The sequence below is a fragment of the Papio anubis genome, chromosome 14 (genome assembly GCF_008728515.1).
Source record: "Papio anubis isolate 15944 chromosome 14, Panubis1.0, whole genome shotgun sequence".
NCBI lineage: Eukaryota > Metazoa > Chordata > Mammalia > Primates > Cercopithecidae > Papio > Papio anubis.
The window spans coordinates 101,183,057-101,327,235 of NC_044989.1; the positions used below are offsets into that span (position 1 = coordinate 101,183,057).

General features: G+C 43.6%; 1 protein-coding gene, 1 long non-coding RNA gene and 2 pseudogenes across 3 annotated transcripts; 3 read left to right on the forward strand and 1 right to left on the reverse strand.

Moving 5' to 3' along the window:
• Positions 1-373: 373 nt before the first annotated feature.
• Positions 374-91,026, reverse strand: LOC116270327. 2 transcript variants are annotated; one of them, XR_004178362.1, is made up of 5 exons: positions 90,264-91,026; positions 73,739-73,872; positions 55,570-55,637; positions 10,161-10,263; positions 374-1,998 (listed from the first exon to the last, which is right to left on the reverse strand). It is a non-coding gene; the product is annotated as an uncharacterized LOC116270327 (long non-coding RNA). The 2 variants fall into 2 exon arrangements; XR_004178363.1 differs by lacking the exon at positions 374-1,998 and adding an exon at positions 4,477-7,793.
• LOC108581713 (60S ribosomal protein L29-like) lies at positions 46,800-47,423 on the forward strand. Its single transcript, XM_031655429.1, has one exon. The coding sequence runs from the start codon at positions 46,820-46,822 to the stop codon at positions 47,291-47,293; it is 474 nt and encodes a 157-aa protein (XP_031511289.1). The 5' UTR covers positions 46,800-46,819; the 3' UTR covers positions 47,294-47,423.
• Positions 91,027-103,668: 12,642 nt separating the features above from the next.
• LOC101002642 lies at positions 103,669-106,264 on the forward strand (annotated as a pseudogene).
• An 8,836-nt stretch (positions 106,265-115,100) lies between these two features.
• LOC110741102 lies at positions 115,101-117,195 on the forward strand (annotated as a pseudogene).
• The last annotated feature ends 26,984 nt before the right edge of the window (positions 117,196-144,179 follow it).

The window sequence follows — 144,179 nt, forward strand, 5'->3', positions numbered from 1 at the left end:
CCGATCCTCCGTACACCCCCAGCCTCAGCACCGTTCTTCTCCTTAGCCAGTAGTTTTCAAACTTATAGAAATGACCAGGCTGGGCGTGGTGGCTCACACCTGTAATCCCAGTACTTTGGGAGGCCGAGGCAGGCGATCACCTGAGGTCAGGAGTTCAAGACCCTCCTGGCCAACATGGCGAGACCCCATCTCTACTAAAAATACAAAAATTAGTTAGGCATGGTGGCATGTGCCTGTAGTCCCAGCTACTTGGGAGGCTGAGGTAGGACAATAGCTTGAACCCGGGAGGCAGAGGTTGCAGTAAGCTGAGATTGTGCTATTGTACTCCAGCCTGGCCAACAAGAGTGAAACTCTGTCTCACAAAAAAAAAAAAGAAAGAAAAGAAAAGAAATGGCTAAACCCATCTTTCTTATAAATAATGCTTTACAGATCCCTAAGATAGCGAATGGCTAAAGGTGCATTTTATTAGTGCACATTTCCACATTTCCATTATAACGTCAAATGTATAGTAGTTACACATCATAAAGCCAAGCAAGGCAAATTACAGGTGTTTATAAATGGAAAACATAGAAACTGGTGTTATGGGAAACCATTGTAGTATAATGGTCAACTACAGAGCAGAATTTGCACCCAGGTCTTTCTGCTTGCACATTACCTCCGAGTAACACCACGAGAGGAAAGGATGTCAAATCAGTCTTGCAGTTGACAATCACCATGATGAACACAGATCCAAAGACAGGGCCTGAAGCCTGGCCGAGCCTGCGAGGGACTCAGTCATCCTTCCTGGCCATTTTGCTTACCATTTGTTGCTGAGAATGAATGGGTGGAATAATCATTGTGGGACCCATTTGTTGATAAGATCAGTCAGCCTCACCAAAGGTCAAATTTCTATGGAGAATGCAGTTGCAAAATGGAGTTGCTTTGCTTTTTAAACTACAAAATCCACATTGATAATCACATCAATGAAAAGGCAAACGTATTTCCCTCTGGATTCTCATCATGGGGCAAGAATATGTTTTCCAGATTTATCCTGTTTGCAGTGACCCCAACTGGGGAAAATACCGAATGTCCATCTGACCTTCAAATCAAGGAAAAACAGCAAAAGGGTAGCTCACTTAGTGTGACTGCATTCCTAGGAGTTTCTCAGAGCTTGGTGAGGTTTCATGTAAAGCGTCAATCACAGTAGGAAAATAAAAATGCGACGTAATCAGATTGTTGAAGTGTTGTAAGGGGAATGGGTGGGGGAATTTATGTGGTTTTAAAAACAGGAAGTTCTACCCCAGAGTGTATCATTTCTGAAGTGAAGGAAGTTCCGATAGGCTATTAGAAGAGCCTGCACCATAGCAATTCGATGCTGTGTTTTCATCACATTTCTGCTTCATGATAGTAAACACATGGCTTTTCACTAAATCCTACAGTTTGGATGTAAAGTCACTAAAATACACTCCAAAGTTGGCTGCTCTAAGATTTTGTTAAGCCAAAGAGACACTCTTTAGTTTTGTGAAAGACAAGATTGGTCCATATCAGGATTTTTTTCCTTTAGAATGCAGGTTGCCAAATGTTTTAAACTCAGGGGAGGGGAATGGCAACACAGCAACACTGGTTATCAAATAGGAAAGTGGGCGTGGCTAGAATGATGCCAGGAAACAGCTTGTTAGGAAGAGAAACTCTCAAGGTCATAAAAAGCACCGAGGTGCTCTCTGGCTTCAGGTGTCTTCTTGCCCAGGTCATAGTGAAACAGGCTCAAATTAGCCTGAGTCAACAAGCTCAGCTGATGTGTGGAGAGACGCCCTGCACAAATTGCTGCACTGCAGGCTGGTCACACTGCCGATCTCACCCGGAATGGCTCCAGCGTCCTCAGGCCCTAGGATCCTGCCAGGGAGTGGGAGAAGGCCTGAGTGGCCCAGTATCCTTCACGCAGGGCGGATCCTCACCTCAGAAGCCGTAAAGAAGCCTCTCAGAGCTCAGAGACTCCCCTAGACCATGATACAGCAATTCCTTAGGAAGATAAGGGGTGGGGATGGGGGGGGGGGTTGGGGGAGCAGGGACGAATAAAGATTGCATCATTATCTCAACCAAATGCTTAAGAAGAAGAGACGGGGTCATACCTGGTGTTTCCATTCAAAGCTAGCGTGCTGATGACTAAGTTTGGCAATTACACGTTGTCTGCTATCACATCAGCGCTATCAAAAGTGGAGCTTGCCAAAGGGTGGGGGGCAGTGATAAAGGCCATGGAGTCTGGAGCCACACTGCCTGGTTTGAATCCTCATACCTCTCCTCACTGGTTGTTGAGCTGGGCAAGTCATTTCTCCTGTCTGTGCCTTGGTTTCCTCCTCTGAAGAAGACGGGGAAGTCATGGAGAGGGTCCTTGTGAGTTATCACTTGTAAAGGCTGTGAAAGAGGCCACTTGGAGAGCTCAAGGGTCTCTGTGTGGTTCAGCCCAACACACATCCACGTATCTGGCACTGGCTGGCAGGGTTGGCAGGACCCTCCCAAGGAGTCCAACTTGGGACCAGGCACGCACATCCACGCCTCTGGACATACTCTTCCATCTTCATTTAAAATTTAAAATGCAGGTTTTCAAACTTACGAACACTCACTTGATATTGACAGGGGAATGACAACATAGCCACACTGGTTATCACAGCACAGGAAAGCAGAAAAGGGTGGAATGATGCCGTCAGTCACTGGAGCCAGCTGTCTCCTGGCTTGCTTTCTCCACCCTGTGATTCTGTTTTGAGCTGCCCACACCCCTCTCCCTGCCCAGCTCTTCTCTTGAAGTGCTCCTCAAGAGCTACTCTGAGGCCCCCTCCTGTCTCTCTTTTCTACTCTCATTAAGCTACTTCATGCAACCCACGGGGCCCACAGTCAGCCACACCTGGGCTCACACATTACACCTGCAGCTCTGACTTTTGCTGAGCTCCAGGTCCCGGTGTCAACCCCACATGGCAAGGGTCCTCTAGGGTGCCTCAGAGGCACTGCAAACCCAGGGAGTGGAAAGCCCAGCTCATGCCTTTTGTACCCACACATGGCCCTCCTCTGAGGCACTCAGGGTCAAGGATCAGCACAGCCATCCATGCAGACCTGGTGAGCGCCTACACTATCCTTTCCTTATTCGGTGCCTCCACAAACTCTGTCAGCTCCACCTCCAAAATACCTTTCAAACAAACCTCTCAGCCAGGCGCCGTGGCTCCCACCTGTAATTCCAGCACTTTGGGAGGCCAAGGCAGGAGGATCATCTGAGGTCAGAAGTTGGAGACCAGCCTGGCCAACATAGTGAAACCCCATCTCTACTAAAAATTCAAAAATTGGCCCGGCGTGGTGGTGCGTGCAAGTAAGCCCAGCTACTCAGGAGGCTGAGGCAGGATAATTGCTTAAACCTGGAAGGTGGAGGTTGCAGTGAGCCGAGATAGCGCCACTGTACTCCAGCCTGGGTGACAGAGCAAGACTCCGTCTAAGAAAAACAAACCAAAAACCCAAATAAATCTCTCAAATATCTGCGTATTGCTCTCACCAGGGTGGCCCAGGCCCATTCTCTGGCTCAGCCATTGTCTCTGACTTTTCTGTCTGTATGTTCAACATAAAATATAGTTGAGGAAAGGGCTAACCAACACACTGATAAATAAGTCAGATCGTTTTAGATAATAAGTACCATGAACAAAAATACACCCGGGTAATTGATTGGAGAGTGACTGAGAGGACGGCTGGGGAGGGCTCTGTGTGGAGGTCATGCTGAGGATGGTGAGGATGGGGACTCCGGGTCTGCCTCAAATCCACAGGTCCTGAGATGGGAGCACAAGTTTCAGTGGTCAGATAATTACAGGCTGGAGATAAAGGGGTGAATGGTAGGGGAGGTGGAGCTCACAAGGGCTGGCTCCTATGTGGTTTTGGAGTCCTTGGGGAGGACTTCAAGTTTTATTCCAAATGCAATGGAAAGCCACTGATGACTTTTTTTTTTTGGGGGGGGGGTTGGGGGTATAGAGTTTTGCTCTTATTGCCCAGGCTGGGGTGCAATGGTGAGATCTTGACTCACTGCAACCTCCGCCTCCTGGGTTCAAGTGATTCTCCTGCCTCAGTCTCCTAAGAAGCTGGGATTACAGGCATGCACCACCACGCCTGGCTAATTTTGTATTTTTAGTAGAGATAGGGTTTCTCCATGTTGGTCAGGCTGGTCTCGAACTCCCGATCCCAGGTGTTCCACCGGCCTCAGCCTTCCAAAGTGCTGGGATTACAGGCGTGAGCCACCATGCCCGACCACGCCACCAATGACTTCTAAGCAGATAAGTGATACGGTTTGAGTATGTTTTTAAAGAAATTATCTCTTCTGGCCAGGCGCAGTGGCTCACACCTGTGATCCCAACACTTTGTGAGGCCGAGGTGGGTGGATTGCTTGAGCTCAGAAGTTCAAGACCAGCCTGGGCAACCTGGTGAAACCCCGTCTCTACCAAAAATACAAAAAAAAAATTAGCCGGGTGTGGTGGTGTGCGCCTATAGTCCCAGCTACTCGGGACTACAGTAGGTAGCTAGTCAGACATGAGCAGGGCAGGAGAGGGCTCCCCTGACCCCATCAGGAATGTTAGGCGACCATCAGGTGATGGTGAAGGTTGTGAACTGTCTCTCTAAAGTAATAATTGGTTGTAGCCAGCGCCAGGGAAAGGCAGTCTCCCACTAGATAGGAAACATCTGAAACTGGTGATTAGCCGCTTCCTGATAAGGTCTCAGGAGTTGATCGAGTGGGCTCAAGCATGCACATTAACTGGCATGTGAGCATCTAGGGACATTGGACTCGCATGGGAAGAATGCCTCAAGTGAGCATGTGCGCAACTCCAGTAAACACACTGTGCATGCGGCCCCTCCAAGTGCTGGCAGGACACTACGCATGCGGACAGCCCACCCCAAAGGAAGAATCAGGGGAGAAGGAACGCAGGCCCCTGGGAGTATGCTAGCATATAAAACCCCAAGTCAAAGGTCAAATAGCACACTTGGTTTCTCAAGTCGCCCGCTTGGCCCTCCTCCAAATTTTACTTCCTTTCATTCCTGCTCGAAAGCTTGTTAATAAACTCTCACTCCTGCTCTGAAACTTGCCTCAGTCTTTCCTTCTGCTTTATGCCTCCTTGGTTGAATTCTTTCTTCGGAGGAGGAAAGAACTGAGGCTGCCACAGACCTGTTTGGACTCACTGCCGGTAACAGGGGGGCTGAGATGGGAGGACCGCTGGAGCCAGAGAAGTTGAGGCTGCAGTGAGCCATGATCGCACCGCTGCACTCCAGCCTGGGTGACAGAGCAAGACCCTGCCCCCCACCCCCAACAACAAAAACAAACAAACATCTCATCCTTTCTTCGTTCAGAATGTGACTATACTGAGAACTCGCAAAGATACCACGTGGCAGGCGAATTGCTGGGGACACAAAGCCGTGTCAAACATAGACTAAACCCAGAGGAAAGATGCTTCCACCCCGCATGATTCTGCGTTCAATAGAGTGTTAGGCACATATAGACACTCAATTAATGTTTGTTCACAAAATAAATGAGTGACGACCCCTGAAATCCAGCCTCTATCAATAAGGCTGACCTCAAAGGCCAGCTGGCCAGTCATTGCGACTGTCCAACACAGACCCACAGGCCAGAAACCTAGGGGTATCCTGACTTTCCTTTTCCCCAAGCGGCTTGTCACCAAATCCAGTGCACTCTATCACCTAAGCATCTCTCAAAGCTGCTCACTGGTATTCTTAGGAGGTAACCAGCTGAGCCTCTCCACGCCGTGGCTGAGTGGCCACTATCTGTGACCCTTAAATCCAGGCTCTGTTGGTTTAAAACCTGAAGACCATCTACACCTGCCTATGTCAGGGGCTCAGGTCTGTCTTTCTGGAAGATGTGGTCTGGTGAACACGTCCAGGAGACTTGGACCTATGGCTTGTGGCTTTTCATACACCAGTCAGTTACATCATGTCTCTGGGTTTGCTTGAGCTTATTGGTAAAGCGGGTGTGATGGTAACCGCTGATCTCCTTCATGTTGGGATAAAGTGGGTTGCATCTCTTTGAGGGTCAGAAAACATCACACACATGGGTAACCGTGAAGGATGATTGTGACTGGGGCTGGGAGTCCAAAAGGAAAAAGGAGCCTCAGTTGCGGTGGTGAAACCAGTGGAGCTGGAGTGATTTTTTTCTGCCTGACTGGAGAGCACTCACCCCTCCCCGTTTCCTGCAGCCCTGTTGGTGTGCCTGGTAAGAGTCTCCCGGCCCTGCGGAGACCCACAGCACAGCTGGAGTTCCAGCGGTGGACTTCAGGCACCGGGACTTCAAAGCGTGATTGTGTTGCCTGCCTTTTATTCCCAGAGATACTATCTTTTGCCCTTAAATCCAAACTTGTCATCTCCACTCACAGGAGAGGTTAAGATCTGTCTTGGAGCCACTGACTCTGGGTTCATACAGAAGAGAAGTTCTGGGAAGAGGCATCCTGAAAGCACCCGAGATCCTCAGACCTCAGGCCGCACTTCGTTCACCCAACCAGGTGATTGAGTGTCTGGGCCGGTGAAAACTTTCCAAGACGCAGATCGCGCTAGAGCCTTTCTCTTAGTACCCAGAATCTGATACGTGTAGGGTGAAGCTGCATTCGAAGAAAAGGCCGTCAGCTTGGTGTGTGTGGCCCGTGCTGCCTTCCAGCCTGCCCCTGGCTGGCGTCTGTCCGCTCCAGAGCGTGCCGTTCTCCTCCCTACTCACTGTCTGCCCTGCGCTGGCACCCATGCAGTTTTTTCACTTATTTTTCTTTTAGATTTTCAAAGGGCACGAGCTGTGCATCTTCTGACCTTCCTCTGAGTCACCACATTCTAGCCCATTTGTGCACTTGAGCTCTCAGCTACGTATTACATAGCTCTTGTCTAAACCACAGCACGTGGGGGCTGAGAGGGAATACAGCATTTGGTCAGCATCTACTCAGTGTTTTCTAGCACTTTCACCTTCCGTGTCTCCGACCCTCAGGCCCTGAGAACATAGTCCCCTCTTTTTATAGACGAGAAGCAAAACTTTGCCACAGAAAGCCTGGGAGACTTCCCCAGGACAGCCCTGGGCTGAGATGCAAACTCACTTTCTCAGGGAAAAGATAGGCGAGTTATTTTGTTCATGAAGATTTTTAGCTTTTTCTTTTTTTTTTTCTTCTGGTAGAGACAAGGTCTCACTATGTTGTCCAGGCTGGTCTCCAACTCCTGGCCTCAACTCCTGAGGCTTCCACCTCAGCCTCCCAAAGTGCTGGGATTACAGGCATGAGCCGAGCCACCACGCCCATCTTCTTGCCCTTATTTAAAACACACAAGCTATTGAGATAAGATGGTTCAGTTAAGTTCTCTTGGCAACATTTTACCTCTCAGCTTCTACTATTTTCTACTTCCCTGGGCATGCCCTATTCCTTGTTCAAGAATTGTTAGGCTGTATCCTGCTTCAATAAGTTCCCTTGTTAGCTCTGATCCAGATTCTCTACGGCCAGCTGCTGCAATCTCTAAGATAATGCAAACAATACTTACTTCTGTTCTCAGTTGCTGATCTTTTTTACAAACTTTTTTCATGGAAACAAGAGTCGGTGTTCACAGGTAGGGAGCTGTGGCCTTTCTCGCCCGAGGCTTGCATCTGCCGGCAGAAGGGCAACAATGTCGTGCAGCCGGCGCTGTTCCAAGCAGCTGCGTTAAGCGTCCACGTACCTTAGGAGCAGTCCTGGGCACCGGCACACTGTGTCCCACGTGACACACTCCCGCAGCTGGCTCGCCAGCAGCCCCATAGTGGAAGCTACTCAAATGTCCATCAGCTGTAGGATGGATAAATAAATGGTGGTATACTCACATAATGGAATACCAGCCAACAGAGAGAAGGAACTGTCTGTCACTGTAGGCAGCAATACGGATGGATGACACAGACATAACGTGTGAAAGAAGCCAGACGCAAAAGGGAACAGACTGCATGATTCCATCTCCACAAAGTATAAAACCGGGCAAAACTGATCTATGGTGTTAGAGTTAGAATATTGGTTACCTTGGGTGGTCAGCAGTGACTGAAAGGGAGAATGAGGGGGCTTCTAGGGTGCTGGCTGTGTTCTGGTTAAACAGATGTGTTTTGTTTGTGAAAATCCATTGAGCTGGGCACCTATGATATATGCATTTTTCTGGCCGGGCGCGGTGGCTCAAGCCTGTAATCCCAGCACTTTGGGAGGCCGAGGCGGGTGGATCACGAGGTCAGGAGATCGAGACCATCCTGGCTAACATGGTGAAACCCCGTCTCTACTAAAAATACAAAAAAACTAGCCGGGCGTGGTGGTGGGCGCCTGTAGTCCCAGCTTCTAGGGAGGCTGAGGCAGGAGAATGGCGTGAACCTGGGAGGCGCAGCTTGCAGTGAGCCGAGATCGTGCCACTGCACTCCAGCCTGGGTGACACAGCGCGAGACTCCGTCTCAAAAAAAAAAAAAAATATGCATTTTTCTGTATCTCTATTATTATTATTTTGAGACGGAGTCTCGCTCTGTCACCCAGGCTGGAGTGCAATGGTGCGATCTTGGCTCACTGCAACCTCCACCTCCCAGGTTCAAGCGATTCTCCTACCTCAGCCTCTCGAGTAGCTGGGACTAAAGGCGCATGCCACCAAGCTCAGCTAATTTTTGTATTTTTAGTAGAAATGGGGTTTCACCATGTTGGCCAGGCTGGTCTTGAATGCCTGACCTCAGGTGATCCACTGGCCTCAGCCTCCCAAAGTGCTGGGATTACAGGCGTGAGCCACTGTGCACCCAGCTATATGTCTGTTATTTTCAATGAAAATTACAAATGAAACAAAACTCGTGGAGGCAGCTTTGTCCAGGAGCATTCTGATGTCTCCATTTCTTAGTGGTGGCCAACCTGGGACAATTCATAGGCATTTCTTTCAAGGCAAAGGGATCCCTAGGAAAATAACAGGTGGCCATCTATGACTTACTTTATCTTGCATAAAAAATCTTTGAAATATTAGACTCAGGAATCACACCTTATCCTGTGAATGTTCTATGACCTTTTTTTTGAGACAGAGTCTCGCTCTGTCGCCCAGGTTGGAGTGCAGTGGCCGGATCTCAGCTCACTGCAAGCTCCGCCTCCCGGGTTTACGCCATTCTCCTGCCTCAGCCTCCCGAGTAGCTGGGACTACAGGCGCCGCCACCAAGCCCAGCTAGTTTTTTGTATTTTTTAGTAGAGACGGAGTTTCACCGGGTTAGCCAGGATGGTCTCGATCTCCTGACCTCGTGATCCACCCGTCTCGGCCTCCCAAAGTGCTGGGATTACAGGCTTGAGCCACCGCGCCCGGCCGACCGTTTTTTTAATTGAACTTAACTTAGGAAGGCAAAAGTGCATTTGATCCATGCCTGATTGCTGGCACAAGATCTTGCTTAAGCCCTTGTGACTAGATCTTGAATTACAGAAATGCAATTTTCGCTGGAGAAAAAGAGATGGAGATCCTGTAGTACCGTTTCCTTCCAAAATTGGTAATAATTCTTGATGAAGCATGTCATTTCTTTTAAAAACAGGAAAGGATCTTTCAGTGTCCTCTAGGAGTAGCTTATTGGCAGCAGCTTTGAGTGAAGAACAAATCAGAAGGGGTCGTTAAAACCCATACACTCTCCTAACACCCACTAACCATCTCATGTCAGGTCTCTGAAATGCAATTTCGTTGCTCTTGGATACTGTTGTAGTACTTTTCAGGTAACTGAATGAAAAATCAAAGCTTCCATTTTGCGGTTTTGAAATATACAGTGTTACTGAAATATAGCTTTAATTTCAAGACCTATAGGATGAGTCATTGCTATGGTTGTTTCCAGCAAGGAATTTGACTTTCACCTTAACTCTCATATTGATGTCATATTTAATTGATATATTCTAAGAATGTGCTTGCAAAATTTTCCCCACCACAACTGCAAGTCACAGCCATCTTCTGCAATTCTTTAAGACATTTTCTTTTTAGAGTCTACCTTCAAAGGCTGCTAGGACACAGCTCACGTTCACAGGAGGCTCTTGCAGGAGCCAAGCTCAATTTGCCTTTTGTTGCATTCAAGTCTCCAAGCTCGTGATCCTGAGTTACAGCCTGCCTTTAAAATAAACCATCTCTTTGGTGCTATGTTAACCTCTCAAAATGTATTCCTATCAAAGCCATCACATGCTTACCTTAAAAATCACACGTCCTCGGCCTCTGTCAAGCTCTCCTGTGAATTTCAGGTTGGTGTTTGGAAGTATTTGAGAAGGTGGCTGTTCCGGTGTTCATCATTAACTGCACAGTGGAAGGAAGAAACAAAGACCACAAACTCGGATCACCACACGTCTCAGTGAAACTTCTGAAGCCACGACCAACCTGGAAATCTCATGATTAGCATCGGGCACAGAGGGGAAGAGAAACAGGAAGCTTGGGGAAAACAAATAACTGAACCAGGTGAGAGGTGGCCCAGCTCTGTTTAATCCTTTGTAAGAAACAACACACACATGGGTCCAGAGTCCAGGAGGCCTCCACGTTATCTGTCTATTTCTATTATTTATTTATTTTAAGACAGGGTCTCGCTCTGCCGCTCAGGCTGGGAGTGCAGTGGTATGATCATAGCTCACTGCAGCCTTGATCTCCCACCTCACCCTGACTCAGCCTCCCGGACAGCTGGGGCTACAGGTGTGTGTCACCACATCCAGCTAATTTTAAAATTTTTTATTAGAGACAAGGTCTCACTGTTGTGTGCCCAGGCTGGTCTCTAACCCCTGAGCTCAAGCAATCCTCCCGCCTCAGCCTCCCAAAGTGCTAGGATTACAGGTGTGAGCCACTGCGCCTGGCCTATCGGTCTATTTATTTCAAGATTTACTTTTTCTAAAAAAGAGAAATACAAATTCCTAGGTGTGTGTCTCAGTGCCTGAGCAGGTGCTTTCCCTCATTTTGAGAGGAAACAGCAAGTCGCATCGGTGAAAGATGGGTCTGTCGGCAGTGTTGTCCGTGTGGATGCTGGGGATGGTGGAGGCCGGGTCTGACTGACTGTGCATGTGGGGGCCTAGAGCAGGTAGCGCCCATGCCACACCTGGGGGCCTGAGGTCCTTCCAACCTAAGCAATTGGACGGATGGGAGTTGGAAAGGGTTCAGTGAGAGTGCTGACTTTGCTGCTGCTGCTGCTGTTTTTAATGCATGGCTACAGCATTTGCTCCTGACATCTCAAGTTGGGGGATGTGAATCTGGGATTCTCTCCCAGCCACTCTTGGCTCCCCATGGGGAATCCCTTCACATCTCATTAGACCTGCCTGCCGCCATCTGGAGCAAGTCGACCTTGATCCCAGTCGGGCGGGAGGGGGTAGGTGAGCAGAGGGAGGTGCGTGATGCTGCTCTTTGCGAAGAAGCAGGCCTGCCTGTGTCCCAAGAGCAAAGAGGCGAAGAACTGGGACTGAAAGTGCAGCTGGCCTGATTTCAAAGCCCAGCGCTGCTGTTTACCGCATCATTTTGGGCAAGCTACTCAACCTCTCTGCATCCAAGTTTCCTCGCTCATGAAGTGAAGTCGCCAAAACTTATTTCAAGAGTTGCTGTGAGGTTTAAATGGGGGAGAGAGATGCAAACACTTAGCCAGAACCTGGCACGTGGTCAGGCCTCAGGAAATGTTGGCTTAAAAACCTCCTTGAAGCTGCCCAAGGTGCTCCCCTCAGGTTTGCACCTTCTTTACTGCGTCAGTGTTTTCTTTTTCTTTTCTTTCTTTCTTTTTTTTTTTTTTTTTTGAGACAGAGTTTCACTCTGTCGCCCAGGCTGGAGTGCAGTGACAAGATCTTGGTTCACTGCAACCTCTGCCTCCCAGATTCAAGAGATTCTTCTGCCACAGCCTCACGAGTAGCTGGGATTACAGGCCACCACCTGTTACCCACTACCACGCCTGGCTAACTTTTGTATTTTTATTAGAGATGAGATCTCGCCATGTTGGCCAGACTGGCTCGAACTCTTGGCCTCAAGTGATCCCTCTGCCTCGGCCTCCCAAAGTGCTGGGATTACAGGCGTGAGCCACCGCGCCTGGCCTGCTTCAGTATTTCCCAATCATCAGATGTTGAGGTTGAAATGGGGTCTTGGCATCCATCTAGCCCACAACTCACCTGCTTTTGAACCTCCCTTTTTTGCATTGCTGGTGGGTGGCCGTTCATCCCTCCTAGGACTCAGCTAGGAAAGGAGACCACATCAATTCATGAAGCAACTCGTTTTTGTTGTTCCTGGGTTCTGGAAGGGTTTTCCTTCCAGAAAAAAAAGTGAAATCTGCCTCTCTTACAACTTCTACACATAATTTCGAGTTTCATCCTCTTTCCTTTCCTCTCTCTCTTCCACAAGACAGCCTTTCAAATTTTGGGAACAGCACTTTTCCCTTTTTTATCAAATTGTCACTTAAGTACTTTTTTTTTTTTTTTTTTTTTTTTGCCTCAGGTTAACTCTCCTGAAACTTAAGCACTTCTTATGCCAGTCATTGCTGAGCACTTTCTCTAAGCCTGCACCAACCTATAGATTCATGTTTCATGTGTTCACTTTCTTCCTTCCTGGCACCTCTTGGAGGAACCGACCCTCCTTACTCTCAGCGGCTTGGATGGGGCCAACCACCCTCACCCCACTTTCCGGTCCCGGAGGTAGATAGGTGTGTGGCCCAGATCCTCTACCATCCTGACTGCATTGATTGTTTTAGAAATTGGTAGGTGACCCCACCGGACCACTCAAGGTTCTCCCATAGAGGTTTGCTGTAATAAGAGACATGATTTTTTCTTTGGGATCAGTATTTCTTTTCTTTTCTCTCTTTTTTTTTTTTTTTTTAGACAGAGTCTTGTTCAGTCACCCAGGCTGGTATGCAGTGGTGCAATCTTGGCTCACTGCAACCTTCGTGTCCTGGGTTCAAGCGATTCTCCTGCCTCAGCCTTCCGAGTAGCTGGGATTACAGGCACATAGGCACATGCCACCACACCCAGCTAATTTTTGTATTTTTAGTAGAGACGGGGTTTCACCATGTTGGCCAGGCTCTCAAACTCCTGACCTCATGATTCACTCTACTTGGCCTCCCAAAGTGCTGGGATTACAGGCGTGAGCCACCACACCTGGCCTGGGGTCAGTATCTCTATGGAAGACAAATCTGTGGCCATCTTTACCAACATATCAGGGAAGCAGAGTATTCCGAACCCAGGATCCAACTATACTTGACTGAAACCACCAGGACTTGGACACCCTACTTACAGAGGCCTCTCCACACTCTCCTTTTTCATCGTTTTAAGCTAGTTTGAGTTGGTTTTCTGTCACTTGCAACCGAAGGAATTCTGGTTTATTCAGACTGAAGGTTGCCCCAACAGGACTCAAGGGACTTGATGTGTGTTCCCTCCTCACCCTGGAGTCTCTCTTGTGGATATCCAGTGCTGTGTCATTGTTGGCATAGAGAAGGGCTTTTCATTCTTAGCACCCCTTGAACCTCAGGGACAGGGGAAGAATCTGGATTTTTTTCTTCCTATCTACTTAAGTGGACTATTCTGGGTCAGGATGTATTTCAACCAAATGTGAAATATGAAACACAAGCAACAATCCACAAATTCTGTTTGCTGACCAGACCAGAGTGAGAAAAACGGAAGTGAAGAGATGGAGCTGTCATATGGGCAGAGAGAGACACCCATTAAAAGGTGCAGCAGAAGGCAGGAGTTCAGTCTCCTCTCACTGACTCTGGCCAATAGATTTCCTGCAGAACTGAAACCTGCAAGATTTTCTCAGGGGAGAAACCTGGTTTCCTTTTATGTTATAAAAGGAAATTTATTTTAGAAGTGTAGAGTGAAATGTATAGCAAAATTTCTATAAGAATCTAAGACACGTACACTCACTGTGTTAGTCTGCAAAAGCTGCCATGCAGACTAGGGGTTTAAACAACAGACACAGTCCTGGTAGAGGCTGGAAGTCCAAGATCAATGTGTGAGCAGGGTTGGTTGCTTCTGAGGCTTTTCTCCTTGGCTCGTAGATGGTCCCCTTCTCCTGTCTTCAGCTGGCCTTCCTGTGTGTGTATGTGGCCTAATCTCCTCTTCTTGTAAGGATGTCAGTCATTTTGATAGGGTCCTCTCTAATGGCCTCATTTAACCTTGATTACCTCCTCAAAGAACTACCTCCAATGCAGTCACATCTGAGGTACTGTGGGCTAGAGCTTCAACACACAAATTTTGGAGGGACCCAATTCAGCCCATAAAACTCACCAATAATAAACTTTTGGATGCTCCAGCCAACTATCAATTGTACAATGTTTAGGAAATTTAGAATGCTTGATAGTCTTCATTTCTCTTAGAAATTGGATCAACAGGCTCTTTCTATCAATCTTGGAGAACATCATTGCTTCATCAGAGCAGATAAAAACAAAGGCAGGTAATGAACACCATGCCGCAGAAGAAGCCCCAGGCAAGTCGGTTAAGAGAAAGAGGAAAGCCAAATCCCCTAACAGACCCGGCTCACCTTGACGGAGAACTCAGTGGAATCCTAGACCTCGCCCTTTCCCACACTGATTACCCTGCTCCTTGGGGCGGGGATTGGATAAGGGGCTTAGAGGTTCACCTGGGCCTCTCTTCCCTCATAAACGTTCCTCTCCGGGGAGGCTCAGTGAGTTAAGTTCTAGGCACATTTACATTTGAAAAGCACTGGGGTGAAAGAGTGAGGAAAGGAAAGGCACAGATCCTGTCTTTGATCTTTTGAAACAACTGGAAGATTTGGCAAATTGCCCTGATAAAAAATAGATAATTAAATTATATACAACATCAACATACGTTGCATAAACACAAGAGGCTATTTTTATTTGAAAAACTGCAATTGGAAATTGGAGTGAAGGACAACTGAAATATTTCAAACCTGCCAAAGGAGGAGCCCATTTAAAGTAATCCTATATTGGATCTTTCTTTTTTAAGTCAATCTACTGCCACTATTTTGTTGTGAAAGACATTCGGATTTTCATGTTAAACAACACAGCCCGGAGGAGCAGCAGGAGAAGAAAGAACCAAACTGGGTTGGGGCTAAACTGACTCTTGCCTCATTCAACACCCAGCAGATCTTTGTTCTGTCCTTCCGACACCAGGAGCTCACTTTCCTACCTTGGGAACTTTACATTTGCCGTATCCTGTGCTTGAAACCTTTTTCCCTCGTAATTCCAGTGACTTACTCATTTTCGTCATTCACATCTCAACTCAAATGCCACACATGGGTAAGGGAGGCTTCCCCCATTCCCCATTCCAATCCACTCTGTTTTAGGGATTCTCCACGTGTGGTCCCCAGACCACCAGCAGCAACCTCACCTGGAAACCTGTTAGACATGCAAATTCAGGCCGGGCGCGGTGGCTCACGCCTGTAATCCCAGCACTTTGGGAGGCCACGGCGGGTGGATTGCTGGAGACCAGCCTAGGCAACATGGCGAAGAAAAAAATCAGCCTGGCATGGTGGCGCACGCCTGTAGTCCCAGCTACTCAGGAGGCCAAGGCGGGAGGATTGCTTGAGCCCAGGAAGTGGAGGTTGCAGCGAGCCGGGATTGTGCCATTGCACTTCAGCCTGTCTCAAAGAAAAAGAAAAGAAAGAAAGAAATGCAAATTCCCTGGCCCTACTCCAAATTTACTGGACCAGGAGCCCCGAGGGTGGGGCCCAGCTGATCTCGTGCACGCCCAAGTTTGAGGACCACCATTTTGTCCCATTCCTTGAAATTTTTTTTTCCATAGCTCCCATCACTCTTAGAAATTATCTGATTTTGCAGGGCGCCGTGGCTCACGCCTGCAATCCCAGCACTTTGGGAGGCCGAGGCGGGCGGAACATGAGGTCAGAAGATCGAGACCATCCTGGCTAACACGGTGAAACCCCCTCTCTACTAAAAATACAAAAACTAGCCGGGCGTGGTGGCGGGCGCCTGTAGTCCCAGCTACTTGGGAGGCTGAGGCAGGAGAATGGCGTGAACCCGGGAGGCAGAGCTTGCAGTGAGCCGGGATTGCGCCACCGCACTCCAGCCTGGGCGACAAAGTGAAACTCTGTCTCAAAAAAAAAAAAAGAAAAAGAAATTATCTGATTTTAAAAAAAAAATTGTCATCCAGGTGCGGTGGCTCATGCCTGTAATCCCAGCGCTTTGGGAGGCTGAGGCGGGTGGATCACCTGAGGTCAGGAGTTCGAAAACAGCCTGGCCAACGTGGTGAAACCCCATCTCTACTAAAAATACAAAAATTAGTTGGGCGTAGTGGCAGGCACCTGTAATCCCAGCTACTTGGGAGGCTGAGGTAGGACAATCGCTTGAACCTGGGAGGTGGAGGTTGTGGTGAGCCGAGATCCTGCCATTGCACTCCAGCCTGGGCAACAAGAGCAAAACTCTGTCTCAAAAAACCCCCAAAACTGTAACATTATATCAGTTGGGCATGGTAGTGGGCACCTGTACTCACAGCTACTCAGGAGGCTAAAGCACCAGAATAGCTTGAACGTGATAGGTGGAGGTTGCAGTGAGCCAAGATTGCGCCACTGCATTCCAGCCTGGGTGACAGAGCGAGACTCCATCTCATAAAAAAAAAAAAAAAAAAAAAAAAAAAAAAAAAAAAAAAATTGTCACATAATTGTACATGTTTACGGGATACAAGTTAATATTTCAGTACCCATACATGTTGTATAATGATCAACTCAGGGTAGTTAGCATATTCATCACTTCATGCATTTTTAATTTCTTTGTCATGAGAATATTCAAAAACTTCTCTTCTAGCTATAGGGTGATATACAATACTACAATACCTTACAGTTAACCATAGTCACCCTTCCCAGCCTTTGATAACCACTGTTCTATACTCTGCTTCGATGAGATCAACTTTTTTTTTTTGTAATTCCACATATGAGTGAGATCTTGTGGTATTTGTCTTTCTGTATCTGGCTTATTTCACTTAACATGGTGTCCTCCAGGGTCAGCCATATTGTCACAAATGCAGGATTTCATTCTTTTTTTATGACTGAATAGAATTTTGTCATGCTTATATACCACATTTTCTTTACCATTCATCTATTGATGGACACTTAGGTTAATTCCGTATCTTGCCTATTAAAAATGGTACTGATATAAAGATGGGAGTGCAGATATCTCTTCAACATCCTGATTTCAGTCTTTTTTTTTTTTTTTTTTTTTTTTGAGATAGAGTCTGGCTCTGTCACCCAGGCTGGAGTGCAGTGGTATGATTTCAGCTCACTGCAACCTCTGCCACCCGGGTTCAAGCGATTCTCCTGCCTCAGCCTCCTGAGTAGCTGGGATTACAGGTGCATACCACCACGCCCGGGTAATTTTTTTGTATTTTTAGTAGAGATGGGGTTTCACCATGTTGGTCAGGCCGGTCTCGAACTCCTGACCTCAAGTGATCCACCTGCTTTGGCTTCCCAAAGTACTGGCATTACAGGCCTGAGTCACCGCACCCAGCCCTGATTTCACTTCCTCTGGATATATATCCAGCAGTGAGAGTGTTGGATCATATTGTAATTCTATTTTTATTTTGGGGGGGACCCCTATACTGATTTCCGTAATTGCTGTACTAATTTACATTCTTATCAACAGTATGCAAGTGTCCCTTTTTCTCCACATCCTTCGTCTTTTTGATAAGAGCCATTCTAATTGGAATGAGGTGGTATCTCATTGTGGTTTTGATTTTCATTTCTCTGACATTTAGTGATATTGAGCGTTTCTTCACGTACCTGTTGTCCATTTGTATGTCTTCTTTTAACAAATGTCTATTAAGGTTTTTTGCCCATTTTTTAATCTGGTTATTTGTTTTATTGCTGTTGAGTTGTTTAAGTTCCTTACATATTTCTGGATAACCCCTTGTTAGATACATAGTTTGCAAATATTTTCTTCCAAACCTATAAGAGAGTGTAGGTTTTCTCGTCACTTTGTTAATTGTTTCCTTTGTTATGCAAAAGCTTTTTAATTTCATGTGGTCCCATTTGTCTGTTTTTGCTTTTGATACCTGTGCCTCTGACTTCTTATTTTTAAAAAACCCTGCCTAGCTTAGTGTTGTGAAGTGTTTCCCTTGTTTTCTTCTAGTAGTTTTATAATTTCAGGTGTTACTTTTAAGTCTTCTATCCATTTTGAGTTGATTTTCATATACGGTGAGAGATAGGGGTCTAATTTTATTCTTCGCATGTGGATATTCAATTTATTTTATTTTATGTTATTTTTGAGACAGGGTCTCACTCTGTTGCCCAGGCTGCAGTGCAGTGGGCAATCTCAGCTCACTGCAAACTTCTCCTCCTGGGTTCAAGTTATTCTGCCTCAGCCTCCCTAGGATATTCAATTTATTAAAGGGACAATCTTTTCCCCAATGTGTGTTCTTGGTATCTTTGTCAAAAACAGGTGGCTGTAGGTGCCTGAATATATTTCTAGGCTCTCTATTCCATTGTTTTATGTGTCTGTTTTTATGCCAGTACCATGTTGTTCTGGTTACTACAGCTTTATAGTATATTTTGAAATCAGGTAGTGTGGTGCCTCCAATTTTGTTGATTTTGCTCTGAATTGCTTTGACCTTTTGGAGTCTTTTGTGGTTCCACATGAATTTTAGGATTTTTTTTTCTATTTCTGTGAAGAATGTCTTTAGTATTTTGATAGGGAGTGCATTAAATCTGTGGATATCTTTGAGTAGTATGGTCATTTTCACAATATTCAGCCTTCTAATCCATGAACATATCTTTTCATTTATTTGTGTCTTTTAAAATTTTTTTCATCAATGCTTTATGGTTTTTAGTGTAGAGATACTTCATCTTCTTGGTTAAGTTTATTCCTAGGTATCTCATTTTTTTTGTAGCTATTGTAAATGGAATTGTTTTCTTGATTTCTGTTTTAGATAGTTCACTACTAGTATATATAAACACTGCCAATTTTTATATGTTGATTTTGTATTCTTCAGCTTTACTGAATTCATTAGTTCTAAGAGGTTTTTTTTTTTTTTTTTTTTTTTTTTTTTTGTGGCGACTTCAGAGTTTTCCATATATAAGATTATGTCATCTGCAAACAGTGAAATTATCTGACTTATTCGTTCATTCCTTGCCCACCTCTCCTTGCTAGAATTAGTCTCATAATGAGGGAGGAAACCCCTTTTGCCTTGATGCTATAACCCCTGAACAGTGCCTGGCATGTAGTGAGGACTTAATAAATACTGGCTGAATAAATGAATGTATGATTCGATGGAAAGGCAAGATGAGGGGAGCCTCTGGGGTTGGACTGTCTGGGTTGAACTCTGACTCTGGCTCTTGCCAACTGGGCGACCAGGTTATCTGAGCTTCTTAAGACTGTTTCTTCCTTTGTAAAATAGAGTAAAGATATGACCTATCTTAAGGTTGCTGGGAGATAAAATGAGGTAATCCACACCAAGTGCTTCAGAGGTGCTTAATAAATGTCTATTATCATTATTAGCTAGTTTCCTCCTTCCTTAAGGTAAACAGAGCAAAGGGGGCTCCCTGAGGGATGAGGGATGAAAAGGAATTTGAATGGGCAGATGAAGCCAATTTTAGTTCATGGGAAGGGATAGTCGGAGGGTGAAACCCTGTTCACAGGAGCTCCAGGACCGATGGGTACAAAGAAGTAGAATGTTTGGTAAAGGAAACCCGATGGACTTGGACAAAGAACCAACTATCAGAAACCTGGAGCTCTGAGGATCAGAAATGAGATCCTGAGGGTGAGAGGGAGGCCCTGGAGAGTTCCGAAGGGTGCACTACACCAGAACTGTCATCATCTCCCGTGTGCATTTCTCCCCTTCTGAACAGGCATGAGGTTCTGTTGTGTCCTCTTCGGATTATCTGCCATTTACAGCAGCAAAGACAGCGGCCGTCCCTCCGCTCTGAGTGCGCTTTCTCACTTAAAAGGAGAGGTTTCAGCTCAGAGCTGACTTCATTTAAAGATGCCTTTAAAACTGTTATTCTCCATGGCAACCAGAGGAATAGATGAGTGGAGAGCTTTGCCCAAATCCCCAGGTTTCTCCGTATCTTCAAATTTGTCTCAATTACTGAAGAAAAGTGGCATGACACGAACAACTCACTCTTCTTTCTGAATTCCAAGGCCCAATGCAGTACGCTGTAGCAAATACTGTGGTGATGTGTCCTATTCTTTTTTTCCAGGATGGAGTCTCTTTCTGTGGCCCAGGCTGGAGGGCAGTGGTGTGATCTCAGCTCACTGCAACCTCCGCCTCCTGGGTTCAAGTGATTCTCCTACCTCAGCCTCCTAAGTAGCTAGGATTACCGGCACGCACCACCACGCCCAGCTAATTTATGTATTTTTAGTAGAGATGGGGTTTCACTATGTTGGCCAGGCTGGTCTTGAACTCCTGACCTCATGATCCACCTGCCTCAGCCTCCAAAAGTGCTGGGATTACAGGCATGAGCCACTGCGCCCAGACAATGTGTCCTAATTTAATAACATTTTGCAGAACATAAAAACATGGACATCCAAAGAGAGAATTTAAGCAGTGATAGATTACTAAAGATTTCTTTCTTTCTTTTTATCCAAAAGGATTTGAAGCTGTATGCCTTTAAGTAGTTAGGTTTCCCTGACCTGTGCATTTAAAATGCATTTTATTTTTTTATTTTATTTTATTTTTTTTTGAGATGGAGTTTCGCTCTTGTCACCCAGGCTGGAGTGCAGTGGCACGATCTCGGCTCACTGCAAGCTCCGCCTCCCGGGTTCATGCCATTCTCCCGCCTCAACCTCCTGAGTAGCTGGAACTACAGGCACCCACCACCACACTCGGCTAATTTTTTGTATTTTTAGTAGAAACGGGGTTTCACCGTGTTAGCCAGGGTGGTCTCGATTTCCTGACCTCGTGATCTGCCCGCCTGAGTCTCCCAAAGTGCTGGGATTACAGGCGTGAGCCACCACGCCCAGCCTAAAATGCATTGTATTAAAGCTCAACTTAGGCAGAATTACTGGGGAGATGTTGCATGTAGCCAATGTTGCATTTAGTGGGAGGTTCTACAGATACAGCCTTAACCCATTTATGCCGGAGGATGCAAAATTTTTTTGTGGGAAAAGTCAGACCTTCTTGATGACCTTGATCAGTAGGATATAAATAACTTCCACAAACTTAGCATTCCAATAATGGAACACTAGGAGTAAATGGGTATTAAGCGAGGTTTGGTGGGAGGATTCTGAGTGTTCCCATGGCAACAGAAGGAGGGGCTTCCTTCCGCTCCCTGAGTTCCTTTCCAATCCCAGTTTTCTCTAGTGTTGGAGTTTTTGGTGATGAAGTCAGTCAGGACCAGCTTGTCTCTGGGTACAAACCCTAGCATCCCTGAATCCCAAATGCCAGCCTGTGAGGTTGGTATAAGAAAGAGGTTTACTGGGCTGTGTGTGGTGGCTAACACCTGTCATCCCAGCACTTTGGGAGGCCAAGGTGGGTGCATCACCTGAGGTCAGGAGTTTGAGACCAGCCTGGGCAACATGGTGAAATGCTGTCTCTACTAAAAATACAAAAAATTAGCCGGGCGTGGTGGCACGTGCCTGTAGTCCCAGCTACTTGGGAGGCTGAGGCAGGAGAATGGCGTGAACCCGGGAGGCAGAGCTTGCAGTGAGCCGAGATCGTGCCACTGCACTCCAGCCTGGGCAACAGAGCGAGACTCCATCTCAAAAAAAACAAAAACAAAAAACAGAAAAAAAAAAAAAACTGTATATAGTAAACTCTTCCTCTGGTCATCTGTGACATTTTCCTGGATGCTGGCTTAACAGTGTGGGTAATATCATGGTTTAGCATAAGGACCCACCCTGTTTCAGAATGCAGACAGCAAACTGTTGCAGAGAAGACCCACGAAGGTGAACCTAGCTGTCAAAAGGCCAGAGACTGAGAGGATCTTGTTCTTTCTGCTCTGGCCAGTGGGGTCAGTGACAGCCACCTCTACCCGCCTGTTGTAATTCCAGCCTCGAAGCCATTGCTCACATCACAGCCCTGAGCTATGGTGGTGGCCCAGCCAGAACAGGGCTGTTTCTGCCGCTATGTATTCTTGGCTCGGTACTTAGGGCTTGTGACCTTTCAAGGACCGAAGACAATATTTCGGACCAGGAAAAAATGTACTGGTTCCTAAACATGAAAATAAAACATTAAAATGGAAATAAATATTTAATTCAGTGTCTGTAAAAGGTAATGCGATGTCAATGAGTCAGCTGCCACTCAACTCAAGCCTTATATGGTTACATAAAAATATAATATGGTTTGAATCATGAGAAAAAAATGTATACTATAACAAAACTCCAAATTGGAATTATAAAAATTATACAGCAAAAATGTATATGTTCTGTGGAATGTAAATATGTTGTAATGTGTTTGCTGTGAAGTGGGTTGGGGTCTGTGGCCTGCAATCGTCTTAAAATAACCAGGACGGAGTTGGGCACAGCAGTCCTAGACTTGGGCTTGACTCCACTACCTTGTAACGTTGCCATCTTAGGCAAATCAATAAAATTCACAGAACGGTGTCTTCTCATTTGCAAAATGAGTTTCAGTGAGGTCAAGGTCAGCAAGGTAATTTGTAGATGGAAGAGTGCCAGTGAGAGGTATTGTCCTTATTTGTGAAGAATCTAAGGCAAATAGGTAGCAGTAAAAAAAATATATATATATAAAAAAAAGATGTTCTCATCTTCTGAAAACCATACTCCCTGTATTGCATTCTCTCTTCGTAACGGTTATGAGAGAGCAGAGGTGGGCAAGGAGTCTCTCTAATACACCCTGAGAAGTTATGACAGGTCTGGGGGCTTCTGATGAAAAGTCGAGAGTTTTTCTCATTTAGACACCAGTTGAAAATAATATATATATATTTTTACTGGGCACGGTGGCTCACTTCTGTAATCCTAGCACTTTGGGAGGCCGAGGTGGGGGGATCACAAGGTCAGGAGTTTGAGACCAGCCTAGCCAACACAGTGAAACTCCGTCTCCACTAAAAATATGAAAATTAGCTGGGTGTGGTGGCGGGCACCTATAGTCTCAGCTACTCAGGAGGCTGAGGCAGGAAAATCGCTTGAACCCGGGAGGCGGAGGTTGCAGTGAGCCGAGATCATGCCACTGCACTCCAGCCTGGGTGACAGAGTAAAACGCTGTCTCAAAAGAAAAGAAAAGAAAAGAATATCTGTATTTTTATATACATATATTATATATATATTACATGTATAAAATATATATTAAAAATATATATATATTTTTTGAGATGAAGTCTTGCTCTCTTGCCCAGACTGGAGTGCAGTGGTGTGATCTCGGCTCACTGCAACCTCTGCCTCCCGGGTTCAAGCGATTCTCCTGCCTCAGCCTCCTGAGTAGCTGGGACTACAGGCACGTGCTAGTGTAGGTCTGGCTAATTTTTGGTAGTTTTAGTAGAGATGGGGTTTCACCGTGTTGGCCATGATGATCTCTAACTCCTGGCCTCGTGATCCACCCGCCTTGGCCTTCCAAAGCGCTGGGATTACAAGCATGAGGCACGGTGCCTGGCCTAAATATATGTGTGTGTGTGTGTGTGTGTGTGTGTATACACATATATATATAATTTTTTTTTTAGGTGGGGATTCACTCTTTTTTTTTTTTTTTTTTTTTTTGAGATAGAGTCTCGCTCTGTTGCCCAGGCTGGAGTGCAGTGGCTGGATCTCGGCTCACTGCAAGCTCCGCCTCCCGGGTTCACGCCATTCTCCTGCCTCAGCCTCCCGAGTAGCTGGGACTACAGGCGCCCGCCACCTCGCCTGGCTAGTTTTTTGTATTTTTTAGTAGAGATGGGGTTTCACCGTGTTAGCCAGGATAGTCTTATCTCCTGACCTCGTGATCCACCCGTCTCGGCCTCCCAAAGTGCTGGGATTACAGGCTTGAGCCACCACGCCCGGCCGGGGGATTCACTCTTGTAGCCCAGGCTGGAGTACAATGGCGCAATCTTGGCTCACTGCAACCTCTGCCTCCTGGGTTCAAGCGATTCTCCTACCTCAGCCTCCCCAGTAGCTGGGATTACAGGTGTGCACCACCATGCCCAGCTAATTTTTGTATTTTTAGTAGAGACAGGGTTTCTCCATGTTGGTCAGGCTGGTCTCGAACTCCTGACCTCAGGTGATCTGCCCCCCTCGCCCTCCCAAAGTGTTGGGATCACAGGCACAAGCCACCACGACCGGCCGAAAATAATATTTATGTACAGGTTGAGCATCCTTAATCTAAAAATTTGAAATACGAAATGCCCAACTGATGCAGGTGGACCCTCGATTTGGGGCTCAGGCCAGGAGGGTTCTTGGCTTTGCTGAGGAAAGAATTCAAGCGCAAGTCCGAGCTGACAGTGAAATAAAGCAAGTTTATTGGAGCAACTGTACAGCAAAACGGCTGCTCCATAGACGAGCCGAGCTACCCCACTTGTGGATTGCTGGCAAACTATGTTTATAACTACTCCTAATTATGTGCTAAATAAGGGGTATACTCAAGAACTTTCCGGAAAAGGGGCAGGGAGTGCCCAAAACCATATAGGGTAACTTCCAGGCACTGGCATGGTATTTGCTAACTGTCATGGCACTGGCGAGTGTCTTACGGCATGCAAATGCATTATAACTCCTAGTCCTAGCTGGTTTGGGCTCGTTTCTCTGCTACATCCTGTTTGATCAACAGGGTCGTGAAAACAAGTCCTACTGATCTTCTATCTCAAAATGAGCATTTCCTTTGAGCAGCAAAATGTTTCCGGTTTTGGAGCCTTTCAGATTTTTCAGATTCAGAATACTCAACTTGTATTCCCTATGTTCCCAAAATTCACCCAGAAAAAAGGTAATAATATAAACAAAGAGTAACCAGGACAAACCTTACAATCCAGATGTTGTAGGCTCAGCTCCCCAATCCCTAATCCATTCAGTCTGTCTTGCTGAAACACTCCATCAGTAACCCAAAGCCAGTGGTAGGTATTTTTCAGACTTCTCTCTCCACCAAAACGGACCGCATAGAAGTCCACCCCATGTTCATCTCAAAAACATACCCCTTTAGCATGGCCAGTGCCCTCTTTCTGGGCTGGGTCCTGGACTGTTTGTGTCACTACTGAGAGAAGCTCGGGAAGGAGCTTCCTCTTGGCTTGGGTGGGCGTCTCATGGGCACCAGCTGAGATCTCCTGCTGGAATCTTCTGTTGGAACCTGATCTATGGCAATGATTCAGGTGGCCTGGTTGCAAAGAATATGCAGTAAAATCCCCCCACATCGATACTGATTTATTTAAAACAGGACTTAATTCAGGGCAGCTCTAACCTGCGGTTAATTATGTACCGTATTATCCAATAAAAATTATTTTAAAAATCTAAATCTGGTTAAATTGGATTTTTTTTCCCCCAGGTTTCTTGTACTTAGCAGTATTCAGGTTTTCTGGATTTACTTAAGGAGCAGAACTTTTTGAGGGTTCTGGGCTGGGTCTGTACTGGGAGTTTGACGTTCTTTCCTCTTTCACATTGTTACTTTCCCTGCAGCTCTGCTTTGATGGGTTTGGTTTGATGACCGATTGCTAGAGATGTTCTGTGCATTGGAGTATCCAGGCCTGTGCACACCCTCTTGGTCATCTTCCGCTATGCACATTTTGCTCATCCCTTAAAGTCTAGCCAGGAGCTACCCCTTCTGGAAGCCTTCCCTGGGATACCTCAGATGATAGGTGCCTCTCTTTCTTCTACCTTTAATGACCCTTCATGTTGACACCACTTATTTTGGGATTTATATTCTTCTTTGGATCTAATTCAACACCGTCTGTGATCTCATATGTGATAGACTCTGCAAAACATATAGAAAACTAAGTTCAAGTTCCTGCCCTGAAGGACATTCAGGAACATGTTAGAGGAGGCCCATGAAAGAGGGGGCATGGAAGAAGGCACTGACCTCGAGGAGGCAGCACAGAAAGCTGCACAGAGAAGGCCGCAGTCGGCCGGGCGCGGTGGCTCAAGCCTGTAATCCCAGCACTTTGGGAGGCCAAGACGGGCAGATCACGAGGTCAGGAGATCGAGACCATCCTGGCTAACACGGTGAAACCCCGTCTCTACTAAAAAATACAAAAAACTAGCCGGGCGAGGTGGCGCGCGCCTGTAGTCCCAGCTACTCGGGAGGCTGAGGCAGGAGAATGGCATGAACCCGGGAGGCAGAGCTTGCAGTGAGCTGAGATCCGGCCACTGCACTCCAGCCTGGGCGGCAGAGCGAGACTCCGTCTCAAAAAAAAAAAAAAAAAAAAAAGAGAAGGCCGCAGTCTTCAAGCTGGTTGTTGGAGAAGAAGCCTACAAACAGTAAATCCCAAGCCACGGAGAGACGAAAGGGCTTGAACTTGTCAGCGGTTGGAGCACAAATGGCTGTAGCCCAATTGGATAGTTAAGAGAACAGGTACTAGAGACAGACTCCCAGGGTTGCAATCTTGGCCGCAGAACTGACAAGCTGTGTAAACTTGAACAAATTATTTAGCCTCTATGGGCCTCAGTTACCTCACCTGGACAGTGGCGGTAATAATACCAGTTCTGGAGGTGGTTGTAGGAATGAAGAGATAAAAAGTGCACAGAACTATGCTTCCGATATACAGGAGCAGTGAAAATGAAGAGCTCTGGGGAAGAGCAGAGACCCGTGGGGAGATGCCACCAACAAGAGGCCAAATTGGAGTGGAGTTTCTATATTAGGGGAGGAGGTGAGTTTGGACTTTATCCCTTGGCTAATGGGAATCTTGAATTATTACTTAAACGTTCATGAGGGTATGTTTTATCGTAGTTACAACTAAAGAGAAGAACTGTGTTTCATGCCTTCTTGTCTTCTCTACTGCACCCGGAACAGTTTCTGATGCTCAAGAAGTGTTTGAATGAATGAATAAATACCAGGCTAGAAGATTCTTTCTTCTGTATACGTCGTATCAATACATTACATTTTACCCCAGTGTTCATTGAAGCTTCCCTATGTGTTTTTACTTTTTCCAGACTCTCACACCTATGAACTCACTCTTCACCTTCACTGTGATCTTTGGTCTTTCAAGCTATCTTCTAATCACCTAGGGGATTTGACTCTGAGTTTGTGTTTGCCTAAATGTCTGCCTCACAGTCTGCAGTGTCAAATATGTGCTATCTCCAAGCCCAGCCTTTCAGTGAGCTCACAGACCATTCCACTCCTGGGCCACTGCCATGGGCTCCTTCTGTTCTCACACTCTCAAGCCCTTGCCCACTGCAAGGGAATTCATTACATTTCGTTGCCAGGATTTACTGAAATTTAATACTGTCTACCTTCTACTGGGTGCTCAGTGCTGCCTGTCAATCATTTGTCTTTTAAGCCTTTAAAAAAATGAAATATTACAGACATCTACAAAAACTATAGAGTTCAATTAACCATTGCAAGGTTAACCTTCAAGTTAACATTTCCTGGGTCAAAAACTAGAATGATATCAACCCCCCTGAAGTCCTTCTCATGCCCCTTCCTCATCACCATTACTTTGTCTTTTCTCTAAAGTAATCACTATCCTGAAGGTTTTGGTAAGAATTTCCTTACCTTTCTTCGTAATTTTGCCTCTTAAACATGCACCATTAAACCCTACAATTTAGTTTTTCCCATTCTCTGAACTTCATATAGATGGAATTAAACAGCACATATTGTGTGTTTATGTTTATCTGGCTTCTTCGACTTAATATTATGTTTGTGAAATTCACCCAGGTTGTTACACAAAGTTGTAGTTCATTTGTTCTCAATGTTGTTTATAAATAGACAAATATATATATATATACACACACGTTTTAAGACAAGGTCTCTCTCTGTTGCCCAGGCTGGAGTACAGTGTGACAATCAGGGCTCACTGCAGCCTTGTCTTTCTGTGGTTCAAGCGATCCTGCTGCTTCAGGACTGGGACTACAGGTGTGCACCACAATGCCCAGCTAATGTCTTTGAATTTTAGTAGAGATGAGGTCTCTCTATGTTGGCAAGGCTGGTCTTGAACTCCTGAGCTCGAGTGATCCTCCCATCTCGGCCTCCCAAAATCTTGGGATTACAGGCATGAGCCACCGTGCCTGGCCAATAGACCACAATTTATTTATTGCTTTTGCAATTGTCAGATACTTAGATTGCCTCCAGTTTGAGGTTACTTTGAATAACACTGCTCTGGAAATTCCTTTGAATGTCTCCTGGTGCTCACGTGCATGTATTTTTGTGAGGGATTCCAACTAGAAGTAGAATTGCTGGGTCACAGAATATGGGAGAGAGGATCAACTAGTTTTCCAACTTTTATTTTATTTTATTTTATTTTATTTTATTTATTCTTTTGAGAGGGAGTCTCGCTCTGTCACCCACGCTGGAGTGCAGTGGCACGATCTCAGCTCACTGCAGCCTCTGCCTCCCGGGTTCAAGTGATTCTCGTGCCTCAGCCTCCTGAGTAGCTGAGATTACAGGCGTGTGCCACCACACTGGGCTAGTTTTTGTATTTTTAGTATAGATGAGGTTTCACCATGTGGACCAAGCTGGTCTCAAACTCCCGACCTCAGGCAATCCGCCCACCTCAGCCTCCCAAAGTGCTGTAATTTTATTATTGGAACTTACACTCCTTGCAGTGGTGTATGAGGGTTCCAGTGGTCCAGTTGTTGGTGGAGTGGTATTGCATTGTAGTTTTAAGTTGCATTTCTTTGATTACTAATGAGGTAGAGCCTCATCGCATATGTTTCTGGGCCACAGGCTATCCCCTTTTGTTAAGTGCTTGTCCTTGTCTTTTGAGTTGTCTGTCTTTTGTTTTTGAATTTTTAGACGTTCTTTCCAGCACAAGCCAGTGGTTATATGAGTTGCAAATATCATTGTCCATAACATGCATTGACTTTTCACTATTTGATAGCATCTTTTGATAAACAGAAGTTCTTAGTCTTCACGTAATCCTGATTGTCAGACTTTTCCTTTGGTAAGTGCTTTTCATAACCTGGGGAAAAAGTGTTCTCTTACCCTAGCCTACTACATGAGGTCATAACAATATTTACCTACATTCCTTCTAGAAGCTTTATTATTATTATTACTGAATATTATTTTGTTTATTGTTTGCCTTTCACATTTAAATCCACAATTTATCTGAGTTTTTTTTTTTTTTTTTTTGAGATGGAGTCTTGCTCTATTGCACAGGCTGGAGTGTCGTGGCACAGTCCTGGCTCACTGCAACCTCTGCCTCCCAGGCTCAAGCGATTCTTCTGCCTCAGCCTCCCAAGTAGCTGGGATTACAGGCACCTGCCACCACACCTGGCTAATTTTTGTGTTTTAGTAGAGACAGGGTTTCACCGTGTTGGCCAAGCTGGTCTCGATCTCTTGACCTCAAGTGATCCACCCGCCTTGGCCTCCTACAAGGCTGGGATTACAGGCATGAGCCACCACGCCCGGCCTGAGATTAGTTTTTATATGGAATGAGGTAGTGGCCAAGTTTCATTTTTTTCCACGTGATATTCAATTTTTCCAACATCATCTGTTTAAAATACTCGGGTTCACTTACGCTCTGCAGAGCCAATTTGTCATGTCCATCCATATACGCACGAGTCTGGTTTTACATTCTCTATTCTGTTCCATTCATCTCAATGCTTATGCTAATGCTACACTGTTTAAATTATTGCACCTTTATAAGGCAATGATTATTTGCATTATATTTGCAAATAATTGGTAAAGCAAGTTTTTCTTACTTGGTTTTCCTCTTCAAAAGTGTCTTGACTCTTTAGTGACCTTTTCACATCCATAGTTAGGCACATCTTGTTTCACTGCACTTTGTTTTACCATGCTTCAAAGATGTTGCATTTTTTTACAAATGGAAGGCGTGTGGCAGCCCTGCATCAAGGAAGTCTGTTGGCTGGCTGTATTTCTCAAACAACATGTGCTCACTTCAGATCTGTGGCACATTTTGGTGATTCTCACCATAGTTTCAACTTTTTCATTATTATTATTATTATTATTATTATTTTTTTTTTTTGAGACGGAGTCTGGCTCTGTCGCCCAGGCTGGAGTGCAGTGGCCGGATCTCAGCTCACTGCAACCTCCGCCTCCCGGGTTCCCGCCATTCTCCTGCCTCAGCCTCCCGAGTAGCTGGAACAACAGGCGCCCGCCACCTCGCCCGGCTAGTTTTTTGTATTTTTTAGTAGAGACGGGGTTTCACTGTGTTAGCCAGGATGGTCTCGATCTCCTGACCTCGTGATCCGCCCGTCTCGGCCTCCCAAAGTGCTGGGATTACAGAACTTTTTCATTATTATTATATCTATCGTGGTGATCTGTGATCATGGATCTTTGATGTTACTTTTGTAATTGGGGATGCCATGAACTGTCCATATAAAACAGCAGACTGACTACTCCCCAGCAAAGCCATTCCCTCATCTGTCTCTCTCTCCTCGGGCCTCCTTATTCCCTGAGAAGCAACAATATTGACATTAGGCCAGTTAATAACCTTACTGTGGCCTTTAAGCGTTCAAGTGAAAAGAAGAATCACACATTGCTTACTTTACATCAAAAGCGAGCTATGACGAAGCTTAGTCAGGAAGGTGTGCTGAAAGCTGAGATAGGCTGAAAGCCAGGCCTCTTGCACCAAACGGTCCAACTGTGAATGCAAAGGAAAAGTTCTTAAAGGAAATTAAAAATGCTTCTCCAGTACAGCCATATTTCTGACATGGAGAAAGTTTTACTGGTCTGGATAGAAGATCAAACCAGCCACAACATTCCCTTAATGCAAAGCCTGATCCAGAGCAAGGCCCTAACTCTCTTCAAGTCTATGAAGACTGAGAGAGGCGAGGAACCTGCAGAAGGAAAGGTAGAAGCCAACAGAGGTTGGTTCCCGAGGTTTAAGGAAAGAAGCCATCTCCATCACAAGAAACTGCGAGGTGAAGCAACAAGTGCTAAGGAAGAAGCTGCAGCAACTTACCCAGAAGAGCCAGCTAAGATCATTGATGAAGGTGGCCACACTCAACAACAGGGTTTTTTGGTTTTTTTTTTTTTTCTTTTTTTTGAGACAGAGTCTTGCTTTGTTGCCGAGGCTGGAGTGCAATGGCATGATTTCAGCTCATTGCAACCTCCATCTCCCAGGTTCAAGTGATTCTCCTGCCTCAGCCTCCCAAGTAGCTGGGATTACAGGTGCCCACCACCACACCCGGCTAATTTTTGTATTTTTAGTAGAGGCGGGGGTTTCACCATGTTGGCCAGGCTGGTCTCGAACTCCTGACCTCAGGTGATCCACCCGTCTCAGCCTCCCAAAGTGCTGAGATTACAGGCATGAGCCACCATGCCTGGCCAAAACAAGAGGCTTTTAATGTCGAATGCAACAGCCTTCTATTGGAAGAAGATGCCATCTGGGCCTCTCATAGCTAGAGAGGAGAAGTCAATGCCTGGCTTCAAAGCTTCAAAGGACAGGCTGACTCTCTCATTAGGAGCTAGTGCAGCTGGTGACTTTAAGTTGAAGCCAATGCTCATTTACCATTTTGAAAATTCCAGGGCCCTTAAGAATTAAGCTAAATGTACTCGGCTTGTAGTCTATAAATGGAACAACAAATCCTGGATGACAGCACATCTGTTTATGGCATGATTTATGAAACATTTTAAGTCTACTCTTTATTCCTGAGACCTACTGCTTAGGAAAAATATTCCTTTCAAAATATTACTGCAGGCTGGGCACAGTGGCTCACACCTGTAATCTCAGCACTTTGGGAGGCTGAGGTGAGTGGATTGCCTGAGCTCAGGAGTTCGAGACCAGCCTGGGCAATGTGGTGAGACCCCGTCTCTACTAAAAATACAAAAAATTAGCTGGGTGTGGTGGCTTGCACCTGTAGTCCCAGCTATTCGAGAGGCTGAGGCATGAGAATCACTTGAATCCGCAAGGCAGAGGTTGCAATGAGCCAGGATTGTGCCCCTGCACTCCAGCCTGGGCGACAGAGTGAGACCTTGTCTCAAAAAGAAACAAACAAACCAAAGTATTACTGCTCAGCCTGGTGTGGTGGCTCACACCTGGAATCCCAGCACTTTTAGGGGCTAAGGCAGGCAGATTGCTTGAACTCTGTTTAAGATCAGCCTGAGAAACATGGCAAAACCTCATCTCTGCAAAAAAAAAAAAAAATTAACTGAGTGTGGTGGTGCACGCCTGGAGTTTCAGCCACTTGGGAGGCTGAGGTGGGAAGATCCCTTGAGCCCAGGAGGTTGAGGCTGCAGTAAGCCAAGATTGTGCCACTGCACTCCAGCCTGGGAGGCAGAGTGAGATCCTGTCTCCAAAACAAACAAACAGAAAAATTTTTTTTAAAAAGCTACTGCTGATTAACAATGTACCTGGTCACCCAAGAGCTCTGACGGAGATGTACAAAGAGATTAAGGTTGTTTTCACACCTGCTAACACATTTATTTTGTAGCCTATGAATCAAGGAGTAACTTCAACTTTTGGGTTTTCTTATTTAAGAAATACATTTTATAAGGCTATAGCTGCCACAGAGGATGATTCCTCCGATGGATATGGGCAAAGTAAATTCAGAACCTTCTAAAAATAATTCACTTTCTTGATGCCGTTAAAAACATTCATGATTCATGGCAGGAGGTCAAAATATCAACGTTAACAAGACTTTGGAAGAAGTTGATTCCAACCTTTATATGAATGATTTTGAGGAGTTGAAGACGTCAGTGGAGGAAGTCAGTGCAGATGTGATGGAAATAGAAGGAGCACTAGAATTAGAAGTGGAGCCTGAAGATGTGACTGAATTACGGCAATCTCACGAGAAAACTTGAACAGATGAGAAGTTGCGCTTCTTATAGATGAGCAAAGAAAGTGTTTTATTGAGATGGAATCTATTCCTGGTGAAGACACTGTGAATATTGTTGAAATGACAACAAATAATTTAGAGTATTACATAAACTTGATTGACAACGCAGTGTAAAGTTTGAGAGGATTGTCTCCAATTTTGAATGAAGTTCAACTGTGGGTGAAATCACATGCTACACAGAAATTCTTCATGAAAGAAAGAGTCATTGATGGGGCAAATTTCACTGTCTTATTTTTTGAAATTACCAAAGCCATCCCAATTTTTGGCAACCACCACCGCTCTGATCAGTGAGTAGTCATCAACATAGAGGCAGGATGCTCCAACAGCCAACAGATTATAACTCACCAAAGGCACAGATGATCATTAGCATTTCTAAGCAATAAAGTAATTTTTTTTTTTTTTTTTTTTGAGACGGAGTCTCGCTGTGTCGCCCAGGCTGGAGTGCAGTGGCGCGATCTCGGCTCACTGCAAGCTCCGCCTCCTGGGTTCACGCCATTCTCCCGCCTCAGCCTCCGAGTAGCTGGGACTACAGGCGCCCGCCACCTCGCCCGGCTATTTTTTTGTATTTTTAGTAGAGACGGGGTTTCACCATGTTAGCCAGGATGGTCTCGATCTCCTGACCTCGTGATCCACCCGCCTCGGCCTCCCAAAGTGCTGGGATTACAGGCTTGAGCCACCGCGCCCGGCCGCGCAATAAAGTAATTTTTTTTTTTTTTTTTTGAGACAGATTCTCATTCTATCCACCAGGCTGGAGTGCAGTGGCACAACCTCGGCTCACTGCAACCTCTGCCACCCGAGTTTAAGTGATTCTCCTGCCTTGGCCTCCTGAGTAGCTGGGATTACAGGCTCCTGCCACTGTGCCTGGCGAATTTTTGTATTTTTAGGAGAGACGAGGTTTCACCATCTTGGCCAGGCTGGTCTTGAACTCCTGACCTCGTGATCCACCTGTCTTGGCCTCCCAAAATTACATGCGTGAGCCACCACTTCCGGCCAATAAAGTATTTTTAATTAGGGTTTATACATTGTTTTTTAAACATAGTACTATTGCACACTTAATACACTACAGTAGAATGTAAACATAAATTTTATATGCACTGGGAAACCAAAAAGTTTGTGTGGCTCGCTTTATTGCCATTGTGGTGGTATGGAATGAAACTCACAATATCTCCAAGGTATGCCTATAAATGTTAAAAATAGGCTGGATGCAGTGGCTCAAGCCTGTAATCCCAGCACTTTGGGAGGCCGAGGCGGGTGGATCATTCGAGGTCAGGAGTTCGAGACCAGCCTGACCAACATGGTGAAACCCCATCTCTACCAAAAATACAAAAATTAGCTGGACATGGTGGCATATGCCTGTAGTCCCAGTTGCTTGGGAGACTGAGACAGGAGAATTGTTTGAACCCTGAGGCAGAGGTTGCAGTGAGCTGAGAGAGTGCCACGACACTCCAACCTGGGTGACAAAGTGAGACTCCATCTCAAAAAAAAAAAAAAAAAAAGTTTGTCATTTTTTTATATAAACAAAAAATACCTGTAGAAATTTTAATTGTAATTGTTTTGCCTCTGGACACCAGTCTGGGAGGAGCATTGGCAACTTGACAATATTGAGTCTGTAATTGCATGAACATGAATATCATTTCTTAGGACTCTTCAATTTTTCACAGTAATGTATCATGATTTTTCACACCTCTTTTGTTACATTTGCTGCCAAATAATGTTTTTGATGTTTTGTAAGTGGTATTCTTTTAAAGTTTCTTTTTCTAACTATTCATGCTTGTATAAAGAAATATGATTGATTTTTGAATGTTATTTGTGTCCAGGAATCTTGCTAATTATATTTATTAATTATAATAATTGAATAAATTGCTTTGGATGTTTTAATGTACACTATCACTATAATCTGTGAATAATAAAAATTTCCTTTCATCTTTTCCAATCCATATGCATTTTATTAATTTTTCTTCTTGTCTTACTACAATGGGCAGGACTTTCAGTTAAACGTTGAATAGAAGTGGTAATAGTAGGCATTCTAATTTTTTTTTTTTCTCTGAGATGGAGTTTCACTCTTGTTGCCCAGGCTGGAGTGCAATGGCATGATCTTGGCTCACTGCAACCTCCACCTCCTAGATTCAAGTGGTTCTCCTGCCTCAGCCTCCCAGTTAACTGGGATTACAGGTGCCTGCCACCATGCCTGGCTAATTTTTTTGTATTTTTTTAGTAGAGATGGGGTTTCACCATGTTGGCCAGGCTGGTCTTGGACTCTTGACCTCAGGTGATCTACCTGCCTTGGTCTCCCAAAGAGCTGGGACTACAGGCATGAGCCACAGCATCCAGCCCAACATTCTTGCCTTATTATTGATGTCAAAGGGAACGCTTTCAACATTTAACCATTGAGTACAACATTTACTATAGATATTTTGTAGATTCTTGTATCAGTCTGGGTCCAATCAGACCCATCAGAAACAACATAGTAATTGAAACAGGAAAAGTTCAGTATAAAAAATTACTGAGCAAAGATAGGATGGTAACTACGAAGACATAAAGAGAATGTTAAAAGATACCCTAGTACTGTGGAAGAGTACACAAGGAAGTACAAACTTGGAAGAGTGGCTGTCTTCCAAAGGCTGGGGTTCAGCTCTCATGTAGACCATGTGGTTGCAGCACTCTGGTTGGTGGAGAAATCTGCTGTATTGCACAGTCTAGAACTGGGCCATAGTCAATGGGCAAGCAGGAAACCACTCTTTAGGATCCAAAGCTGGTGGGTGAGTGGGTGGGTATATAGAAGATGTTAGGCTGCCACTAAGAATTGCTTGCCTGGAACATTTTAAGGGTCATGAGAAGTTAGTTCCTGGGCCTAGGTTAATGCTGAAAGATGCTGTGGACTACATACTCTGGGCACATTGCTGGAGTACAGCATTATCAAATGTCCTAGCACACTTACACCTCTGATCATCTATGCAGCAGGAGGAAGAAAAAGCAAAAACACTTAAACAATAAGAAAGAAATTAAGGAGCAAAGGAAATACAAAACACTCAGAAAGCAATTAACAAAATGACAGAGTAAGTGCTTATTATCAATAACAACCTTGAACATAAATGAATCAAATTCCCCACTTAAAAGATATATGCTGGCTGAATGGATAAAAATAATACGACCCATCTATATGCTGCTTACAAGAAACTCACTTCTTGTATAAATTCAAGCATAGACTGCAAGTGGAGGGATGGAAAGAGATATTCCATGCAAATGGAAACCAAAAGCAAGCAGAAGTAGCTATACATATATCAGATAAAACAGACTTTAAATCACAAATTGTAAATAGAGATGAAGAAGGTTATTACATAATAATGAAGGGATCAATTCAGCAAGAAGATACAACAATTATAAATATATATGTGCCCAACATTGGAGCACCCAGATATATAAAGCAAATATTAGATCTAAAGGGAAAGACAAACTGCATTCCAATAACAGTTGTAAGGTAGGAGGCAAGACTAGACTCTGAAGGCAGGGGTTGGACACTAGACCAAATTGAGGACTTGCTAAAACAGATTGGAGTTGACCAGGTGCAGTGGTTCATGACTGTGATCCTAGCACTTTGGGAGACTGAGGCAGGTGGATCACCTGAGGTAAGGAGTTCAAGACTTACATGGCCAACATGGTGAAACCCTGTCTCTACTAAAAAGACAAAAATTAGTCGGGCATGGTGGTGGATGCCTGTAATTCCAGTTACTCAGGAGGCTGAGGACAGAGAATCGCTTGAGCCCAGGATATGGAGTTTGCAGTGAGCTGAGATTACACCACTGCACTCCAGACTGGGCAACACAGAAAGACTCTATCTCAAAAAAATAAAAATAAAATAAAAAATAAAACAGGTTGGGGGTGGAAGCACCTCCCTGTAAGACATGCCCAGTTGCCGGGTGCAGTGGCTCACACCTTTAATCCCAGAACTTTGGGAGGCCGAGGTGGGTGGATCACCTGAGGTCAGGAGTTTGAAACCAGCCTGGCCAACATGGTGAAACTTTGCCTCTACCCAAAATACAAAACTTAGCCAAGCATGGTGGCATGCACCTGTAGTCCAGCTACTCTGGAGGCTGAGGCAAAAGAATCTCTTGAACCCGGGAGGCAGAGGTTGCAGTGAGCTGAGATCGTGCCACTGTATTCCAGCCTGGGCGACAGAGTGAGATTCCATCTCAAAAAAAAGAGACATGTCCACCAATGTGCCATGTCAACTTACCATTGCCATGGCAACACCTGGAAGTTACTGCCCCTTTCCATGGCAACAATCTGACAACCCAGAAGTTACCACCCTCATCCTAAAAACTTCTGCATAATCTGTCCCTTAATTTGCATATAATTAAAAGTGGGTATAAATATGAATGCAGAACTGGCTCTGAGCTGCTGCTCTGGGTACACTCCCTATGGGGTACCTCTGCTGCCGCTGTACACTGCCACTGTCTAACACCACCAAATGCCCTTGAATTCTTTCATGGGTGACGCCAAGAACTCTCTGGGACTAAGTCACAGTTTGGGGGCTTGCCTGTCCTGCATCAGTTGGAGACTTCAACACCCCACTCTCAGCATTAAACAGGTTATTTATACAGAAAATCAACAAAGAAACTTTGGATTTCAACTGTACTTTCAACAGAACGGACCTAACAGACATTTACAGGACATTTTATCCAACAGCTGCAGAATACATATTCTTCTCATCAGCACATGGAACATTCTTCAGGGTAGACCACATGTTAGGCCACAAAACAAATCTCAACAAATTTAAAAGAATTGAGATCATATTAAATATATTTTCTGACCACAATGGGAAAAAAACTAGAAACCAATAACAAGAGGAACTTTCAAAACTGTACAGATACATGAAAATTAAACATCATGCCCCTGAATAACCAATGAGTCAATGAAGAAATTAAGAAGGAAGTAAAAAATGTCTTGAAACCAATGAAAATAGCAACAAAACATACCAAAACCTACAGGATACAGCAAAAGCAGCATAAAGAGGGAATTTTATAGCAATAAACATCTACACCACAAAAGTAGGAAGATTTCAAATAAATAACCCAATGATGCATCTCAAGGAACTAGGAAAGAATAAACCACACACAAAATTAGTTGAAGGAAAGAAATGTTTACAAATCAGAGAAGAAATAAACAAATACATACATACATACATACATATATTTTTGAGATGGAGTCTCACTTTGTCACCCAGTTTTGAGTGCGATGGTGCGATCTCGGTTTACTGCAACCTCCGCCTCCTGGGTTCAAGTGATTCTCATGCCTCAGTCTCCCGAGTAGCGGGGACTACCCTGCCACCATGCCCGGCTAATTTTTGTATTTTTAGTAGAGATGGAGTTTCACCATGTTGGTCAGGCTGCTCTCGAACTACTGACCTCAGGTGATCAGCCTGCCTCAGCCTCCCAAAGTCCTGGGATTACAGGCATGAGCCACCATGCCTGGTCAGAAATAAACAAAATTGAGATAAAAAAAATACAAAAGATCAACAAAATGAAAAGTGTTTTTTTTGAAAAGATAAACAAAATAGATAAACTATTAGCTAGACTAAGAGAAAAGATCCGAATGAATAAAATCAGAAACAAAAAAGGAGATATTACAATGGATATCACAGAAATACAAAGGATCATTAGAGACTGCTATGAAGAACTATGCATCCACAGATTGGAAAGCCTAACAGAAATAGATAAGTTTCTATACACATGCAACCTACCAAGACTGAACCAAGAAAAAACAGAAAACCGTAATAGACTAATTATGAGTAACAAGATCAAATCAGTAAATACAGAGTCTCCCATCAAAGAAAAGTCAAGTACCTGATGGCTTCACTGCTGAATTCTACCAAACATTAAAAAACAAACAGCTAATACCAATTCTTCTCAAACTCTTCCAGAAAATTGAAGAGGAGGGAATTCTTCCAAACTCATTCTACAAAGCCAGCATTACCCTGATACCAGAACCAGACAAGGACACCATAGAAAAAGAAAACTACAGACCAATATCACTGATGAACATAGACCATTAACAAAAATCTAGCAAGCCAAATCCAGTAGTACATTAAAAAGATCATTTACTATGATTAAGTGGGATTTAACTCAGGAATGTAAACACGGTTCAATATATGCAAATCAATGAATATTTTACATTACATCAATAAAATGAAGGACAAAAACCATATGATCATCTCAAAAAATGCAGAATAAGCATTTGATAAAATCAACATTGCTTCATGATAAAAGTCCTCAACAAACTAGATATATAAGGAGCTTACTTCAATCTAATAAAGGTCATGTATGACACACAGCTAACTTAATACTGAATGGAGAAAAGCTGAAACTTTCCCTCTAAAAAGTGGAACAATACAAGGAAGGCCACTGTCATCACTCCTGTTCAACAGAATGCTGGAAGTCTGAGCCAGAGCAATTAGGCAAGAGAAAGAAATAAAGGGCATCCAAATTAGAAAGGATGAAATTGTCCCTGTTTTTGGACAATATGATCTTATATATAGAAAACTCTAAAAGATCTACCAGAAAAAACTTTTAGAGGTGATTTTAAAATTTAGTAAAGTTGCAGGATACAAAATTAATATACAAAATTGGTAACGTTTCTATGTACCAACAACAAACCAGTGGAAAAAGACACCAATAAAATAATCCCATTTTAAATACCTACTAAAAAAAACATACCTAGGAATAAACTTAACCAAAGAGGTGAAAGATCCCTCCAAAAAAATAAAACCTATGAAATGCTGATAAAAAAGAAACTGAAGATATTACATCAAAATGGAAAGACATCTCATGTTCACAAATTGAAAGAATATTGTGAAATGACATACTACCCAAAGCAATCTATAGATTCAATGCAATTCCTATCAAAATAACAATTATATTCTTCACAGAATTAGAAAACAAATCCTATAATTTCGGTGAAGCCACAAAAGACCCCAAGTAGCCAAAGCAATCCTGAGCAAAAAGAACAAAGCTGGAGGTACCACATTACCTGACTACAATTTATACTACAAAGCTATAGTAACCAAAACAGTATGGTACTGGCATAAACGCAGACACATAGACCATTGGAGCAGAATAGAGAACCTAGAAATAAATCCACATAGTTATAGCCAACAACATTTAATGGGGAAAGGACAGTGTCTTCAATAAATAGTTCTGGGAAAACTGAATATCTATATTTAGAAAAAAGGAATGAGACTACTATTTCTTATCATATACAAAAATCAACTCAAAATGGATGAAAGACTTAAGTATAGGACCTGAAACTGAAACAACTGGAAGAAAACTTTGGGGAAATGCTTCAGGAGATTGACCTGGGCAAAGTTTCTTTTTGGGTAAGACCTTAGAAGCACAGGCAAAAAAAGGAAAAATAGACAAATGGGATTATATCAAGTTAAAAAGTATGTGCACTGCAAAGGCAACAATCAACAAAGTAAAGAGAAAACTTACAGAATGGGAAAACAGTATTTGCAAACTATGTGTCTAATAAGGGATTAGTAACCAGCATATATAAGGGACGCAAAGAGCTCGATAGCAAACAAACAAACAAACAACAACAACAAAAACAAAAAAGGCCAAATGATCTGAATAGACATTTATCAAAAGAAGACATACAAGTGGCCAACAGGCATATGAAAAAAATGCTCAACATCAGTTATCATCAGGGAAATGCAAATGAAACCCACAACGAAATATCATCTCACCCCAGTTAAAATTGATATTATCAAAAAGACAAAACGTAATAGACGCCGATGAGGTGTGGAGAATGGAGAATTCTAGTTCATTGCCTGTGGAAACGTAAATTAGTATAGCCACTATAGAAAAGAGTATGGAGTTTCCTCAAAAAACTAAAAATAGAATTAGCATATGGTCCAGCAATCCCACTGCTGGGTATATTTCCAAGAGAAAAGAAATCATTATATCCAAGAGATATCTGCATGCTTACATTTATTGCAGCACTACTCATGATAGCCAAGAATCAACCTAAGTGTCCATCGATGAATGCACAGATAAAGAATACATGTATGTATACACCACAGACTGTCAAGCAGACATAAAAAAGAATGACATCCTGTCATTCGCAACACCATGGATGGAACTCGAGGACATTATGTTAAGTGAAATGAGATAGGCTCAGAAAGACAAACACCGCATGTTCTTACTCATACACGGGAACTAAGAAAGTTGAGCTTATGGAGGTACAGAGTAGAGTGATGGTTTACCAGAGGCTAGGAAGGGTATTTGAAGAGGATGAAGAGAGACTGGTTGATGAGTACAAACATACAGTTAGAGAGAAGGAATAAGTTCTAGTATTTGATAGCATGATAGGGTGACTACAGTGAACAATAACTTATTGTATATTTCAAAATAGCTAGGAAAGAAGATTTGAAATTGTCCCAACACAAAGAAATGATAAATGTTTGATGTGATGGATATCCTAACTATCATTATTTGATCATTACACATTGTATGCATGTATTAAAATATCACATGTATCCCATATGTACAATTATTAAGTATCAATTTTTTAAAAAGACAAAGGAAAACAAAACAAAACGTTGCACATTGGAACCAGGAAGAGAAGCCACCTCTGCCTTACAAGTTCTCTCCAGCACCCTTTTGTGGCAAAGTTCCATGTACTCACTGTAAGGGGAAAATGCTTAAATGAATCTAGTTCATCACAGAGCAGGTAGTGAGGGGAGAATTTGGAGCTGAGAGGCAGTGAACTGATAACTGGCACAATATTCTTTATCAGGTGAAACAAGTTCTCCTCTGATTTTAGGTTTTGTTTGTTTGTTTGTTTTTATTTTTGAGACAGAGTCTTGCTTTTTCGTCCAGGTTGGAGTGCAGTGGCACAACCTCGGCCCACTGCAATTTCTGCCTCCCGGGTTCAAATGATTCTCCTGTCTCAGCCTCTTGAGTAGCTGGGATTACAGGCGCCCACCGCCACACCCAGCTAATTTTTGTATTTTTAGTAGAGACGGAGTTTCACCATGTTGGCCAGGCTGGTCTTGAACTCCTGACCTAAAGTGATTCACCCACCTCGGCCTCCCAAAGTGCTGGGATGATAGGCATGAGCCACTGCCCCTGGCCTGTTTTTAGGTTGTTAAAAGTATTTTTCATAAATGAATTTTAAATTGTATCAAATGACTTTACTACCTCTATTGAGAAGACTGTATGGTTTTTCTCTGTAGTTACATGATCAGATATGTTAATCCATTTCTTTTTATTGCAGTAAAACATATGTAACATAAAACTTACCAGGCTTTTTGTACGTTTTGATAATTTTTAAGTGTACAAATTCAATATCACTAATTATGTACATGCCATCATTATTGTCTAACTCCAAAATGTTTTTATTACTCCAAACGAACACTTTCTACCCATGAAGTTATAACCCCAACCTTTTTACCTTCTTCTTGGCACCTCAGAACCTCTAATCTGTTTTCTATCCATGAATTTGCCTATCCTAGATATTTCACGTGAGTAGAATCATACAAGATTTGTCCTTTTTTGTCTGGTTTATATCACTTAGCATAACGTTTTCAAGGTTCATCTATGTCGTAGCATGATTCAGAACTTCATTTCTTCTTCTGAACAAAACATATCTATACGATGTTTCGTTTACCCGTTGTGATAGTTAATTTACACACACACGGAGAGCTCTGCTTTTCTGGAGAACATTGACAAATATACCCATTCCTTTGCTCACTTGGGTTGTTTTTATCTGGGCTAATATGGATAATGCCGCTATGAACATCCATGAATAAGTATCTGTTTTCAATTCTTTGGGGTATATACCTAGGGGCAGAATTGCTAGGGCAGATGGTAATTCTATGTTTAGCTTTTTAGGAATAACCACATTGTTTTCCAGAGCTGCTGCCCATTTTGCGTGCCCACCAGCGATGCAGGAGCTTCCGACACACACAGGTTGAAAGCGAAAGGGTGGGAAAAGGCAGTCCACGCAAATAGTAAGCAAAAGATAGGGATGGTTCTACTACTATTAGAAAAATTAATTGGACTTTGTACAAGTCAAAACCGTGTATTCTCCCAGCCCCATAAGGCTGTCAGAAGCACGGCCCAGATGCCTCCACAGGAACTGGTAGGCGCTCTCAAGGGGAAAGGACTCTGCAGGCCAGGCTCTCCTCTCTGGGTGACACTCTTCCAAAGCCAGCTGCGGATTTCTCATGGCCTTTAATCGTCATCAGGGAGCTGCTGCTTCTCTTTCTTTTCGTTTTTGAGTTGTGCACATTGGGAGGGGTGGTCTAAGTTGTTGGAAAAGGAGGTCTGGTGTTTTTTCCCCCCATTCTTTCTGTTGCTGCCTCTTGAATTCCACACAGGAGCTGTGTGAGCATCCTTCACTGCGGTGTTCAAGCTCCTAAACGCAATTCTTCAGGCTCAACACCTGACTTGCCTTTTACATCACTGAGGAAGCCAATCTTCCCCAATACCCTCCCTTCTGCTTCAGTATTGTTGCAGTCTCTTGATTGTTTTTATATCTTTATATCTATCCGTGTACTTTCTTCCTAAAAATTCACTGTTTAGGTGGGGGGGCACGGTGGCTCATGCCTGTAATTCCTGCACTTTGGGAGGCTGAGGCAGGCGGATCACCTGAGGTCAGGAGTTCAAGACCAGCCTGGTCCACATGGCGAAACCCCGTTATCTCCTAAAAATACAAAAGTTAGTCAGGCGTGGTGGCGCGCACCTGTAATCCCAGCTACTAGGGAGGCTCAGGCAGGAGAATTGCTTGAACCCAGGAGGCGGAGGTTTCAGTGAGCCAAGATTGTGCCACTGCATTCCAGCCTGGGTGACAGAGTAAGACTCCATCTCGAAAAAGAATAAAAAATGAAAAATAAATAAAAATGCACTGTTTACAGGGCCTCGGCTTTCTATCTCCCACCTCCCCAGTTCCATGTCACACTGCTGTTTCATCAACTAGAGACAGGCTTCAATCCCTCCTTATCCCTAGATTTTCCATTCTGCTTACAAATATTCCCAGGCATATCTCACCTCAGGAAAATTTACCCCACATCTCCTGCCATCTTGGTCTGTCATCTCATCTTTTTTTTTTTTTTTTCTCATTGTTATCTTCTCTTGAAAAGAAAACCTGTGGTTTCTGCTCCACTCCCACCCTCATTCTATTGAAACACTTTGTAGATGGTCACCAACAACATCTAGGTTGGAAATTCAATTTTGGGGGGGGCCACTCTTCTATGTTGATTTCATTGGAGCACATGCAACTGGCCTACTATTCTCTACATCTCTTCTTTCCCTTGGCCTAAATTGTAGTTCTATTTTCCTCATCCCTCTACCTTTCATTCCATATGTCTCTCCCACTCCAGCGGGCTTCTCTTCTCACATTCCTCATAAAACAAGTATAATTGCAGAATTGCTGCAGGGTCTTTGGGCGGATGGATGGTTCTGTTGTTGCAAAGCCAACCATCTCACAGCTGGGCCCTAGGCACGTCCTAGGGCTGGGAATGGGGAACAAGAGAAACAGATGGTTCTGCCTAAAAATATAGAAAGCTCTTTCAGTGATGGGCTGGGAAATATTTTGCAGGTTGTATCACCGTTAGGAAAATGTTTCTCTTCCTTCAATGTGTATTTAGACTACACTGTTTCTGAGAATGACTGTCCTTGAAAGGAGTGTGTGAGGTTGTATTTTCATGTTATCTGCAGGACAATTTAGAAGGCTACCCTCACCTCCCACCATGGAGACACCTGGGCAGGGATGGAACCTGCATGGGAAAGGCCTCAGCACTGTCCTCCCGAAGCCACCTGCACTGGGGCTCTGGATGGATTAACTCACATGCTGGGAAACGTCCTCGTAGTTCCTGTGTCTCCTGGAATCCATGCCTGTGTGGAGTGAGGACGTGGCTCCATGTGAGAAGACCCACTGGGTCCAGAAGAGAGATGTGGAGATTGGCACAGCAAAAATAAATAAATAAATAAATAAATAAATAATAATAAAAAGACAGGCCTTTCTTAACCAGGGGAAGAGAAGAATTGGCCTCAAGTCATGAAAACAAGACTAGAAAGTCGAGTCTGCCTTGTGAAAGCGCTGGCATTTCTCCTCCTCTCCTGGACCCTAGGATAAAATATTTATATTTAGCATATGGACTTCAGTTTTCTTCTTTCCTACATGGTAATTTCCTCCAGGTATCCCCAAAGCTTTAATAAAGATTTTGCCGTGCTCTAGAGCCTTGTGTGTGAGTGGTTGCATGGATAAATCAGGGGCAGCCCACAAAGAAGCCTAGTGCCATCTCTGCGTCACCCCCACCCCACCCAGGGGGATCCTGCTGAGGAAGGGCAGGAGACCCAGAGGTGCAGATGCTGAGAGGGAGGATGGGACAGGGTGGGCAACCACTCTGCACTGCACCCCAAAGACATTACAGGAAGGTGTCTTACACGGAAGACAGAGTTCCCAAATTCTGGCTTGAACTCTGTTTTCTGCTCCCCTTTTGCTCCCCTGAACCCCCTCTCCTCTTGACCACGTTATCTGCTTGTCATGGGCTTATGTGTACCCATGGAATCAACCTCTGCCTCCGTCCCAGATTTTAATCACAAGCCCGTATTTTCTGTCCTGAATTCTCATCCCTATTCCCGCCAAGTGACTGCGTGGACGACTATTCACACGGCCAACTCTTTACAAGTAAGGCGACCCCTGGAATCTTTGTTTTTCTTTTACAGCCCTCCGTCCATGCCGGGATCTCTCTCTTTCCTGTTGTTATTTTCACTGGTTGCACAGCCACTTTCCATCACCCAGGCTTGGAATGGGGTCTTCTCTCTTGCCTTCCTCATCATTCGAGGGGTCACATCCTGTCCAGCCTTCATTTTTAGTGGCTCTTCCTTTTGACCCCACATTTCCTTTCCCACTGCCATAACCCAACCTAACCCCCTCACTTCAGGCTCTGATTCTTCTGAGACCCTCCCGGTTTCTGGCCTCTTGTTTTGGCCTCTTCCAGGAATCCGCATGTCACTACCAGGCTCATATCTTCCAAAAATGTGTTTGTTCCTCCTCAGTTAGAAGCCTTTGGTGGTTTCCATTGCCTACCTAGCACAGCTGGATGCCCTCCCTGGTATTAAAAATGCTAGGCCCTCCTCCCTTTTCAGTTTGATATCTCACTGCTCCCCTAAATGAGCCTTGCCTTCAACAAAACAGAGCATGCTTGCTCTTTCTCTTCCTTCCTTCACCTTCCTTCCTTCCTTCCTTTCCCTTCCTTCCTTCCTTCCCTTTCTTCCTTTCCTCCCTCCCTCCCTCCCTCCTTTCTTTTTATCTTTCTTTCCTTCTTTCCTTTCTTCCTTCCCTTCCTTCCTTTTCTTCCTTCCTTCCTTCCTTCCTTCCTTCTTTCTCTTTCTTTCTTTCTCTCTTTATTTTTCTTTCAACAGAATCTCACTCTGTCACCCAGGCTGGAGTGGGTGCAGTGGCATGATCACAGCTCACTGTAGCCTTGACCTCCTGGACTCAGGTGATTCTCCCACCCCAGCCTCCTCTGTAGCTGGGACCACAGGGGCACACCACCACACCTGGCTAACATTTATATTTTTGGTAGAGATGGGGTTTCACCATGTTGCCCAGGCTGATCTCGAACTCCCGACCTCACGGGATCTGCCCACGTTGGTTTCCCAAAGTGCTGTGATTACAGGCATGAGACACGGTGCCCAGCCAAGAGCATGCTTTCTATTTTCCTTCCTCCCTGTCTCTCCTCACGGTTTTCTCATTTTCTGGTGATTCGTTGCCTTTTTTGAGCTGACACATCTTTCACAAGCTCTACTTCAAATGCCACCCCACAATCAAGACTGACATTCCTACCTCACCACCTTACTCTTACCTTCTACTGATTGTATATGGTTATGTGTTGTAGGTATATATGCAGATGTCTTATTTCTCCAACCAAAATAAAAGCCTTGTGAGAGTAAAGATGCATTTCCTATTTTGTATATCCTCCACAGACCCTAACAGAATGACAGGCACGTATTATTCAGTGGATGTTAGAAGAAACAGAATAAAGAAATGTTCAAGAAGAAAGTGCTGGGGAGCCGCGGCTAAAGGGGAGCCGCGGCTAAAGGTGCAGACATGGCCAAGTCCAAGAACCACACCACACACAACCAGTCCCGAAAAGGGCACAGAAATGGTATCAAGAAACCCCGATCACAAAGATACGAATCTCTTAAGGGGGTGGACCCCAAGTTCCTGAGGAACATGCGCTTTGCCAAGAAGCACAACAAGAAGGGCCTAAAGAAGATGCAGACCAACCATGCCAAGGCCATGAGTGCACGTGCTGAGGCTGTCAAGGCCCTCGTAAAGCCCAAGGAGGTTAAGCCCAAGATCCCAAAGGGTGTCAGCCGCAAGCTTGATCGACTTGCCTACATTGCCCACCCCAAGCTTGGGAAGCGTGCTCGTGCTCGCATTGCCAAGGGGCTCCGGCTGTGCCGGCCAAAGGCCAAGGCCAAGGCCAAGGATCAAACCAAGGCCCAGGCTGCAGCTCCAGCTTCAATTCCAGCTCAGGCTCCCAAAGGTGCCCAGGCCACTACAAAGGCTACAGAGTAGGTATCTCTCTCTGCCAACATGAGGACAGAAGGACTGGTGCGACCCCCCACCCCCACCTCTGGGCTGCCATCTGCATGGGGCTGGGGTCCTCCTGTGCTATTTGTACAAATAAACCTGAGGCAGGAAAAAAGAAAAAAAAAAAAAGAAAGTGCTGATCGGAATCATAGAAATTGGGAAGAGGTTTTCCTTTATTTTTAGGGGTCTTCTGAAGAAAAGATCATTTTTAAAGTCAATCTAAGCAATACATCTAAATAATGGTTGGCTTCTTATGTCCTTTGTGTTTGACCAAATTTGATTAGAACACGCAGGTCCAAGGAAATTAGCCAAATGGCTCTTCCCTGAATAAAATCTATTTTTCTTATGATGGTTGTGTAGGAAGGTCAGATGTGAACACGGACTGAGTCTAGTTATTTCCAATCAAACATAGGTCTTTCACAAATAATATGGAACTTGTTATTTCTCAAGCCATTTGCGAGTCTGGTTTAATCTTCTAAGAACTACTAGAAAACGCGATTTTAATATGATTAGATTTCCTCTTCCAGAGTAATGTAAATAAGGTTTTCTAAAAACAAAAGTAGAAGAAAATGACATCACCCAAAGCCAGGGCAAGTTCCTAGCCTTTAATTGTACAGAATTGATACTACTATTCTGGTCTGCTCAAATATTGCTGCCGTGTGTACCCAGAGAGGAGGCACAAAATGGCATGTTTTATCTATTAAAATAATTAAGTTTTGTTTGCTTGGGTTGATAGAAAGTGTTTTTTTTTTTTTAATTTCAGAAAGCAATGGTTTTTACTCAGCTCTAACCTTGAGGGTGTTTTGATGTCAGTGAGTCTTTGGCTAGTTGTATTCAGATTTAGCCAAATTGCTTGGAGTCAGGAGAAAAAAATAAAACAGACTTTTTTTTTTATTGATAACTTGATATTAAGTGGATTTGGCTGCATTATCTCTGCTTTTTCATTTTAATCAAAAGAGGGTAAGTACTGAAATATTTAGAATCAAAGCTCAGCTGGAGCAAATTCTGAATCAGCCAGATGTCTGTCTTTCTCTCTGATACACACACACACACACACACACACACGCACACACATGCACACACAACTTCTATTTTACCCTGTATTTTTTGGAGACTGAAAAAAATGTGGATCGTAGAAACCTCCTAATGGGCTGAAATTATGGAAATTTGCCAGACTATATAACTGAATGACTAGAGTCACTTAACCTCTTGGGATCTGTAGCCTATGTGTGTGTCATGGTGAGAATGGACATGGTAAGAAAAGAGGAGGAGTGTGGGTTCTTTCAGGTAAGACTGACAATTTAATGAAGCAAATATTTGAACATCTGCGGTGGTCATGCCTTGCAGATCACCAGCTACAGGAAATGTAATTGATCAAGGACCTCATCTGCTCCACTCTGAAATCCATCATTAGTTTGTGCCAAGGCCATGCCTTTTATGGGCTGCTCAGTCAGTGCCTGAGCAGTGCAGGAGCACTAAGTCAGGGCTGTTCTTAGAGCCCTGGGACTCCACTGGCTCCTTCCTTGTACCGTGTGGCAGCCCAGGAGAATTTCACCCAACCTTCCCTTCCTCTCCTTCACTCAGAGTCAGACTTGTATCATGATCCGATGACTGTCTCAGCCTTTTCTAGCTTCTCTCCTATTTTCTCTCACACAAGCATTTCCCCTAATAAAATTCTTGCACATTTAATCCCATATGCTTCTCCAATGACCTGGATTAACATGGTATCTAGTGTGTACAAATTATTCTTCTGTGACACATTCAATAAGCAAACCTCTGTCAGTAGGAATGGGAGAACAGTTGACCTCCATGTCCTCCTTTCTCGCTCTTGGAGAGCTGAGCTTGTGTGCAAAAGAGAGGGGTAGGTGGGTGCACTCTGATGCTTAGCATGAACTCAATGAATATATTTTGGCATCATTCATTTATTCCATATTCAATTAATTATTCAATCAATTGTTCCTCTTAAGAATTTTTTTTTTTTTTTGAGACAGTGTCTGACTCAGTCACCCAGGCTGGAATGTAGTGGCGTGATCATGGCTCACTGCAACCTCTGCCTCCTGGGCTCAAGCCATCCTCCCACCTCTCAGCCTCCTAAATACCTGGGTCTACAGGTGCATGCCACCATGCCCAGCTAATTTTTGTATTATTTTTGGTAGAGACAGGGTTTGCCATGTTGCCCAGGTTGGTCTTGAACTCCTGGGCTCAAGCGATCTACCCTCCTTGGCCTTCCAAACTGCTGGATTACAGGCATGAGCCACCGCACCTGTCCCCTCTTAAGAATCTTGACATCAGTAAGAGCATCTTTTTTTTTTTTTTGAGACGGAGTCTCGCTCTGTTGCCCAGGCTGGAGTGCAGTGGCGTGATCTTGGCTCACTGCAAGCTCTGCCTCCCGGGTTCACGCCATTCTGCTGCCTCAGCCTCCTGAGTAGCTGGGACTACAGGCTCCCACCACCTCGCCTGGCTAATTTTTTGTATATTTAGTAGAGACGGGGTTTCACCGTGTTAGCCAGGATGGTCTCGATCTCCTGACCTCATGATCCGCCCGCCTCGGCCTCCCAAAGTTCCGGGATTATAGGCGTAAGCCAACACGCCCGGCTGTAAGAGCATCTTAAAGCAATTATTTATTTAAGTGGTGAATGAAACTAATTTTTTAAAAGTAACTACCAAATACCAAAAACAGGGTTGGATAAAATGGGGATTCAGAACAGTGTGTACACATCTTCACCCTTACTCTTGAGAAACATTTAATCTAATAAGGAAGACAAGATTTATGATCATAAAACCATACTTAATAATATAAAAAGTCTATAATTCAGTGTGTAATATGGGACTGATTGAAAGTATAGAAAGGAGATAGCGACCAGAATGTTTCTGTGTTTATAGGGTCATGATGCAAATTGTCATCTAGAAAAATGTTCTATCCAGATTCTGTTTGCAAAGATTCCTCCCACCAAAGACTTTCATTTCTCTTGGTGAGCACAGCCCTTATCTGGTGTACCTAAAGATGAGGTCTCTCTAGCTGGCATGCTCTGGAGAAAGTGAGATTCTACCTCAACGTCAACTCCCAGAGAGCTGACTCACACAGAAAAAGGTTCCAGTAGTCTTTTCCCATCTCTCTGCCGCAGGTAAGCAAAACCCTAGCTTTGTTGGGGAGGCAGGCTCCAGGAAGGTGCCATTTAATATAAATTAGAGGTAGGAAGCTATCTGGCCAAAGTTCCTTATTTTGGAGGTGAAGAAATGGAAAGAAAATGAAGGTAAGTGATTTGTCCAAGGTGGCACAGTAAGGAATATTTTGTTGGAAGCAGCAGCTGATCCCGGTTATTTCAAGCAAACAAACAACTAGAATTTGTTATAAGGATTCAGAGGTATTCCATGAAGTCCAAAGGGAGAGATAGAGTTCGGCTGGAAATAATGCTACAGAAAGCCATGGAGAACTCAGGGTATTCTCTCTTTACATTTTCACCTGACGTTTCTTGGTGTCTGCCTGGTGTTCTTGGCCCTGGCTCTCTGCTGCTTAGAGAGCACCCACAGGCACATTCCAATTCCAGTCATACAAAGAAACTGATTGGCTCTTTTTAGTCCCTAGTCCAAGTTTTGGGAGGAAGGAATCTGGTACAGTTTGGGACAATTGTCCAACTCAGTTGAATTAGCCATCGCCGGGAGCAGGGGACTCATAGAATATAAACTTGGTGGCATGTGGGGATAGGGGATGAGAAGGAACAGCACACAGCAAAGGGCAGAACGGTTGGGAGCTGCGCTGGCACCCCAGAGACATCTGCTATAACTACTGCACACAGTGACCATGGCAGAGACAAGACAGGACTAAGTTTCCTCACTCCTGGTCTTTGATGACTTCACCAGCACCACGGGCCTAGGGCAGTGCAAAATATAAGATGCATGCATGCATACATACATACACTGCAAACACATACATGTGCACACATATACACACATGCATGCATACATACACTACATACACACATATATACACATGTGCATGCATGCACACACACACATATATATGGACGCTCACATATAAGGGAATATCAAAAAGTTTGTGGGAAAATGGAATTAAAAGAAAAAGTAAAATGTATAAACATTTATGTATGTATGTATGTATGTATGTATTTATTTATAGAGATGGCATCTCACTATGTTACCAGGCTTGTCTTGAACTCCTGGGCTCAAGTGATCCTCCCGCCTCAGTCTCCTAAGCAGCTGGGATTAAAGGCACAAGCCACCCCGTTGGGTTTATTTTACAACATAGGCTCCATCAAGACCAAGACACTTTTGTAAGTGATGATACCAGCCATTTAGTCCATCCCTAAAGAAGTGAAGATCCTGGGAATTGAACCATGTCAACACAACCTTTTTTGCATTATTAACTGGAGAAAAATGAGTGCCCCTTAAGATTTTTTAAGATTAGGAAATAAATAGAAGTCAGGAGGGTCCAAATCAGGACCGTAGTGTGGATGCCTACTGATTTCCCATCAAAACCCTTGAAAGATTGTCCTCATTTGATGAGAAGAATGAGGAGCATTGTCATGATGGAGAAGGGCTCTCAAAGGAAGCTTTCTCAGGTGTTTTTCTGCTAAGGCTTCAGCTAACTTTCTCAAAGTTCTCTCATAATAAGCAGATGTTATCATCCTTTGGCCCTCAAGAAAGCCACAAGTGGCTAGGCACAGTGGCTCACGCCTGTAAACCCAGCACTTTGGGAGGCCGAGGTGGGTGGATCACGAGGTCAGGAGTTCAAGAGCTGCCTGGCCACGATGGTGAAACCCCGTCTCTACTAAAAATACAAAAAATGTAGCCAGGCATGGTGGTGGGCACCTGTAATCCCAGCTACTCAGGAGGCTGAGGCAGAGAATTGCTTGAACTCGGGAGGCAGAGGTTGCAGTGAGCCGAGATTGTGCCACTGCACTCCAGCCTGGGTGACAGAGCGAGACTACATCTCAAAAAAATGAAAAAATAAAAAAATAAAACCACAAGCAAAATACCTTGAGTATCCCCCCAAACCATTGTCATGACTTTTGCTCCTGACTGGTCCACTGTTGCTTTGGCTGGACCACTTCCACCTCTTGGTAGCCATTGCTTTGACTGTGCTTTGTCTTCAGGATTGTGCTGGTAAAGCCATGTTCCATCTCCTGCTATAGTTCTTCAAAAGAAATGCTTCAGGATCTTGATCTCATTTGTTTACAATTTCCTTTGAAAGCTCTGCTCTTTGTCTGCAGCTTCTCTGGGCACAACAGTTTTGGCAGCTACCAAGTGGAAAGTTTGCTTGAGTTTAATTTTTCAGTCAGAATTGTGTAAGCTGAACCAATTGAGATGTCTATGGTGTTAGCTATTGTTCCTGACTCTTGGTCTTTGATGATGTTAATCATCGTTCCTCTTCAATTAAGGTGCAGACAAGATGAATTTTTCCCTTGCAAATAGAGTTATTCATTTGTAAACTGCTGATTTCTTCAGGACACTATCACCATAAGCTTTTCATAAAGCATCAGTGATTTTACCATTCTTCACCCAAACATCACCATAAATTTGATGTTCGTTCTTGCTTCAATATTGGCAGAAATCATATTGCTCTGATAGGAGATTTTTTCAAACTGATGTCTTGTCCTTCTTAGGGCTGCAAACTAGATCCTATTCAGACATGTTATTACAAGCTAGTAAATAAACTTGAGCTCATTTTGGTGCAAAAAACTTTTTGAAATCCATGCATAGTTCCTTCATAATACACATTTTCTATGAACTTTTTTTTTTTTTTTTTTTTTTTTCAGACAGCATCTCACTTTGTCGCCAGGCTAGAGTGCAATGGTACGATCTTGGCTCACTACGGCCTCTACCTCCTGGGTTCAAGCAATCCTCCTACCTCAGCTCCCACTAGTAGCTGGGACTACAGGCATGCGCCACCATACTCAGCTAATTTTTTGTATTTTTTTGTAGAGACAGGGTTTTACCACGTTGCCCAGGCTAGACTCAAACTCCTGAGCTCAAACTACCCACCCACCTCAGCCTCCCAAAGTGCTGCGATTACAGGCATGAGCCACCGTGCCCAACCTTCTGTGAACTTTTTGAAGACCCTCATACACACATATATACATGCATAGGGTTCTGTTTGACAGGTGGTCATGAGGGCAGAAGGCCAAAGAACCTCCCTGAATGTCATAGTTTACAGACTTTTTTCCTTTGTTTTTTATCTTACAAAATAATTTCTAATTTTATCACTTTCAAGAGAAAACGAAAATCATAATTTATATTTCATGATTAATTTAGCTGATTATGTGACATGTGTTTCCAAAAGTCTCAGGAAAGCTTTCTTTAGGGTACTGGAGCTCTTTGTACCTCCTTCAGTTTCTTAGTTTTAGGACTAGTAAATAAGATGAAAGGGTCTGAAGATTTAACAAACACATCTTCACCTTTTCTGTGGCAATTCTTTTATGTGGTAGGTGAGGTAAAGGAAGAAGTAGAGAAGCAGCAGCAGAGATCAGAACAGAGATAAATGAAATAAGACAGTAGAAAAACAATAGAATCAAACCAAAAGCAGGCTCGTTGAAAAGATCAACACAGTTGACAAGCCTATAGCTAGACAGAGAAAAAAAGAGAAGATGCAAATAACTAAAATCAGAAATGAAAGCGAGGAAATTACAACTGACCTTATAGAAATTAAAAGAATTATAAGCGAGTACTATGAAGAGTGGTATGACAACAAATTAGATAATCTAGATGGAATGAACGAATACCTGGGAACACACAAATTACTGAAACTGACCCAAGAAGACATAGAAAAATCAACAAACCTGTTGCAAGTAGGGAGATTGAATCAGTAATCAGAAACCTCCCAGCAAAGAAAAGCCCAGGACCAGATGGCTTCACTGGTAAATTCTACCAAACATTTAAAAAAGAATTAACACTAATCCTTCTCAAACTCTTCCAAACAAATAGAAGTGGGAACAGTTTCTAACACATTTTATGAGGCGAGAATTACTCTGATGTCAAAGCCAGGCAAAGATACGAGAAAACTACAGACAATATTTCTTATGAATATAGATACAAAAATCCTCAAAAAGATATCTAGAACAGGCAAATCCACACAGATAGAAAGCAGATTAGAAATTACCAGGCAATTGGGGATAAGGGAAAGAGGGGAATGATTGCTTAATCATAAAAGTATGGGATGCTTTTATGGGGTGATAAAAACATTCTGAGACTAGCTAGAGAGGGTGGTTACACAACATTGTGAGTATACAAAATACCACTGAATTGTATACTTTAAAATAGTTAATTATATGTTCTGTGAATTTCACCTCAATAACAATAATAATAATAATAGAAAGAACATGTAGAATAGGAGATAATTCCTATTCCCATGTATATATGTGGATAATATAGATAATCTGCAATTAGATAAGTAAACTCTCAGATAATCAAGGATAGACTACTTCAGACTTTGTTATTTAAGGAATAACATCCTTATTTAGGAAGCTAGGCTGACAATGCATTTTCTTGGAGTCAAGGTGATATTCTGAGCCTGTTCTGTTCCCTCCTGTCATGATGTAGTGGCTCACACCTTAATCCCAGCACTTTGGGAGGCTGAGGTAGATGGATCACTTGAGGCCAGGAGTTCAAGAACAGCCTGGGCAACATGGCAAAACCCTGTCTCTACCAAAAATACAAAAATTAGTTGGGCGTGGTGGTGGGTGCCTGTAATCCCAGCTACTCAGGAGGCTGAGGCATGAGAATCTCTTGAACCCAGGAGGTGGAGATTGCAAGGAGCCAAGATCATGCCTCTGCACTCCAGCCTGGGCGAGTCGAAAAAAAAAAAGAAAGAAAGAAAGATAATTCTTTTTGTGAGGGCATTTTTAGGCATTTTTAACAGGACAAGCTTTGAAGACTAGCAGTTTACAAAGGTTTTTGTCACATACCTCCTAAAAGGATTTTGAAACTATTCACTTGTTGGATATTTTAAGTTCATATTTACAATTTTTACATAAGTTTAATAGATGCAAAAAAAGTCTTAAACATCAAAAATAGAACTGTTACGTCGTTCTTTAAGAAGTTTCCAATAGAATTTCAAAACTATAATAATTCTAAACTCGCCAACATTCATTTAAAAAATGAACTAAGGGTAGTGTTTTCTTCTTGAACTGGTATTTCCAACTCACTTTCTCCATAGCCTTTCTCTTCATACCATATTTCTGCATAGAAGTGTTTTATTGATTATCCTACCACACAAAATCAATGCATGGAAACTGGAATTTTACCATTTCAGTACAGGCGCCCTCTCTCTCTCCCTTCTTTTCTTCCGACTTGCTGTCTTTGTCTTCAGCAACTTTTCAAAAGAAAAGAACAGGAATGTTAAGCTACTTACATTGGTCCAGAAATTGTTTAACCAGTAAACAGTTTTGCATAGCTGTAACGTGGGTCAATATTATTTTGTTCTTCTTTTCTCACTTAATATTTCATTCACAGTTTTTTGTCTAAGTATTCACTTTTCTTCCAGATTGAGTTTTCAATATAATTATTTTAGAACATGATTGATCATGACAACAGAAATATGTTATCAATATTAGTAGCTAATGAAACATAAAAGGCAGAATTTGGGGGGAGTGAATCTCTAAATCAGAAACAGCATAACCGAATATTTACTACGCATGTAATGAAAGGTAGATAATGCCAAAAGCTTAATCATTGCTAGTATATTATTTATTTCTTGGTTTTAGGAGGTAAAAAAGGTTATCATCTTATAAAATAAAGCAAAGTTAAATATCTACCTATTTGAGTAAATACCTCATAATACTTGTACAAATAGTTTTTAACCACTACTTTGAAAACTATACACCAAATCTGAAAGAAGTTATGTAACAATTTCGTCAGTGGGTTTTACTCAATGAATCATGAAAACTTTGACAGTCCCAGAAAACATTATGGTACCTTGAAAACAGCCAGTGACATTAACCTCTGTTTCTTGGGCTATTCGAAGCTATATTTCTTTCCAGATAATGTCACATCCCAGGGATAAGAAAAATCATTCTTTAGTAGTAGTGAGTGGGGTGGACTCTTTTCAATTCAGGACTCAGACGCACTTTCCAATAGAGGCAATTAGTATGTAAGGTGAAAACTATTTGCGATCGTAGAGTTAAAGTCTCCTGAGTGTCCTCATGTATAAAATAATGGTATAGGCCTCCATGCTTTTAGGTTAAGGTGCCATAGAGGAGTTGTGACAGTAGGTAGCTAGTCAGACATGAGCAGGGCAGGAGAGGGTCCCCCAACCCCCACCAGGAATGTCAGGCGACCATCAGGTGATGGTCGGGCGGTTGTGAACTGTCTCTCTAAAATAATAATTGGTTGCAGCCACGACCAGGGAAAGGCCGTCTCCCAATAAACAGAAACACCTGAAGCTGGTGATGAGCAGCTTCCCAGTAAGATCTCAGGAGCTGGGCGAGTGCGCTCAAGCATGTGCATTGAGAGGCAAAATGGTAGAGTTTACCTGGTATGTGACCTCCTAGGAACATTAGACTGGTAAGGGAAGAATGCCTCAAGTGGGCATGCGTACAACTCCAGTAAATACACTGCGCATGCTCCCTTCCCAAGTGCTGGCAGGCCACTGGCGTGCGGACAGCCCACCTAAGGGAAGAATCAGGGAAGAAGGAACGCAAGACGGTGGAAGCATGCCAACCTATAAAACCGCAAGTCAGAGATCAAACCGTGTACTTGAATCTCTCAAGTTGCCGGCTTAGCCCTCTTCCAAGTGTAATTTACTTCCTTTCATTTTGGCTTAAGCTTTTTTTCTTTTTACTTTTTTTTTTTTTTTGACAGAGTCTCCCTCTGTCTCCCAGGCTGGAGTGCAGTGGCACGATCTCGGCTCGTTGCAACCTCTGCCTCTCAGGTGCAAGCGATTCTCCTGCCTCAGCCTCCCAAGTAGCTGGGGTTACAGGCGCCCACCACCACACCCAGCTATTTTTTTTGTATTTTTAATAGAGACGGGGTTTCACTGTGTTGGCCAGGCTGATCTCGAACTCCTGACCTCAGGTGATCCACCTGCCTCAGCCTCCCAAAGTGCTGGGATTACAGGCTTGAGCCACTGCACCTGGGCTAAAGGTTTTTAATAAACTTTCATTCCTGCTCTAAAACTTGCCTCAGTCTCTAACTCTGCCTTATGCCCCTCGGTTGGATTATTTCTTCTGAGGAGGCAAAAATTGAGGTTGCTGCAGACCCGAACGGAATCCTTGCTGGTAACAGTTTACAGGGGGTCTGTATTTATATAACCAATTCCCCATTCTTGAGCATCTGAAAGAATCCCTGTCTTTTACAATTGTAAATACATAATTTTTTCCTGCAGTGTAAACAGGAGAAAATACCTACTCAAAGTAGGGTATTGGGCTAGAGGTCACAAATCACACTGACGGTTCTTTATTATGCGTATTGCCACACTGTTGTCCAGAATGATCAAACCGACTTAGAATTTGACTAAGCTGGATATTTACATTCTTGTTTGCTAGCTTTATAGGTCCTTCAGGCTATCATGAAAATGTATATTTACATTTCTAAAATTGCCGCTATGCATTGATTCATTATATTTGCTTATGTGTAAACTGTCTGGCTGCTTTGATCCTGTATCAGATAGAACCTGGGTATTGATCTTTCATATTTGTCCTCAGTCTCTGTTGTCCGGAAGGCATTTTATCAGTGATATTTTCCCTTCCCTCTGCACACAAGTTGTTGGCTTGTCCTTGGTGCACTGGGGCGAGGGGTCTGGTTATCAAAGGAGATGCTGCCAGGGCACAGCTGCTCCGTCCTTGAGCCTCTTTGAAGTCTAAACAGAAAGCATTTCAGCACTTATTAGCACTAGGTTAGTGCTTTCAGTGCTATCTCTAAGCATAGTTACCTCTATCCTTGGGGTTTTATCACACCTCCTTCCTGGGACCTACTAATGCAATGTTCCAAGATTGAGAGCTTCCTTTTTAACAAAAGAAGAGGAATCATACACATTCTCAGTGCCTGTGAATCCTAATCACTACTCATCTAAGATATTTTGGTTTTGTGATGTCTTTCTGTTCATCCAACGCAGCACTGCTTGCCCACATTCAAAAGTGTGAATATGCACCTTCTGTAAATCCTCTAGGCCAGACCCTGCCATCATCCCATCAGCACTGGTACCCAAGCTTTGAGCTCAAATCTGGATATTCCAACCATTTCCTCTTAAACTCCATCCTGGGAAATAGCAACCGAAAAATTTGGAAAAGGAAGTTGTTTTTCAGTGCTGGGAAGTGGAGCTACCGCTTGTTTATGATCAACAGATAAAACTAAGCAGAGGCAACTCCCCAGGACAGGGCCTCACCAAAACGGGGAGTGACATCAAGAACCACAGCAGGGGCACGTGTAATGCTGGGAGGAGACTGGTGGAGGTCAATCTATTCTGCCTTTCGGGCAGCTGCTGAGATCGCTCGAGGAAAGAGAACTTCTCCTTTACCTCTGCTAATGATTAGTCATCTGCTTTCCCCAGGACAAGCTTCCAACTCTAGGTTATTCAGGAGTTGTTCAAAGGGGAAAAAAATCCATTCCCATGAGGCAGGTGCATCAGACAGCATTGGCACTCAGTCTCCCCGCAGAGCATTTCAAAGCTGATCTCAGACTAACGCAGCCCACGGAAGAATGCTAAGTGCTCATGACTGGTTAAAACTCAAATAAACAGCTGAAGTGGAGACGATATATACCTGTTCCAAAATAGAAGTAAAATAGAGGTATATGGGAGTGAAGGGGAATGAAATTGATTAAAAGTTTTCTTTTCTTTTCTTTTTTTTTGTGTTGAGATGGAGTCTCGCTCAGTTACCCAGGCTGGAGTGCAGTGGTGCGATCTTGGCTCACTGCAGCCTGCGCCTCCCAGGCTCAGACAATTCTCCTACCTCAGCCTCCCGAGTGGCTGGGATTACAGGCATGTGCCACCATGCCCGGCTCATTTTTGTATTTTTAGTAGAGACAGAGTTTCACCATGTTGGCCAGGCTGGTCTCGAACTCCTGACCTCGTGATCCATCTACCCTGGCCTCCCAAAGTACTGGGATTACAGGTGTGAGCCACCGCCCCCGGCCAAAAGTTTTCTTAATTAGTCCAAATCAAGATGTTACAAATACGTGAGTGTGGTGTTTGATTTTCGCTTGGTGTCTGATAAGTATGTTGATATAATTCTTTGCTTCAGATGTAGGGGAATTTTTGCTTTTCCTTTTTTCTTTGCAGATCCTCATTTGAAAACGGAAAAAGAAAAGGAATGGAGGCATCATGTGATATTTGCCTAAATATCCCTAAAGAGATCCATTTATTTTTAGCGTTGAATTAAAAACCCTCAAAGGAAAAGAGAAATTTTGATCTCTGAGAAGAGCTGTTTCATCCCAGGGTGGGTGTTCTCTATTCTTCCTTGCCATTTAAGAGTTTAAAAGGTCGGGAAAGAGTGCTCTCCTTTTTCTGTTTTCCCACTCTCTGGGGTTCTTATGGGTTAACTCCTGCTCCTTCTTTTCAGATGCCACCAGGACCCATTTCCTAGTGGGTGGCAACAGGGAGCGTGAAATGACGCCTCCAAGCGTAAGATCCAGGCTTCCAGGCAGGAAATGATGGAAGAGGGCTCTCCTATGAGGGAGGGTGCCGTGGGGTGAGGGGACACTCACAGTATGGCAAAGAAAGTATCACATGGAGGAACCAGTATCCCCTTCCAAACAGGAAATGACCATCCCTCCCCAGAGGAGTTTCCACACCCTCTCCCAGAAGAGCATTTTGGGGAAGAATGTGGACATGGAATACTCAGTGACAGAACTCGAGCTACCCATGCTGCAGCCAGGAGCTGGCAGAGGACTTTAAAGGGCAGCAACATTTTGTGGAAATAAAGCAATAGGGACTCACTCCTTATGGACAGCACTGGTTGTGTGTAAGCCAGAGTCAAGGGTAAGGAGGGGCTGAAGCCAGGAGTGAATAGCCCAGGACCTCTAGACCGCAGGAGACAAGGGTGAGAGACAAGGTCAAGGACACAGCTGAAGAGGGCTGGGGCTGGACCAGAGCTAGCCCAAGGTGACTGGAGGAACTCAAGGTTGAGAGCCACCTGAGGAGCCTGACAGTCTGTTTTAGGAACTGAAAATTTATGTGAAAAAGCAGGTCTCTAAGGGAGCAGCAGTTCGTGCCTGTAATCCCAGCCCTTTGGGAGGCTGAGGAGGGAGGATCAAAGGATTGTTTGAGGCTAGGAGTTCAAGACCATCCTGGGGGAACATAGTGAGATCCCCATCTCTACAAAAATAAAACTAAAAAAATTAGTCAGGCATGGTGGTGTGCACCCATAGTCCTAGCTATTCAGAAGGTTAAGGCAGGAGGATCACTTACGCCCGGAAGTTCAATGCTGCGGTGAGCTACGATCACGCCACTGCACTCCCGCATGGGCAACAGAGCAAGACACTGTCTCAAAAAAAAAACAAAAACAGGTCTACATAGTAAGGGTCAGTCTTTAACTTCCTTAAGGTCTCACTTTAAAGAACCCTTACCAATCCTCCTCCTCCTCCTTCTTCTATTATCATTATTATTATTATTGTTATTATTATTATTAAGAGATATCTGGGCTGAGTGGGCAGTCTATATTCTGCTGCCTAGAGACAATTTCTCTTTAAAGAATCCAATGTGTCAACAGGGTGCAGTGGCTCACGCCTGTAATCCCAGCAGTTTGGTCAGGCCAAGGCGGGTGGATCACCTGAGGTCAGGAGTTTGAGACCAGCCTGGTCAACATGTCCAAACCCCATCGCTACTAAAAATACAAAAATTAGCTGGGCATGGTGGCAGGCACCTGTAATCCCAGCTACTCAGGAGGCTGATGTGGGAGAATCACTTGAACCTGGGAGGCAGATGTTGCAGTGAGCTGAGATCGAGATCGCGCCACCGTTGCACTCCAGCCTGGGCAACAAGAGTGAAACTACGTTTCAAAAAAAAAAAAAAAAAAATCTGATATGTCAAGGCTCATTTCTGCTAGAATGTTGCCGTGTTTCAAAGCTCCTGAGTGAATGATGGCTCTTACAGGGGTTATAGGCTCTCATTTTGCCCCCTGCTTTACTCATCTTTCCAGCCAGCCCTGGATCTCAGATGACAGCAAGTTCAACATTAGAGACAAAGATCATTTTCAACTAAGCAACTCTTGTGGTTCCCTGTCAACCCCAGAAACTTCCAATCCATAAGAGCCACAATATCCCCCTTTCCTAAAGTGAGTTCACGAAGGGAGACAGAGCTAGTGGACAGGGGTTGGCATGTTTATGTGACCTGCGGCAGCTCCCTTCCCCTGTGGACTGAGGAGTGTCACCCCGGGGTCGCGGTCTTCCCCACGGAGCCTCTTCCCCATGGAGCCTCGATGTGAACCTAGACTCTTCTGATCTCCAACCCTCAGCACTGCAGCACCTTTGTTAACCACCGGGGCTGGCATGCTGATAGAAAGTTATTCGCCATCCCAGTGATAGAATAACTGGTCCTGCTGTACTTTGGGTACATTGATCAATTTAGATTGTTCTCTACTAAGCACAAAGGACATGAAATAATTGAAAACAGAGTAAAAATATGTCTTCTTCTGAAGATGCAGATAATCATAATGGGAAAATAGGGGCTGACCCTCTGGGTTCTGTATAAATAAATGCCTCTGAGTTCATAGCAAGCGGACTCCAGGCCGGGAGGAACGGAGGTGTGAACTGAAGTGGGAAGTGGAGAGGGTACGTTTTTCAGGTGTTTGAAATGACTGAAGAGCAAGACTGGAGGAGAGGAGGGATCATGCCAAGAAGACAGAACAGCCTGAGTGTCCCAGGGGCAACGAGGGCCCCAGGAATCATAGGCAGCTGGGTTGGGAGAGTCCGATTACAGGAGAAGAGAGCAGGGCTCTGGAACTACAGCATGGGGACACAGGCGGGAAATCTGCAGGTGCCATTAATACGCATGGGCTACAGGTGAGCCAGGATGGAGCCAACAGGCCTGGAAGTCTGAGCATGCAGGGATTTGGAATTATGAAGTTTAACTTAAGACATCATGGAGAGGAAAAGCCATCAAAGAGAATGTGATCTGAAGGGAGGGAGGGATTCTCCCGTTATTTGTGTGCCCCTTCCTGGTGTGGCAAGCACGGGGAGATGTCAAGGGGTGCTGACTCCCAGAATTTACACTGAGAGAGCGAATGTGCGGACAGGCAGCATGGTGAATCCCCAGGTGAGCTGGTGTGAGGCCCGCGAGAACATGAGGGAGAGAGGGGAAAGCCAGCCAGAGTTCGAGGGCCTGCGAGTCAGCCTAGAAAGTTATGCTGAGCTGTTGAAATAGTCCATGTGGCAAGAGGCATAAGTTGGGTGGCGTTCCTCCCATGTTTACATGATTTCTCCTCATGTCACTGCTAAAACCTCTCGAATCTGAGTTGGAAGGTGGAGTAGCTACCATTTGAATTAGGGCAGTGGGGGCCAAGACAATCCTACTTTTTTTTATTTTTTTTGAGATGGAGTCTCACTCTGTCGCCCAGGCTGCAGTGCAGAGGCACGATCTCGGCTCACTGCAAGCTCCGCCTCCTGGGTTCAAGCAATTCTCTGCGTCAGTCTCCCATGTAGCTGGGACTATGGCGTGCACCACCACGCCCGGCTAATTTTTTTGTATTTTCAGTAGAGACGGGGTTTCACCATCTTGGCCAGGCTGGTCTTGAACTCCTGACTTCGTGAATCCACCCACCTCAGCCTCCCAAAGTGCTGGGATTACAGGTGTGAGCCACCATGCCTGGCCAAGACAATCCTACTTTTCATCAGGTTGCCGGGATCAGATATCTGAGTCCATGGAACCAAGAGATATGTTTATTCATGCATTTGCTCATTCACTCATTCACTTGTTCAACAAATATTATCATAAGCTTGGTCCTACCAATTGGGTGGTTTGATACAACTTATTTTGTCCATAAATAGGATGGCCATGAACTACAATACGCGTACATCCCTGTCCTCTTCAGCACAGCAGCTAGCAGGAAAGGGGGATGAAGACAAGGCAGAGGCAGGCAAGGATGCAGACAAGCCAGGGACCCCTGAAGGCGTGCTGAGCTAGGAGGCTCCACCAGCATCCTCCTCAACTTTATCATCTGGATTCTTCTACTTTTCCAGCCCCCAACCCAGTCCCCTCCCCTGGTGCCTGGTGCTCCACCCAGCCCCGACCACAAACTGAGTACACCCACATCCATACGTGAGCTAAGACTAACAAAACCACCACCATTTACTGAGAACTTCCAACGTGCCCAGGCCTAGGCTAGATGCTTTATGGTCAAGGTCACATTTATGCTCACACCCACTCTATGAAGGAGGCTCTGTCTTCTCTTTTGTACAGATGAGGAAATTGGGGTTTAGAGCGGTTAAACAGTTAGTCAGTGGTGGTGTCTCCTGCAGCATCGGAAGTTTCTTCTGTCTTCAGGAAAACAGTGGCTTTCACAGGAAGTCAAGCAAAATGGGTTGGAGTTTGTATTTGTTCCTCAGGGCTGCCGTAACAAAGCACCACAAACTGGGTGGCTTAGAACCATGGGAACGAACAACGGGACTCATGGTTCTGGAGGCCAGAAGTTCAAAACCGAGGTGTCAGCTAAACCAGGCTCCCTCTGAAGGCATTAGGGAAGGATGTGTTCCAGGAGTCTTCCCTCATTTCTGGTAGCTCCTTGGCTTGTGACAGCAGAACGCCAGTCTTTACACGATGTCCTCTGTGTGTGTGTGTGTGTGTGTGTGTGTACACACCCCCTTCCTATGAGGGCTCCAGTCATATTGGAGTAGGGACTGACCAGGGACCATACTACTGCAGTATGATCTCATCTTCACTGATTGCATCTGCAATAACCCTATTTCCAAATAAGGCCACATTCTGAGATCCTGGGGGTTAGGACTTCAACACAGCAATTTTGGGGGACACAATTCAACTCAACTCAAGCCAGAGTTGTGGGGGCAGATGGATGAGTCCTAGTTGTTTTGTGGCCTATTTCTCTACTGTCCCAGCAGGACCACACAGTGTGCTGCTACCTGTGTAGCAGCTAGGGAGAAAGACTGGGAATGGAGGGAAGGGAGGTTCTAGCAACCCTTCTCTCCTACTCGTGGGCCTCATCCATGCTCAGGCGGTGTCCGCTTCTCCTGAAGGGAATACAGAGGCCCCCCCATCTTGTGAGGACTCATATGTCCTCTGTGCATAGAGGTTGGCTTTTTTTTTTTTTTCTTTTTTGAGACAGAGTCTTGCTCTGTCGCCCAGGCTGGAGTGCAGCGGTGTGATATTGGCTCGTCACAACCTCCACCTCCTGGGTTCAAGCAATTATCCTGCATCAGCCTCCCAAGTAGCTGGGATCACAGGCTCACAGGCGTGTGCCACCACACCAGCTAATTTTTTTGTGTGTTTTTAGTAGAGACAAGGTTTCACCATGTTGGCCAGGCTGGTCTTGAACTCGCGACTTCAAGTGATCCACCTGCCTCCTCCTCCCAACGTGCTGGGATTACAGGCGTGAGCCACTGTGCCTGACCTCTCTGAGTATTTTCAATATGCAGTGGGTATAATCTGGGTTTGGAAGCTGTGGAGACAGATGGCCAACTGTACCTGGTTCAACCCGCTATTTTATGACAGAGGAAACCCAAGTCCAGCTCACACATCCGGTTCGTGGTCAAGGTGGTCAAGGAATGCAAGCTCCCAGCCCAGAGTTCCACTACCCTGCAATTCTTCTGTACACTCCACCCTCCAACTGTGGCTGGCAGGAGTAGTGTCGGCTGGAGGGCGTTTTCGTTTGCACCACACCTAATCTGGGACTGTTTTAAGCGGGAATCAGCAATCAAACAGCAGCGTCATTAGTTTCCAAACTTTCACGGTTATCAAGTTAAAATGGAGCCTTTTACTGCTTCTCCACGGAAGCCTCCTCTGTCTATTGCTTCCTGTATCCTAAAAATAAGACAATACTATAGTTTCTTTTTAAAGAAGAATGAAAAAAGAGAATGAGATAGAGCCCTCATACAGATTCTCATAAAAATCAAACGAAGAGACCCGGAGGGAGAGGCTGAGGGCATATTAAATTTCAGGCCTGCCTTCTGATATCCTTCAGATCAAGGCCCACGGGTCACTTTCTCTTCCTGGCTTCTATATATAGGCATGACAGTTAGACTGGCCTTTTCTCCAGAGGACAGCTCCACGCTGCTAGACGCGCACCCATGGGAATTTTGATAAGAAAGGGCTGCTCTAGTTTGCATTTTCTCTCTTCATACTTGGTGCTAGAACCAGTTCCAAAGTCAAGGAATTTTTTTTTTTTCCAGATTGTTACTTGAAGTGTAGAATAAAAAAGGATTGCTTTCCCAGCCTTCATGGCTGCATAGTTCAGATAGGGAACGCGATTCTATTTAAAGAGATGATGTAAACTATGACCGCACATGTGTTTACAAACACATGTCATGTCTAAGTTTCCAACTCTTAACTAACAATAAGCTCATGAATAGCTGCTAGCTAAGCCGAGTATTTACTCATGGCCAACAGAGACAGAAATATCTTGTTTAGATGGCTGATGCTGACACTGGATGCCAGAAGTTTCTGACAAGAGTTTTTCTCTCACTCTTTCCTTGGCCAGTAGCCACACCTCCCTGTGGCTGCAGTTTTCTTTTCCTTTAACCAGTGGCTTCCAGTTTACTGCTCACACCAGCGTGTTGGACCTTTCCCAGGATCTTCTCATAAAGCCTTAGTGCTGAGTGCTGGAAGTTAGATCACATGCACACCAATTTCTCTTCCAAACTAAACTGATTTGGAAATTGATTGCTGTGGCATTTCAAAAATCATGTGTTTTCTTCACTCCCTATTTTAACATGGAAAAGCTAAAAATTATTCATTAATTGGGAGGAAAAGATTGTGAACATTTTATTTATTCAAGAAACCAGGCCAGGCACAATGACTCACACCTATCACCCCAGCACTTTGGGAGGCCAAGACAGATAGATCGCCTGAGGTCAGGCGTTCGAGATCAGCCTGGCCAATGTGGGGAAACCCTGTCTCTACCAAAAATATAAAAAATTGACTGAGTGTGATGGTGGGCACCTGTAATCCCAGCTACTCAGAAGGCTGAGGCAGGACAATCACTTGACTCCAGGAGGCAGGGGTTGCAGTGAGCTGAGATGGCACCACTGCACTCCAGCCTGAGTGACAGAGCAAGACTCTGTCTAAAAAACGGTGGCTCACACCTGTAATCCCAGCACTTTGGGAGGCCAAGGCGGGAGGATCACGAGGTCAGGAGATTGAGACCATCCTGGCTAACACGGTGAAACCCCGTCTCTACTAAAAATACAAAAAATTAGCCAGGCAGGGCGGCGGGCACCTGTAGTCCCAGCTACTAGGGAGACTGAGGTAGGAGAATCTTTTGAACCTGGGAGGCGGAGCTTGCAGCGAGCCGAGATGGCGCCACTGCACTCCAGCTCTAGCCTGGGTGACAGAGCAAGACTCCATCTCAAACAAACAAACAAACAAACAAACAAAAATCCCACCAATTAACAAATTTGAGGCACAGAATTTTTGAGGCACAGAATTTTAAAGCCATGAATCTGGGGGAAAATCTTTCAAAATAAAAGGGGTAGCATTTATCAGCACCCCTTTATAGGGTAAGAATTTTGAACATAAAATTGAAAAAAACAGGGTAGTCCTTAACATCACCTGTGAAATTGTCCTCTCAAAACAGATGAATGAAACCTCTGGATCCAATCACCCATTGACAAGAAATCCGGGAGACAAATGAACATGTTAAATGGCTGCCAAAAATTGCCATTCACAATATCTAGACCACGGCAAACTCTGTAGGACAAATTACCTAGTTTCTTCAATAAGTATATCAGAAAGGACAGAAGTGGGGGCAGGAATATCAGAGGGTCATTCTATTAACGACTTCAAACAGCAATCACTTGCAATGTTCAGACCTTATTATGGAGACAATGGGAGGTTTGAACATTAACTGGATGTTTGATTATGTTAAGGTACCATTGTCAAATCTGAACGTTGTAATGACACTATTGTGTTTACACATTTAAAAAATACTTCCCTTTCTTTTAGAAGGATATATTGAAATGTTTACAGATGAGAGATCCTGGATTTGCCTCAAACAATGTGGTGGGCAGGAGAGAGATGAGAGCACAGATGAAACAAGAGAGCCTTGACTTGCTCGTGGTGGAACAGGGATTTGAGTGAGGATTTATGAGGTTCTGCCTACTTATGCATATGTTTGAGATTTTGCATGATAAGACAAAAAAGATAGCATTGCTTAAAGCAAAAATATAGAATCCAGAAATGTCCCCCAAAACTGGAACAAATCAGAGGCGGCACAAGTGTAGGTTCTTGAACGTCCTCAAGTCCCCTCTGCCACCTCCTGTCACCTTGCCTGATGCCTTCTGTTTCACTTTTTTCTCCCAAGTGTCCCAGGCCTGGCTGTGTAGGGAGACTCTGGTCAAGATCCACTGGGAGGTACGCGAGTGTGTGAGGCGTGCACCAGCCCTCACGGAGGACCCGCTGGAGTTCTCAGTCCCCTTCTTGCTCCTCGGGGTCCTCCCACTTCCTGGCCGCCATCGATGGAAATTTTTTTTTGAGACAGAGTTTCGTTCTGTCGCCCAGGCTGGAGTGCAGTGGCACGATCTTGGCTCACTGCAGCCTCCGCCTCCTGGGTTCAAACGATTCTCCTGCCTCAGCCTCCTGAGTAGCTGGGATTACAGGCACCCGCCACCATGCCCGGCTAATTTTTTGTATTTTTAGTAGGGAAGGGGTTTCACCGTGTTGGCAGGGCTTGTCTCAAACTCCTGGCCTCAGGTGATCCACCCGCCTTGGCCTCCCAAAGTGCTGGGATTACAGGTGTGAGCCACCTTGCCCAGCCATCAATGGAAATAAAAAACAAATTTTTAAAAAGATTTGTATTCCAAGCAACTTACTTCTCTTTGCTCATCCCCAGCCTATCGTGACAGTTCCCTGAGGATTCCTTTCCTCATTTTACAAAGCACAGCTCTTTCCCTGAGGAATACAGTCTCAGGTTTTAAATCAGGACTGTAGAGTGCAAAAGTGGCCACAGTATTTTGCAGCTTCTCCCATCAACAGGTGTAGTTCGTTTCCTGAGCCCTTTGATCTAGAATGACCTTGTGACCTGGAACCAGCAGACAGCCTGAGGGAGGCAGTGCACATTCTGAGCTAGGGCCCTTAGGAGGCGTGCAGCTGCCGTTCTGCTTCTCCTGGAACAGGACCTCCTTGAGAACACTCCCCGGACTGACTGCGGGGTCGGGGGACCACACAGAGCAGAGCTGAGCCACCGGGATGAGGCCCCTAGATCGCCCAGCTCCCAGCCGACCACAGATCATGAGTGATCCTGGCAAGACCAATCAGGCCAGCACACAGCAGAACCTGCCGACCAGCCTAGACTTCTGAGCTCGGTAGACAGTTGTCGTTCTAAGGCATTCACTTGGGGATATTTTAAAATGCAGAAACAGCTAAGGGATATAACCTGCAATTATTAATACTTTCCTACTGCATGGCGCAGTTGGGTCGTTGTTAAGGAGTAACAGGCACTTGACCAGCGTGGTGATAGGGGCATCAAGAAGAGTATTAATAAGACTTAGAGGTCAGAGAGGTCTTCCCAGAGCAAGAGATGCTTAAATTGAGACCTGAACAGGAGTAGAAATTAGCTAGGGAAACAATGGGAAAACATTTCCAGGGAGATGGGACTGTTCTCAGAAGGCTGGAGGCACCAGAATGAATGAATGAATGAATGAATGAATGAAGAGATAGATAAATGAATGGATGGATGAATGATGAATTATCAATGTGACTTTTTTTTTTTTTGAGACGGAGTCTCACTGTGTCGCCAAGCTGGGGTGCAGTGGCGCGATCTCGGCTCACTGTGACTTCCAACTCTCTGGTTTAAGCGATTCTCCTGCCTTAGCCTCCCAAGTAGCTGGGATTACAGGCATGCACCACCATGGCCAGCTAATTTTTGTATTTTTAGTAGAGACGGGGTTTCACCATGTTGGCCAGGATGGTCTCGATCTCCCGCCCTCGTGATCTACCCGCCTCAGCCTCCAAAAGTGCTGGAATTACAAGAGTGAGCCACTGCGCCCAGCCTCAATGTGACATCTTTGAATCAAAGACCCTTACAGCAAAGACAGATATGTTCAAGGTTGCAATAAAATGAAGCTTTTAGCTTCCATCTGAATTGTCTGGGTATTTTGTCTTTGAGATCTTGAAGTCTAACCTCTCAGGGAGGTAAACTGAGCCCGAAGTACAGTCTGCTTAGTTTTCTAGAGATTCCAGTACACATTTATCCACCGTGAGAAAATGAGTTCCTTATGGCCATGGATTGTGTATTTTAGTATTCCTAGACCTACCAGCTACCTGGCACCAAGTGTGTGAGTAAATAAACAAGCCACTGTATTACTAACAAGGCTTTAGAGTTCACCAGGGACATTTTCAGCATACTGTTTTTTATTTTTTTTGAGACAGAGTCTCACTGTGTTGCCTAGGCAGGAGTGCAATGGCGCGATCTTGGCTCACTGCAACCTTTACCTCCCTAGTTCAAGTGATTCTCCTGCCTTAACCTCTGGAGTAGCTGGGACTACAGGTGCAAACCACCACCCCCAGCTGATTTTTGTATTTTTAGTAGAGACGGGGTTTCACCATGTTGGCCAGGCTGGTCTCGAACTCCTAACCTTAGATGATTCACCTGCCTCGGCCTCCCAAAGTGCTGTGATTACAGGTGTGAACCACCGTGCCTGGCCTTCATCACTTTTTATTAGTACTGTAGGCCCAAGTTTGCTCATGCCCTGTCACCAGTCTCTGCCTAGATCTTAGTATATATAAATATCACTTTATTCAAACAGCCTTGGCTTCAGTTTTGTCGGCCTTACATACTCTACTGCTGTGTTCATTTTGATCATCCCTTGAACGTTTTAAAATCAGCACCTCCTGAACTTCTCACTGGGAGGAGTCTGATCCTTCGTCTCTGTGCTTTCCTGTGTTGGAGAATGATTAGAGCCTCCAGGGTCGTGAACCCACGTTACATTCACTCTAGTTTCAAAAAGGGGCAATGCTTCGAAAAGGCTCAGGGTGGAAACCACGTGATGCTAGAACCGAAATAGAAATATGCCAGTTTTCAGCAATGAGTAACCAATTTATACATCTTTCTGGTATACCAGAGAGAAAGCAGCTAGAGAGCCTCCTATTTTCTTTGAATTAAAGACCTATGAGATACAAAAATCTGAATTAACCTATAGGTTTCAGCTGTGGATTTTATTTACAGAGATAAAACTTGGGGCTTACATGTATCTGTTCCTAATATCTGATGGAGTGCTGAGCCAAGGAGGAAAGATTAATAGATATTTAGACAGGTAAGGGGCATTAAAGATCATCTGGTTCCATATACTCGTCATTTACACACTCATCTTACAGAAAAGAAACTGAGTCAGGGAGAAGCTAAGCGTGTGCCCAAACTCAGAGAGCTACATGTATTTGGGGGTGACATATGCATTCATTACTTTGATTGTTGCTGATGGTTTCTCAGTGCACATACATGTCAACACTTCAAATGATATACTTTAAATATGTGCAGTTATTGTATGTCAAGCGTGCCTCAGTAAAGCTTTCTTTAATAAAAAAGAATAAAGGTAAGATAAAGGGGAAAAAAACCCAAACCACTATTGGACTATCATCTTTAAAAATCCAACTATGGACATGTTTTCCAACCAATTAATTATTTGATGGAATGAGAGGGAAGGAGAACTCACAAATCAAAAGCAATGTAAGGGACCTAGCTATCAAATGCAACGCGTACATTTATTTGAATCCAGATTCAAGCTGGGAGCGGTGGCTGACAGCTGTAATCCCAGCACTTTGGGAGGCTGAGGTGGGTGGATCACTTGAGGTCAGTAGTTAGAGACCAGGCTGACCAACATGGTGAAACCTTGTCTCTACTAAAAATACAAAAATTAGATGGGTGTGGTCGTGGGCGCCTGTAATCCCAGCTACTCAGGAGGCTGAGGAAGGAGAATCACTTGAACTCGGGAGGCAGAGGTTGCAGGGAGCTGAGATTGCACCATTGCACTCCAGCCTGGGTGACAGAGCCAGACTCCGTCTCAAAAATAAATAAATAAGCTGGGCGTGGTGGCTCACGCCTGTAATCCCAGCACTTTGGGAGGCCGAGGAGGGCAGATCACCTGAGGTCGGGAGTTTGAGACGGGAGTTGGTGAAACCCCGTCTCCACTAAAAATATGAAAAGTTAGCCGGCCTGGTGGCAGCGCCTGTAGTCCCAGCTACTCAGGCGGCTGAGGTGGGAGAATGGCGAGAACCCGGGAGGCGGAGCTTGCAGTGAGCCGAGATCGCGCCACCGCACTCCAGCCTGGGCAACACAGCGAGACTCCGTCTCAAAAAAAAAAAAAAAAAAAACCCGAGAGGGAAAGACCAACATGGAGAAACCCCGTCCCTACTAAAAATACAAAATACACGTATGCAGCCAGGCATGGTGGTGCATACCAGTAATCCCAGCTTGAACCAGGGAGGCGGAGGCTGTGGTAAGCCGAGATCGTGCCATTGCCTGGGCAACAAGAGCAAAACTCCATCTCTAAATAAATAAATAAGTGAATAAATAAATAAATTTGAATCCAGATTCAAACAACTCAACTTCAAAGTAACATTTATGAGAACATCAGGAAAATGTATACATTGACTGAATATTTGATTATTTTAGGGATTAATGGTTTTTTAAAGCATGATAATGTTATTGTGATTTTGCTTTAAAGAAAAGGTAGGTTTTTTAGAGAGACACAGACTGAATTATTAATTGATGAAACGTTAGGATGCCTGTCATTTGCTTCAAAACAATCCGATGAAGACATTTGAAATGTTAGAAATTATCAAGATTTTTGGTGTGAACATGGTATTCTGGGTAGTTTTAAAGAGTCCTTGTATTTTTTGTTTGTTTGAGATGGAGTTTTGCTCTTCTTACCCAGGCTATAGTGCAATGGTGCGATCTTGGCTCACTGCAACCTCTGTCTCTAAGGTTCAAGCAATTCTCCTGCTTCAGCCTTCCAAGTAGCTGGGATTACAAGTGCCTGCCACCATGCCCGGCTAATTTTTTGCGTTTTTAGTAGAGACAAAGTTTCACCATGTTGGCCAGGCTGGTCTTGAACTGCTCACCTTAGGCAATCTGCCCACCTCAGCCTCCCAAAGTGCTGGGATTATAGGTGCGAGCTATCGCACCCGGCATGGAGTCCTTGTATTTTTAAGATGCATAATGACATCTTCACAGATGAAACGACGTCATATTTGGGGATTTGCTTCAAAATAAACTAGACAGCGGGGAGTTGGTGGGGATATAGATGGTCATTGTGGACGCTGCTTATGGATATGTGGTGGTTCAGTGAGAGATTCCTCTCTGGCTTGGTAATATATTTGATATTTTCCAAGGTATAAAGTTTAAAAACCAAGGCTATAAAGTTATTGATTTACATCTGGAGTATGAATTGGTGTTGGCTCATTGTGTGAAGGGCTAGTGAGGAACTGGGCACATGCACGGAACTAGGGAAATGGCACACAGATTCTAAATGGAAACAGGAGAACTGTGTTTCCAGGTCTCTGTGACACACGCTTTGCAGTGTGGACATACAGAAAGCAGGCAATAAGGCTATCAAAAAAAAGAAACCCATTGTCCTTTATGACACACGAAAGCCATTTAACCTCCATCGCCATCAGAAGCCTGCAAGTACTGGTGTTTGAAATAAAATGAATGTGCTGGTATTTAAAGATGAAAAAGCCATCCTCAGCATATGAAGCAAAAGTTGTAAGAAATTGTTAAATACTCTGTTTCTGCAGTTTCTCCCTAGGTCAACGGTGATGTTTTGCTCAGAGAAAACTGAAGTTTGAATTGTTCCAGTTCTGCATCATATCCTGTTTCAGGCTGCCCAAAAACAAAACCAGACACAACCACCACCACAAAATGCCTTGCCTTCAATAGTCTTCGCAGTGTTCAGAATAAAGGCTCTGGTTTTCCCTTGGGCTCGATTTTCATGATTGTGTCTCCTTCGTCAATGTGTTTTTCGTCTTCCTCACTTTCAAACTGCACTTCCTGTCCAGAAACACTAAACCAAAAGTTATATTTAACTTTTCACACAGAATCCCTCATGTTGCATCCAGGAAGCCGAGCCTGTAAGTGCAGAGTGGGATCACAGGGTCAAGATGTTTCCTGGATAGCAGCTCCATCACTGCTCCGTCCAAACTCGCAACGTCCCCGCCATCCACACCCCTGTCCTCAACTCAGAGCATCTGTGAGGAAGAGCAGCCACTAGCAAACAAGGGGCTCATTTTGTGTGTGCATTGCTGCCTCTCAATGCCAGGGGCACTGGATTTTGTTGACTCCCCCTTGTTCACTCATGCAGACCATGAGTGATTGTCACCTGTGTAAGCGATCTTTCCCTGTCCAGTTACTGTCACTTGTCACCCGTCCACTTGTAGGTAAGGCTCCAGGAGAAATGCTTCCTTCCCTTCTTGAGGGTAGATTCAACTGCATGGTAGATGAAGGGATCAGCAGCTGGAGATCAACAGGGCAGATTTATTACTGATAAAAACTAGGATGGAGGTTGTGGCATAGGTAGTCAATCCAAGCTGACTTGCTAACACACTCTCCATCACTCCTTCGCACGCATCCCTCCCCTACACCCAGCTCCAGTGGAAAGTCCACTTAGGAAAAGCATGCATTTGCAAGCATACCCTCTAAGCCAAGATCTACTTCACACTGGCCTGGGGCAGACAGGAAAGAAGAGAGGTTGGTACTTCAGGGCTTAGAGCCTTTTAATACATTAGATCCTCCCAGTGGAGAACATGGACCAATTGCTGTCTCTCATGAATCATGTAGCCTGCAGAGGAGTGAGTAAGAGATAGTAACAGACCAGGAGTACTGCTCAAGAGGACATCAACTCACAGGTAATAGGGGGAGTGGGGTAGGAATGTTCCTTCCTAATAAGTGGGTGCATATTAGGGGGTGGGGTAGATGTGAGGTGGCTGTGAGTGTTCAGGACAAAGGAATGAAAAAAAGAAAATAAGGACTCAAACATTCCACCCTAGGAATCGCAAGCTTAGTGGAGGAACAAAGACAAGAAATGGCTGGTGTCAGCTGAGTTATTTACTGCTTCAAGTCAATGACTGAGTGATGGCCTTTCATGTTACAGCTTTTCTGAGTAGATGCCTAAGCAGATCCTGAGCAGTGAAGTTGAAGCTTAGTGGGGATTTTTCGAAACATGGGAACTAGACAAGGAAACTCAGTTTCTAGTTCAAGACCTATGAGCAAAATTGGATAACTGACCCCCTGATAACCTTTGCAGTAAATTGATACGCACAGGAAATGACATGGCTTGGAACAGCTTTTAAAGTTAACTTAAATGTTCAGGGTCTCACTCCAACTGAGGGTACTAAATAATGGAACAGAGAGTAAAGTGCTTATATATAGTAATCATTATGGTTATATTTAGAATCAGACAGGCCGAATGTGTAAAATTCAATGTTTATTGATTGTTGTGATGCGAAAATATCTAAAATAACTCCATGCAAGCAGGCATACATTTGCTTAAAATTACATTCCTAATATTTAGCAGAATGCCTGGTCCACCACAGCCGCCCCATAAACACTTGTTGGATGAAAGAATGAATGTCAAGCTACTGGGTATCAATGGTGTATATATTGTTGCGGAGGACAGTAGAGATTGGTTTTAGTAAGAGATTTTCTGTTGTCTAGGAGGACAAGGAAAATATTAAATAAATCTGGTTTACCAAAAGCTATAACAAGATATAGAATAAGAGCCAAGCAAGCTAGTCTGGGCTTGGAGAAGCAGTCAGATCGCTGAGATTAGAAATAGAACACAGAATAGGTTTCCAGGCCTGTTCATGTAAGCACCTGTGTTCTCTAACGCTGCTTAGCAGTGGGTGATGAGGTTCTTTACCCATAGAGTCAAGAAACCTCATCTGTTTCTCACTCAAAACCAAGCAGAGTGAGCCTCATGGATGGAAAACATCCAGAAACACAGATGAACTTCTGCTTCTGGCCAAAATGTAGTAACAAGGACTGGACTTATTCTTCCACTTGAAAAGACTGTAACACCGAAGAAAACATATGTTTTCAAGACATTGGACATCAAGGAATGAAGGACAGGCGACACCGAGAGGGAAAAACAAACAAACGTGCCCCAATTTGCTGCCTTCAGAGAATGTCCCAAGCTGTAGCACAGGGAGGGGAAGCCAGGTGGGGCCCCATAATCTCCTTGAGTTGAGTAGATGGAACTGGGAGTCCAGGGAGGCCAAGGTGACTGAGTTTTCAGGGAAGAGTACTGAAAACCAAAAAACTGCACATGAAGAAAACTCTTGAAATCAGCAGGAAGTTTCCCACAAGTCTTCAACTGAGTATTAATCAGCATATGCATACAAGGAAACCACCAGAAGGCAGGTGGATATTACCCAAAAGCATTAGAGGAAACAATCTTCTAAGCTCACACAGGGCTAGGAAAGTTTCTGTTCCCACCAGCCAGTGTGAAAAACCTCCCAGTTCATGGAGCATCAGATAGAGAATTCAGAAGAGTTTTGCCTGGTACACCATACGCACTCCATAAACACTTGTTGGGTGAAAGAATGAATGTCAAGTTAGTGGGTGTGGGTGGAGTATATACTGTTGGGTAGGACAGTAGGGTAGTAGTGGGACAAAATTATCACTAGACTACCCAAAGCTCTAGTCCCACCTACCACATCTTAAAAGCAAAATCTGAAAGGGTAAAACTATTTCCAAGTAACTTAACTGCATGTCAAAACAAAGTTCGATAATATTTATAGGGATGTAAAAATATCCAGAACTCAAAAGGTAAAATTCATAGTCTGCCCTTCAGTCAAATATTACCAGGCATATTTTCTACTTCTAGAAAGAAGTAGAAAAATATGAGGGGAGGGTAATTAATGGAAACCTACCCAAAAATGACACAAATGATAGAATTACTAGACAAAAACATTAAAACAGCTATTAAAACTATGTTTCATATGCTTGAGAACCTATAGGAAAGATTAAATATAAGCAGAGGCATGGAAGACATAAAAAAGACTCAAATAAAACTTTTAGAAATAAATTATTCAATGTTTGAGATAAAAAATACTCCAGATGGGGTTAACAGAAGATTAGGTACTACAGAAGAAAAGGTTAGTGAACTTGAAGACCTAGCAATACGATTTATCTGAAATGAAAACAGAAAGAAGAAAGACTGGGGAAAAAAAATTAACAGAACATCAGTGAATTGTGGGACAACTTAAAGAAACCCAATGTACATGCCATTACAGTCCCCTAAAGGCAGTAGGGGACAGAAAAAATATTTAAAAAAATAATGGCCAAAATTTTTCTAAATTTGATGAAAACTATAAACACACAGATTTAAGTCTCATGAACTCCAAACACAAGAAACATGAAGTAAACTACACCAAGCCATATCATAATAAAATTGCTTTAAATCATGGATAAATAAATAATATGAAAAGCCATCCAGGGGAAAAAGATATATTATGTACAAAGGAACAAAAATAAGAATGACAGCTGTCTTGTTTGAAACAAGGGAATGTAGAAGATAAGGGAGCAAACATCTGAAAAAAATTGCCGTCTTAGGATTCTATATCCAAAAAACATATATCTTATAAAAACAAAGGCAAAATAAAGACTCTTTCAGACATACAAAAGCTGAAAAAATTCATCACCAGCAAAGCTGAACTACAAGAAGTGGTAAAGTACCTCATCTAGGCAGAAGAAAATGATACTAGATAGAAATCTGGATCCATGCAAAAGAAAGAAGAGCACTGGAAATGGTAACTATATGCGTAAATTTAACATTTTTTTCTACGTATTTAATCTCTTTAAGAGATTATTGGAAGTTTTAAAAAATAATACTATAGGCCAGGTGCAGTGGCTCACGCCTGTAATCTAGCACTTTGGGAGGCCGAGGCGGGCAGATCACAAAGTCAGGAGATCGAGACCATCCTGGCTAACACGGTGAAACCCCGTCTCTACTAAAAATACAAAAAGTTAGCCGGCCTGGTGGCGGGTGCCTGTAGTCCCAGCCACTCGGAAGGCTGAGGCAGGAGAATGGCGAGAACCCGGGAGGCGGAGCTTGCAGTGAGCCGAGATCGCACCACTGCACTCCAGCCTGGGCCACAGAGGGAGACTCCGTCTCAAAAAAATAAATAAATAAATAAATAAAATGTATGACATCAATAGCACAAACGCTGGGAGAGGAGAAATGGAAGTATACTGTTGCAAGTTTCTCATACTATTATTGAAGTGATATAGTATTACTTGAAGATAGACTGATAGGCTAATCATAAAGCAACCAGCATTAAAACACAATAGCTTTAACTAATAAACCAACAAAGGAGATAAAATGGAATTATTTAAAAATGCTCAACTAATCCAAAAGAAGACAGAAAATGAGAGAGAACAAATAACAGATAATATAAAATATGTAGCAAGATAATAGATTTAAATCCATCCATATCAATGATCACATTACATGTACCTGGTCTAAATAGGTCAATTAAAAGACAGAGATTTCTGACTGGGTAAAAAAATAAATAAGATCCAACTATATTATGCATTCCCACCACCCCAAAACCCAGATATTTTGTAATCCTTTAATCCACACAATGTGCTGCTGGCACCTGGACAAGTGCACCCTTCTCTTGATATTTCATCCGGAACATTCTCCACCCAATGAACCTCTATTCCTGAAACATTTTATGCAACAATATTTGGCTTTAAGTTTCTCCTTCTGCAATGACTCCTTGCTACTGACCCATCCAACTCAGACTTCATTTTAAGTAACTGTATTTTTGCCCAATTTGTTTCTGTCTGAAGGTGTAAACCACCTTGGTTGATCTTCATACTTTGCAACACACATGGACAGAGTGTGGGGTGCCTCTTCCACATCATGTACCCTTTAGAAAGACATAAAAAGTTTGTGGATAAAACTATTTCTGCCTATTGTCTGCTTTTGCCCTCTCTCATTCCCTGGGCTTTTTCCATCCTGGAAATGATGCCCATAATGGCCCATTCTCAATTCAAAAATAGAGTGAAGAGCCAGAAAGGGAAGGATTGGGAAGGGCTGACTTCTCTCATTCCAATGTCACAATAAGGTAAGGCTCAGTTTGGGGAAGCTTTTATTTTAACCCATAATCTGATTTGTCTCAATATTTCTATGAGGTGGAGAGAGAGCAAAAGGACGAAAGAATTATATATGGCCATGTAAGTGGAAGAGTATGCCCGTAATTCGAAGGCTCTATGTTTGAGATGTTTCTGCAGAAACAGAATGGGCTGCCACCCTGCCTTGCACTCGTGTGGTAAAGCAGTTGTTCTCTGGCCACAGGTAGCCACTCAATTATGGCTTCGATCTAACCTACCCCATGAGAATCAACCATTCGGCTGACCAGAGCAGGTTCTCTGCACTAAGCGTATGAATCACACTAGAGGAACTGAGAGACAGGGAAGGCTTCAGGGAAGAGGTGGTGTTTGAACTAGGCATTCAGGGTCCTTAGGGAAGAATCATTTTATGTTTCTAGTCCTCAATTTTCTTGTCATTAAAATGAGGAAAGATTGCTTAACCCACCCACAGACAGGAGGTGCTGTCCCTGGAGGAGCTTCCCTTCCCAATCCCACCATCATATTCAGTGTGGACCACTTCAGGGGCTGAGCTTGCTTAAAGTCATCATCAACGACTCTAGTCAAGCACTTAGGGAAGAATCAGTTATACCAAGATGGTTATACTTTTAATGTCTGATCTGGGTATAAACACTTGGTATGACTCACCATCCTTCTTCTGATGAGTTGTGAAAGGTCACTTCCAGGCCACAACTCCATAGAGTATATTAATAAGGACTTCTGGCTTCAAAGACCAGTTATTAGATAGCAACTCCTAGTAGGTTACTTTCCCAACTATAAAATGTGGCTGATCATAATACCTAACTCAAAGTTAATGTAGGGGAAACAGTACAATGCCAAGGACCTAAGCATTTAACATGTGTTATTATTAGTCATCGTTTAAAGACACAGTTATGCCAATTTTAAGTGGTCATGGAAAATCTTACTTTCTATCTCTTACTTGGGGATATGGTAAAACTTCAAGTCATGAATGTTAAAACACAAAAATATATCTACTAATACATTGGAACACCACCTAAAAGTCTCCACTGAGGATTACTGTGTTGAGGAAAATGCCCCTTGGTGAAGGTCTTTTACCATTTCATTAACTAAACTTCCTTAGAATGGCATCACGAACAAACCAGTGTTGTGCAACTCTGCTCTATAATAAGCGAGGTCAGAGCAGCCTTCCAGATCCAAAAGGCCTCATTCAATACTGAAACTTCCAATTGTCCTGAAGGAGATGGGTTTCAGGGCCCCCAGCCTTTGTTAGTGAGATTGCTGGCTACAGCCAAGCGAAGAGGTCAAAAAATCCTCTTCTCAAAAAGCAACTATAAAACTGAACAAAATTGGCAAGAAAAACAATTTCAGTACCCTTCAAATTGATCAAAGGAATCTAACAATCTAAGAAGCATTTGTGCACAAAAATCTACTAACAACAGTGGGAGTCTGTGGCATTCCTGCCTGGGGCTGCTTCCATTTCCCCTCCCTGGATAGATGAAGAGAATGTTCTGCCAGGGCAGGTGGGCCATGAGGTCCAGCAGCTTCACTGCCACCATGAAAGGGGCTTGCTTCATTTGGAGCAGAGGAGGACACCCACATCCAAGATGGTCCAGAAATGAGACCATCTTGGCAGTGGGCAAGGGGTGGCCTTAGTAGCCTGGGGTTGCCTTTCCGATTGGGGCAAGCATATTTCTGGTTACCTGCGTGTTAGTGCAGAAGAGACTGAAGACATCCCAAAGCAGCCACACACTCATGGTCAACCATGAGGCTATACACAAGACACAGAGGGAATGCAAGTGAAAAGTAAAAGCTTGAAAACGGCTTGAAAATGACCTGAATTGTTAATGTATCCCCTGCCCACTCACAGATACACCAGCAGAAACTTTATTAATTTGAGGTTCTTGAGCAAAGCCTGTGTCAAGTCTAAACCCTGTAATCAAAAGGCAGACATTATCATATTGGAATGAAAACTGTAAATCAAAAAGTGTCTGAGACAGATCTTAACTGATTTAGAAGTCAACCTTGCCAAGGTTGAGGATGTGCCTGGGAAAAAGAAACACAAGTTATAGTCGGACCTATGGCCTGTGCTTCTTCCAAAGAGGGTTTTGAGGACTTCGACATTTAAAGGGGAAAGAGTGGGAAGGAGGGAAAGGAGGAAGAAAAAAAATAAAAAAACAAAGAAAGGGAGGTTCTTGTGAGGCTTTGATTAGCACTCACTGAATCCACATTTGACATGTGAAAAGAGAGGAGTGTGGGGAAAGTAGTTTATGCATTAATGTACATTTTACATAAGATAAAGCAAGCATGTGAAATTTCAGCTATCTGAAAACAAAAGGAAGGCAGTTTTTGTGTGACTCAGTTCCCAAGCTTAACTTTCCCTTTAGCATAATGACTTTGGGATCCCAAGATTTTATTTCCTTTTCACAAAACTAAGGTCTAGCCAGGTGTGGTGGTTCATACCTGTAATCCCAGGACTTTGGGAGGCTGAACCAGGAGGATCGCCTCTGTCCAGGATTTGAGATCAGCCTGGGCAACATGGCAAGACTTCATATCTACAAAAAAATTTTTTAAGGATTAGCTGGGCATGGTGGTGGGTGCCTATGGTACCAGCTGCTCAGGAGGCTGAGGCAGAAGGATCACTTGAGTGTGGGAGGGCAAGGCTGCAGTGAGCCATGTTCAGGCCATTGCACTCCAGCGTGGGTGATAGAGTGAGACTGTATCTCAAAAAAACAAACAACAACAACAACAACAAAACGACTGAGATCCAACTACATCTTGTCTACAAGAGATAGAAGACACAGACCTGAATATGCAAAGAGGCTAGAAGGAAAATAATGGAAAAGGACATATGAAACAGTATCTATAAGAGACCTCAAGTGGCTTTATTAACATCAGACAAAATAGACTTGACTACAAAACATATTACCAGAGATATATAAGAATATTTCCTAATAATAATACAGTCAATGCATCAGGAAGCATAACAATTTCGAATGTATACATACCTAAAAACAAAGCTTCAAAATATATAAAGTAAAAACTGACAGAATTGAAGTTAAACTAAACAAATCCATAAAATAGTTGAATATTTCATTATCACCTCTTAATAACTGATTAAAAAAACTAGATATACAATCAAAAAGGATATAGAAGAATTAAACAACACTGCTAACCAATTCAGTCTGACATATACTCATCACTCTGACTACAGAATATACATTTTTTTCAAGAGTATATGAAACATTCTCTTAGACCATATGTTAGGCCACAAAACAAGTCTCAGTATATTTAAATAGATTAATTATATAAAGTAGGCTCTCTGGCTATTATGGAATTAATTTAGAAACCAGTGAAAGAAGTAAATCTGGGAAATCCCATGATACTTGAAAATTAAACAACACATTTTCATATAACTCATGGGTCAAAGAAGATATCACTAGGGAAATTAGAAAATACATTAAGCTAAATGTAAATGAAAACACAACATATAAAAATGTATAGGATTCAGCTAAAGGACTGCTTAAATGCCTGTAACACAAAAGACCTCAAATCAATAACCCAATATTATACATTAAGAAGATAGAAAAAGAAGACGAATCTAAGTCCAAAGCAAATAGAAGAAAGGAAGGAATAAAGATTACAAGAGAAATCAATGAAACAGAAAACAGAAAAACAAGAGAAAAATCAATGAAACCAAAATTAGTCTTTGAATAGAACAATGAAATTAAGAAATGCTTAACTAGACTGGTGAAGAAAAAAGAAAGAAGCCACAAATTTCCAAAATCAAGAATGAGAGAGAGGACATCATTATTGATCCTAAGAAATGAAAAACATTATAAGGGCTATTATGAACAACTTTATGCCAACTAAATAGACCAAAAAATGGACAAATATTTAGAAAGACAAAAAATATCAAAACGTACTCAAGAAGAAATAGAAAATCTCAATGGAGCTCTAAGAAGTAGAGAAGTTGAATTAGCTTACAACTTTCCACGAAGAAACTTAAGAACTTGATGGCTTCACTGGTGAATTCTACGTAATAATCAAAGAAGATGTAATATCAACCCTTCACAAACTCTTTCAAAAAATAGCTACACTTCCCAATTTATTTGAAGCCCAGTGTTACCCTGATATCAAAGACAGACAAATGCATTTTAAGAAAAAGCTATAAACCAGTTTCTCTAATGTTCATAGATGCATTATTCTTTAATAAGATATTATAATAGCAAACTGAATTCAGTAATATAAAAAGAATGATATGCTATGACAAAGTGAGATTTATCCCAGGAATGCAAGGTAGGTTTAACATTTGAAAATCAATCATATGATATAGTGTAATAGAATAAATAATAAAATTCACATGATTATCTCAATAAGTGCAGAAAAACACTTGACAAAAAAAACCCTCACACCCTTTTATGATAAAAACTCTCAATAAATTAGAAACAGAAGGCAACTTCCACAACTGGATAGAGAGCATCCGTGAAAAACCCATAGCTAACATTATACTGACTAGTGGAAAAATTAATGCTTCCCCCCTAAAATCAAGAACAAGGTAGAAATGTCCATTCTTGTCACTTTTTTATTTTTTAATTAATTAATTAGTTAATATCTATTTATTTTATTTTATTTTATTTTTGAGACGGAGTTTCACCCTTGTTGCCCAGACTGGAGTGCAATTGCGTGATCTCAGCTCACCACAACCTCCACCTCCCAGGTTCAAGTGATTCTCCTGCCTCAGCCGCCTGAGTAGCTGGGATTACAGGCCTGAGCTACCGCACCCAGCTCTTGTCATTTTTTAAAACATTGTACTGGAGGTTTTAGCCAGGAAAATAGTCAAAAACAAAACCATAACAACAACAATAAAAACAAAATGATAATAACAAAGTCATTCAGATTAGAAAGGAATAAATAAAACTGGATTTATTTTCAGAAGAGATGATTTCTGAGAATCATGTATGTAGAAAATGCCAAAGAATCCTCCTAAAACTAATAAGAACGAATAAACGAGTTGAGTTAGCAGGGTTGTCTGACACTAGATCAGTATAAAAGAAATAAATTATAATTTTGTATGCTAGCAATGAAAAATCAAAAATAAAACGAAGAAAATAATTCTGTTCATAATAGCCTCACAGAAAATAAAATAGGAACAAATTAGTAAAGAAAATACAAGACTCATACATGGAAAACTACAAAACATTCTTGAGAAAAATTAAAGACAAGCTAAAAAAATGGAAAGATACCCCAAGTGGACATGGATTTCAATATTATCATGATGACAATTCTCCCCCGGATTGATTTATTAATCTAACACAATCCCTATCAAACACCTAGGAAGCTTTTTTGGTGAGAATTGATAACCTAATTTAAAAACATCTATAAAAAAAAGCAAAGGACCTAGAGTAGCCAAAACAATTTTTTAAAAGAGAACAAATTAGGGACTGACATTACTCAATTTAAAACTTACTCTGAAACTACACCTTTTAAGACTATCTGGTATTAGCACAAGGATAGGTATATAGATCAATGGAGTGGAATTATGAGTCTAGAAACAAACCCTCACATTTACAACCAACTGATTTTCTAAAAAGACTCTAGAAAACTCAATTCAATGATGAAAGGGTAATCTTTTCAACAAACATTGCTGGGACAATTGAATGTCCATATGCCAAAAAAAAAAAAAAAGAGAGAGAGAGAAAGAACTTTGGCTCTCATTTCACAGCATAAACAGGAAAATTAATCCCCAATGGATCATAGACATAAATGTAAGGGATAAAATTATTCAACTTGTAGAAGAAAACATAGAAGACAATTTTTTCTGACCTTAGATTAGGCTATATATTTTTATGAGTGACACCGAAAATAAGATCTATACAAGAAAAAAAAATTGATAAATTGGACCCCATCAAAATAAAAATATTCATGCTTTGAAAAATACCACTAAGAAAATAAAAAGATAAACCAAAGACTCAGAGAAAATGCTTGCAAATCTGATAAAGGACTTATATACAAATTATATAAAGAGTTCTCCAAACATATATTGATAAGAAAACAAATAACCAAATACAAAAATGGTCAAAAGAATTGAATAGACATTTCACCAAAAAATTACACAAATGGCTAAAAAGCTCTTGAAAAGATGTTCAACAACATTAGTTACTGGGGAAATGCAAATTAAAACAATAGTGAGATACAACTACACGCTCACTGGAATGGCTATTATCAAAAACAAAAAAAAACAAAAAAAACCAGACAATATCAAGTGTGATGAGCATGTGGAGAAATCTTAACCATCACATGTTGCTGGTGAAGATTTAAGAGTGTAGCCACTGTAGCCAAGTCTGGCACTTTCTTAGAAAGTTAAACTTAACCACTTGATTCAGCAATTCCACTCCTACTTGTCTACCTAAGATAAATGAAAGCACATGTCCACACATAGACATGTATGCAAAAACTCAGAGCAGTGTCATTCATAACAGCTCAAAACTAGAAACAACCCAAGTGTCTATTAATTGGTAAATGAATAAACAAAGTATGTCTTAGGCAGACAATGAAATACTCTTGTGAAAGTCTTGTCATACTCAACTAAAACAGAGTTGAGAAGACAGGAGGGAAAAGCCCTGGGGACACATACCATCTCTCCAAAACTGTAATTCTCTGCAAGCCCAGTTGCTAAAACTGCCTGCTGTAAACCCTAAACCGGTTTTATCTACAGCTGCTGAAATAACTTGCTGCAATTCTAAGACTAGTTTTACCCACCACCATCAATTACCAGTCAGAGCTTGCCAGCTCCCTGAAACTTTAGTAGAGCCGATGAACCTTCTCAAAGAGCAACACGTAACATATCTCTTTTTAAAAAATACAACCTGTAAACTTCTCCTTGTTCTTTGGACACACCAAAGACAACCCAGTCTGTGCGTATGTCCCAAATTGCAATTCTTTCTTCCCAAAGAAAATGCTACATTTAGAAATTCGAGGGCCGGGTGCGGTGGCTCACACCTGTAATCCCAGCACCTTGGGAGGCCGAGGCGGGCGGATCACGAGGTCAGGAGATCGAGACCATCCTGGCTAATACAGTGAAACCCTGTCTCTACTAAAAACACAAAAAATTAGCCAGGCATGGTGGCAGGCGCCTGTAGTCCCAGCCACTCAGGAGGCTGAGGCAGAAGAATGGCGTGAACCCGGGAGGCGGAGGTTGCAGTGAGCCAAGATTGTGCCACTGCACTCCAGCCTGGGCAATAGAGCAAGACTCTGTCTCAAAAACAAAACAAAACAAAAGAAATTTGTCTCTATATATTTCATTTGACTTCAATACTTTTCAGCAACAAAAAGGAAAAAAAAATACTGATACATAGATGAACTTCAAAAATAGTCTGCTAAAACAGCGTGAAGGAAGCCAGACACAAAGGCTACATATTGCATGATTCCATCTATATTAAATATCCAGAAAGGGTAAATGGACAGAGACAGAGAGCAGATTAGCATTTGCCAAGGGGTGGGGAGAAGTGACTACAAACCAGTCTGAGGGAACTTTTTGGGTTAATGGGAATGATCTAAAACTGGATCATGCTGGTAGCTGCACAACTTCGTAATTTTGTGAAAAATAATTGAACACTTACAATGAGTGAATTTAAAAGTCGGTAGATTATGCCTTAATAAAGCTGTTTAAGGAGTCTCCCTGAGTCTATTCTGGCTCGGGAGGATGCCCAGTAAACAAACAAACAAATAAATAAATGTATTAATAAAGCTGTTTGAAAACTTGAAAACAGAAACTACAGAAACCTAAAAATCCAGCTGCAGCCCGTTTGGTTCTGCTTTGCTATGAATCATGTCTACTGCTGAAGTTAAGTTAGAATTTGGAATGATTCGGTGAGTTTAATGGATAGATCTCCAAGAAGCTTGATTTTATGTACCCAATGACATTTAAATAAATAAGCATTCAGTAAATATTGTTGTCTATTTACAGAAATGTACTGCTTTCTCTTTTTTTTTGAGACAGAGTCTTGCTCTGTTGCCAGGTTGGAGTGCAGTGGTGAGATCTTGGCTCACTGCAACCTCTGCCTCCCGGGTTCACGCCATTCTCCTGCCTCAGCCTCCCGAGTGGCTGGGACTACAGGCACCCGCCACCATGCCCGGCTCATTTTTTGTATTTTTAGTAGAGACAGAGTTTCACTGTGTTAGCCAGGGTGGCCTCGATCTCCTGACCTCGTGATCTGCCCGCCTCGGCCTCCCAAAGTGCTGGGATTACAGGCGTGAGTCACCGCACCTGGCCAGAAATGTACTGTTTTCTATGCTTTCTTTAGTGCAAGCTGCTTCACTTTTCAGGGGGTATTACTACCTGATATAAACAATAATTAAGAGCTCAGCTGCTGCAGCAGAAGCCAGCAGAAGGGCAAAGAAAGTCAAACGGATGTCTTCAAAATGAGTTTGGTTTTTTGAGCAAGTCATCTAATTATCACTAATGCACACATGTGCCATGGGTTGGGAAATACCCCCTATCAGGAATAGCAATAATAATAATCAGCTGGTGCGGGCAGGGGCCGAAACAACTGAATTTTATATACTGGCAGTTGAAAGGTGTAAATAGAAAGTCGATGCATGATTGAATCAACTTTGGTCATTGTGACCATGCAGGGAGGTTGTCGGGTCAGAACTGTTTAAGGAAGAAAATGGGTTGGAGGGGGACAGATTTGCCCTATCAGATATCACACTTATTTTGGAACACTAGTTAATTTAAAAGTGGTATTGGCATTGTGATATATGAATAGACCAATGAAACCAGAGAGCCAGAAACAGAGTCATATAATATTCTATAATGTTATAATCTTTAAAATGATACATTATACTACATTGAAATGAAACATTTCTATTCAATGACAACAAAAAAAGAAACTAAGTTAGAAAACAGTGATAGCCTGGTGGGGGGGGGGGGATGCGGATCAGCAATTTTCTGTGAATAGCCAGATGATAAATATTTTAGGCTTTGCAGGCCACATGCATCTCTGTTGCCACTGCTGCTGCTACTGCTTTCTTCTTCCTTTGCAATATTTAAAAATGTAAAAGCATTAGATTACATTAAAGTTAGTTTGGGGTGTATAAAAATAGGCCATCAGCAAGGACTATAGTTTGCCAACCCCTGATCCACAGTATTCGAGAAGACAATTTCAACCACTATAAACAACAAAAGTTTAGTAATTAGAATATAAAATGGCTTATGAGCAAATCAGTAAGAATAGAGACAACCCAACAGGAAGATGAGCAAATGATATGAACAGGAAATTGAATAGCTAACAAACACATAGGAAAACAAACGCATATGGAAAGAGGAAAATATAAATTAACCATCAATGAGGTAACATTGCACATCCTTCCTTTTTTAAAAAAATATTTAAAGTATGAAATGTTTCAGAGGAGGCAGATTAACTTCAATTCTTATACAGCTGGTGGGAGTGTAAATTGGTTTAAACACTTTGGAAAGCAATTTTGCATTATATGGTAAATTTGAAGATACGCATACCCTGTAACCCAACAATTTCTCTAATAGGTGCTAAGGAAAAAATGGGAAACCACTTAATGTCCATTAGTGGGGCAATGGATGGTCAATTGTGGCATTTATAAATGGAATACATATATACAATGTAAATACAAATAAATGGCAGTTAAATGAATGATAAATAATATACACTTACATAGACAAATCCTATAAAAGTTTGCTGCCTCAAAAATTATATTGTAAGTTAAAAACTGAGAATAGATAAGATGCTATGAAGAAGTTAGTGACTCTTGTTTCTCCAGACATCAAAACTTGTTATAAAGCTATGGTGATTAAGACAGTATGGAACTCTTAGGGATAGACAGACAAACTGATGGAACAAAAGGAACCTACAAATAAAGCCATGCATGTATGGAAAAGAATGGTGCTATAGATCGATGAAAAAGATAGACTTCCCAATAAATGACACTGGAACAATTGGCTATCCGTAAGGTGAAAGAACGGAACTGAATCACTGCCTTACTCCATATACAACCATCAATTTCAGGGAGATTAAATACTTAAATAACAAAGCTGACTTTTAGAACTCTAACAGAAAAATATAAGAGAATATATTTACAATGCCAGCATAAAGAAAGTTTTCTTGGCTGGGTACTGTGACTCACTCCTGTAATCTCAACACTTTGGGAGGCCAAGCCAGGGAGATTGCTTAAGGCTAGGAGTTCAAGACAAGCCTGGGCTACATAGCAAAAAAAATTTATCTCTGCAAAAAAATTTAAAATTTGGTCGGGCATAGTGGTGCCTGCCTGTAGTCCCAGCTGCTCAGGAGGCTGAGGCAGGAGGGTCACATGAGCCCAGGAGTTGGAGCCTACAGTGAGCCGTGGTTGCGCCACTGGACTCCAACCTGGGTGACAGAGTAAGACAGACAGAAAGAAAGAAAGGGAGAGAGAAAGAAAGAAGGAAAGAAGGAAAGAAGGAAGGTAGGAAGGAAGGAAGGGAGGGAGGGAGGGAGGGATGAAGGAAATTTTCTTAACTCCCAAAGTGGTAACCAGAAAAGCGAATGACTGATAAATTTGACAACACTAAAATTAAGACTGTTTCTTCCTCAAAAGATATCATAAAAAATGAAAAGGCAAGCCACAAACTAAAAGTCAATATTTTCAACATACGTAACCAACCAAGGGTTAGTATCCAGAATATACAAAGAGTTCTTACAAATCAATAAGAAAAAAGACAAACCGAATAGAAAAATAAACAGATGACCAGAACAATCTCTTCACAGAAAGGGAGATGAAAGTGGCCAGTACTTATATGAAAAGATGATCAATATCATTAATAATCAGGGAAAGACAATTTAGACCATAGCAAGACATCATTTTGTCCCCAGGAGCTTGGCAGGTGTAGGAGGGACTGTGAAACACCTAGGATGCTTATACGCTTCTGGTAGAGGTAGAAACTGGTCAAGACTCTGGTGAGGGTAGAAACGTGTAGAACCACTTTGAGAAGTGATTGTAATAATGCAAGGACCCAGAGATCCCACTCAGGTATTTTTACCACAGACAAATTATTTCATTTATATATATGATATATATATATATACACATACCAGAAAAAAAGTATAATAATGTTCATAACAGCTATGTTTGTAGTCGCAAAAACTTGAAACAACTCAAATGTCCCATGGCAATACAAGATGCAGTGTGTTTATCCAATAGAATAGTAAACAGCAGTGAAAAAAAAAATGAACCATAGTTACACTCACTAACACGAAATGAACCTCTTAAATACATGAAGTCAAGAGCGCATAGCTCCAGAAGAATACAAACAGCACAACGTTCTCTTCTGTTCACGGTTTAAACTCACTCAGAACTGAGCACTGTCATTCAGAATTACATATATTTTGATAAACTACAAAGAAATATAAAGAATGGCCAGGCACGGTGGCTCACACCTGTAATCCCAGCACTCTGGGAGGCCGAGGCTGAGGCAGATGGATCGCTTGAGCCCAGGAATTCAAGACCAGCCTGGGAAACGTCGTGAAACCCTGTGTCTACAAAAAATACAAAAATTAGCCGGGTATTCTGGCACACTCCTGTAGTCCCAGCTGCTGGGGAGGCTGAGGTGGGAGGACCGCTTGAGCCAGGAAGGTTGAGGGTGCAGTAGGCAGAGCTTGTGCCACTGCACTCCAGCCTGGGCGACAGAGTGAGATCCTGTCTCAAAAATAAATAAATACAAAGAAATATAAAGAATAAGCACTCCACTCGGAGGCAGTTACCTTCTATGTGGGGTCCGGGGGATGCAATTCAGAAGGGGGCACAGAGACTTCAAAAGGGTTGGCGACGGTCTACTTCTGCTGGGTAATGGCCGGTACTTCTGCCAGGTAATGGACGGTACTTCCGCCGGGTAATGGACGGTACTTCCGCCGGGTAATGGCCGGTACTTCCGCTGGGTAATGGCCGGTACTTCTGCTGGGTAATGGACGGTATTCTGCTGGGTAATGGACGGTACTTCTGCTGGATAATGGACGGTACTTCTGCTGGATAATGGACGGTACTTCTGCCTATTGGATGCACAAGCATTGTCTGTATTACGGTGATGACAATGTGTACATCACATGTAGTATTTTTATCAAAAATTTCATGTTTAAAATAAAATTATATGGCAGAAAGAAAAATACAGTGAGATATCATTTAATGTAAATCTATAAAGCACAGAAAATAAGAGTGTATTTTGTTTCTGGACACATACACATATAGAAAAAGTAGAACAGCCACATAAGGATACACATGAATATAATCATTTCTGGGCATTTTTGGAGAAGAGTGCCATTGGTATGTGTGTGACAAGGAGATTCCAACTGTGGAATTTTAAAACATTAAAAAACTCAAGGTAAGATAGCAAAGTACTGATACTTCTTAACTCTTGAGTGTTGGGTACATAGGTGTTAGGAATCGGGTTTCCAGACTTAGGACGTGCGTGCATGCACACACACACACACACAAGCACACACACACACATGCACATACACACACACACTCTCTCTCTCTCTCTCGCTACAGGACACTCAGTTAAATTGAATTTCAGATAAAAAACCAACAACTTCTTAGTATAAATAATTTTTAATAAAAATGTGCCCCACTGGGACAGCCTGTGATTTATCTGACACCCCTATTTATATTGATCTCTACATCAGAAATGTAGGGAAAATATGTTTGTCCTGTTTATGTACATCATAAAAAAATTAACCAGCCATTATGTGTTTAGTGTGCACAAAATGAGGGGAGGGGACTACAGAGTGTCCTGCTCCTCTGCCATGGAATCAGTGCACCAGACTCATCCCACCGGCCGCCCAGACCTTCAAGGATTTCTGACCAGATCCGTTTGCTCAGATTATTTAACTCCAAAACCCAACATACCGATCATTTAAACACGGTAGTTACCATTTGCTATGTGCTGAACACTTGACATGCATTATCTCATTAAACAGTTCCACAGCAGCTCCGTCCTCATACTATTTTTCCTAGTTTTCTCATAACTGCTGGTACTTCCCCAAGGCCCAGAAATTTGCCTGTGTCACACAGTGAGTCAGGGGTTCCAAAGCCACTGTTCTTTCCACCTGCCCTCCTACCCCCCAACACGTACACAGCAATCCTTCCCAATCCTTCATGGTCCCTCCCCTCCTGGGCTTCCCTATCCCTTTCACGTTTGGTTCCTCTTGCAGCAAGAGGCATTTATTAACCTTGTGCTTTTTTCTTTCTAGATACAGATGACCCTCCTACTTAGACTGCATACTTCTTTCCATATCACTGCCCAGCCCAGCTCCAAATTTCTGCCAAACTAGTGCCTCGTGGGGAGAAGGCACTCAGGACGTATTTGCCAGTTGGCGGGTCAGCATTTTCTCTAAGGGCATTATGGAAAGCAGCAGTGGACTTGGCCACTTCCAGCAGTTCTACTTTAAACACAAAGTTCCTTGGCTTCCAATTTCTACATTAAATTGCTCCAGTTCCTCTGGTCAGCAGAGAACATCCTTGGGGTCTCGCAGCCCCTACACAGACATCATCCGGGCAGCCCAGAGACAATGTTCTTGTGAGCTTCTGTGTATCAACAGCCAAGTCCATGCCTACTGCTTCGTTTTAAAATGCTCCAAATACAAACCCCTTTTGTCATTAAGAAGAGCATGGAAAAGCCCCTTCTGCCCCACGGAATAACAAAGGACCAGTTGGCTTCCTTTCAAATATGCTAATTGCCCAGCTTCCAAGTTTCAGCTCAAGGCCCATTTTTATGCCTCACTTAAAAATAAAGCCCTGACAATATGGTCTTGAATGGAAATGCTGACCACACTAGCTGGTGAGAACAAGCAGCTATTCCAGGAAACAAAACAATGGAGGCAGGCAGCGCGCGCATATTCCGCCGGCCTATGTGGGACTGTTTGTTTCCAGGCCGCCGGCCGGCCCTACAGCTGGCTCCAGGCTCCAGAGCCCAGACCCAAGCCTGACTTCTTCACTAGAAGTTTGAGGAAATGTGATCCTATCTTTCAGTTCTCTCTGGATAAAAGTGGAACTAGCTTTGCTTTGTTTCTGTTTTTGTTTTTGTTTTTTTCCAGTTACGTCGTAGGGAAAGTTTGGACGCCCACACTTAGAAGGCAACTCCTTCTGAAACTCCAGATAATGGATGTGCACACACGGACTTGGGGACAGGTTGTGTGCAGCAATTTGGAGTGTAGGCAGCATTTAAAACTATAGCCACTGCCGGGTCAGTGGCTCACACCTGTAATCCTAGCACTTTGGGAGGACTGAGGCAGGCAGATCACCTGAGGTCAGGAGTTTGAAATCAGCCTGGCCAACACGGCGAAACCCCATCTCTACTAAAAACATAAAAATTAGCTGAGTGTGGTGGCAGGCACCTGTAATCCCAGCTACTCGGGAGGCTGAGGCATGAGAATCTTTTGAACCCGGGAGGTGGAGGTTGCAGTGAGCTGAGATTGCACCACTGCACCTCAGCACGGACAGAGTGGGACTCGTCTCCAAACAAACAAACAAAAAAACTATAGCCATAAATAAATAGGCCTTCCAGACCACCTGAAACAAGTCTCAACCAAAATGACTAGAAGGATCTTACTAAGATCACTTTTCTGGGGTGATGCAGAGAGCTGACATTATAACCCAAATGATTTGGAACCCAGCCCAAAGTTTAACAGCTCTGTCTGGATAACAGCCTCGTGTTTTATGTCAATGGAGGAATCACCTCCAATTCTAACCAAAACAAGTGAGAAGCTGATCTGTGTTATGTATCATCTCCTTTCATTTAAATTCCTCAGTGGGGCTGATATTATTGTTCCCATTTCACAGACGAGGATTCTGAGCCCCAGAGAAGTTACGTTAGTTAAATAAGTGACCCCAGATTGTGCTGAGATGAAATTCAAAACCAAGAGTGAGATGCGACACTGCCCCACCCTTGCTACTCAAAGAGTGGTCCGGGGACCGTAGCAGCTGCGGCATCACCTGGGCAATTGTAAGAAAGGCAGAGCCCCAGGCCCCGCCCCAGACTCCTGAATCAGAATCTGCATTTTGACAAGACCCCGACTTCACACGCACATGAAGGTTTGTGAAGTGCTGGCCCACACCGCAGTCCTCCTCAGATGATCCTGCAGCCAAACCGACCCAGACCTAGAACCGTGAGGATCTTAGAAACTGGACGTGACGCCGGGCGCGGTGGCTCAAGCCTGTAATCCCAGCACTTTGGGAGGCCAAGACGGGCGGATCACAAGGTCAGGAGATCGAGACCATCCTGGCTAACACGGTGAAACCCTGTCTCTACTAAATATACAAAAAATTAGCCGTGTGTGGTGGTGCACACCTGTAATCCCAGCTACTCGGGAGGCTGAGGCAGGAGAATGGCGTGAACCCGGGAGGTGGAGCTTGCAGTGAGCTGAGATCCGGCCACTGCACTCCAGCCTGGGCGGCAGAGCGAGACTCCGTCTCAAAAAAAAAAAAAAAAAAAAAGAAACTGGACGTGACGTGAAGCCTGGCGTCTAAGGAGAGTGGGGTGCCAGGTGGAAGGAAATGCAGGTTTCAAGCATAGCAGTTCTGTATGTCTCAGAGAACTACCTCGGATGCCAGTGTAGAAAGGAACAAAGTCTCAGGATTTAGATATTTTATATTCAATGCTGGTTCTGCCATTTACAGGCTACAAAACCTTGGGAAAGTTATTCAATTCTCTGACTCTCAGCTTGTTTCCAAATTAAGAATAATGCTACATCCAAGGTGGTTCTGATGCTGAGACAATATACACACAAACATACTCAGTAGGCCCTCTCTATTTTTTTTTTTTTTTTTTTTTTTTAGATGGAGTCTCACTTTGTCACCCAGGCTGGAGTGCAGTGGCATGGTCTCGGCTCACTGCAACCTCTGCCTCCTGGGTTGAAGCTGTTCTCCCACCTCAGCCTCTGAGTAGCTGGGATTACAGGCGTGAGCCATCACGCCCGGTTAACTTTTTGTGCTTTTAGTAGAGATGGGGTTTCACCGTGTTGGCCAGGCTGGTCTCCAACTCCTGACCTCAAGTGATCCGCCTCGGCCTCCCAAAGTGCTGGGGTTACAGGCATGAGCCACCGTGCCTGGCCAGGCCCTATCTATGGGTTCCACGTGCCTGGATTCAACCAACCATGGAGCAAAAATGTTTGGAAAAAAAAGTCTGTACTGAACATATACAGATATTTTTCTTGTCTTTATTCCCTAAACAATAGAGTATAGCAACTATTTACATTGTATGAGGTATCATAAATAATCTAGAGATGATTTAAAGTGTTTAAAGTATATGGGAGGACGGGCATTGCTTATATGCAAACGCTCTACCATTTTACATCAGGGACTTCATCCTGCGGGATCTAGGCATGGGGGGTGGCTTCTGGAACCAATCCCCCACGAGTCTAAGTGACAACTGTATATACATATACACACACATGTATATGAACACACTGCCTGGATACATGTACATATTCATATACAGACACATATGTAATGTGGATATATGTGTATTATACATATGTGTACATATGTCTATTATACACATGCATATGTGTATTTACATGCATATACACACTTGTATATGCATACATATATACACACATATATACACACATACATATATACACGTACATATATACACACATACATATATACACATACATATATACATACATATATACACATACATATATACTCATCTATAATCTGATTTAGGGGTCAGGGCCTGGTCTGGGGCAGGGACTGTGAGATGGGGATGGGGTGGTGAGAAGCTAACTATATGCATGGGTATATATGTATGTGCATATATGTATGTATATATGTATGTATGGGTATATATGTATGCGTATATATAAGTATACATATACACGTGTGTGTATATGCATGTATGTCATCCCTTGGAATCTGTGGGGAATTGGTTCCAGAAGCCCCCCACATGCCAAAATCCCACAAATGATGAAGTCCTTGATATAAAATGGTATAGTATTTGCATATAACCTATGCACATCCTCCCATATACCTTAAATACTTAAATACTCCTGTATACCTTAAATACACACACGTGTGTGTATATGTGTATACTATATGTGTATATGTATATAAAAATATATCCAGACACAGTGTATAGTGTACATATACACACGCATAGATGTGTGAATGGAATGTCACAAGATATCAATACATGGATATTAACTATTAATATATGTATTAAATGTTATGTCAACCAGCATCTGAGGGTACATTAAAAAAGAGTTTTCTTGTAAACAACAGAAACCAGTCTGGCCAGTTCATGGGGTTCATTACTATTAGATGGTTTACAAAATCCCTTGAAGAGCTGGAGAAGCTGACTATAGGGAGGCAGTTCCAGAAACAATTCCCAGCCTCAGCAGCACGGTCCGAAGTGCAACCCTGCAGAAAGCCATCCAACAGTAAGGGGTCACCACCACACTCACACTGCCTCCTCGGCCCTCCAAGCAGGCCGAATGACTGACTGTCTTGCACTGTCCCCACTCCTCTTGGCTCAGATGGTGGAAGAAACCTCACGCTTGCCTCTCTCATTGGTGGAATCTGAGCCCACCAGAGCCCTGGTTGCAAGGAAACCTGGGAAATGGAGTTTTTAGCTTTTCATCAGCTATAAAACAAGGAGGCACTCCAGAAGGCACTGGAAGGGGTGACAGGGGACAGTCTAGTAGCCACCACAGGGAGCTGCAGACTTTGCTATGCCCTAAATAGAGCAATCTGATTTAGGGGTCAGGGCCTGGTCTGGGGCAGGGACTGTGAAGTGGGGATGGGGTGGGGTGGGTGGTTGTAGATAAGGACAGATCAGCAGGTGTCAAGAACTAGAAAGCAGAATGTTGCCGGGAGCTGCAGATAGTTAAGCGTGTTCATGCCGGGGACCGTATCAGACTGACACAGCTGGAATTCAGGCACCGCTGCTGGCCAGGCCTTCTGGGGTTACATTAACCTGGCTTTCTCTCCATGCCCATGTCTGCTCACTTGGAACCCAAGCTGCATCTGGCTATCCCCAGTCCCTACTGCAGTGCCCAGTCTAGCCTGGCCTCTCTTGGCCATGCTCCCTGCTCAAAACTGTAAAAGGCTGGGGGTGGGAGGGGGACTAAGGGCTTAACGAATCACAGCTGACCCTTAAACACCACAGGTTTGAACTGCACGGGTCTACTGATGCTCAGATTTTCTTCTACCTCTGCCACACCTGAGAAAGCAAGACCAATCCCTCCTCCTCCTCAGCCTACTCAACGTGAAGAAAATGAGGATGAAGACCTTTATGATGATCTGCTTCCACTTAATGGACAGTTAATATATTTTCTCTTCCTTAGGATTTTCTTAGTAACATTTTCTTTTCTCTAGCTGACTTTATTGTAAGAATACTGTGTGTGTGTGTGTCTCTGTGTGTGTGTGTACCATACAAAATATGTGCTAACCAATCAACTGTTTATGTTATCACTAAGGCTTCCAGTCAACAGTAGGCTATTAGTAGTTATGTTTTCGGAGAGCCAAAAGTTATACAGAGATTTCTGACTGTGCGAGGGGTAGGGGAGGTTCAGTGCCCCTAACCCCCATGGTGCTCAAGTGTCAACTGTAGTTAGTCCCAGATATGTGTCTGAACGTCACTGGAGCCTTCCAGTAGTGAGTTTCCAAGCCATGGAAGTGTGCAGCAGAAGACAGACAGTCACTCATCGAGGGTGCTGGCCAGAGGGCCTCGAAGATTCTTCCTAACCCTCTGTGTCAGTACTGTTATAAGACACAATGTCTTAAACTTCCAAAAAGAGACTCTGCTCGGAGGGAAGCTAGGCCCTGTGGCTGATTGAAAGGAAAAATCTAGAACCAGGTTCTCTCCAACCTGCAAATCATCCCCAGAGTGGTTTTTGCCTCCCTCATGTGCTAAAGCAGCAGACCACGGGGTGCCTTAGAAGGAGGGGATAATACTCTTATCCCTGGTTTTAGACAATTAAAGCACTGTTCTGTGTGCTAGTGACCCAAAACAGTTAATGCCCTTCCCAAAGGGGCCCAGCTTAGGCACTGGAAGGATTTGGGGAAAAGCACACTTTCACAAACTAATCAGAGTTGACATAGAAATAGATCCTTTTTGTCAAATTATGAATGTCTATGGACCACAACTGGTTGAGAACCTGGAAAAAAACAACCAAATCGAACCAAACCACATGTTGAGCAGATAGGATTATGATAAGGTTCTTTTTGTCCTTTATTTGGATTTCTGTTAATATTTTTAATGACATTTCTTTGTAGGCTTCAAAAAAGAAGAAATCATTTCTCTGAACTTAAAGGACCTTTTTATTAATCGTTATTGTAGGGAGACGAACATGTTCCTAAATGTATCTCATTTTGTCTTTGGTGGCTAATGCAGTGGGCGGAAGGCTTTGGGTCCGTATATTAATAATTCCAAATACGAATTGCCGGAGCCTCGGGCCCTGCAGTTTGCCATCTATGTTTGCTCATTGTTTGGGTTGGTTTGGTTTGACACAGCTAGGTGTGTGGCATTGTTTGGGGTGTTGGTATCCACACAGCGTCAGAAGGGACAGGACACTGGGGCCTTTTCCTTTCTTATAAAAGCCAAAATATTCCTCCACAATCGACAGGCTTTGACACTGACTGCTGGATATAGATGGCAGATTGAACACCTGTATCTAATTCTGACCTCTCCTGAAGCCCTACCAAACCACAGTAAAGAGAGAACAGGAGGGAACAGGAGAGAGAACAATGAGGTTCTGGAAGTTGGAAAACTGATGAAAGTCAAATCTGGCAGTGCAGAAAGCTGAGCTTAACGTGATTTCCATCACAGCACCCTCAAACAACTCAAGAAGGCACTTCTGGAAGTGAAGGTAAAGCAATTGGCTCTGCGGTTACCCCAAACCCACTCCACCACTGCCTGTCCCCAACCCCATCAGGAGACTGAAGATTGAGCGTGTGGAGAAAGCAGAGAGTCTCAGGACTGAGAACATTAGGTACAATGGAAGGTAAGGCTCCTAAAAGCACGAGAGAATGAAATGAGTTATGTCTGCTGGAAGCTGTGGTGGGCAGGCTTTTCTCTCACTCACCTCCCAGAATGCAGGCCAGCAGGTCTTCACCCTCTAGGCAAGATGCTGGAAGCTTCTCCTCAGGGGAATCAGATGGCCCAGGAGGAGAGACCTGAAAGTACTGACTTCAGGGGTTCCCCAGCACATGGCCCAGCCAGATTACCCTACTGAGAAGTTAACAGTCAACAACTCCCACTCACCTCCCCACCGCATTCCCCCAGTACAGAATGTCCAATCAGCCTTTCACTCCTGGGCTCTAAACCCAGGGAGATGGTGCCTTTAAGAGATGGCTCTAGGCCGGGCGCGGTGGCTCACGCCTGTAATCCCAGCACTTTGGGAGGCCGAGATGGGCAGATCACGAGGTCAGGAGATCGAGACCATCCTGGCTAACACGGTGAAACCCCGTCTCTACTAAAAAATACAAAAAACTAGCCGGGCGAGGTGGCGGGTGCCTATAGTCCCAGCTACTCGGGAGGCTGAGGCAGGAGAATGGCGTGAACCCGGGAGGCGGAGCTTGCAGTGAGCTGAGATCCGGCCCCTGCACTCCAGCCTGGGTGACAGAGCGAGACTCCGTCTCAAAAAAAAAAAAAGAGATGGCTCTAAATCCATCCCTTTTGACCTTCCCGGTGGAGCTATCTTGAATCTCCTCCTGTCAAATAATAGATCCTTCTAATCAGCAGTGGAAAACCAATCAAGTCGCTTCCATCTTTAGTATCCTTCCTTCAATGCCCCATTGTCTCCAACTCCACACCACATCCCTTCTCCCCATTAAAGTCACATTTTCTCACCTTCCAGTTATATTTCAACCCACTGCATCCTATCTTCTATCTCACAACCCAGAAAATCTGCCTCGCCCAAGGAAGGGCATGGGAATTGCTAACAACAACAGAGACATCTTGGTCCTTCTCAACTTGGCAGCAGCATTCAATAGTGTTGATCATCACCTTCCTAAAATATTCTCTTCCATCAGGCCACAAGCCTCGTCTTGTCCTAGTTTCTCTCCTGTTTCAGTGACCACTTCTTAGCTTCCTTTGCTGCCTCATCCTCCCCTACCCAACCTATAAGTCCTGGCATTCTTTGGGGTGCAGTCCTGGGCTTTCTATTTCTCTGTGTTCTCTCCTTAGTGGATCCTATTCATTTGATTCCCAAATGTGTACCTTCAACTCAGACCTCTCCTTTTTGTCCAAAGTCATCCTTGGAATTTAACTGGACTCACCATTTCCCCTCCAAATTCAGCTCTCCTCCAAAGCCCCTGTGGTAAATGGTCAATATCTGTAGGGTTGCTCAAGTTGAACACCACATTGAGAGTCATCTTTGACACCTTCTTCATGTCCCATGTCCAAGTCTTTACTAAGTCTTGTTGGTTATATATTCAAAATATACCATGAGTCCATCTCTTTCTGTCCATCTTCATGACCCCAATCCAGGCCCCTGTTGTCTCTTGCCTCCTGATGACTTTCCTCAGATTCATTCTTGCCCTTCAGTAGGTGGGTTTCTCTTCAAATAAGCTGATCAATCTTTTATTCTGTAAGTCATAGTGTCCCCCCTTTTTTCTCCTTTTTCTCCTTTATCCCTTTTGCCTTTGTTAAATGCCCATGCACGCCACAATACCAGGCGTTATCAATAACAGTTCGCATTCCTTCCCTTATTTAAAAAGAAGACTAACATTCTAGCTCATTACAGACACCCCTTCCCCTTCCTCTCCACTTTCTTTTACATGCCCACCTTTTCTAAAAAAAAAATAAAATAAAATAAAAAATAAAATGTTTAGCTAACAGAGATTAGTTTAAATTATACGACCTGACCCCAGCCAATGGAGAAAGGGTAAACAGGAAAGACTCACATCAAAAATAAAGGCTCTCGTGCCCCTTTGTTCAAGTATGTTCTCATGGCAACTGGCCAAAGAGGCACCCCTCTACGCAAAAGTAAAATTGCTTTGCTAAAAGTCCTTTGTTTGAGTGTTCAATTTCCTTAAGATTTTAAGCGTTATTCCTAACAAGTGTCACTCCCCCTGCTTCAAACACTCTAGTGGGTGCACTTTGTATTGCATCCAAGATGGGAACAAAATCTTTAACTTGGCCTCTAAGACCCGGGGTAATCTAGTTCCTCCCCAGCTAGCTTTTGTTCCTGCCATTCTAGCTTCTTGGGCCTTCTTTCACTCCTTGCCCCTGGGCCTTTGCCCTTCTTGCTTCCTCTGCTCCCCAGTATCCTCCTTTATTCTCCTCTGTATTCAGACAACCCCTCTTTATCCTTCAAATCTCCATTAAATCACTTATTTAAAAAATTATCTCTGATTCCTCACTCCCACACCACATTCCCATTTAGACAGGACCCCATTATGTTTGCTATGGTTTGAGAGCCCCCAGCAAAACTCATACTGAAATGTAATTGCCAATGTCATAATGTTGGGAGATGGTGCCTTTAAGAGGTGACTAAGTCATTAAGATGAATTGACGTCTTTCTCAAGAGACTAGGTGCGTTCTCTCAGGAATAGATTAGTTCTTGCAAGAATAGGTTGTTACAAAGACAGGTTGCTTCTCTTGCTTTGTCTCTCTGCACATGCCTGCTTCCTCTCTGCTTCTTTGCCATGCTGTGATACAACACAAGCCTCACCAGAAGCCGAGTGGATGCCAGCGCCAAGCTCTTTGGCTTTCCAGCCACTGTAACTGTGAACCAAACCAATCTCTCTTCTTTATACATTACTCAGCCCCAGAAAGTCTGTTATAGCAATACTAAACAGACTTAAGACAATGTCCATATTCTATTATAGCAACACTAAACGAACGAAGACAATTTCAGTCTCATAGCAGTCACATTCTCCTTTGTAGCACTTGTATGACAGCATTAATTGTGCAAGTGTTGGTGCCTTCTCCATTAGATTATGCATGTTGAAGGTAGAGATAATGTCTGTCTTGTTCAATGATGTAACCTCAGAAACTACCATGGGGTCCAGAACATAGTATGTGGTCAATAAATATTTTAAATATGTGATCATGAAAGCTATTCTTGAATTTGAGGACATCTTTTGGAGTACTTTTTAAAATTTTATTTTTGGGTGTCTGCAATCTTCTAGGAGAAAGGAAACAAATCTTATAGTCTATGTCACCCTTTTAAAATTGCAATGTCTGTCTATCCTCAAGTACACATTAGCATGTTGCAGTAATTAGCGCTGTCTTATATTTTGCTATTTTTATTACAATAAAGGAGATGCCAGGGAAATTCCCCTTGTGGGTCCTGAGTATCCAATCAAATGTTGCCTTATTTCATGACTTCTTCCTTTTGGTCTTCAGACTATCCCTTAAAGTGGCTCAACTTAACTGTAGGCCACAAGTTATATGAGGGGTCTTCAAAAAGTTCATGGAAAATGCATATAATGAAAGAACTATGCATTGGAAATGGAAATGGAAACTATGGTTTCCATTTTCTGCACCAAAATAAACTCGTACTAACTTGTTATAACATGTCTGAATGGGATCTAGTTTGAGGCACTAAGAATGGTTTTATCATTTTGAAAAAAGCCCCTATCAGAGCAACATGAATTCTGCTAAAACTGAAGCAAGAACAAACATCAAATTTATGATGATTCTTGGGTAAGAAGAACGGTGAAATCATAGATGCTTTATGAAAACGTTATAGGAAGAATGCTCTGAAGAAGTCAGTAGTTTATGAACAGATAGCTCATTTTCAGAAGGAACAAGATGATATGGAAGATGAAGCCCACAGCAGCAGACCATCCACATCAATTTTTGAGGAAAAAATTCATCTTATCCATGCCCTAATTGAAGAGGACCAATGATTAACAACAGAAAAAATATCCAACACCATACACATCTCAGTTGGTTCAGCTTACATAATTCTGACTGAAAAATTAAACTTGAGCAAACTTTCCACTTGATGGCTGCTGAAACCATTGCACCCAAATCAGCTACAGACAAGAGCAGAGCTTTCAATGAAAACTTTAAACAAGTGAGATCAAGATCCTGAAGCATTTCTTTGAAGAACTGTAACAATTGTAACAGGAGATGGAATGTGGCTTTACCAGTATGATCCTGAAGACAAAGCACAATCTAAGCACTGGCTACCAAGAGGTGGAAGTGGTCCAGCCAAAGCAACAGTGGACCGGTCAGGAGACTGTCATGGCAACAGTCTTGTGGGATGCTCAAGGTATTTTGTTTGTTGACTTTCTGGAGGACCAAAGAACGATAGTATATGCCTATTTTGAATGTGTTTTGAGAAAGTTAGCTAAAGTTTTAGTAGAAAAATGCCCAGGAAAGCTTCACTAGAGAGTCCTTCTCCATTATAACAATGCTTCTGCTCATTCCTCTCATCAAACAAGGGTAATTTGGTGACTGTTTCAGTGGGAAATCATTAAGCATCCACCTTACAGTCCTGATTTGGCCCCTTTTGACTTCTTTTTTATATCTTAATCTTAAAAAATTCTTAAAGGGCACTCATTTTTCTTCAGTTAATACATGTGAAAATGACTGTATTGACATGGTTAAATTCCCAAGACCCTCAGTTCTCTGAGGGTTGACTAGATGGCTAATATCACTTACAAAAGTGTCTTGAACTTGATGGAGTCTATATTGAGAAAGTTTATATTTTTAATTTTAAGCTGTTAATTGCAGTTTTCCATGAGCTTTTTGAAGTCTCCTTGTATATAAGATGGTGCAACATGTAATAGTGCAGTAGTTTGATTTTTAGTTTCAAATGCTAGGTCTGAATTAAAGGCGTGTGAATGGCTGTTAGTGATGCAATCTGACTGTGGTTTATGTGTGCATGTGTGGACCAGCCCCAAGTGCCCAGCCTCTCCTCATCACAGCTATGACTGCTCCCAGGTAAAGTCACAGAGGAAGCAGATCTTGAGCCTCCCCAACCTGGACTACTTTTTTTGTTTGTTTGTTTTTTTCCTAGATGGAATTTTGCTCTTGTTGCCCAGGCTGGAGTATGATGGCACAATCTCGGCTTACTGCAACCTCTGCCTCCTGGGTTCAAGCGATTCTCCTGCCTCAGCCTCCAGAGTAGCTGGAATTACGGGTGCCTGCCACCACTCGCAGCTAATTTTTTTGTATTTTTAGTAGAGATGGGGTTTCACCATTTTGGGCAGGATGGTCTCGAACTCCTGACCTCAGGTGATCCACCAGCCTCGGCCTCCCAAAGTGTTCGGATTACAGGCATGAGTCACCATGTCCGGTCTGGCCTGGACTATTTTTGTGCACTGCCCAACATCTGCTGGTGGAATTCTCCCTTGCTATGGACTAAATGTTTGTATCCCCCTCAAATGTATATGTTGAAACCCTAATTCCCAATGGGATAGTATTAGGAGGTGGGGCCTTTGGGAGGTAATTAGGTTTAGATGAGGTCGTGAGGATGGAATTCGTGTTCTTATAAGAAGAGAAGAGACATCAGATCCCCCATCCTCTGCATGTAGGGACACAGCAAGATGGTGGCCATCTGCAAGCCAGGAAGCAGTCCCTCTCGAGGAACCACATCAGCCAGAACCTTGATCTTGGACTTCCGGCCACTAGAACTATGAGAAATAAATTTCCATTGTTAAAGCCATACAGTCTATGGTATTTTGTTATAACAGCTCAAGCCATCGAAGACATTTCCCAGCTCCCTTTTCCATAAATCTGCCCTATATTCTCCCCGGTCTGGAGGCTGTCCACTCCCTCCCTGGCTCTAGGTGGAAGGCAGCTGTTGAGTTTACTTTTGTTTAACTCTTATCTGGTGATATTTTGTTGTCTAAGGGCTTACTCAGAGAAAAACAACCTGTTCTTAAACTCAGCCTCAAAACTAGAAAATTTCTTTTTAAATAGAGAAAACATTCACTTAATATGGCTTTAGCCATGCACGGCAGCCACTAGCCTAGCCATGGGCCACCAAGCCCTCCTGCTCCTGCTCCTGGCTTTCCTGGTGCCCTGGACCACCACAGCCCTCCAGCTGGCCTTAAGGGCTCTCGGCAGCCTGCACTCACCAGCCAACCCCACATCCCACCTGGCCGTTGCCAAGAACGGCTTGGTTCTCCACTTCCCTCAGAAGGTTGACCATTTTGGATTTAATACTGTGAAAACTTTTTAACAGCAGTATCTAATAGCTGATAAATACTGGAAGAAAGATGATGGGGACATCAGCTGGTTCTGCAATAATACGTGGTTCATGTGGGATGGGGCTGAGGAACTGAAAGCTATGTTGGTATATGCGGAACAGTGATACTGTGGAGAGTCCCTGCCCTGTGATGACCCGTTCCAGGATTCTGGACACTAGGATCTCCTGCCATCAGAAAAAGCTCTGGCTGATTTTGCAGAGCTAATCAAACACTTGAAAAGAACAATCCTAGGAGCTGAAAATCGCCCTGTCATGGCCCTCTAGGGCCCCTGTGGTGGCATGCTTGCAGCCTAGTTCAGCACGAAATACCCTAGTTGGAGCTCTTGCAATTTCTGCCCTTATCTGGCAGTTTAAGGATTTGATACCTTCTGGTGTATTTATGAAGATCGTAGCTACAGATTTTAGGAAAGGTGTTCTATATTGTTCAGAGAACCTCCGCAGGTCCTGGGATGCCGTTAATCGACTCTCAAATATGGGTGGTAGTTTGCAATGGTTTCCTGACGCAAGACCTTTGAAAGACTGGATCTCTGAAACCTGGGTGACGTGCAGTGGTGAGCTATCCTCATGCACCTAACTTTTTATAGCATTTGCCTGCTTGGTCTATCGAGGTCATGTGCCACTATTTGAAAACACCCAATATATCGGATTCGTTGCTGCTGCAGAATATTTTCCCAGCTGTGAGTGCATATTACTTAGGTCAGGTGACATGCCTGAATAGTTTAGAGGCAAGAACTAGCAGTCTGGGATTCCTGGGTTGGAGTTATCAGGCCTGCACAGAAATAGTCATCCCTTTTTGTATTGATGACCTGTTTGAACTTCACTCGTGGAACCTGAAGGAGTTTTCTGATAACTGTTTTAAACAGTGGGATGTGAGACCAAGGCCCCCCTGGATCACTACTGTGTATGGAGGCAAAAACATTAGTTCGCACATAGACATCGTTTTCAGCAATGGTAAACTAGATCCCCGGTCAGGAGGTGGAGTAACCAAGGACATCACAGACACCTTGGTTGCAGTCACCGACTCAGAAGGACCCACCGTTTAGATCTCTGAGCCAACTTCAGTTGAGCCATCTCACCACCATCTCAAAGGGGCCCGTTTAGATCTCTGAGCGAACATGGGCCTTCAGTCCCGTGTCTGTGCTGTTAGCCCCCTCTCTGGAAGTTAGACACATGAAGAGATGGATCAGAGAGTTCCACCACAGTGCAGGAAAGCAGTGCTGAGAAACTTTTGATCGTTTTTAGTTTCTTCTTTCATGTTCACACCACCCACATTCCTGTTCACTTCCGTTTTCTACATGTAGTTACTTTCCCTTGTTCCTCACTCAATCTGATGGCACGGAGGGGAGACAGAAGAGAGGGTGATGGTGGTGACAGCAGCCATCCCAGGAGTGTGATTTCCTGGGCTCCTGCTGACTGTGTACCACCTCCAGGAAGATTCTCTTCCTGATCGCTCTCCCACACCATCAGTGGCCTTCACCACTGGAGCAGAGTTCCTGACTGCCTTTCACAGAGAAAGAGTCATTTCCTGTGTTTCTCTGCAAGCAGGGATTTCTCCTTGGTTTTGAGGTTGAAGTCTCTTTGACCCATTTATAAGTCCCCACCCTCCCCCGCCCCCCGAAAAGGAAAAGCAGACGATAGATAAAAATGATGTCATTGCAGCTGGTAGGATGTCTGATGCCAGTCCAGGAAATGGGAGCCATTTCTTTTGTACTGGATTTAATGATTTAATGACTTTGAACTGTGCTGTAAATTTTTTTCTTAGAGATGGAGGTTTCGCCATGTTGCCCAGGCTGGTCTCTCAAACTCCTGAGGCTCAAGTGATCTGCCCACCTCGGCCTCCAAAAGTGCTGGAATTACAGGCATGAGCCGCCATGCCAGGCCTGTGCTTTAAATAAAGAATAAGACTGGACCTTTAAAAAAAAAAAAAAAAACATGGCTTTACATGCACAGGTACAGGCAGAGCTCACACTTACCACTCTTTTAAATTTCACCTATTATATTGATATACTGCAGTTGACTAAGTCATTCCCCTATTGTTGTTCTGCAAATTATTTCCAAGTTTTTGTTACTACAAATAGAATAGCAGCAACCTGGACATTTCAATACCAATTGTTTTTCTCTAACTTTTACATATTTCCTCAAAGCTTCCTGGTTAAAGAGTATGAGTTATCTCATGGCTTTTTCTTTTTCTTTTTCTTTTTTTTTTTTGAGACAGAGTCTGGCTCTGTTGCCCAGGCTGGAGTGCAGTGGCATGATCTCAGCTCACTGCAACCTCCACCTCCCAGGCTCAAGCGATCCTCCCACCTCAGCCTCCTGACTACAGGTGCACACCACCACAGTTGGCTAATTCCTAAAATTTTTTGTAGAGATGGGGTTTTGCCATGTTGGCCAGGCTGGTCTCTAACTCCTGAGCTCAAGTGATCCGCCTGCCTCAGCCTCCCAAAGTGTTGGGATTACAGGCGTGAGCCACCACGCCCAGCCGTCTCACTGCTCTTACAGCAAAGGCCACATTGTTTGCAAAAACCACTATGATGTGTAGGGCACCAGTGATGTGCAAATGAGCCTGCTCTATCTCACACTTACCAGTACTAGGTCTTGTCATTTCTCTTTATTTGAAGCAGTTTAAAAGATACTTATTAAGCCCTTAGAATTATTTAATTATTCATTTCTTTCTATGCAGAGTTATGTTGTAATGAACAAAATGCTAACACTCAGAAATCAATTCGACAAAACAATTTCTGATTATTTTGCCAACAATCAGAAATCTCTGCCTGAAGACCCACAGATTCAACTCTGCCGTAGCCCTTTTCCTGCTCTTGAATGTGCAAGTTATTGGTTTTTAATATCAGTTTTACTTGAAAGGATTTATGAGGACAAATGGTGAGTGACAAAGCAAACAAACAAATAGATAAGCAAGGAAGTATTTCCTTTTCCAACACAGGCCTCCTCACAGTCACTGTGTTCGTTGCAGGCCATCTAGTGGATCCACGTGGGAAAAATGCCCAGCGCCCAGGGAGGGGAGGGAGGGGAGGGAGGGGAGCCGCTTTCCCAGGTGAGCGCAGATGGGGCAGGCGCTGTAGACACAGGACGCTGACTTACGGTCCTGTTTCCTCACAGGAGGAAGAGTTGCAGGTTCCCCAGCTCCCAGCAGCTCCCCGGGTACTATCATTCCACGTTTCCTGGAGAGATCATCTGGCCAGGCTCTTCCTGGCTGGGGTGTGTGAGAACCAGCCGGGACTGGAACACAGTTGTTAACATCTACTTATGAAACTGCTTAAAGCTGGGGGCTCAGTGAAAGGCACGACTTTCTAGCACAAAAAACTCCCCACAACTTCCGTAAGCTGAGGGGCCAACGTTACAGGCTTTTATTCCTTCGCCAACCATTCATTTAGTGGCCTGTATACGAGCAATGCTGTGTGCATTCTGCAGGTGGTTCTAGCTGGGGCTGAGTCCAAAGTAGAGGAAAGGACTTAGTTGTGAAAAACCAGTAAATGGTAGACGGCAATGAGACGAGCATGGGGCCACTGTACGACAGAGAAGCAGAGAAGGGTCTGTGGAGGAAGTGGAATTTTGTTTTTCCTCATAAGCTTAATTTTGGCTTTATTTTAACAAAATGATACACACTTGTAAAAATTGATAAAACTAAAAAGTGAATAGTTCCCTCATTCCCCTCCGCACTTCCATTCCGGACAGGTGACCACTGTTCAGAGTCGGCTTCGCATAATTAATTCCAGGAGGTGGTTTTTAAACTGAGTCTTAAAGGATGAGATTTGGCCAGTGGAGGGGGTGGGAGAAGAATGATGTGCTGGGACTCTGTGGAGTGGGAAGAGTTAACTAGAGATGGGCACAGTCCCATTATCATTGTGAAATTCTAATTGTCTATTATCCTCAAATCCCTTGAGTTTCTGGCAGCCTTCATCATGTAATAAAAAAAAGAAGAAGAAAAGAAAAAAAAAAGGGAGGAAAAAAAGAGTTAATTCATTCCAGACACCTGAGTTCCTTCAGTTTTTTTTTTTTTTTTTTTTTTTTGGTTTTCTTCTTTGGTTTGACACTGAGTGAACCCAAGATGATGAATCATAAGGCTTCACCTCATGAATGTTCTATTGCAAGACCTTTGACTTTCAGAACTTTTTCTATTGCACTCAGATCCTCAGGCAACTTGATATTTTCCTGCACTCCCTGGCCCTTGCTGGGAAGGGTGGCATTTATTTACCTGCAATTGTGGGGGGTTTTGCTACGCAGAAGCATGTACTTAACTTCCAATTCAGTTACTCACAGCCTCATTCTTTGTAGACCTCTAGACTAGTTTCTACGCTCTTCTCCCAGACAACCTATACTTACCTCTGTCAGAGTACTTAACAATCCATATTGAAAATTGCTGTTAATTATTTGGCCATATGCAGACCATAAAGTCCATGAAACCTGTCTACTCACTGTGGTAGGCTCAGTGCCTAGGAGCTCAAATATTTGCAGAATGAATGTATGAGTAACGAACAACCAATGTCCTAGAGGAGGTCTTCTATTGTAGGAGTGGCTACAGAGTAAGTATATTAGCCACCGTGCACAAGGAATAAACGGATAACTCACTGCCAGCTCAGCACTGCTCCCCACACAGGAAGTCTGAGGTTGGCCTCCTTTGTTGATGCCCGACTCATTTATTCTTGAGGAGCATTAGAACGTTCTGGGATCACACTACTCGGTGCATGACACACATTCTCTCCAACCCTTTTCCTCCACCTCTTCCCCAGTCAGTGGTGACCCACAGTCAGCACATGCTACAAAATCATCCTTCGCACATGGATGGCATCACTCCATGGCCTGTGCTTACCTCCCCCTCCTGGAGCCTCAGAGGAAGCCAGCCTGTTGCACAGAGTGTGGACAGCCCAGTCACAGGCAACTGCCCCAGCTCCAGGGTCCACACTGACCCCCTAATCCACATTTCCTGTTTCTCTTTTCCTTAACTCTTCAGTTTCTTGATGTCCTCCTCATGTCTGCCTCAGGTCCTCTGAGCTAGTCAGGACAGGCTAGGTGCTGCTGCAATAACAAGCATCCCCCAAATCTTAGTGACCCCATACAGTAAGTTTGTAACTGTCATAGGTCCATTGCTTGATGTGTGCAGCAAGTTAATACGCCAAGACATTGGGTCACAGCAGAGAAAGAGGTTTAGTCATAGGGCTAATGAATGAGGAGATGAGAGAAACCCTCAAATCTGTGTCCCTGAGGAGTTAGTGTTTTTAAGGGTTTCAGAGTGGGCTGAAGTGTGGAGAGAGTTGATTGGTAGAAAAGTGCAAGGTGAAGTCATGGGACAGGGAGAGGCAGAAGCTGTATTCTCATTATGATTTTGCTTCTCTGTGGGGGTCTTCAAACTGGTTGTTGTCAGTTGTTCCACTGAAATTTGGGATCTGGAAAACATCTTCAGGAATTCTTAAACAAAAGCCTGTGACTCTAACACCAGAGATCCTATCTATAGGAACAATGGGGATGCGAGAGTGGTTGCTGTGCAGTGCTGCGTGACTTTCCCTTATAAGGAAGTGGTTCAAAGGGCAGCCTGATACTGGGTGCAGTGGCTCACACCTGTAATCCCAGCATGTTGGGAGGCCGAGGAGGGTGGATCACTTTAGTCCAGGAGTTTGAGGCCAGCTTGGGCAACATAGTGAGACCCTGTCTCTACAAAAGATAATTTTAAAAACTAGCCAAGTGTGGTGGCATTTGCCTGTGGTCCTAGTTTCTCGGGAGGCTGAGGTGGCAGGATCACATGAACCCAGGAGGTTGAGGCTGCAATGAGTCATGATTATGCCACTGCACTCCAGCCTGGGCAATAGAGCAAGACCCTATCTCAGAAAAAAAAAATAGTGCATCCTGATTAATGCTTAATTGTAACTATATTTCTATCCAGAATGCTTGTCAATCATGTGAGGATGGCTTCAAGCTTATTTCTTGCTGGTCCGACATGTCTAACATGGGTTGGCAGGGGATTTCTACAAACATTTAAGGACCCGGGTTGATGAAGATTTCTCCACACCCAAGTCCCTGATCTCTGTGGCATGAGAAGAAGGCAATGTGGCAAATTGCACACAAGCCCCCAGAGCTCACATTTCAGGGCCACAGCAAGTCATGTGGCCAGGGCTAATTTCAGTGGGTGCAGAAATTAAAATTTTACCATGAACCAGAAGGAGGAAAGAACCGGAATAGTTGTGGATGGTTTTGTGACTGCAGCCTCTCCTCTTACTGACAGTGTGTGGGGATCCGTCAGCCCTGCTGACCTTGGCTGTCCTTCCTGGCTCAGCTTGGCTCGCTCCTTCCATTTTAATCCACCCACGGGTTACAGGGGGAAAAAAAATTTCTCTGGCTGCGGAAACCAACCACTACTTCCTGCCAGAGGAAGGAATCGATCATCATTCATGGGAGATGAGAGTCATGTTATTAAGCAAAATTCCCACAGAATTCTCAAACACTCACTTAAGCCTGTAATTTTTACTCAGCCAGTCAGGTAAGTTCCACAAACATTTCTCAAGCCCGTATTATGTACCAAGGACCCTGGGAGTTGCTGGGTTATACATTTTAACCCCACAGAGTCCCGGCTCTGAAAGAACTCTGATACTAACGTGCAGGCAGGCACATTCAAAAACCTCCCAAGCAAGTCTTGCCTTTGCAGGGGTACCGATGAGGCTGGAGGAAGACATCCAAGGGGAGTCCATGGGGAGAGTCAGCGTGCGTATCTCAGTCTGAGCTCAGGAGCCGATAATGTTCTCTTCAGCAGAGAAGTTGCATCCAGGAATCTTACCATTGACCGCTCTGGGCAGGCAGGATCAAAACACGTCACTTTCAACAAACCAAGGCCTTTCTGAGAGATGCCAGTGAGTGATGTGGTGAACGGTCTTAGCGTGGGTTCAAGTCTCAGCTTCTCCACTTGCAAGTGAATGGCTCTCTGGGCTGTTTTCTCATCTCTAAAATGATGTTTTTGTGAGGATTAGATGAGACAATGTCTGCAAGGCACTCACCACAGTCCCCTGAAGACAGCGGCAGCCAGGCAGCATTTGCCTCTGCCGACATCCGTGAGGCATGTCTAAGCGTCTGCAGTGGGTGCCCAATGTACTTGACACTCAGAGAGGGTTCCTTTTTATCACACATGCCCCATTTACAACAAAACGTTTTTAGTAATAATCATTGTATTCGTCCATTTTCACACTGCTGATAAAGACATACCTGAGACTAGGCAATTTACGAAAGAAAGATTTATTGGACTTACAGTTCCACGTGGCTGGGGAAGCCTCACAATCATGGCGGAAAATGAAAGGCACATCTCATATGGCAGTGGCAAGAGAGAGAATGAGAGCCAAGTGAAATGGGTTTCCCCTTATCAAACCACCAGATCTCATGAGACTTATTCACTACTATGAGAACAGTATGGGGGAAACCACCCCCATGATTCAATTATCTCCACCTGGTCCCTCACACAATACATGGGAGCTATGGGAGTACAATTCAAGATGAGATCTGGGTAGGGACACAGAGCCAAACCATATCAGAAATGCAATGACTAATAATAATGGCCAGACTAATGCAGTCAAAGTTCCCTTTCCTTGAACTTTGTGTATATAATCATGAGAGTAAAACTTAAAATATAAAATAAATACCCACTACAACAAAGGAAAGATGCAATGGATTCATGCTTTTTAATTACATTAATTTTTTTAATATAATGAGGAAAACTATGTACCTAAAAACTGGTCTTTCAGCCGGGCATGGTGGCTCATGCCTGTAATCCCAGTACTTTGGGAAGCCAAGGCGGGTGGATCACCTGAGGTCAGGAGTTCTAGACCAGTCTGGCCAACCCAGTGAAAGTTCCATCTCTATTAAAAATACGAAAATTAGCTGGGTGTGGTAGTGCATGCCTGTAATCCCAGCTACTCAGGAGGCTGAGACAGGAAAATTGCTTGAACCAGGAGGCAGAGGTTGCAGTGAGCCAAGATCCCGCCATTGTACTCCAGCCTGGGAAAAAAGAGTAAAACTCTGTCTCAAACAAAACAAAACAAAACAAAAACAAAAACAAAAACAAAACAAAACTGGTCTTTCATGGCCGTGAACAATATTAGAGTTGAACAGCAATTGAACAAAAAGCAAGATGAATAGAAAAAATGTATGTCAATTTTAAATATTCACATTTTCAAATATTTTTCAAATGTAATAATGTATTTCACATATGAAGAATTCACACATAACAGAGATAGTGTACTTTCAGGTTGCTTTTCTGTTTCACAGAAAGTACACTATCTCTATTACGTGCAAAGTTTAAATTTTAAATGTAAGTCAAAACTCCAAGTGATTCCACAGAAAGGCACAATTGCAGTAACTCAAATTCTGTTTCTTTATCTTTACAGTCACTCTATCATCAGTGTTCATTTCAAACCTACTACTTAAATGCAGGAATATGTAGTTCCACAGAAAACGAGACACGAACTCAAAGTGAACTTTCTCAAAAGGAATGCAAAGCAAACTTACTCTCCTAAGAAACAGATGTAGCGAGTCCATGCTAATCCAGGGCCAACTGTATAATTGCAAGTTGTCTAAATTAACTTACATGTAGTGTACAACATCTATGAAGAATTGCGGCAGGCAGAATTCTAAGATGGTCCCCAAGATTTCCAGCTCCTGGTCTACACGCATCTTCTCCATCATCGAATCAAACATTAATATGGGGACTGCTCTGAAGGACTTTGCAAAGATAATTAAGGTCCGAAATCAGTTGATGTTTTAGGAAGATTATCCAGGTGGGCTTGGCCAAATCCCACAAGCCTTCCCGATCTGGTGCAGATATCAGATACGTGGGAAATCAGAGATCTGAAACATGAGAACTATTTGACACATGTGACTGGCTCGAGGATGGAGGGGTCATGAGGCAAGGAATGTGGGTGGTCTTAGGAGCCAACCGCAGCCCCAGCCAGGAGCCAGCTAGGAAGGAAAACTTCAGAACTAAGACGACAGCAAGGATCTGAATTCTGCTAGTAATGAGGATGAGCTGGGAAGTTAATTTTCCCCCAGAACCTCAAGGTGAAGACTCAGCCTGGCAGACAACATAACCTCAGCACTGTGTCCCACAGCAGAAAGCCCACTGTGCCACACTGCACTAGACTTCTGACTCATAGACCTGTAAGCAACAGGTGGGTTTGTTTTAAGCCACTAAGTTTGTGGCAGTGTGTTATGCAGACACGGAAAACGAATACAATGGAGAAGTAATATGAATATGTTAAGGTTAATGCAAATAGATTAAAAATCTACATGAACTATAGCCATTGTATAGAACTTAAACCAAAAAAGATGTTTTCATAGGGAGGAAAATTGTATCACTGGCTTTGTTTAGAATTGCCAAAGCACAGTGATAATTAAAAGTGGACTTTTAGTCAGTTTTATTATTACTCTAAAATTCTTTATGGACAGTGGCCCCAACTCCCTACAGCTGAGGGCTGCTCCCTTTGCTCTGCCCTTGGTCAGCCCCTGGAACCCAAAGAGAGGAAGAACCTTCTAGCCCAGGCAGCTATTTAGTAGCAGAGCAGAAACCTAATCTGAGGCCTCTTGACTCCCAGCCCTTCCTTTATTAGGTGGACCTTCATTAAATTGAGGCTGCATGTGTGTGGGGCAGAGTTGTGCCAAGTCTTATATAGGTTTTCTGATAAAATTCTTAGTAAGACAACCAGCTAGAATCCACTAGGAATCACTAGCAAGAGGCTGCAAAGTTTTGTCCAAAATGAACACCTAATTGATTGAATACTACCTCAACCAAAATGGGGCCAAGGAGATTGTCATCTGTCTTAGTCTGCTCAGGATGCTATAACAAATACTATATACTGTGTGGCTTAAACAATATAAATTTATTTCTCACAGTTCTGGAGGCTGGAAGTCCAAGATTAAAGTGGTGGCTGATTGGGTTGCTGGTGAAGCCTGTCTTCCTGGCTTGCAGATGGCTGCCTTCTCCCTATGTCCTACATGGCAGAGAAAGAGCGCACTCTGGTCTCTTCCTCTTCTTATAAGGACACCAGCCTCAAGATTATGAATTTGGAAGAGACACCGGCATCCAGTCCATAGCACCAACATCTGCCTCTGGACTGGCATATGATTTCAGACCTTTTCAAGGAGGTGATATTTTTATTTTATTTTTTAGAGAAGCTTTTTTAAAAAAAATATTTCAACTTTTATTTTAGATGAAGGGAGTAGACACGCAGGATTGTTATATGGGTATATTGCATGATGCTGAGGTTTGAGGTATGATTGATCCCATCACCCAGGTAGTGAGCATAGTCCCCAGTAGCTAATTTTTCAGCCTTCACTCCTCTCCATCCCTCCTCCCTCTGTAGTCCCCAGTGACTTATAAATGAGAACATGTGCTATTTGGTTTTCTGTTCCTGTATTAGTTCACTTGGAGTAACAGCCTCCAGCTGCATCCATGTTGCTGTAAAGAACATGATTTCATTCTTTTTTTATGGCTGAGTAGTATTCCATGGTGTATACAACACATTTTCTTTATCCAATGCAGATGTACTAGTCTAGACTTGCATAGCTGGAAAGGACCTTGGAGATCTCACAAGTCTCCAAGACAGCTGGGTTCTCAGAGCTGCTTCTGTACTCCACCAGTGGCAATATCACACATCGGGTTTCCCATTCTGAGTACATTCTTCCTTGCTGTGTGATATGGTTAGGCTTTGTGTCCCCACCCAAATCTCACCTTGAATTGTAATCCCCAGGTGTTGAGGGAGAGACCTGGTGGGAGGTGATTGGATCATGGGGGCAGTTTCCCCCAGGCTGTTCTTATGATAGTGAGGGAGTTCTCATGACATCTGATGGTTGTATAAACGGGGGCTTTTCCTGGGCTTTTCACTCTCTCTTTCTCCTGACAAAATGTGAAGACGGTCCTTGCTTCCCCTTCTGCCATGATTGTAAGTTTCCTGAGGCCTCCCCAGCCATGTGGAACTGTGAGTCAATTAAACCTCTTTCGTTTGTAAATTACCCAGTCTCAGGAATTTCTTTATAGCAGTGTGAGGACGGACTAATACACTGTGTTTCTTCTAATTAATTAATCACACTGGACATGCAAGGGTCATTTTCTCACTTGCTTCAGGGACCACGGAGCAAGCTCCAGAGTGTCAGAGGGCCTGGGGCAAGCTGGCCACCCCTCACACAGCACAGGGCCACAGCACATTTGTATTCAGAGATACAGTGACCACATTTATGGGTATTTCTGTCACAATTCATCTTCGAGGCAGAGTTGTGGTTTGTCAGTTATACATAGTTTGAAGGCATTTTCCATTTAGTTTATAGATGTGTCTCAAATCTGTGAAACTGGTGACCCCTGAAATATCCCTGGACTCCTAGTTTAAGAAACCCTTTGTTAAAAGTTAAGTGCTGTATCTCCCAGTGACAACTGTACCAAAGTGTTCCAGTAACATACAAAGATGCAAACTGTAGATGGAATATTTGGGCAATGCTTGGTTTTCCAAATAATCTTGACTATGTTGCGTATTCAGTCTTTTTCTGATTACTGTCCATATAATAATAATGATAATGGATAACATTTGTGCCTGTTTTTCCCCTTTTGGGTTCTTACGGCTGATCCCAAAGAATAAAGAGCCCACGTGGCCCAGCTTTTATGTGAATCCCTCAAAAAGCACAAAAAAGGGGTCCAATTTTATAACCTACACCAGAAATTCTCAAACGTTTTGGTCTCACTCTTTAAAATTATTGAGGGCTCTTTTTCCAGGCACCTCAGAGGCAATCAGCGCTTCAAGATGAGGCTGAATGTCTCCTTTCTAGCTGTCGGCTGCCAGAAGCTCCTTCAAGTGGACGAGGAATGCAAACTTTGTATTTTTTATGAGAAGCATGCAGCCACAGAAGTTGCTGCTGATGCTCTGGGTGAAGAATGGAAAGGCTCTGTGATGGGAATCAGTGACAGGAACGACAAACAAGCTTTACCATGAAGCAGGGTGTCTTGACTCATGGCTGGGTCTGTGTGCTACTGAGCAAGGGGTATTCCTGTTACAGACCAAGGAGAAGTGGGGCAAGAAGCACGAAGTTGTTTGTGGCTGCACTGTGGATGCCAATCTGAGCTTTTAAACTTTGTTATTGTGAAAAAAAAAAAGGACAGAAGGATATTCCTGGACTGACTGATACTGTTGAGCATCATCGCTTGGGACCCAAAAGAGTTAGCAGAATCCACAAACTTTTCAGTCTCTCTAAAGAAGATGATGTCCATCAATCCGTTGTTAAGAAAGCCCTTAAAGAAGGCAAAAAATCTGGGACCAAAGCACCCAAGATTCAGCTGCTTGTTACTCTATATGTCTTGCAACACAAATGCTGGCATGTTGCTCTGAAGAAACAGTGTACTAAGAAAAATGAGGAAGAGGCTGCAAAATACGCTGAACTTTTGGCCAAGAGAATGAAGGAGGCCAAAGAGAAACTCCAGGAACAGATTGTCGAGAGATGAACACTGTCCGCTCTGTGAGCTTCAACTTCTGAGTCCAGCCAAAAATAGGATTCTTTTGAGTAACCAATAAATAAGACCAGACTCCCAAAAATCAAATCAAATACAATTGGGGAACTCGAGAGTTTTTGTGTATGTGCCTTCCATCTAATGCTATTTACTTTATAATATGGTTTGGCTGTGTCCCCACCCAAATCTCATCTTGAATTGTAGCTCCCATAATTCCCATGTTTTGGAATTATGGGAGGGATCTGCTGGGAGAGAATTGAATCATGGGGGCAGTTTCCCTCATACTGTTCTTGTGGTAGTGATAAGTCTCATGAGAGCTGATGGTTTTATAAGGGCTTTCCCCTTTCACTTGGCTCTCGTTCTCTCTTACCTGCTGCCGTGGGAGACATGCCTTCCTTCTGCCACGATTGTGAGACCTCCTCCACCACGTGGAACTGTAAGCCCATTAAACCTCTTTTTCTTTATAAATTACCTAGTCTTGGGTATGTCTTTATCAGCAGTGTGAAAACAGACTAACACACTCTGTTAGAAATTAGAGCTGAGAATTTAAAAATTATCTTCATTAATTCACTTTAAAAACAATAAATCCATTGGTTAAGTAACACATTTTTATTTTAAAAAGGCTGTATTTAAAAAAACTTTTAACAGGAAGAGTAGAATTGTTTTACATTTTTGCAAATCTTTTTAATGTCTGGCTTAATAGAAGACAGCTGGGTTCTCAGAGCTGCTTCTGTACTCCGCCAGTGGCAACATCACACATCAGATGGCTTCCAGTACACTCCACTGTATGGTTGTGAGGGAGGGAGTAGAAAAGGCAGATAATAGCTTCCTGTCATGGTGAAAATACCTGCAGGCATGCAGGTGCCCTGAAGGGTCCCAGGGACACAAAATCTTCAACACATCTTGAAAACCACTGACCCAGCCTCTCTTCAAATGCCTTTTCCTTTTCTTTCCGATTCTCTCTCCTCTGAAACTACTCTGGGGTTCTCACTGTGAGGCCATGCTTCCACCAATCCAACAGCCAGTGGGGCAGTATTTTCCCGTGTCTCTACATCTCCCACACTCTCTGCACTGAGTAGCTCTCCTTAGCCTTTTTCTGTTTTGTTTTTTTTTTTTTTGGTGCTTCTTCTGTCACTCAGATGGTCACCCAGTCCTTCATTTCCATTCACCTCTCCTATCCTCTCATCTTTATCTTTCCTCCCATTCTGTGTCACAAAAAGTCCACAAACTGGGTGGAAAAGGTAGTTCTTTATTTAAAGTAGAGGAGAGGTCAGACATGGTGGCTCAAACCCATAATCCCAACACTTTGAGAGCCTGTGATCAGCTTGGGCAACATAGTGAGACCCTGTTTCTGTGAAAAATAGAAAAAAAATTAGCTGGGTGTGGTGGTGCATGTCTGTAGTCCCAGCTACTTGGGAGGCTGAGGTGGGAGGACTGATTGAGCCCAGGAGTTAGAGGCTGCAGTGAGCTGTGATGGCGCCACTGCACTCCAGCCTCAGCAACAGAGCGAGGCCCTGCCTCTAATAAATAAGTAAAGGAGAGGAGAGCAGAGTAGAAGCTGAGCAGGCAAAGATTGAACTCCCTTAGGGCAGAAAAAGGGAGGTAACAATTTAATCAGTTTCCTTTCTGTCAAAAGGCTAAGCCCTAAGTGGTTTGAATCCTAATAAAACACTGGGTTGGGCATGGTGGCTCATGCCTATAATCCCAGCACTTTGGGAGGCTCACACCGGCGGATCACCTGAGGTCAGGAGTTTGAGACCAGCCTGGTCAACATGGCAAAACCTTGTCTCTACTCAAAATACAAAAATTAGCCAGATGTGGTGGTGCACACCTGTAATCCCAGCTACTAGGGAGGCTGAGGCAGGAGAATTGCTTGAGCCCGGGAAGAGGAGGTTGCAGTGAGTCAAGATGATGCCACTGGACTCCAGCCTGGGCGACAGAGCAAAACTCCATCTAAAAAAAAAAAAAAAAACTAATAAAATATTGCTCTATCAAATCCCCCCTCCCTAGCCCCTGGGGTACCCTGTGTGTACCCCTATCATGTTCCCCGCCTGTCACATCCCATTGTTCTTGCCTATTGGTCTCCCCCACCCTGGCTGGACTGTCACACAGTGCCTGGGGCCATAAGTATTGAATAATGCATGGATGCACCCAAGAGCAAATATGAGACAGATGGGGGTTTCCCCTTTGTGGTTATTTCACTGCGTCTTCACCTATCTGGGCCCCTACTTCAGCCCCCGGAGTCTAGGACCCAAGTCTAATTTACCACTGCACCTCTGTGCACAGCGCCTGGCACATGGCAAGTGTTTAGTCAGTGTCCACCGAATGACGAGGAACACACCTGTTTGAAGGCTTCAGCCTTGGTGTCAGTATCACCTGAACAGAATGTCAGTGGCTGCCTCATTTCCCCCTTGGTTGCCCACCACAAACTTAAAACTCATAACTTCCGTGCCCCAAATTGTGAATGTGCCATTGGTTTTGCTGCAAATGAAGCAAATGAAGAATTCTGCCTTGGCCCCATCTTCTTTGAGGCCAAAGTCATTAAAAGCATCTGTTCCTACACACAGAGGTTCCAGTCAAGATTTGAGCAGATAATCATGCAGAAAACATCTGTATCGTAAGAATTTGAGAAAGATGAGGGGAAAGAGGTTGAATTTATAGCGCCTTAAATAAAAGAATATTTCCCCATCCCACTTCTTCCCCTCCTTGTTTATGATAAAAACCAGATGACTGAACCGAATGCCATTGAAAGCTGGGACCTCAGTCCGAGGGAACTGACACTTAGATGGGGAAATGGTGGCTCAGGTAGCCATCGGAGGGCCTGGGGGCCCCGTGCAGATGTTGGGGGGCTGTCTGTGCTTTTGCACACATCTGCCTCCCTCAGGAGGAGGGAGGCTCCCACTTCTGTGTCTCTCCCCTGGCAGGGGCAGAATGAAGCCGAGTGGGTGCTGGGAACGAAGCCCAGCTGAGCCCCAGGCCTTCCTCCCGCATCCTCCTCTTTCACCCTCCCAGTGATAAAAGACACCCCCAAATCAGATTAAAATGACATGTTTTGGTGGTTCCTATAACTTGAAGGACGCTGCTCTATCTCCTTTCCTGAAAGTTGTCATCTCTGTGAAGCCCCAGATGAACTTGGACATTATGTCTGTCTTCGCTCTTCGAGGCGGGGCCCACTGTATTCTGGGGTGAGTTCCATTATCCCACCTTTGCCAAAGTACACAGCAAGGGTCAAACGGAGGCATCTGGCCTTAAGTAGCAGCTTCTGAGTCCCCTTTCCTGCAGGTCTAAATGGCCAAAAAGAACCCTGGTACTTATGTATTCAGCTCTTTATTGCTGGCTTTCATTGGGTTGCTGTTGAGAGAGCTTTGTCAAATGAGTTCAGAGGTAGGTTTATTTGCAAACTTATTTATTTATGCTTATTTTAACTTATATATTACTTACTTTAAACTCCCTACACCATCTCTGTGCCTTTTTAAATTGCATTTTTAAAATGCTAGGCTGGGTGCAGTGGCTCATGCCCATAATTCCAGAACTTTGGGAGGACAAGGTGGGAGGATCACTTGAACCCAGGAGTCTAAGACCAGCCTGGGGAATATAGCAAGACCCCATCTCTAGAAAAATTAAACAATAATTAGCCGGGCATGGTGGCACACACCTGTGGTCCCAGCTACTCAGGAGGCTGAGGTGGAAGGATCGCTTGAGCCCACTGCGGGGAGAGGTGATTGCATGACTGCACTCCAGTCTGCGAGAGGGAGACTCTGTCTCAAAAATAAATAAATAAACAAACAAATAAAGGATGCTAGATGAGACACTCATTAGTAAAAGGTCTGGAGATGAGGCGTGGTGGGTGTGGGACCCCCAGGGCCAGTGTTATTATTATTTTTTTGGAGGAGGAAGTGTCGTACTCTAGGCTGTTCATCATTATCTCGAGGAGGATGGACCACAAATCTTTCTGCTTCCCTTCAGGCCACCAGTTTCGTGGTCTGAGGATAATGCAGAAGTAAGGAAATAAAGGGAAATGAGAAAAGGGAACAGGAACCCGTTCCCTCGGATTAAAAGGAGGTGGGGAGGTGGGAGGAGAAACTGGGAGAAAACCAGAGCGCCCCTGGCCACGCGGGAGATGGGGAGAGGCTCTGCTGCCTGCTACTCAGGGGAGTGCCTGATGCTGGCAGTGGGCTGAGCAGGGCTCACTCCATGTGGGGAGTCAGTCGGTCCAGCAGGGCCTCCCCCAGGTGTACACAGCTACCTCAGACCCTGGAACATGGCTTCCAGCTCCAACCCCAGCTCACACCAGGAATTCTCCCACCCAGGACTTCTCCAGCCTCAGCATGCCTCAAAATCACTGCGAGGGTTTGTTGAAACACAGTGGGCTGGGCCCCACACCCCAGAATTTTTATTTTTTTATTTTGAGACGGAGTTTCACTCTTGATGCCAAGGCTGGAGTGCAATGGCGCTATCTTGGCTCACTGCAACCTCCACCTCCTGGAATCAAGTGATTCTCCTGCCTCAGTGTCCCAAGCAGCTGGGATTACAGGCGTGCACCACTATGCCCAGCTAATTTTTTTGTATTTCCAGTAGAGATAGGGTTTCGCCATGTTGGCCAGGCTGGTTTTGAACTCCTGACCTCAGGTGATCTGCCCGCCACGGCCTCCCAAAGTTATGGGATTATAGGCATGAGCCACCACACCCAGACAACCCTCAGAATTTTGAACTCAGGAGTAGCTGTATCCCAGTCAAGCTGGAGTAGATAGAGCCTGAGAATGTGCATTTCTTTCTTTCTTTCTTTTTTATTTGAGACGGAGTTTTGTTCTCGTTGCCCAGGCTGGAGTGCAATGGCATGACCTCGGCTCACCCCAATCTCTGCCTCCTGGGTTCAAGCGATTCTCCTGCCTCAGCCTCCCGAGTAGCTGGGATTACAGGCAGGCACCACCACACCCGGCTAATTCATTTTTTGTATTTTTAGTAGAGATGGGGTTTCTCCGTGTTGGTCAGGCTGGTCTCAAACTCTCGGCCTTAGGTGATCCGCCCGCCTCAGCCTCCCAAAGTGCTGGGATTACAGGCAGGAGCCACCGCTCTGACCGAGAATGTGCATTTCAAAGGACTAAGAATGTGTATTTTTAAGTCCCTGGTAATATTCACACTGCTGGTATGAAAAGCACACTTTGAAAACCATGTTGCCGCTTCCCAACCTCACAGTTGCCTGTGTACCTGTTTCGACCACCAGATTTTGCCTGGTCCCCATGGGATCACCTATGTGAACCTCCCCTCACATCTCCATGCGTCTTCTCCTGGGCATCTCGAGGAGTGTTGAGGACAGAACCCTCTTTCTCCACCTGCTCTTGGAGTGGAGCTGAAGCAGTTTGAGAACTTCCCCCTGGGCAACAAGTATTAGTTCAGCATTTTATTTTATTTTTTTGGAGAAGGAAGCTGTTTCTGTTTATTCAAAATAAAACGTTTGCAGTTGCCCATCAAAGCTTTATATGGTTTGCATTAAATGCTGAAGATTCAATCCATATATACAAGCTTTGAGCACTTGTGTTATAGTAAAATAATAAAATGTGCCATTTTAACCACTTAAAATGTACACTTAAAATCATACACCTTAAAAGTGTACAATTCTTCTGGGCGCAGTGGCTCACACCTGTAATCCCAGCACTTTGGGAGGCTGAGGTGGGTGAATTACCTGAGGTCAGGAGTTCAAGACCAGCCTGGCCAAAATGGTGAAACCTTGTCTCTAGTAAAAATACAAAAATTATCCAGGCCTGGTGGCACGTGCCTGCAGTCCCAGCTACTCAGGAGACTAAGGCAGGAGAATCACTTGAACCCTGGAGGTGGAAGCTGCAGTGAGCCAGGATTGCACCACTGCACTCCGGCCTGGGCAACAGAGTGAGACTCCATCTCAAAAAAAAAAAAAGTGTACAATTTGGTGATATTCATTCAGTACATTCACAATTTTATGATATTCAGTACATTCACAGTGTTACACAACCACCATCTCTATCTAGTTCCAAAACATTTTCTAAAGTAAGACTTACTTAGCTTCTTCCCATTCCCCCTTTCCCCAGCCTCTGACAACCATTCGCCTACTTTCTGTCTCTATGGATTTCTCTCTTCTGAATATATCACATAAAGGAAGCATACAATATGTGGCTTTTTGTGTCTGGCTTATTTCATTTGGTTTAATGTTTCCAAGGTTAATCCGAGCGTCAGCGTTCCACTTTGTATGGCTGAGTAGTATTCTATCACCTGGATAGACCCATTGCTTGTTATTTTGAAGCCTGCACTTGACCGTGCCTGCCTACTTGCCAGCCTTCCTGTCTCTCTTCTCTTCGGGGCAGAAACTCCCTGTGCTATTCCCAGCACCTAAAAGAATACTTAAGATCTAGCAGGTGCTCTTAAATATTTGCAACCTGGCCAGCCAGCTGACTTCCTTTCCCTCCTTCACTCTTCTGCTTCCATCCAATATTTCTTCAGCAGAAAGTAACTGACCACCTGAGGGTGGAGACCTGGGCTGGCTCCATTCAGGCCCTTCTTCCAGTGAGCTAACAGTACAGAGTGGCAGGAGGTGGAGGACTTTCATTTTCAAAGCCCCAGCTTCTTTCCCCTGTGCTTACAGGTATTTGGCGGCCTGTCTGGAGGGCTGGGGATAAGAGGGATGTACACATGGAGCAAGATGGTCGGGTACGCAGTTATGCCTGAAGGTGTGCCGGGTAGCCTGTGGCTGCATGGCTGGCAGGCTGGGCTGGAGGGGTACTGGGAATACAGGTTGCAGTGAGCAGAGTCCTTCCTGGCTGCTCCTGGGTGTGGGCAGCATCTCAGTCCTTCAGCAGAGCCTCCTAACATCCTTCCTCCCCGCTGCCAGACCCTTAACCTCTCAACGCCTCTTGGAGCTGGAGCTTCTCGTAGCCTTGGGGCAATAAAGGCTTATTCTGCTTCTGGCTGTTTTACTCAAGTATTTTGTCTGTGCCCAAAACCAGGACACTCCTTTGTCTCCCGTTGCCTAATCAAGTCCATCCCCAGGGAAATAAACACAGAACAGCCTCTGTTTGAAAGGGGGTTTTTTGCATAATGTTCTAAAACACTAAACTGCTCCAAGGGCCCTTCGTGGGTAATATTCTGGAATGATATGGTGGCTAGGGTCAAGTCCCTGTCCCTCAGAAGCTGTGTGAACTGGACTGTGGATCTGTCATGACCACCTGTCTATTCATTTTTTCCATAACCATGACTGTAAGATCAGCTTACCATCCACCTGACCACAAGCCTGACTATTTGGCTGTGATCATTGAGTTAGACACGTTTTCTTGAGAGCTAACGAACAGCTATAGCCTCCTAGCCCAAGCAGATTATTTTCAAACTTATCTCAAGTGACATGATTTCAGTCTGTGCAGCACAGAAGCATTTGAAATGCACTTTGTGAAATAATGTGAAAGCTACTTCTGCAAATAGACTAAGAAGGAGAAATCTCTCTTTAAAAAAGCAATATACGTTTTCGTTTTGCCACTTACAGATGCATGAGTGGCTTTCGGAAATATTTTTTCCAAAGGGTACAATATGCCTTGCATCCAAGGTGGCTCTTTGATTTTGGTAATAAACAGTGATTACAGTGGCGTATTAATTTACAGAGACTAATTCAAGCCTGGGGATACAGTCTAGAATTCTGTAGGCAGTTACCAACAGCTGCAAAAAACCCCGTGAATCCTGGTCCCGAGTACAGTCATCATAAAAAATTATAGCAATGGAATCTGCAAGGATTAAGGAGTAGCGATGATAAAACAGCAGCCAGACTAATTCTGGCTACAGAAATGCATCATGTGAGTGACTGGCCTTCCTGGATTTAACTTCAACCCAAGAAATCATTGCGAGCACCCATTATGTGCCAGGCATGTACATGGACTGAGAAATACAAAACGGTCATGATAAGCTCAGTCACGCCCATTTAAAGCACCTCCCTTTTAGAAGCTCTGTTGAAGAAATGACTTTTACCAGGGGTTGGGAAAGTTCCTTGGAAGAAATGACGTAAGGCAAGGAGAAAAGGAGGGGGGAATCCCAGGTATGGAGGCTTTCTAGCTTGGATATCTGGACAGGTGAAGCTGGAACAAAATAAGACCTTGGGGGAGTTTTGGGAGGGAGGCAGAGGCTGTGTTTGAACACCTGACATTTGAGATGCCTACAGAATTTGCACTTGGCTTTGGAGAATATGACAACAACAGTGACAATGTATTTTATGTTTTCAGTTCTGCTGATTTTTTTTTTTAAGACTTCAAACTCATACTGCATGCCACACTCTTTCAAAGGTGGATTGCTAACCTTTTATAGCAACTTGAGTTCCTCTTAAATTATCCTTGGCTATAGACTCGGATTTGTATCAACTCAGGATTGTCTTTGTCTTCTCATCCCATGCTGGGAGAACTCAGATAATTTCTGGTCACAGCTGCAGATCTGTGGTTGTAAGTGATCTCTTGGAAAATAGCCGTAAAGTTGCTGAAATTATCCTTTTAAATTTTTTATTTCATTTCGGACATAAAATACTTTAGCTTTGTTCTTGTGGCTAGGTCTCAAGTCCTGGCATTTCCCCAACCATTCTGTACTATCAAAGAGCTTCATGAATTTTTAAACAGAATTAGTCTACTTTCCAGAGCCTTTCTTTTTCCAGGGACTTTAACTGTTTAAACATCAGTTACACTCGCAGAAAAATCCAGAATGAATGAAAACTGTTGCTTCCACCACCCACTGTAGCACATAGATTTTTTTAACTTCTCTTCTAAATACTTTCTTGGAAATTACTGTGGTAGGGTCACTCTTTTTTCTTAGCTCACCATTGTTTATTACAATGTAATTGATTTTTCTTTGCAAATCTGAATTTGTTGCTGTTTAATAATTATCCGACTTCCAGAATGTAGATAAGGATGTACTATCAGTCCCTATCTTTTAAGAAATTATTTTTAAAATACGTAATTATTTTAGCCTGTATTAGGATCATAAATTATATTTTAAAAGATTACTACATATAACATATAAGGCTTGTATATGGCAAAAATTCACCCAAATAATGAATGAATGAATGAATGAATAAATAAAACAGTCAATTGATCAAAGGAAAAGCAGGGGAAAATATTTGCAAAATATCCAGTTGAAATGGTTAATATCCAAATTACAATCCTTACTACAGAAAGAGCTGTTGTCGGCCGGGTGTGATGGCTCATGCTTGTAATTCCAGCACTTTGGGAGGCCAAGACCAGCGATCCCGGGTTCAAGACCAGCCTTGGCAACATGGAGAAACCATCTCTAAATTTTAAAAAAGAAAGGGCTCTTGTGAATCAATAAGAAAAGACAGGTAAATAATACTATTAATGAATTCACAAAAGAAATTTAAAAGCTTATAAAACATACGGAAAAGATAAACAACTTTACTAATAATCAAAGAAATAGAAACAAAAATTCACTCATTAGATTAGCAACAATTTTTTAAAAATTGGTTTAAGAAACAAAGCACAAAACAACTAGTGTTGCCTGGGATATGGGAAAACAAGCAGGCATTGGAAAACACTGTGTGTGACAGGAAAAACAGAAACAGCCTTTCTGTAGAGCAACCTGACGGTATCTATTAAAAATTTAAACACGCATGCTGCTTTACCCAATGATTTCATTTCTAGAAAAATTTGCTAAGAAGGCTGGGCGCAGTGGCTCATGCCTGTAATCCCAGCACTGTGGGAGGCCGAGGCAGGTGGTCACTTGAGGCCAGGAGTTTGAGACCAGCCTGGCCAACATGGTGAAACCCTGTCTCTACTAAAAATACAAAAATTAGCTGGGCATGGTGGCGCATGCCTGCACTCCCAGCTACTGGGAGGCTGAGGCAGGAGAATCGCTTGAACCCAGGAGGCGGATGTTGCAGTGAGCTGAGATCACACCATTGCACTCTAGCTTGGGTGACAGAGTGAGACCCTGTCTCAAAAAAAAAAAGAAAAGAAAAGAAAAGAAAAAACTGTTAAGAAAATCACCATCTACTTGTGCAGAGAACTGTGTAGAATTTTATTCATAGCTCTCTTGTTTACAGTGGGGAAAGGGATAAGATTTCCTGTTTGTTTAATAACAAAATATATTGTCTTTATAATAATAATAAGAAAGCTATTACGATTAAGGGGAAACACGAAGGATATGATTGAAGGTTTCCAAAGATGGGTGATAGAATGTTTCTCCTATGTATACCATAGAGAAAAGCACTAGTACCTTATGAATCTGACATAATTTGGGGAATCTGGAAATGACTTTTAGCACTGGAGTGTGTCCAGCCAACATCAAGGTCAGACAAAGATCGCTTTCAGTCAGCACAGTGTTAATAGCTAAGAAAGCTGAGGCTCAGTTAGATCTGTTGTCATAAAAGACAGAATCTTTTTTTCTTTCTTTTGAATTGGAGTCTTGCACCCTGTCACCCTGGCTGGAGGGCAGTGGTGTGATCTTGGCTCACTGCAACCTTTGCCTCCCGGGTTCAAGAGAGTCTCATGCCTCAGCCTCCTGAGTAGCTGGGATTACAGGTGCCCGCCACCATGCCTGGCTAATTATTTTATTTTTAGTAGAGACAGAGTTTCACCATATTAGTCAGGCTGGTCTGAAACTACCGACCTCAAGTGATTCACCTGCCTTGGCCTCCCAAAGTGCTGGGATTACAGGCGAGAGTCACCATGCCTGGCCTAGACTCTTAATTTTATATTTTTGGAGTGCTGTTGTGCGACTCAGCTCACTGCAAGAGTAGATTAGAAAACAATTTTTCTCTGGTAAGGAAAGTTACCCCAAAGTTTACAGTTTTCTTGCCCTGTTTAGGACGTTAACCAATTTTGGACAGTAACTATCTCCTGCTAAAAACAATTCATATGTTGAAGTGCTAACCCTTACTTCCTCAGAATGCATTTGGAAATAGGGCCTTTGAAGAGGTGATTAAGTTAAAATGGGGTCATTAGGGTGGGCCCCAATCCAATATGACTGCTGTCCTCGTAAGAAGAGATCAGGACACAGACAGACACAGAGGGAAGACCACGTGAAGACAAAAGGGAGGCCAGGTGCTGTGGCTCATGCCTGTAATCCCAGCACTTTAGGAGGATTGCTTGAGCCCAGGAGTTCAAGACCAGTTGAGGCAGCATATCGAGACCCTGTCTTTACAAAAAAATTAAAATAAAAAATTACCCAGGCATGGTGGTATACACCTATAGTCCCAGCTACCCCAGAGACTGAGGTGGCAGGATCGCTTGAGCGTGGGAGGTGGAGGCTACAGTGAGCTATGACTGCACCACCGCGCTCCAGCCTGGGTGACAGGGCAAGACCCTGTCTCAAAATAAAAACAGAAACAATAAAAAAGGGAAAAGGTGGACATCAGTAAGCCAAGGAAAGAAATATCAGAAAGAACCAACTCTGCCAACACCATGATCTCAGACTCTCAGCCTGTAGAACTATGAGAAAATAAATGTATCTTGTTTAAATCACTCACTACAGTACTTTGTTATGGCAACCCAAGTAACTAATACTCTTAGCTAAGTCATTTCAGCATGCCTTTCCTGACTAAATACATTCTTGAATTCTACTTTGAAACAGCTTTAATGTCCTGTTGAATCTCTCAACTAGTGTTCATATGTAAGTCATGTTTTTAGCCTTTTGAACATTGAACTTTGACATGACAAAAATTTTAAGGCCAGGCATGGTGGCTCACGCCCGTAATCCCAGCACTTTGGGAGGTCAAGGTGTGAGTGGATCACTTGAGGCCCAGTAGGTTGAGACCAGCCTGGCCAACAAGGTGAAACCCCATCTCTACTAAAAATACAAAAATTAGCCAGGCATGCTAGCACATGCCTGTAGTCCCAGTTACTCAGGAGACTGAGGCAGGAGAACCACTTGAACCCGGGAGGTGGAGGTTGCAGTGAGCCGAGATTGTGCCACCGCACACTAGCCAGGGCAAGAGAGCAAGACTCCATCTCAAAAAAAAAAAAAAAAAAAAAATTAATCTTGTTTTCCTCCTATTGGACGTTTATTAAATCTGAGTACACATTTCCAAATGTTCTTTTGTTAATTCTTTTGCTATCTGGGATATCAATCAATATGTTGTGAGCCAATATGCTCATCAGCTTTAATTGGACCTTCTTTTGTTTTTAGCATCGCACAGGAACTTCAGTTAGAGTACTCTACGGCTAGTTACCTTCTAACTTATTCAGATAATTCTCCTTCCTTCTTGATGTAATCTTAGTCAAAGGGAGCTCTCAGAGTTTCGTCAGTGAAGGGCCCAAGCCTCAAAAAGATTTCTGGATGAAAGGGGGCAGGCAGGCAGAAGGGAGGTGTTTCCAGGCTTAAAAGAAGTGCCTGGAGAGAAACTACTTGGGTCTCTGCACAGTGGAGGGGGGTGTGGCATTAAGTATCCTGTAGCAGCATCATTCCGTGATGTTAGCAGCCATAAAATCTAATATAACCCTTTTGCAATTCATCTGGGACCATGTCTTTAATCTCACCAGTCAGAGTCTGACACTTTACTCACAGCAAGGCCACCCCTATTTATGTAACTAAAACAGCTATTCCCCATCACCGGAGTGGATTAAATTTCTTCCATTCACCAAAGATAGAGAACAGGCCCTCTCTTTGCAATGAGATGGGAGGTAGTTGTTTTTATTAAGGAAAACATGGCCCTGTTGGGCGCGATTTTTTACAGGCTCATCCCTGTAATCCCAGCACTTTGGGAGGCTGATGCGGGCAGATCATGAGGTCAAGAGATTGAGACCATCCTGGCCAACATGGTGAAACCCCATCACTACTAAAAATACAAAAATTAGCTGGGCGTGGTGGTGCCCACTTGTAGTCCCAGCTACTCTGGAGGCTGAGGCAGGAGAATTGCTTGAACCCGGGAGGCGGAGGTTGCAGTGAGCAGAGATCGTGCCACTGCACTCCAGCCTGGCAACAGAGGGAGACTCTGTCTCAAAAAAAGAAAAGAAAAGAAAAGAAAAACAGGGCGGAGCACAGTGACTCATGCCTGTAATCTTAGCACTTTGGGAGGCCAAGGCAGCCGGATCACAAGATCAAGAGATCAAGACCATCTTGGCCAACATGGTGAAACCCCATCGCTACTAAAAATACAAAAATTAGCTGGGTGTGGTGGCACACACCTGTAGTCCCAGCTACTTGGGAGGCTGAGGCAGGAGAATCACTTGAACCCAAGAGGCAGAGGTTGCAGTGAGCTGAGATCGCGCCACTGGACACCAGCCTGACGACAGATTGAAGACTCCATCTCAGAAAAGAAAAAGAAAAAGAAAAACGTTAGGTGATTTTCTGTAAGACAAATTGTATTAGTTTATTAAAGGCACCAGGCACCAGTAAGGAAACACTTAGCCCAATGAAGAAAATAACATCAGGAGGTTTGGAATGATTAATTAATCAATAGTGAATGAAATAATTAACTTAAAATTTAATAAGTAATTAAGATAATGAATGAATAATGAGTGGGTACTCACGGAGAGGCAGAGTACAGGCTGGCAGGGAGTGTGTGAGGAAAGTGGGAGTCAGTTTGAAGACTACGGCCCTGGCCCCAAGTGCATAGGCCCTGGGAACGGAAGCAGAGAAATTATCACCTTTATTTTCTTTAATCCCCAAGAAGAAATAAATATTCAACAAATATGTTATTTTGTATTTTCATCCTTGCCAGCAGAAGGTCAATCAATAAATATGTTACATACCTTTGTCTGGAAGGCGTTGTGCTGTCTACTACCCAAGAATGGTGGCAGCCGGCTCAGCTCATTGCTGTGCTCATGGCTCGGGATCATGAGAATGGACACAGTGTATGTGCACTGAGCACCCGCTCATGCCAGGCACTGACCGGCAGTCTCTCATCTTGTGCAACCTTCACCAACATCCCTGAAGAGAAGCTATGTCATCTCCCTTTGGAGGGGAGAAATGAAGCTCAGAGAGTTAAACACTCTGCTCACAATTATTTAGAGGCCAAGTCAGGGGCAAAATTTCAAGTTGACTCCCAAAGTTCATGCCATATAGGCACTAGTAAATCTAATATGCATCCTCAGACGAATGATGTGTGTCCTGGAAACAACAAGTGTTTTTCTTAACTGTCTAATTTATCTCATAGGTAACAATATTGTAACAATGATTACATAGCATTTTTAAAAATCATAAGCAACAAAAACCTGTCATTGAAATTTGAAGGTCAACCAATGTTATCCCTGCCTTACTATCTTACAGCCTATGCCTTCTTCCTGTCTGTTTGCTTTCATTGGCAAACATTTCATTTCATTTGTTGTTTTCCTTTTTCCTATATGGGTATTTCTTGCAGTTATTTTGCTTCTTGACCCTGGCCATGCCCCTGAAACTCTACATTTGCTGCACTAAACAAACTTGATTTTGACATTGTGTAATGTTGAGTGTTCTTCTATTACCTTTCCCCAGATCAGGAATGACCCCCTACTAAGAACGCATTCATCAACTAATATTTAGTGAGTTCCTAAAAAGCACATCAGGCACTAACAATAAGGCCTCAGTTCTAAGAATATAAAAAGGAATATAGGCTAAGCTCAGTGGCTCACCCCTGTAATCCCAACACTTTGGGAGGCTGAGGTGGGAGGACCACTTGAGCCCAGGAGTTTGAGACCAACTTGGGCAACATGATGAGACACCCATCTCTACAAAAAATACAAAAAAAGCCAGGTATGGTGGTGCGCACCTGTAGTCCCAGCTACTTGGGAGGCTGAGGTGAGAGGATCACTTGAGCACAGGAGGTTGAGGCTGCAGTGAGCCATGATCATGCCACTGCACTCCAGCCTGGGCAACAGAGTGAGACCTTGTCTTTAAAAAAAAAAAAAAAAAAAATTCCCACAGTCCTTGACCTTAATAAGCTTCAGATCTGGTAAGGAAAGAGAAGTAAACAAATTGAAATGCAGCTGATAGCAACTAGGTAATTCAGACCAACCTGACTGATGAAAACAACTTAAAAAGATGCATACAATATTTTGTTTTGTTTTTTTTATAGAAAACTTACGAACATCTGGGAGTTAACATCACACTGAGATGTTACCAGGCCAAGATCCAGAGAACTGAGTATCTTAGACGATTTTGTGGTGCTATAACAAAATACCCAAGACCGTGCAATTTATTTAAAAAAATAGACATTTATTTCTCACAGTGCTGGAGGCTGAGAAGCCCGAGATGAAGGTGCTGGCAGATTTCGTGGTCTGGTGAAGGCTGCTGTCTGCTTCCAAGATGGTGCCTTGGTGTTGCCTCCTCATGAGGGCAGGAGCTCTGTGTCTTCACAGAGTGCAGGCTGACAGGCAAGCAGCTGAATGCTGTGCGAAGCCTCTTTATAAGAGCACTAATCTCATCAGCAAGATCACTCATGGTCTGTCACCTCTTAAAGGCCCTACCTCTTAATACTGTCGCATTGGCAACTCCTGAATTTTGGAGGGAACACATTCAAACCATGGTATTCCACCCTTGGCCCCCCAAAATGTGTGTCCTTCTCACATACAAAATGCAACCACATGTCATGTAATGATGGGGATATGTTCTGAGAAACACACTGTTAGGCCATTTTCTCATTGAGCGGACGTCATAGAGTGTGCTTACGCAAACCTAGACAGTACAGCCTACTATACACCTAGGCTATGTGGTATGGCCGACTGCTCCTAGGCTATAAGCCTGCACAGCGTGCTACTGTACTGAGTACTGTAGGCGACTGTAATACCATGGCAAATATCTGTGTATCTAAACAACTAAACATAGAAAAGTTACGGTAAAAGTACGAGATAAAAGATGAAAACATAGTACATTGCATAGCGCACTTACCATGAATGGAGCTTGCAGGACTGGAAGTTAGTCTGGGTGAGTCAGTGAGTGAGTGGTGAGTGAATGTGAAGGCCTAGGACATTGCTATTTACTACTGTAGACTTTACAAACGCTGTGCACTTAGGCTACACTAAATGTATTCTAAAAGTTTTTCTCTTCAATAGTAAATTAACCTTAGCTTACTGTAACTGTTTACCTTATAAATTTTTAAATTTTTTACAAAAAAATTTTGACTCGGCTGGGTGTGGTGGTTCACACCTGTAATCCCAGCACTCTGGGAGGCCGAGGCAGGCGGATCACCCAAGGTCAGGAGTTCAAGACCAACTTGGCCAACATGGTGAAACCCCGTCTCTACTAAAAATACAAAAATTAGCCAGGCGTGGTAGTACACACCCATAGAACCAGTTACTTGGGAGGCTGAGACAGGAGAATCGCTTGAACCTGGGAGGCAGATGTTGCAGTGAGCCGAGATCACACCACTGCACTCCAGCCTTGGCGACAGAGTAAGACTCTGTGTCAAATAAAAAATAAATAAATAAAAGGTGAATCTTACGGTAACACTTAGCTTAAAACACAAATACATCGTACAGTTGTATAAAAATATCTCTTTATTTATATTCCTATTCTACAAACTTCTTTCTGTTTTCAATTTTTAAATTTTCTCTAACTTTTTAAACTGTTTTATAAAAAACTAAGACCCAATCGTACACATTAGCCCATGCCTACACAAAGTCAGGATCCTCAGTATCACTCACTGTCTTCCACCCCTTCATCGTGTCCCACTGGAAGGTCTTCAGGGGCAGTAACATGCATGGAGCTGTCATCTCTTGTGATCACAAAGCCTTCTTCTGGATACCTCCTGAAGGACTTGCCTAAGGTTGCTTTAAAATTAAGTTTTTAAAAAAATAAGTAGGAGTAGTACACTCTAAAATAATGATAAAAATTATAGTATAATAAAAAACATAAACCAGTAACATAGTCATTTATTATCATAAAGTATTATGTGCTATACATAATTGTATGTGCTAGACAGTAGGTTTGCTGACACCAGCATCACCTGGGACAGGTAAGTGATATGTTGTGCTGTGATGTTACTAGGCAATAGGAATTTTTCCTAGTAAAATCCTAGTAAAATCCTACAGGGTCACCGTCATATAGGTAGTCCATCATTGCCTAAAGCATCATTATGTGTCGCATGATTGTGCATTCATTCTCTCCCAAGAGCCTCAAGCACCTTAACTTGTCCCACGATTAACTCAAAAGTCTAAAGCCGGCCGGGCGCGGTGGCTCAAGCCTGTAATCCCAGCACTTTGGGAGGCCGAGACGGGCGGATCACGAGGTCAGGAGATCGAGACCATCCTGGCTAACACGGTGAAACCCCGTCTCTACTAAAAAATACAGAAAACTAGCTGGGCGAGGTGGCGGGCGCCTGTAGTCCCAGCTACTCGGGAGGCTGAGGCAGGAGAATGGCGTAAACCCAGGAGGCGGAGCTTGCAGTGAGCTGAGATCCGGCCACTGCACTCCAGCCTGGGTGGCAGAGCGAGACTCTGTCTCAAAAAAAAAAAAAAAAAAAGTCTAAAGCCCAGAGTCTCATCTAAGTTAAATATGGGTGAGACTCAAGGCAGGATTCATCCTGAGGCAAATTTCCCTCCAGCCTGAGCCTAAGAAGCCAAACAAGATTATGTGTCTCCAAATTATAATGGATGGGACAGGCACAATACACTTTCATTCCAGAAGAGCGAAATAGGAAAGAAGAAAGTCATAACAGGTCCCAGGTAAGTCCAAAACCAATAAGGCAAACAACACTAATTTTTTTTTTTTTTTTAGACGGAGTCTTGCTCTTGTCTCCCAGCCTGGAGTGCGGTGGTGCGATCTCAGCTCACTGCAACCTCCACCTCTCAGGTTCAAACAATTCTCCTGCCTCAGTGTCCCAAGTAACTGGGATTACAGGCGCCCGCCACCACACTTGGCTAGTTTTTATATTTTTAGTAGAGACAGCGTTTTACCATGTTGGCCAGGCTGCTCTCAAACTCCTGACCTCAGGTGATCCACCTGCCTCAGTCTCCCAATGTGATGGGATTATAGGCATGAGCCACCACACCCAGCCACAACATTAAATCTTGAGGCCTGAGAACAATCCTCCCTGACTCGATGTCATGCCTTCTAGATACAGTGGGATGGGTGCTGGGCTTCCAATGCTTCACAGGACCCTACCCCCAAGGTATTACTGGGAGCAGCCCATAATGCAGCTCTCAGCAGTTGAAGTTGGGTACTTGTGACTCCCAGGCTGGCATTGCACACTGGAAGCTCTACAAGTCTGGGGTCTTGGGGACAGCCCTGCCTCTGTTGGGTCCACTAAGCACTGCTCTAGTGGAGATTCTCTGCAGTGAGCCCACCCTGCAGCAACTTTCTGTTTGATCCTCAAGGCTGTCCATGACATCCTTTGAAATCTGGTGGGAGAAACCATGCCTCCACAGCTCTTGCATCTGTGCACTTGTGGAGTTAGTGCCACGCGGATGTTGCAAAGGGTTATGGCCTCAGCCTTTAAGAGCAGTGGCTCAAGCCACACCTGGGCCCATGTGAACACAACTGGGTCAGTTGAGGAATGCTGCACAGAAACATGGAACATGGAGTCCCAAGGTGCCCCTGGGTTGTGAGCCCTGAGGTCCCACAGGTGCCCTGGGCCCCTCCCTTGAAATCTTTCTGCCCTCAAGGGCCTGGCATTCTAGGCCTATGTTGGGCAGGTGACCTTTTAGATCTCCACAATGCCTTCAAGGTTGTTCTCCTATTATCTTGATGAATAGTGTCTAGCTTCCTTCTATCCCTGCTAATCTCCTTAGCAAAGGTCGCCAGGCCACGCTTTTTTATTATTTACATGGCCAGGCTGAGAGCTTTCTAGATCTTTACATCTGCTTCCCTTTTCATTACCAATTCCATCTTTAAATCCTTTTTCTCTCTTTGTACTCTACTGTAAGCAGTTAAGAGAAGACATACAGCCCCTTCAACATTTTGCTGCTTGGAGATTTCTTCCACTAACTACCCTAGTTCATTGCTCTTGAGTTCTGCCTTCCACAGACTCCTGCAACATCAACATAATTCCACTAAGTTATTGTCACTTTGTAACAAGCATGGCCTTTTCTCTAGTGTCCAATACCTTGTTTCTTATTTTCATCAGAAACCTCCTCAGGATGGTCTTTCCTGTTCATATTTCTTTTCTTTTTTTATTTTATTTTATTTATTTATTTATTTATTTATTTATTTATTTATTTATTGAGATGGAGTCTTGCTCTGTCACCCAGGCTGGAGTGCGATGGCACGATCTCGGCTCACTGCAACCTCCGCCTCCTGGGCTCAAGTGATTCTCCCACCTCAGCCACCCGAGTAGCTGGGACTACAGAGGCCCGCCACCACGCCCGGCTAATTTTTTGTATTTTTAGTGAGATGGGGGTTTCACCATGTTGGCCAGGCTGGTCTCGAACTCCTGACCCCAAATGATCTGCTTGCCTTGGCCTCCCAAAGTGCCAGGATTACAGGCGTGAGCAACCATGCCCGGCCCCCATTCTTATTTCTACCAACATTCTGCATACGGCCACTTGAGTAATCTCCCAGAAGTTCCTTGCAGCTCTCCTCTTCTGAGCCTTCCCCAGTCGCCCTGGATGCTCCATTCATAGCACTCTAGGCTTTTTACAGCATTCACTTCAAAACTGTTCCAGCTCTACCCATTACCCAGTTCCAAAGCTACTTCCATAGTTTTAAGCATTTTTTGCCAGTGAGTTGGTGCCCCACTTCTCTGGTACTAATTTTCTGTGTCTGTTTTTTGCTACTATAACAGAATACCACAGAATGGGTACTTTATAAAAAACAGAAATTTATATTCTCACAGTTCTGGAAGCTGGGAAATCCAAGATAAAGAAACAAGCAGTTTGGGTTGTGTAGTGAGGGGTGCTCTCAGCTTCCAAGATGATGCCTAATTTTATATCCTCTAATTGTATATCCTCTGGAGGGGAAGGTGCACTGCGTCCTCACATGTAGAAGGCAGAAGGAGAAGCCACCAAAAGCTGTACGAAGGCTGTTTTATAAGGGCTATAATCCAAAACCCTCATGAATTTTGAAAAGAGAGCCTTTTTTGTTTTGTTTTGGTTTTGTTTTGCTTTGAGACAGGGGTATCCCTCTGTCATCCAGGCTAGAATGCAGTGGCTCAATCATGGCTCACTGCAACCTCTGCCTCTAGGTCTCAAGTGATTCTGTTGCCTCAGCATCCCAGGTAGTTTGGGCTACAGGCATGCGCCACCATGCCTGGTTAATTTTTGTATTTTTTTGTAGAGATGGAGTTTTGCTATGTTGCCCAGGCTGGTCTTGAACTCCTGGGCTCAAGTGATTCACCCACCTCAGTCTCCCAAAGTGCTGGAATTACAAGTGTGAGCCACACGCCTGGCCAAGGGGAAGCACTTACATCCTAGCAACGAACCACGCATTTGGAGTCACTTTTGTATGAGGGTATCTGAGATGGGACTAGTGGTTCAGAGGCTAAGCTGCACTTTTGAGAGCCTTATGAAAATGGGGATAAAATGTCAAAGTCCAGGGATGGCTAAGTTTGGGTCCCCTGCTAATTAATCCCCTGCTTAGGCACGAACCACAAAGGTCTGATCCTGAGAAGTAAGAGTAAATAAAAAGGAAATCAGTGTTAGCATGGACTACAACCAAATTTTGAGTCCTTTTGGTTACTTAGAACATCTCTAGCCCTGAAGATAGATTAAGGTGACATTCTGTTGGTAGAGCACCAAAGTACCTGACGAAACAAATGAAAGTTTTTTACAGAGGAAAATAACACTATCCTAATCTTCAAATTATTCCCACAAACAACTTCTCAAACATGATGTCAAGCACATAATAAAAAATACTCAGGCACCCCCTCCTACTCATTAGGATGGCTACTATTAAAACAAACAGAAAATAAAAAATGTTGATGAGGCTGTGGAGAAATTTGGACCCTTATGCACTATTATTGAAAATATAAAACGGTGCGGACAGGTGCAGTAACTCACGCCTGTAATCCCAGCACTTTGGGAGGTTGAGACGGGCCGATCATGAGGTCAGGAGATCGAGACCATCCTGGCTAACACGGTGAAACCCCGTCTCTACTAAAAATACAAAAAATTAGCCAGGCATGGTGGTGGGTGCCTGTAGTCCCAGCTACTCCCAAGGCTGAGGCAGGAGAATGGTGTGAACCCGGGAGGCGGAGGTTGCAGTGAGCCAAGATTGCACCACTGCACTCCAGCCTGGGCAACAGAGCGAGACTGTCTCAAAAAAAGAAAATATAAAATGGTGCAACCACTGTGGAAAACAGGATGGTGGTTCCACTCAAAATTAAAAATAGAATTAGTATATGATCCAGCAATTCTACTTCTGGGTATATGCCCAAAAGAATTGAAAGCAAGGTCTCCAAGAGATATAGCTATGCCTATCTTTAGAGCATGCTCACAGCAGTATTATTAACAGAAGCTAAAACAAGGAAGCAACCCAAGTCTCCATTGACCGTAAAATGCACATGCAAAATGTGACATATACATAAAATAGAACATTGAGGACATGATGATAAGTGATGGACAAAAGTCACACAGTAACAAAGAGACAAATACTGTATGATTTCACTTATGTGAAGTACCGAGAGTAGTCAAATTCATAGAGACAGAAAGTAGAATGGTGGTTGCCAGGGGCCGGGGGAAGGGTGCAATGATGAGTTACTATTTAACAGGTACTGAGTGTGAGTTTTGCAAGATGAAAAGAGTTCTAAAGATGGATGACGGTGATGTTGCACAATAACATGAATATATTTAATACCACTGAATGGTATACTTAAAATGATTAAGATGGTTAATTTATGTTAGGTGTATTTTACCAGAATAAAAAAAATTTGAAAACTTATTTGAAAGAATTACCAGACATACAAGAGAGATGATGTTAATGAGAAATACCAGGAAAAAAAAAATCATAGCAGCAAGGACTCCAGATATTGAAAACGTAGGACACAGGCTGTCAAACCACCATGCTGAATATGCTCAAAGAAATAAAAGCTCACAAATTTTGGCAGGAAATTGGAAACTTTTAAAAAGAAATCATAATCGTCTAATCACTTATTAAAGGCATCCTCACTTAATATTATCACCTTGGCAACATCTGAATTGCAAAAAAGCAAAATCAAGTGGTTGTCCACGGTTCAGGGGGAGTGGGTGAAGGGATGAATAGGTGAAGCATAGGGGCATTTTAGGACAGTGAAACTATTCTTTGTAATTCTGTAAAGGCGGCTACATGACATTATGCAAGTGTCAAAACACACAGAACTGTACAACACAAAGAGTGAACCTCACTGTAAACTGTGGGACTTTAGTTAGTGATCATGTATTAATATTGATTCATTAACTGCAACAAACATGCACACTGATGCAAAGTGTTAGTAATAGGAGAAACTGTGTGTGGGAGGAGCACATATGGAACATTCTGTATTATTGGCTTAATTTTTTGATAAATCTAAAATCATGAGCTTCATGTCAGGGTAAGAAAAAATAAAACAAAATACAATAATTACAAGAAATAAAGTCTACCGATTTTTAAAAAGTAAAATCATCAGTATGAAAAAGGACCAAATAGAAAGTTTAGAAATGAAAAAATACAATATAACAAAATAGTCCCACAGTTGGGATTAACAGCTAATTAAAAATGGATGAAATGAAAATTAACCTATTGCAAGATGGGCCAGGGGAAAAAATACTACCCAGAAAGAAGCATAGAATGTGAAAGGGATGAAAAATACAAAAGGAGAGAATTACTGGCATAAACAATAAAATAAGAAGGTCTTACAAACATTCAACTGGCATCCCTGAAAGGAGAATAATAATGGGGCAAAATTTAATCTAAAGAAAGTAAAATCACTCACTCCTGTAATCCCAGTACTTTGGGAGGCCAAGGCAGGTGGATCACTTGAGGTCAGGACTTCGAGACCGGCCTGGCCAACATGGTGAAACTCCATCTCTACTAAAAATACAAAAATTAGCTGGGTGTGCTGGCACGCACCTGTAGTCCCAGCTACTCGGGAGGCTGAGGCAGGAGAATTGCTTGAACCTGGGAGGTGGAGTTTCCAGTGAGCTGAGATCGCACCACTGCACCCCAGCCTGGGCAACAGAGTGAGACTCTGTCTCAATAAGTAAATAAATAAGTAAATAAAAATAAAGAAAGTAAAATAATAATAGAATCTTCTAAAATTGATGAAAGACATCAATCCCCAAACTCAAAAGTCCTATACATTTGACAAAAGGTAAATAAAAAGAAATCTAGGTCCAGACACCTCACAGTAAAAAGTAACACTAAAAGCAATAAGAAGATCTTAAAAGCAGCCACAGAGAATGAAAAACAGCTTATTTTCAAAAAAAAGCAAAAACAAAAATCCAGCTGACTTCTCAACAGGGACAACAAAAGTCAGGAACCGAAGATGAGAAGTTTTCAATGTACTTGCCAACTTAGCATACTTAAACCATGTTCAAGAATGAGGAGTCAAAATATTACAAAAATTAGCCTGGCATCATGGCGGGCACCTGTAGTTCCAGCCACTCGGGAGGCTGAGGCAGGAGAATTGTTTGAACCCGGAAGGCAGAGGTTACAGTGAATTGCGAGCCGAGATCTCATCATTGCACTCTAGCCTGGGCGACAGAATGAGACCCTGTCTCAAAAAACAAACAAACAAACAAACAAACAAAACAAAGTTCATCATAAAATCAAAGGGTGCTCAACAGATAGTGAAACTAGTAACACAGACCTCATGATAGGAGGTCAGCATTAGAACAAGTTAAAGCAGATGCTTCTGGCAGCAATGATCAGAGGAAGATGCAAGATGAGAACTGAGGTAGGCTCTGTTTCCCCATAGGAATAGCCATGTGCCACTCAATGGGCTCCCAGCTTCCTCCAAAACATTTGATGTTTCATCATGTGCTTTTAACATGGATATTGTCCAAAGAGGTTGTAATTCATAGCTGTTGCCCATCTTACGCTCAAAACTAACTGGACCCACTCCCCAGTGACACCCTGAGAGTCCCTTCTCCCTTGACTAGCTTGTGGGTTCACAAAAGTCACTTGACCACCAACCTGTATTGTGAATGTTGCCCTCGTGACTGGCAAAGCTACTGTCTTCAGGAAGAAAAGTTGCTTTTGTGGGATTTGAGGAATTCTCTTCCTCCTAGAAGACAAATAATTTTTAGCAACATGAGAGCTGAGTTTGGGAGCCATTGTTTAAGCTTTCCTGTGCTGAGTTTTGTGATAAATCAAGACTTTTGTTTTGTTTTGTTTTTCTTCCTTGCAGAGGAAATCAAATGCAGCCGGCCTCTTTGCAGTGGGCTGAATCTGGTGTGGCAGGAGGTTCAAGTGATGGCTCCTAGGATGGTCCAGACAAAAACACCACCACCGCCTCAAGAAATGGAAACTATTATGCCAGAGCAAAAGGTGCAAGAAATTACCTTTGAGAAACACAGAACTCAACTCCTATCACCTCTTCTTAGATGACAATTCTCATTTTTCCGGTCATTCAGCAAACATTGACTCAGCAGCTCCCAGTATCTGCTGAGCACTCTGCTAGTCAGTGTCCCCTTTAAGGAGCTCCCTTTACAGAGGAAGGACAGCCGAACACACCGACTGTTCGAGCCCAGCAGGACCAACACTGTGACACAGGTGAGCCCAGTGTGTATGGGAGGGCACAGGGGAGCCTGCACTCAGGCTGGCTGAAGAAGATGGAGAGTCTCCGGGAAGACTTCAGGACAAGGGAGCATGATTAAGCTGAAGTGTGCTGGGCAGCACTCAGCCAGGGAAGATAAGAAGAAGTCTAGAGATTCCAGACAGAAAGAGCAGCTTGTGCAAAGGCACTGAGGCATGTCAACACGCAGTCCCTCAAGGAACTGCGGGTTCTGGGCTTCAGGGAGCCTAGAGGGGAGATGAATGAGATGAGGTTAGAGAAACAAATGTGCAAATCTTAAGTCATTTCTTTTCGTTTCTTTTTTTTTTTTTTTTTTTTTTTTGAGACAATGTTTCACTCCCGTCACACAGGCTAGAGTACAGTGGTATGATCTCGGCTCACTACAACCTCTGCCTCCTGGGACCAAATGATCCCCCTGCCTCAGCCTCCTGAGCAGCTGGGACTACATTCGTGTGCCACCACACCCGGCTAATTTTTGTATTTTTAGTAGAGATAGGGTTTCACCATGTTGGCCATGCTGGTCTCAAACTCCTGACCTCAAGTGATCCACCCACTTCGACTTCCCAAAGTGCTGGGATTACAGGCATAAGCCACCGCACCTGGCCTAAATATTTTTTTGTACAAATATTTGAAACTATAGCCCTATACCTGTGGGAAGTAAAATAATTCCTCAGGTGTGTGGCCATGTCACTATATTCATTTTCGGTAGATGGAGGATCCAGAGTGTGACAGAAATATGAATGATAGTGAAAATTTAGGCAGGTCACAAATTTTGTTGCAATACAAATTGCAGCTGTATGATCTTGAACAAATTGCTTAACTTACCGAGGGCTCCATTTCTTTATCTATAAAACAATATAAAATATCGACTCCATAGGTTTATGACCATAGCAGTGTTTTATGAGTTTTGTGAGCATATGTGATGGAATGCTAATAACACTTGTATTAGTGTTTAGTATTAGCATCATTATCATCCTAATCTGCATCATCACTATAAGGTTAGTAACTCTTCCCAACCCTCTACATGAGGAGAGGAGGGGAAATGGAAAGGAAAGAATAGAGAAATAGATAGGAATGGAAGGGAGGGAGCAGAGGGCTCCTGAATCCCAGAGCTTCTGGGGACCATTGACAGGGGAAAGCCTGCTTGGAGAATGAGGAGGAAGATGGGGGGCATTTGGCTGAGCTGCAGACGGGGAGGGAAGGGGATGTGGCCAGTTGTGAGGTGGGCAGATAAATAAAAAAGTCTTTGAGAATCAATATTCTATGACTCTCGGTTATGATCACACTCTTCTGATTTTTTGAAATAAAACTTCTGGAACAAGGAAATCCTAAATTGCTAAGTGTATTCAGGTTTCATACTGCTTTTCAATGCGCTAAAGCCTGAGTTCCAGTGCTAGCTAAAAGGAAAACCAGAGGCAATGTATTTGCATCATTTCAAAATGCTGAGTGTGCAAAACATGGCTAAATATATAGTTTTTTTGTTGGGTTTGGTTTTTTGTTTCTGTTTTTGAGAAGGAGTTTTGCTCTTGTCACCCAGGCTGGAGTGCAGTGGCTCGATCTCGGCTCACTGCTACCTCCGCCTCTAAGCGATTCTCCCGCCTCAGCCTCCTGAGTAGCTGGGATTACAGGTGCTTGCCACCACATCCAGCTAGATTTTTTTTTTTCTTTTTTTTTTTTTTTTGTATTTTTAGTAGAAACAGTGTTTCACCATTTTGGCCAGGCTGCTCTTGAACTCCTGACTTCAGATGATCTTCCTGCCTCGGCCTCCCAAAGTGCTGGGATTACAGGCATGAACCACCATGCCCAGCCAATACATAGTTTTAACAGTATATATCACCCCCAATTAAATAGAGCCAAGTCCTAATTTAGGAATACCTGTCTTAAGTCACATCTGACAATTGTGGAGATGAAAGGGCGGGGCTGAGCCTTCACCCTGAGCCCCTGCAGCCAGAAATGTTTCTACACCCCTAGCCAGAGATGCTGCTCCTGTGGGGAGGTGAGCAAGACATACTCACGAGGCTCCCTGCCCTTTTCTCTCCTCTAGGTGTGTGGCAGGTGTGGGTGGGAGTCGCTAGGGAAGGAGAAGGGGGAAGGAGAGTGGACAAAGGGAGCATGAGACAAAGGCACTGTCTTGACCTGTTTCCGTTGCTATAACAAACTACCTGAGACTGGGTAATTAATCAGCAATAGAAATTGATTTCTCACAGTTCTGGAGGCTGGGATGTCCAAAATCAAGCTGCTGGCTGGTTTTGTGTCTGATGAGGGCCCCAGTCTCTGCTTTCGAGACGGTCCCTTGAATATTGCATCCTCACATGGCATAAGGGACAGAAGGTGGAAGGGAAAAAGGGCCTCAGCTAGTTCATTCCAGCACCTTTACAGGGCACCATTCATGAGGGCACGGCCCTCGTGACTTATTCACTTTCCAGAAGGCGACGCCTCTTAATACTACCACAATGGCGATTAAGTTCCAACA

Coding starts and splice junctions, on each gene's coding strand:
- LOC108581713 (XM_031655429.1), top strand. CDS start 46,820: ATGGCCAAGTCCAAGAACCACACCACACACAACCAGTCCCGAAAAGGG.